The 144179-nt window shown below is 41.6% G+C and overlaps 2 protein-coding genes and 1 long non-coding RNA gene across 3 annotated transcripts; 2 read left to right on the top strand and 1 right to left on the bottom strand.

The window, feature by feature from the left end:
* The first annotated feature begins 19730 nt into the window (after positions 1 to 19730).
* Positions 19731 to 90095, top strand: LOC131231675 (1-aminocyclopropane-1-carboxylate oxidase homolog 1-like). Its single transcript, XM_058227959.1, has 3 exons — positions 19731 to 20400; positions 56475 to 56796; positions 89380 to 90095. Exons 1-3 carry the CDS (start codon positions 19865 to 19867, stop codon positions 89629 to 89631), a joined length of 1110 nt encoding a protein of 369 aa, XP_058083942.1. The 5' UTR covers positions 19731 to 19864; the 3' UTR covers positions 89632 to 90095.
* LOC131231677 (uncharacterized) lies at positions 80107 to 80601 on the top strand. Its single transcript, XR_009164507.1, has 2 exons — positions 80107 to 80149; positions 80425 to 80601. It is a non-coding gene; the product is annotated as an uncharacterized LOC131231677 (long non-coding RNA).
* Positions 90096 to 100756: 10661 nt separating the features above from the next.
* On the bottom strand, positions 100757 to 141256 carry LOC131231359 (1-aminocyclopropane-1-carboxylate oxidase homolog 1-like). Its single transcript, XM_058227526.1, has 3 exons — positions 140662 to 141256; positions 109976 to 110297; positions 100757 to 101443 (listed from the first exon to the last, which is right to left on the bottom strand). The coding sequence occupies exons 1-3, from the start codon at positions 141198 to 141200 to the stop codon at positions 101177 to 101179; spliced, it is 1128 nt and encodes a 375-aa protein (XP_058083509.1). The 5' UTR covers positions 141201 to 141256; the 3' UTR covers positions 100757 to 101176.
* Between the last annotated feature and the right edge of the window lie 2923 nt (positions 141257 to 144179).

Here is a 144179-nt window from a genome sequence, read left to right on the forward strand (position 1 = left end):
TCCTTCCAATCAAGAATACGAATCGGCTGCTCAATGTAGGAAGCATCCTCATGGACCTCAAGCGGCTACCAATCAATCACGGGAATAATGTCCAACCCACATTTTCGCAACATAGACACATGGAATACATCGTGGATCGCAGACAACTCAGGAAGTAAGGCAAGCCTATAGGCCACTGCGCCAACACGCTCGGTAATCTCAAAAGGTCCAATGAATGTCGGGGCGAGCTTTCTCTTCACACCAAACTGAACCACGCCTTTCATAGGCGAGACCTTAAGATACACCATGTCTGCGACTGCCAGCTCAAGGGGTCGACGCTGACGATCACGAAAACTCTTCTGTCGGCTCTGAGCTGTGCCCATCCTCTGCCTAATAATATCAATAACCTTTGATGTCTGCTGAACATGCTCGGGACCTAAGAGATGATACTCTCTAACCTCGGTCCAACAACAAGGAGATCTGCATGGTCTGCCATAAAGTGCCTCAAAAGGAGTCATGTCGATAGTCGCCTGATAGCTGTTGTTGTAGCAAACTCGGCGAGGTGCATATGCTCATCCCAACTCCCTGCAAAGTTGATCACACAAGCCCTCAGCATATCCGTAAGGATCTGATTGACCCTTTCGGTCTACCCATTGGTACTGAGCACAAAGTGACCCCCAGCGCCTGCTAGAAACTCCTCCAAAACTAAGACGTAAATTTGGAATCTCGGTCTAAAACGATCAAAATTGGGACGCCGTGCAGTCTCACTATCTCCTCAATGAATATCCTCGCCAACCGATCCATAGACCAAGAAGCACACACTGGAATGAAATGAGCTGATTTCGTCAGACGATCGACGATAACCCAAATGGTATCGTGACTGCGGTGAGTCCTCGGCAAACCTACAATGAAGTCCATCGATACGTGCTCCCACTTCCACTCCGGAACACTCAATGGCTGCAAGGGACCAAGGGGTCTCTGATGATCGGCCTTGACACATTGGCATGTGTCACACTCGGCCACAAAACTCGTAATCTGGCGCTTCATCCCCTGCTAGAAGTACTGCCTCCTCATATCACGATACATCTTTATGGAGAGCGGGTGGACAGTAAGTCTCAATCGGTGTGCCTTAGTCATCAGATCACGACGCAACTCTAGCACATCAGGGACACACAATTGGCCTCTAAAGCGTAATCCACCATCACAACCGATCTGCCAGTTTGATTACTCCACGGATGTGGCCTCTGCTCGGTACTCCTGAAGCAACTCATCCGTCTGCTGAGCCTTGATCACCCTAGCCACCAGAGAGGGTTGAATCGACAAGCTCGAAAGCTGAACAATGGAGGACTGCAGGCCAAACTCAAAGTCATACTTTGAAACATCCTCGAGCATCTGCCACTCTCGCACCATCATCTGTGCTACCAGGCCTCATGCCTGATGGCTGAGCGCGTCTGCCACCACATTCGCCTTGCCCAGGTGGTACTGAAGATCAAAATTATAGTCTTTCAGCAACTCCATATATTGCCTCTGGCACAGGTTCAACTCAGACTGCGAAAATAGATATTTCAAGCTCTTATGATCCGAGAAGAGCTCGAACCTGACCCCATATAAGTAATGCCTTCACACCTTCAGTGCGAAGACAACTGCTGCAAGCTCCAAATCATGAGTGGGGTAGTTCAGCTCGTGGACCTTGAGCTGACACGAGGCATACGCCACTGGCTTCCCATGCTGCATTAGTACAGCACCTAAGCCAACTCCAGAGGCATCAGTGAAGACAACAAAATCCTCCCATCAGGAAGAGTGAAAACAGGAGTAGACGTGAGGCGGTCCTTCAACTCCGTAAATGCCTTCTCGCAAGCGTCACTCCAGATGAACTCGACACTCTTTCGCGTCAACCGGGTCAGTGGTACTACAATATGGGAGAAACCCTCGATAAACCGTCGATAATATCCTATTAGACCAAGGAAGCTGCGAATCTCAGACGCGTTCATTGGCTGAGCCCACTGACGCACTACATCAACCTTTGAGGGGTCCACAGCGACACCCTCTCTCGTCACCACGTGATCGAGGAACTTCATCTCCTCCTACCAAAATTCACACTTCTCCAGCTTCGCATACAGGTGGTGGGCACGGAGGGTCTCAAGCGTAATCTGCAGGTGCTCAGTATGGACCTCTCCGGTCCTTGAATATACAAGAATATCATTAATGAATACCACCACGAACTGATCGAGAAACGGTCGAAAAACCTCTTTCATCAGCTGCATGAATACGGCGCGTGCATTGGTCAGTCCGAACGACATGACCAGGAACTCGAAGTGACCATAGCGCGTCTAGAAGGCCGTCTTCGGAATGTCCTCCTCTCGGACCTAAATCTGATGGTAACCGGAGCACAAGTCTATCTTGGAAAATACTGTGCACCCTGCAACTGATCGAACAAGTCATCAATACAGGGAAGCGGGTATTGGTTCTTGATGGTGACTCTGTTGAGCTCACAATAATCTACACAGAGTCGCAACAAACCATCCTTCTTCTTCACAAATAATACCCGGGCTCCCTAAGCTGAACTACTGGGAAGAATGAAACCTAACTCCTGGAGCTCATCCAACTGCTCCTGCAGTTCCCTTAACTCCATCGATGCCATCTGGTAAGGGGCCTTTGAGATAGGCACAGTACCGGGCACCAAATCAATCTGGAATTCTACTTACCGACACGACGGTAAATCCGGAATCTCCTAAAATACATCCGAGTACTCACAAACGACTGGCAGCTACTCAATACTCACTGCCACAGAATCCTCAACAACTGAAGCCAAGAAACTAGATAACGGCTCTCCTCTGGGCTCGACGACGAACTGGAATACTGGCAAGCCTGGAATGTGAAACGTAACCGTCCTCGCGGCACAGTCTAAGATGGCACGATACTCCGCAAGCCAGTCCATACCCAGAATCACATCAAATCCTACCATCATCATCACGAATAGATCGGCAGGGAGGAACATCTCGTCCACTAATACTAGGTAAGAAGGACAGCGACGGATCAGCACAATAGACTTCTCCATGGGAGTTGAAATGGTCAAGGCCTCAGACACGGACTACGACAGAATACCGGTCGATCCGCAAAACTGCTCGGCCACAAAAGAATGGGAAGCGCAAGAATCAAACAAAACATGAGCAATGTAAGCAGAAACAAGAAGAATACCCTCAACGACTCCACCGGTCGATGACTGCGGGTCCTGGCTTGGTGCCTACCTGGCAGAATAAAAACGGCCCTAAGCTGGTAGGGGAAGCAAACCGGAATACTAAGGGTCCTAAGTCTGAGCCTGCTAAGCTGCTATAGATATTGGACCCAGGGACTGGACATACGGATATCCCTTCTGCTGGTACTGCAACTACTGCTGTCTCTGCTGAGAAGGTCTGCTTGGCTGCCTCTGCTGCTAAGGAGGAGCCCTAGGAGCGGCTGGTGGAAGCTGTGCTCTCTACTGCTACTGAGGAGGACGAGCTGGGGGCAACTGCGGTGGCCTTTGCTGCTGACTGGGGAGAGGGCACTCACGCCTCCGATGCCCAGCCTGTCCACAACTGAAGCAAACGTCGAAAAAGGGGGCCAGAAGATGAAGCAGCTGGCCGTGCTGATGATGATGAAGAAGCTACTGACTGAACTGCGGGCTACCGAAATCCTGACTTACCCCTCCGTCTCTGCTAACGGAGCTACTTGGAACTGCCGGCGGGTGCTCTCCTTTTCTGGTCTCCACCGAAACTCTGCTCTCTCAACCTCTGGGTCAAAGCCCAGTCCTCCTCATAAACAAGTGCCCGATGAACGACCTGGTCGAATGTCTCCAAACAATGTCCTACCACATGGCTACGAAGGGTAGGACGCAAACCAGTCATAAAATGACGGGCCCTTATTTTCTCATCGCTGGTGAGATGAGGAGCAAATCTAGACAGAGCCAAGAAACGGGCCTCATGCTGAGATACAATCATATCACCCTGCACTAGGGTCTCAAACTCAATCGCCCGCTGGATCTACATGTGCTCAGGGAAGAACTTCTGGTCGAAACGAACCACGAACTCCTTCCATGTCCAAAAAAACTGAGGTCCGACCATCCTAGATATAGATGATCACCAATGATGGGCCTCACCCTGAAGAAGATAGGTCGCAAGGGATACTCTCTGACCCACAGGACACTGTATAGTATCAAAAATCCTCATAACCTCAGTGCGCCAAGCCTCGGCGGTAAAAGGGTCAAGATTACCACTAAACATCGGAGGATCATGCTGTCGAAACTCTCGGGCTATCGCACTAGCACGCGGTAAGTCAAACTGTCAAGAAACCTCAGCGGTAGCAGGCTGACGGGTCTGTAATGCGGTGGCAACAAGCTGCATCAACTGCTAAAAATGCTCGGCTCCTATAGGTACTGTCGGAAAGGCAGGGGTGACACTCACCTCGGGCGGAGGCACGAGTGCGGCCAGCGGAGCAGGAGCCTCCGAAACCAGAACAACAGGCTGAGGAGGGGGGATTGGAGGGGGAACTGGAGCAACTGAAGGTACGGGCGCTACAAGCTCAACTGGGGGATCAGGCCGGATTGGGACCTCAGGAATCGGATCCTCAACAATGGGAGTAGGATATGCTCGAGTAGGATGGGTACCTCGGGCACCTCGTCCACGGGCATCATGACCACGGGCACCATGACCAAGGGTGCCACGACTACGGGCGCTATGTCTACGCTGCATCGTCTATAAAATAATGATGACGCAAAGAATTAGGACAATTATAGGCTCAATACGGAGCGAAAGGAAGGATCTCAGGACACTACTTGTCCCGTGTTCTTGGCAGACATGCGATGTTTTCCTGAGTCATTCCAGAATTACTTGCTATGCTCTGATACCAACTCCTGTCACGCCCCAGACTCGGTAACTGGACTCACAAGGAACCCGAGCTGCAACAGCCTTCGTAGTACCCCATTCTCGGCTCCTGAGGTAGGTTCTGATCCTGAGATCCTACGAGGAGGATTTCCATAATAATTAATCATTTTCCAATATGAGCATACCCAAGATCACAACAAGTACATCTGAGGATAACAAAGGGCACACCTCACAAAATCCACTAAGAATTTAAACTTTTACAAGTTTACATCAGGTTCAAAAGAATATACATAAGGTAATAAAGAAAGAGAGAGAAATCAACAACACTGGAGTCCTCACTGCTCAACTCTACTCCATGATCTGCTGCTACGACACCTGCCTAGAGTCTCCTGCATGCATCAATCGTGCATAAGCTTGTAGAAGCTTAGAGGGTGGTGAAAGTGTGTGTAAATAGTGCACAGAAGAATAGTAGGAGGTACAAGGAAAGAAACATGCTTAATGAGAATATCACCAACTTTACCATGACTTATCATGAATACGATGCAATGAGTACTAGACGCCATACCAAGGCAATGCATGAAGCGGCTTATAGAGCTAATGCTAATGTGATGCGAGTAATGTCAGTGCTCATATCCAAACCAAATGTTAAGTACATTTCCAATCGTAAGGAAATCACCGGGGTCCATTACACTGCTGAATGACTGCCGCTCTATAGACCCCGCATAGTCAAACGAGCATAAGAGACCTCATTACCCGCCTGTGGACAGCCAATCACCAATAAGGCTTGAAGGTAGTGAACTCATTTACGAGCTGGTCAGACTCAGCCTAGCAATGCCTCCTCACACCAGGCAGGTAAGGCCACACCCCTATCCAACCGACTACACGACAATGTGAGTCGCGGCCTAAATGTATATGGCCCTCGTGCGCACATAGTTTCCACTCGGTCATAATGTTGGATCAAATCCTTGGTACCATGGAAGTTTTGTGAATTTCACCCATAGGCATCTTATACACTCGGTATGCTCAAGTAATATTTCTGGTGTCCACTCATACGGTCATCCACGAATATCCCTGTGGAGACGAGGCCATGATGAAGCAAGGGCGGTATCATCATGAAATACTATGCCAATGCATGAGTCACACACGCAGATCATGCACTAGCTGCAGGCACATAATGTGTATAAGGGGAGAAGCTCCATCCCTCAATGACCACCACACAATGCAATCAATTCGTATAGATGATGCATATGGGTCATAAAACTGTAAGTGTGCAACCTGTGGAATATGGAATCCTCCGTCCCAAGGAGAGTTAAGGTCTAGGCACATAGACAGGTATTCTAAGAAGAATAAAAGTCCTCTAATTGGAGCCCAATACTTTGGGATGACCCATAAACTAAGAGAGTCAAAATCTTAAGGGGGAACGGTCCTAGCCAGGACCAATGTGGGCCTTCAACCACCTATAAGGGCTTCTATGGGCCTACGTTAGGGCCATCAAGGAGGACATCCAACCTCAACCGGGCCCCAAAAGGTAGCCTACTACGTATGCAAAGAAAGGTCCAAGGCATAATCAATCCATGGCCTAGTGGGCCATACACCAAGCACAAAACAAAGGCAACCTGGTGGGCCCTTAAGCAAGGTTAGGGCCCAACCATAAGGGTCATGGGTTCACTCATTATGGTGGGCCTAATGGGCAGCTCATTATCCTAACATATGGAAAATCTTTATATTTTTAACACATGTAAGTTGGGCCTCACATCTCGGCTCAAGTATGGATTTATTATAGTGGGCAAACAAGGGCCCAACTACTTGAGTATTTGGCCCCATAAGACCCATCACAATGACATGGTAAATATAGGACCCAAGGGTTCAATGGGCCTATCAAAAGTTCCAACCCAACCAAGGCTATAAGGCCCATACTTAATTAAGAGACTAGCCCAAGAAGAATCCCATTTGGGATGGGCCTTTAATCAAGCACTAATTAAGCCCAAAGAAATATAAACGTAAGATAGTAAGATACTGACTTAAAACCTCTTCAAATCTAGTGGGCCATATTACCCCAAAATAACACTTATAAGAAATAATTATTTGGCTCAATGCCAAATTACAGCCCACCCAAATTTCTGGGTTGGTTGGAGTCCAACAATAGAAGTATTTCTTAGTATAATTAATTCCTGATAGCCCACACACATCATTGTGGGCCCCACCAGATGAGAGAGGATATGCAACACATATATCAAATGGGCCAGGCTGTTGGAATGCAGGCCCAGCAGTAGCCTAAGGCAGGGATGTCCCATGTGTAGGCAACCCTATGGGCCCGGGGTGTCTTTTCCAAAAATTCACCCAATGGGCCCCAATTGAATAAAAAAGGGAGGATGATTAATCCCCTAAGGACTCCACATGGATGGGTGGTGGGATATACAACACATCAAGGTGGGCCCATGAAGCAGGCTGGACGCCACAGCCTGGGCATCCCTGCCTAAGAGGCCACTTCCAGCCGTACCACGGCCAGTTCAAATGTCCGTTGGGTCTAAAATTTTGCAGGGTGATACTTCCATAGGTGGTTCACACCTCCACAAAATTTTAAAATTTTTGGATACTTAAAAATATTTTAATTTATTTAAATGAAACAGACTGTCTAGAAAATCGGACTGACTTAGACGTCCCAACATGGTGGGTCAGTCCGGCCCTTTCCACGGTGTGTACAGGTGTCCATTGGACCTGAAATTTAGTATGTGGGTCCTACCATGGGTGGAACATAGCTCTACAAAATTTTAAAATTTTTAGACATCTAAAAATATTTTAATTTATTTAAAGAAATCAATCTGTCCGGAAAATCGAACTGATCTGGACACCATATTGTAATGGGCCGGTCCAGCCACATGGTGTGTATAGGTGTCCATTCGCCCCAAAATTTTGTAAGTTGGTCCTACCATGACTAGACCACTTCTTTGAAAAATTTTATGATTTTTGGATACTCATAAATATTTTAATTAAATTAAGAATTTCAATCTGTCCAGGAAGAGATGTTGCTGTCCATGCATTGTTTACCCAATAAGGTGGGCCCAAACTTCATCCAGGAGGGGGGAAATGGAGGTTTAGTATTTTCTTCATACAATACAATAAGGTGGGGTCCAAAAAATTGGCCAATCCCTCAAAGAAACTAAGCTGAAGTATATGTTTTCCCTCCATAAATGTGGGCTGGACAGCCCAACTAGGTGGACTGCCCACCCCTATGGGCCTCCTTTTTTGGTACCATTTCATGGGTCATCTGAGGTATGACCCACCACATCTCAAGGTAGGGTCCACACCTTCAAGAAAAGCATATCAAATGGGTAGAAACAATCCCTTAATTTGTCCAAAAGTCTGACCCAAAACCCACCAGAAACTGTCCAGAAATTTTTTGGACAGCAACATGCTTATGAAATAAACTGAGTATATAATTCAAATTAAGGGAAAAACACCCCATGAGACCTAAGTTGTGGTCCACCTTAGTGGGCCCTAAAAACATCCAGACCTATTCCTCTCATAAAAATTCATTGCATATACACCTAAAAGGGGCAACAAGTCATCACCATCCATAGAGTGGACTGCCTTGGGTTTCCACTCTCCTTGGACAGTCTAGATATTTCCAAGCCAAATGGTGGGCCACACATCTTAGAAAAATAAGAGATTATTAAGAGAAGAGAGAAAATCGGTCATAAGGGAAGGGGGTTCAGCCTCATTGAGGCCCTTCCCTTTATCACAACCATACATCTCACTACATTGATGGTATTACAAGATTTACCCATGCATGCATCTTCAAATCAAAATCCATTGGTAGAGATACCATCTCCACCAAAAATCAAGGGTCTAGATGACCCAAAAATCTTTCTAACTAAGAAAAGAAACCATGGTAGGGTCCATGGAGAATGGCCCCACCCATGAGTTATGCATGCACAAGAGGATGGGCCAATGGCCACATCCAAGAAGACATGGGGCCTCCACCATCATTTGGTGGGCCCCACATGCTTCAAACATGAGGTGAAGAAGAGAAATAAGAAGAAGGAATATAAATCCTAAGATTCTAAGTACATGCACACCCAGCTACAAGGTCTTCAAACAAACACCTCCAAGATAGTCTTCAAACTCCAAGGTACGTGGATCTAGAGTTGAGATCTTTCTTCAAGGGTTAGATAGAGGGAATATATGAGTGAAAGTGAGCTGAAAAAATAGAGGAAAGTTACTGGAGAAGAAGAGAAGAGAGAGGGGGAGAGAGAGAGAGAGAGAGAGAGAGAGAGAGAGAGAGAGAGAGAGAGAGAGATGAGAGGGAAAAAGAGAAAAAAGATTTTTAAGGCAAGCAATGATGAGTTTCTCCTAGAGAAGGGAAAAATATGAATTTTGCTAGAAAAGAGGGGCTTAGGATAGAGGAATGCATCATGGTTTTCTAAGAAAGAGAGAGTAATCAATGCCTAGGTTAGGCAAATCCATCATACTAACTACAAAAAGGTGTAAGGTGTAGGCTAGGCTAGGGTGTAGGTTTCTAGGAATGAGAGCCTAGGTGGGGCATACCATGGGAAAACGTGTGGGCCTCATGCACATGGGTCCCATGCAATGATCAATGGCTGATAATTGCCGGGGCAATAGCATGAGATGCACATGTCGGATGGACGCACAAGACGCAACGTTGGAACCGTGGCGATGATGCGGTCACAATGACATAGGTTTCAACTCGATCTGTGTCGGGTCTTCATGACTGGACTTACGGACGACCGCAAATGCCATCCAAGGGTTACAGGTCACCGGGATTCGACCGGTAGGACCGCGTGACCAAGATGAGCGAGATGCATACTCACACACACACACATGCATACATGCGAACTCAGGCCGGGTCTCATAGGTCTTCACCATAGGTTTGCTCCCTATAGTTGAGGATTTGATTCCCTTCCTTGGCATTACTTTTAATGAAGAAATCAAAAGTTGGTAAGTTGATCTATGAGGCAGGTTTTGGTTGTCATGAATTCTCTTATTGCTTACCAATGATATCATGAAAGAGAGAAGTGAACCTTAATGATAAGCCGAGATTACACTATACACTCATGGATCCTAATGTTTAGAATTTTTTCTAATTGATGAATTAATACTTTGACCTTGATTACGAAGTCTATTATGTACTTGAGTATAGGAGAATATAATGCCCAACATTCATGAATCTTACAATTCTAGTACCTAGATTATTTTTCAAAAATCACTCGAGTTCATAGAAATTGTCCTGTAATTCTAACTTATTTTTCGCATATTTTGCTCAGGACTAGCAAAATACTGGTTGGGAGTTGTGTTGAGGGTCAAATATTGCATATTAGACCTCAATTATTACCTGATTTTACGAGCATGATACCGTTTAACTCTGTATTTTAATCATGTTTGTAATGCAGGTTGTATTTAGGAGCTTGGATTGGAAAAGGGTACTAAAAGCATAAAATTAACGCTTCAAAGTCACCAAGGCAAGGGACGGACCCCAGGGGACCAAGATTTAAGAATTTACATGCCAGAGATCTGAGAAAATTAGACCACTCCTGTTAAACGAACCCAAAAATCATCCAGAATGCAAGATCACAAGGTTTCTACTATCCGTTTGGCTCAAAACTTTATATCTGGTTTGAGGACCATAAATGAACCGTACACATCGAATTTCAATCATTAGATCCTTGTGAAAGTGGCCCAACAAGCAGATCAGCCCATAAACCATTGATTTTGGGCCCACATGCTATCTGGATATGCTTCAAAATTGGTCTCGACAGTTTAAATGAGATGAGAAAAAGGATGGACGGATCAGATCTCTCACAAGAAGCACAGTGGACTCCACCTTGTGTGGGATGTGCATAGTGCACATGTGCACTAGCCGTGCACTGTATCGTCAATGAGAGTCAAACTCTCTTGACCGACTCAAATTCAAGAAACGGCAATTGTCGTTCCCTGTTGTTGAACAGAGCCATCGGTTGGGTCTTGTGGGCCACCATCTTGCATCAACGGTTCGATCCGGACCGTCCATAAGACTCACATGGCTCCTCTCACTCGGACCTATGTGGCGGTATTTCGAAAGATAGCAGATAACGGATCTCAACCGTCCCAACGCAAGATGAATGATAGACCAAAAGATCCTGTGGGCCTCATCAACGGAAGGCCAAAAATACACCTTCTAGACTGAAATTTCGAAAGGAATTCAATGGACGGGTCGGATCTCGCTAATGACATCCATCATGGGCCCCACCAACGTCGCAGTGCGATCAGTGTGCAATCCATGTTTTCGCGCCGGACGCTGGGCATTTCTTTTTTGCCATTGCACGATCATGGCATTGATCAGATGGCCGATCTAGACCATCCATCATGTAGGCCACCCCAAAACGTCCCAGGGGACGTTATTTCTTTGGAAAGAAAGGAAGGAAAGTGGAGAAGATCTTCCCGTTCTTTGTTGCGTAAAACAGGGGGCGCAAGCTGTTTGCTACGAAAGGAGTGCAGCTGGCTGTCTTTTACGCACGTAGTTCCTTCACCAACTTCACCTCTCCATGCTCCCAGTCGACCGACCTTGGTGATCTTATAAGAGAAAGACGTGAGAGAGAGAGAGAGGAGATATCAAGTGCTTGAACGGAGAGACGTCTAAGAAGAGAGAGAGTTTTTGTTTTATTTATTTATTTTATTCTTTTTCTTATGAATATTTGGAGACTAGCTTAATCATGTCAGGCTAAACCTCTTAGCTAGGGCTAAGAGGTGAAGCTTGTGGCGTGATGAGAATGATTCTACGGTTTTGATTCATATTAGACTGAATTTATGTTGATTTTAGTTTGATTATTAGGAATGCTTTCAGTTTTTAATGGTTTGTTGTGACTGAAATTACAATATATCTGTGATAGCTTTAAGCATGTTCTTAGTATTATAGGGTTTGTGAATTTGAGAACCCTGTTGTTCACCATCATTTTCTGGGCATGGTTGGATGATGGAACCCTTCCTAATGTTTATAAATTTCTTAGATTAGATGTGGATTGGTTAAAATTTTGTTGTTTGCTTTGTCTCATGGGCATGGTTTTGTGATGGAATCATATCTAATTCATATATCTTTTATCTCTTTGAAAACTGGATCAAAGGAAATTCAAATTGAGCTTTAGTAATGTATCTTCCAACTAGATGAAGATAGGACTCGAAGTCCAGTTGTGTTCGTGAATCAAGCATATATCTCCCAGATCTCTATAAGTGGATCCTTGGAACTCTAGTTTCCACCTTTAATTGCATTAGTTTTACTTACTTTAATCACAATTATTTCCTCAATTATTTCAGATTTAGATTTCATCTTTTTCTAGTTTTAGTTCTAGTTACTTTCAGAATACGTATAAGGTTCAGTCCCTATGGATTCGACCACAGTCTTACCGAGATTATTACTACATCATAACCCTATACTTAGGGTGTGAACAGTAACGACTGCCTATCGTACATCACGTACGTTAGCGATAGACGCTGATCTGTACCATGTATGCATGATTAACCAACTCATTATTAGTCCAGTTACAATCAGCCAATTTAAATAAGCTCAAGGTCACTACGGGAGCTCGTCACCAGCATATGCCGACAGCTCGGGCATAGGTCCCATATCACTATCTCTGGCTCATAAGACTACCACCTTAGGATGTTTAATAAAATCCCGTCGATTAGTGGCTAATTATATTACCATATATGAGGCTTACCATCGCATGGTTGCACAATATAAAATATCGAACCCATATAGGAAAAATACCAGAACAAAGCCACATAGGGCGATATCAAAATAAGTCATATAGGGCGACTATCAAAACCATGCGATAAAAGACCCTCCTTGAAAACTACTTAGACTCAGCAACCCTTAGATGGTAGGCCCACATCAACATTTAATTTTAAACCATCATTGAATAACTACTAAGTCGAAGGTCCATTACAATCACATTTAATCAAGTTACATTCCAAGTATAGGTATACATTTATAAGTGGGAGGTTTTCCACTGATGTACCAGTTTAAGTTCCATAAGCATTCCATAAGTAGTCCACAAGCATGAGAAAGTAAGCATGATAATTATTAAGCATATTATCTAGCATATCAACTTCAACAATTAACACATGTAATCATAAGGCAAGATATCAATTAACAATTCGAAATTAAAATAAAACTATCACTTAAGCTAATGGAAAATGGAAAGCTCAAGGGGAACAATCATCACCTTTTAAGGGTCGTATGACCGCTCTTGATTCACGTCCCTGCGTAAACCGAGTAGCCCAAATTACGCAAATGGTCTCCTAAGGTTATAATTAAATATTTCCAAGGTTAGTGCATTGAAGCTGTGTGGGTTTGAGGGGTCCTATGAATAAGGCCGTTTGGGCCTGCATTAGAGGGCCCAGTCCCATCAAATTTTGTCCAAAGAGGTGGCTCGAATCGGGCCCAGAATCCATTCATGGTCAACGCTTGAACTGGGCTTGACTTGGGCCTAGTTTGGCCCAATGTTGCTGGCCCCTAGTGGCCCTAAAAACTGAGTATATATTGAGCCTGATTTAAGGTGACCAGGGCTACTGAGATGCATTATGGGCACGACCCCTTTGGTTGTGCACTAGTGAGGCCCACTGAGCTGAGTGATAAGGCCCACCAGCTGCCAGCGTGAGGCCCACCTACTGCCAGCGTGAGGCCCACCTTGTTCCCTGTGGTGCAGCCCGCTGATCAGGTGCGGCCCACTAAGCACATGCAGCCCACCGTGATACTTGGTGCAGCCCACTAATCATGTGCGGCCCACCTATTTTTAAGGCGAGGCCCACTGGTTTTTAAAATGGGGCCCACTGAGATGGAGACTCAGGTGCAGCCCATTGGGATTTTATCCCAGGTGCGACCCACCTCCGATGGAGCTAATTTAGGCCCAGTTCTGAGCTGGCCCTCAGCCCAGTTAACCGTTACATTGAAAGGCTGCCTTCAGCCTCAGATCAGGGTCTGTTTTCAGTTTGGATTTGGCTCGATCCTCTGCTCATTGAAGGGCCGATTTCAGCCAAATTTTCGGACCGGTTTCAGACCATTTTCTGGGGCGTTCTGCAGCTTAAACTGAGGCATGTTTGGAGGCTGTTTTCGGGCTGTTTTTCAGCTGTTTTTCTAGTCTGAAACCCCAACTATTTTTAAGCAGAAATATCAGCTGCTAATGGGCTAATTTTCAGCTATCTTCAAGGGTGTATTTCCAGCTATTTCTAAGCTGAAAATCAGCTGATATCAGGCGATATTCCTAGTTGTTTCCGAGCTTGAAAGTTCAGCTGATATCAGGGCATTTTCCTGCTATTTTTCAACCTGTTGCAGGGTCTGATTGAGGGACGGTTCCAGCTGGCTATGGCCCGCTTTTCTGCTGAACCGCGGCTCATTTGAGGGCCGATTTTTTTGTCCTACGTCCGACCCATTTCTCAGCTCAGATCAGGCCAGTTGGGACCTCATTTCATACCAAACCCAGGCTCTGTTTGAGGGCTGATTTCAGCTCTATATAGAGACCATTCACAGGCCATATTCAACCTCACTTTAGAACCAAAACAGAGCCTCTTTATTTGTTATGTCCAAGCTTCTCTATGGCCAGAATTTCGGCCCCAAAATGTGGCTTCTAACAGGCTGATATCGACCTGAAATTGAAGAAAAAATAGAAGAAGGAAGAGGCTAAGTTCGGGCCGTGTTACCTGGCCGGACGGAGTGCTTACGCCCACTCTCTGTCTTTTCTCTCCCTCTCTCTTTTCTTTCCTTCTCTCCTTTCTTTCCTTCTCTTCTTTTAAACAAAAAAACTTAGTATGTAGGGCTAGGATTGCTTTAGAACGGACGGCTGAGATTGGAAAGGGGAGAGGTTTCACGCGGATTGCCCTCGTGGCAAGGAGATCAGTTTCCATTTTTGGAAACATTGTGCTACCAGGCCCTGTTTGCGCTAGCATTTGTGTACACTTGTTACTACATCTACATGTGGGATCCATTGTCAGAAGAACCATCCGCACCAGATGAACGGTTCAGATCATGGGTGTGGACCCTAGTTCGCGGGCCACAATAAAAAAACACGGACGCACGTCCGTCCGCTGTTGAAAGATAAAAAGAGAGAAAAATCTCTCTGTTTAAAGAAATCTCGGGTCAGCGCCGGTCAGGTGGGCTGGCACATCTGGTGCACGGTGGGTGTGCACCTGCTGTGTACACGTGCCCCATTAAGTGGGGTCCACCATGATGTTTGCCATGAATCCACTCTGTCCATCCCACTTGGTGGAACCAATCAGAGTCCTTGATCAAAGATCAACAGATCTAATGCCTAGGTGAGGCCTACAGCTCGATTCGGGTCCTATTCAAAGATTTACGTCGATCTGACGATCAGGTCATGCCAAAATCGATCGTCAACGGTTAAAAGGGACCTGAGAATTCATTTAGATGATTAGGACCCCTGTTCTGTGAATTTAGAACATTAAATGTTATTATTAGAGTAAGTTTTAACATTTATTATTATTATTATTATTATTATCATTATTAGTATTATTATTATTATTATCATCATTATTATTATTATTACTAGTATTATTATTATTATTTCCCCCACACATGCATGCATTTTTAGTCATGTTGTGGGTCCCACTTTGTAGGACATTAGGACTATTATCTCATGATTTTATATCGTTAAATAATTAATTATTACTATTATTATCGTTATCTTCTTTTTAAGGCCAAATTTTATTTTATTTTATTTTTTTATTTCCTGTCAATGACATCTGTTAAGTCTGTAAGTTCTTACTAGGCCTCGATCCCAAATTTAAGGTGGATTACCTGTATTAGTGGACCACATGGAATAAATTCCTATCATAGTTTTAAGTTATAAGCTTTTGAAAAGCAAAGATTAAATTGATTATAATTCGTTCCATGGGCGGATGGCTTCATCTCTGGTTAAAGGTTACTTTTATTCACTGACTTGATTTTTAATGGTAACACTCGAGTATTGGAAAGTACGGGGCGTTACAGAAATGAACATGTAACAACTGCGACCCATATAACATGAGAACCATGACCCATATGGGCCCACATTGAAGTATGTGTATAATCCATGTTGCCCATCCTTTTTCCGTGTCATTTTAGGGCTACGACCCATATAACATGACAACCACGACCCATTTCACATGCGAACCACGACCTATGTTAATAACTACAATCCATGACAACCACGACCTATATATATAGCATAACAACCATGACCCACATAACATGATAACCACGACCCATTTAACATGACAACCACAACCCACATAATATGATAACCACGACCCATTTAACATGACAACCATGACCCATATAACATGACAACCATGACCCTTCCTTTCGGATTCAGCACGACCCTTCCCTTCGGAATCAGCGCCACATGTTAATAACTACGATCCATGACAACCACGACCCATTTAACATGACAACTACGACTATAATTACACTACAATATGAATAACAGTTCTCTTCAATGGGCACCCAGTGAGCTAAAAAACTCTGTTGAAAATGTCTTATTTTAGCTTGATCAAAAACTTTGTTGAGAATTTCAGGCTTAAACAAGACATTCTCAACAGAGTTTTTCAGCTCGTTGGGTGCCCATTGAAGAGAACTGTTATTCATATTGTATTGTAATTATGGTCGTGGTTGTCATGTTATATGGGTCGTGGTTGTTACGTTATATGAGTCGTGGTTGGTATGTAATATGGGTTGTGGTTGTTACTTTATATGGGTCATGGTTGTCATATTATATGGGTCGTGGTTGTCATGTAATATGGGTCAGCGACTCCATGAAAATTCTCAATAGAATTTTTCAGCTCGATGGGTGCCCATTGAAATTGTCGAGTTGCTGGAATTCGAAAGATCATTAACATCTCTGAGGAAAGGGAAGTGATCACTCATAAAGGAAAAATGCGAGAGAGACCCGATGGCTTCTTCGAATATCTCCTCCATTATTTTGATTGAAAGAGTAAAGAAATTCATTAATGCTTAAGGTGTTGCAATAAGGATTCTGGTTCAGATTAGCTTGTGAAAGTAATTTAAAACCCAAGTACTACCTTTATAAGTTGGTCAACCAATGGTTAAGGCACTGATTTCGAAGGGTCGCGCTGATTCCAATGGGATTACGGGGGAACTAGCGACATTAATGCGATTTCTTGAAAAAGAATGTAGCGTTGATTCCGAAGGATTGCACTAAATCCGAAGGGAATGGTCATGGATATGACGAACAATGGGTCGTGGTTGTCATCCACAATGAATCGTGGTTGGGAACCATGACCCAATGTATATGCAACAATGATCCTGTCGTGTAATCGTAGTTCATATGCACATTGGATCGTGATTATTATCCACTATGAATCATGGTTGCCATCCAACATTGGTTGGATCGTGGGAAAACGGAATTGCAGCCATGACCCACATAACATGAGAACCATAACCCATATAACATGAGAACCATGACCCATATAACAAGACAACCACTAGCCATATTATATGGACTTTCTCAACAGAGTTTTTCAGCTTGATGGGTGCCCATTGAATGTTCTTCATATTGTATTGTAATTATGGTCATGATTGTCATGTTATATGGGTTGTGGTTGTCATGTTATATGGGTTATGGTTTCCCATGGTGTCGTGGTTGTTAAGTTATATAGGTCATAGTTTCCCATGGGTCGTGGTTGTTATGTTATATAGGTCGTGGTTGTCATGTTATATGGGTCGTGTTTATCAGCTGATTTTCTACAGCTTTGGAAAATGATAGTAGTTGCGAGGAGAGTTTTACACCATCATTTACAACTAAAAGAAAACACTCTTCAAAAGTAATAACCAGTGATGATGACAGTGAGGAGGATGATAATATCCCCATCCGCAAACTTAAGTGGAAGAAACTTACAGAGTTATGTGATAGTACTGAAAAACCATCAAAATCTCCCATAAATCAATCTTGTGCAGCTCTGAGCTTCTCTTTTGGCAGTGATTGTGTTATATGAGGCGTGGTTATCATGTTATATGAATTGCAGTTGTCGTGGATCATGGTTGCCACGTTGTAAGGGTCGTGGTTTTCATGTTATCTAGGTCGTGGTTTGCATGGGTCGTAATTGACATGTTGCATGGGTCATGGTTGTCATGTTATATGGGTCGTAGTTGTCATGTTATATGGGTTGTAGTTGTCATGGATCATAGTTATCATGTTATGTGAGTCGTGGTTGCCATGTTATATGGGTCGCGGTTGTTACATATTCACCACAACCCATTTAACATGACAACCACGACCCATATAACATGACAACCACGACCCTTACCTCATGACAACCACGACCCTTACCGCATTCCAACCACCTGATACGACCTATACTACTATACAGATATCGTTTGCACGATATATACGTATGTCATGTAATAACTTTGATGGACGGTAAGGATCTTAAACCACGACCCTTACCACATTACAACCATGACCCATACCTCATGACAACCATGATCCTTACCACATTACAACCACCTAATGTGACCTATGCTACTTTACAGATATCGTTTGCATGATATCTATGTATGTCATGAACTAACTTTGATGGACAGTAAGGATCTTACAACCACGACCCTTACCATATTACAACCACGACCCTCGTGGTTATCATGTTATATAGGTCATGGTTCTCATTTCCTGCTCCCAGATTGCATGACAACCACGACCCATATATGCACATAAGATCCTTACCGTTCATCAAAGTTAAAAAAAGTAACGTGCCATTCCATACCAAAGCTAGCCTGGCGTTTTTCGAATATGAGTTGTCATGTTATATAGACAGCATAAATTATGGATGGCATGGATGTCACGTCTCAAACTTTATATAGGTCGTGGTTGTTATATTATATGGGTCGTGGTTGTCATGTTATATGGGTCATGGTTTGCATGGGTCGTAGTTGCCATGTTATATGGGTCATGGTTATCATGTTGCCTGGATCATGGTTGTGGTTTTCAACGTGTTCACTTCCTTTTCTACCAAACCATTGGTACCATAACTTAAGGCCCACAATGGGGTGATCTGATCCATCTACCCTGTCGGCTAGCTCGTTGTGGGCCCAAAAAGTCCTGACTTGGGCAGTATCCACTTCTATCCACCTTGTCGGCTGATATTTGAGCCTTACCCTTAAAATGACATGACAAAAAGGATGGGTGGTATGGATGCATAATTCCTAAAATAACACGGTATGGATTATGGACTACATGGATGCCTTACCCCTAAAATGACACGGCAAAAAGGATGGGTGACATGAATTATGGACGGCATGGATGAAACACATAAGCATGGAGCACTAGCCATTGCCTGGTGGCGGGGGAGTAACCAATCCATTACTTTCTCGAGAAAGTAGCCACTCCATCTGTCCATGACCGTACGACTTCTGAACCAAGGACAGGAGCATTTTCATTTGAAACAATATCCAAAGCTTGTCAGAGGGCCACTCTTAGGAAATATAAAATGTCGTAGCTTTTTAGGTAATTTGCCCAAACTTCGAGGCCAATACGGTCAAAATATCTTTAAAGTACCAAGTTTATGGTACATGGCCGAAAAAGGCAGGCGGCTCAATGAAAAAATCCTTATTTTCTCAACTGTAAACAGAGAGGTTTCTATACATACGTTACAAGGACAGAAAAATCTGACACCTCCACAAATAAGATAAACAAAGAATAACTCCGGAGATGTACCTCCGGCTTGGATCTCCCATGAGTGTGTCATGGCCGGACGTGTGAGCACGAGAGAAGTTCATGGGTCGGTTCGTGAATAGTCAATGGAGACCACCGTATAAATGATCAAGATGCCTTTTGGCTACATGCATGCATGTTATCCTGGAAAATTATATATCACACAAACCTCCGAAAAGGGTCCCACCCCTTGGAAATTTTAAACAACACATCACATCACTGCATTATTTCCAACTACGGCCAAGATAAAACTGGAAGGCACCATGAAACTTCTTCACCTTTCTCATCCATCCTACCCAAGAGAAGCAAATGGCCGTCGCAAGCGACAGAGATCTCCCGATGACAATTGGGTCAGAGCACAACCGTCTAAAAGATCTGAAGGCCTTTGATAACACCAAAACTGGCGTCAAAGGACTAGTGGATGCTGGCATCGTGAAAATCCCAAAAATTTTCATCCGGCCACCAGATGACATCATCAAGGCTTCAGCTGCTGTTCTGACCCATATGCAGATTCCAATCATTGATCTGGACGGCATGGAAAGCGTTCGACGGTTGGAGATTGTTGATGAGATCCGACGTGCATCGAAGACGTGGGGCTTCTTTCAGGTGGTGAATCATGGGGTACCTGTAAGTGTACTGGAAGAGATGATTGAAGGTGTCCGTAGGTTCTTCGAGCAACCAGATGAGGTGAAGATGGAATATTACACCTGTGATTCGAAGAGAAAAGTTTCGTATTCTAGCAATTTCGATCTGTACCAATCAACGGCTGCGAATTGGAGGGACACCTTGATTTGTAAGATGGCCCCTGATCCATTGGACCCTCATGAATTGCCTGCCGCTTGCAGGTATGGTTGGAACAGTTTAGGTAAAGTTACATAACTATGCATGTTCAAACTAGTCTGGGTTCCTAAAAAACCCAGAAACTGGACCTGAGTCAATGTTTAGCTGGGCTGGGTTGACTCAAGAACACGACCCGACGGAGTAGATTTCTAATTATTAGGGATTTTTAGCATAACATTCTTCAGAAATTCTTAGTTTACCAAACAATGCCTGGATAAATAAAAATTTCAGCAAGATGCTTTTGGAGGGATAAAATTACCATAATACCCGAGCTTATCTTTTCTTTAGAAAGTGGGGAAGTCGACCATTATAGCCATCATGTGACTGTCTGGACTGCGTGTAACATCCAATCCATCTAACATATGCAGCCCACGACAGTGACCACACTGGCCCAACGAATCATCGACTAGATGGGCTTTAAATGAATTTGAATGTTTACATAGTATTCTATATTAGCTATGATAGGAAAAGGAAAGTGATTTTTTCTTGTAACTGTATTCAGCATCTTATAATTATTGCAAATTCTCTGACCAATACTGACTCTTTAAAAAAAATAAAATAAAATAATAATAATAATAAAAAAAAACCTGATATCTCCATTCCTAAGGGAAAAACTATGTAGGATTAGACATTTCGGAGTGCCATTAGAACAGAAAAGTAATCTGAGGCTGCCTATCACATCCATTTACACAGGCATACGGTGCAGACCTGCCACCTTCCCCACCCTAAATTCTCTAATGGAACCTAACCCCACCTTACCTAGGACGACCAGACCCCAAATGTATAGTGGTAGATCCGTGGTTTTCCTAAAAACACGGTTTCCCTGACTCCCAGTCCCTTGCATGCCAGCCCATCTGTCGGGCCATTTCCTTCTCTCAGGATGTGGGCAAATCGGGTGTAGGCTCTCTTCTTCAGGCCTCCTATTCTGGGTAACCAATAGCTCCATTTCCACGCCAGTTGTGACCACCCCTTAAGGGCGTTGACCACTAACTTTGAGTCCGTTTCAACCTCTACCTTAGCTAGACCGAGGTTCACACATAGGGCCAAACTGCCATGAACCGCATGGAGGTCAGCACTGTTGTTGGTTCCCTCCCCATAACTTGCAGCAAAAGTGAAGATGAGGTTGCCTTTGGCATCTTTACAAATCCCACCTCCACCAGACAGCCCCAAGTTACCTCTAGCGGAGCCATCCACATTCAATTTTGCCTAGCCATTCTTATGCCTTGCTCCACTTCACTATAGTGCACTCCATACCAGCAGATGGAGGAGGGCCAATCCCCAAATCACATAGAGTTTGTAGACTACTTACCGGTAGATTTCTGTGGGATTGGGACCCTTTGCAGACCCACCTTTCCCACCCTTTGACCCGCTCCACCATTGAATATGCAGGGGGTAAGGTGCCGTTGAATTTTGCAGCGTTCCTGGCTCTCCAGATCTCCCACACTATGAGGCAAGGGGTGAGGCCGCACAACTCCTGATTTCTGGACACAACAGGATGAGATTGCCACCACTGGATCATTCTTTATTGAGCTGAATGATGCTCAAGGAGGACCAACCCAAAAAGAATAATTAAATGTCTCCATACCTTCACGACCATACTTCCCTTAATGAACAGATGTTCCATCGACTCTGGTTCTGGCCTTAGATCTAGATTTTCCTCACAACAGACACATTTAGACGCAAGTAGGACTCATTTCTTCTAAATCTTACCATTAACCGGGATGACCAATAGTTACTCTAGTTAGCATGAGTTCGTTGTTGGCATTAGATATGATGGTAATTTTAGATTTCTTAAGAACTACTTGAGTTGAACTCACCCATTGACTATCGGATATAGGGTAAATGATACTCATATTCAATAAATTTAACACCTCAGCTTTAACCATATCCTTCATATTTGGGTTTAATCGACGTTATGGTTATCTTAAGGGTTTAGCTAATCTTAAAGGAGTATTTGGTGACTGCAAATCAGGGGATCAATTCCCTTAATATTCGTAATGATCCATCCAATGATATTTTTATATTCTCTGAGAGTATTGATCAATTTACTCTCTTATTCTTCATCAAGTTGGGAAGAAATCACCACTGGATATGTATCATCTTGACCCAAATATACATATTTCAGTTCAGCCAGTAAAGGTTTTAGGTCAAGCTTTGGTACTTCAAAACTAAACGGTAGAGGCTTAGAATTGGTAAGGGGAAATTTTTCAAAACAAGACTTTAACCAATTAGTTTTGAGCATTGGTGTGGAATCTACCAAGGTATTAATTCAATTAAATAATCATCATAAAATACAATGTGTGAATCAAGAAGTAAAAACATTGAAATTAAATTAGAAGTTTCATCCCTTAACCTTAGCTAAGAAATTAGTTGGACATAGTCTACTCTTGAAAATAGAAAAGCAAAATAAAAACGAAAGATTGGGGAAGAAGAGTGATGCTGACAAATCTTTGCCCCACTTTCTCTCTCCCAAACCCTAGATTGATGCCTTGGAACGCATGGAATACCTCATTTTATACCTAAAAATCCCACAATTCCGCGCTAACTTAAGAAAATTAAGAACTTTGCAATGTGCATACATCCTCAATTGAGAGCAATTGAAGAAATCTTCGAGCGATCAAACTTTCATTCTCGAACATGATAAAAATGTCTAGCAAGAAAATTAAAAATTTTCATTATATTATCTATCGATCAAACCCTGCACTTTTGATCAATCGAAAGTATCCAAATATGTCCAACGAATTTAACTAGAAATTCAGATTATTCTCAATACTTCACTCAATCAATCAAGATCGCTCGATAGTTGGTCGATCGGTCGGTTGGTTGAAGGCTCTAGTCAAGTGATCGACACTTGTTGATTTTCTTCAATTTGCCTTCATGCACTTAATGTTCAATTTCCTCCTTAGGTACTTAGTTACCTTGAATCTTTATCACTTCAAGTCTTTACTTTAGCACTTTTATCTTCAATTCTTCAACTTCAACTCTTTTGGACTATAAATCATCGTTTTAAGCTTGTATTCAACTTAGACTCTGAAATCTTCATTTACATAAAAAGCAACTCTAATTAAACCACATTAACATGAATTTGCATGGGAAATCACCGTGAAATAGGGGATAAATATGCAATATTTAAACTTCAACAGGTGCCATGATATATATTGCATTTTGTTGAGTTGCTAGTATGTTGAGTAGAAAATTATCACATTGTTAGTGAAGCGCTTGGTAATTCTAATTGGTTTTTGTGCAAGAGCTCATCATGGCTTAATTTACACTCATAGTTGATCTTTGTCTTACTTTCCTTTTGGATGATTCCGATCTCCAACTTTATTAACTGCATATTTATGGCCTTTATTAAGGTGAATGATACACCACAAATTTCATTAGAATGAGTAACTATTAAAATAAGTAAAGCATGAATTTTGATTTTATTCATAAAATAAATAAGATTGCAAAATTGAAAATTTTTTATGACAGTAAATATAATAGATTCCATAATATGATCTATATCTGATTAACATAATCATTTTAGGAAATGTATATAAAAATTACAACTTAGCTTATTTTTGTATTCATGGAGCATATGTGTGTGTATGGAATGCTCACATGCGCACTGGTTCTCGTGAGAACTCGTAAGAACCTTTTTAGAACTCATCTCTTATGATGTGAGCCCAAAATCTAAACCATCCATGTGATGCAGAGCCCTTGATCCAAAACTTTGGTGGGCCATAACAAAAGGAAACAGCTTCCTCCTTTGATTTGTCTCTCTTTTGCCATGGCCCACCAAAGTTTTGGACAAGGGTAAAATTTAGGCCCAGGGGTTTCATGGGGTACTGCATCACGTGGACCGTTCAGATTTTGGACTCATATAACGAGAGATGAGTTCTAGAAAAGTTCTCACGAGTTCTCATAAGAGCTGGTGCGCATTCCTCTGTGTGTGTGTGTGTCTTAACCCCTTCATCTTTAATAATTGTTAATTAACTAACCATTATAGATGAAATATTTACTAAAACAATGAAAACTGTATTGGAAAATTAGTGTTGGTGAATCATTTCCCGTCACACTATTATCAGCAAATTTATAAATGTTAACTATGAATGTAACGCCATTCTTTTCGGAAGTCCAGATTCGAGCACCTCGAAAATTTGGGGTGGGCATTTTGTTGACTGGCACTTACTATACGATATTAAAGGGTGCATTGCATTCTATTGTAAAACAAGGGGAAATAGACCCTCATACCTATTGAGTATGTCTACGTACATGGCTCAAAATGGCTTAGAGCATTGGTGACTACGAACAAGAGTTTAATAAGTAAAGGCTCGACAAGTAGTTGTAAGGCTTAACACAGCTCTAAAGGTCTTGTGAGCTCAAGCTTGTAAATGCTTCTACTAAAGGATTGCCTTTACTTAATCCATGAAAGCCGATCTTTTATTAGTAATGTTGATAAAGGCTTTCTTATAACAAAACAAACTGTACATTACAGTAATACTCATGGTGTCAGAGTACCGAGAGTTACCTATAGTCAACTGAGACTACATTCCATAACACTCTATTAGTCTCCGAGCTAAGGCATCTCCGAGCGACTTCTCAGGCGACTCTGAGCTAGGGCAACTCCGAGCGACTTCTAAGGCGAATCCGAGCTAGGGCAACTCCGAGTGACTTCTCAAGTGAGATTCAGGTCATTTGCAGGTTTTGAAGATGACCAAATCATGTTGATTTTCATGTGGATTGAGAATCCATGAGTGGCGCCCCCATCAATAGAGTCGAAAGAGGCTTCCGGGACAAGGACTGGCAACTTGTTCGGCATAAGCGTTCTAAGGATGTAGGGTGGAGCTTGTTCGTTGGCAACCTTGCATTCACCATTATAGAAGACGACATTCAGAAACGATTTAGCCAGTTTGGGAAAATTTCGGATGTATACATCCTTACTTTTGCAGTTTTTGGAAGGAAAAAAGGATACAGATTCATCCGATATAGGAGGAAGGAGGAGGCATCTTCGGCAAAGGATATGTTACACGACCGTTTTCTAGCCAGACAGAGAATGGTTGTTAGGGACGCCATTCACAGACCTGCACGCCACACCATATCCTCTTCCACTCTGAAACCAAGACCAGAAGCGGCTCCCCGCACTCATGAAGGCAAAACATCCAAACCCCATCAGCAGATCCGCAGAGAAGCAAGGTTTGTTGAGCCACTAGGTCCTAACACAAGGTCATTTGTGAAAACTCTTCTACCCCCTAGACTAAACCTCCATCGTTGACTGATTCCATCATTGTTCTTAAATGGATAATGGATCTGGAGAGGGCTCATTTATCCTATGCTCTGGTTGGAGAAGTTATAGGCCCAGATGATGCCACCAAAAACCTATACGACAGCATTCGATCGTCTCCTTTCAGCAGCACTTAAGTGGAGATATTTAAAATCTTAGCAACAAGCTACCTTTTCAAATTCAAGTCAAGGGAAGGTGTCATTGCTTTTTCTAGGGATAAGATCCTCTATAGCAAGATTTCGCTAAAAAACATAAGGACCTGGGGCCTGACGATGAGGGTGCCGGGAAGGGGATCTTAGATATGTATAGAAGGTATTCACATCCATGCCTGGAGTGATCACACCATAGGCCAAATTGCTGAAAAGATGGGGTCGGTTTTAGAGCTGGACAGATGTTCGCTGGAAGGCCCAAATTGCTGGTACGCAAGGGCTAGGATTATCCCACATCCAGAAGCTCCTCCATTCATGCAGACAAAACTATTGGTAGAAGGTAAACCTCATCACTTCTCAGTTATAGTCGAAATATGTAATCACTCAGCGGCAGGACAAACTTAATACGACTACCTCAGCTAAGGAAACAACAAAATAATGGGTAGTCAGGGCCTTCCCCAATCAGCAGCAAGATAATCCGCATGAAGGTGAGAATCAAGGTATTAATGATAACAGGGAGGACAAAAACCAACAGAGACGTCCACAATCTATGTGTCTCTCAGTTCCACAGACTCAACAACCCACAGTAGACACCACCACCGCATCAACCATCAGCTTCCCAGAACATCCTCCCATGCCCATTCTTTGTTCTGAAGCAGGCCATGCTCCAAATCTACAAGCACAGCAAGCTCATCAATTAACAGGGCAACCTCTCCCGCAACAAGCCTTCTCAGCACGCCAAACAGCAGCTCACCTTCCTCGGTAGCATCCAGTCCAGTTACCTAGCAATCTTCCAATGCAGCAACTCTGTTCAGAAGGTCCCTCTGCACCCCCCCCCCCCCCCCCACCCCCCCAGAGTCCTTGGCTATTAGCCATATCTAATGTAATCATCCAAAGACTGGATCAGCCATCCCTCAGGACCCAGTACCAAATATCGCCGAGCCAATCCAGCCAACCACGCCCACCCTATGGTCTTACGCAACTCCTGAAATAATGGTGGCTTGGGAAAAATGGCTATCAGGGGTCAAAGATCTTTTCAAGGAAAAATCAGTTAGCTGGCTAAGCAATATTTTCCCAGTGAGGAGGGAAAATTAGACAGAACTCAATGAGGGCGTCTAAATCCTCCCCCCATACCTAGGCTAGGTAACAACTACAGAGGACTCTGCAGAAGATCAGCTCAGGAACTCCATCTCAGGGGAAGATACACATGGTAAAGGATCCAAAATAGATGTTGCCAATCAGATGCTATACAACCAGTCAAAGAAGAAGTCCTTAGAAGCGCTAACACTTTGGGTGGATATCTAAGGCGACTCCAACTCTAAAGTCTTCCTAAGCGAGGTCCTGCAGCGATTCTGAGGAGGAAGTTCTAAGTAAGGCAACTGATATAACTAGAAGAAAAAATAACCCGACATTAAGTCTGATCAAAAGGAATAGCCTGAGACTGAAGAGCAAGCAAAAGAGGGCTAAGAGCAAAGGAAGGGTTAATAATGTCTAGCATCCTTTCCTGGAATGTGAGAGGGGTAAGTGACACCCCAACTTCCCATTATCTGAATAAGATAATCAGGAAATACAAAGTAGAAATTCTTTTGTTACAGGAACCAATGATCAGGGAATCTAAGCAAGCGATAGTGGCTGCTAAACTGGGATTCTCTAAACATATTATGGAGGAATCAGCAAGGAACAAAATCTGGATTTTGGCTAAAGATAATACCCAGTTTCAAACTATGCAGGCAACCAGTCAATGCATATCTCTTAAGCTCTCCTCGAACAACTTACCTCAGCCAATCATCATATCCATAGTTTACGCTAGCTGCTCTAGAGATCAGAGAAAGGGTCTATGGGCAGAGCTTAGAGACATCCATGTATTAATTCAGGGCCCCTGGCTCATTTGCGGGGATTTCAACACTACTCTATCCCCGGACGACATATTAGGAGGACCTTCTCAGATGAATGGAGCTATGTTCGACTTCCTCGATATGGTCAATGATACAGGCCTGATAGATGCAGGACATTCAGGCTCCCAATTCACCTTATGCAATAACAGATCAGGTAATAGCCGTCGATGGGCTAGACTAGATAGAATATTTTTCAATCCCAACTGGTTGTGATCATTCCCAGCTTCAAAGGTCGACTATCTCACAAGATTGCACTCTGATCATTCCCCATTGCTTCTCACCTATCAAGAAGACCCACCTAAGTGTCCCCGCCCATTCAAATTCCAGCGTATGTGGATAGTACATGAAGATTTTTACTAGGTAGTTTCAGATTGTTGGCGAACTGAAGTTTTAGCAACTCCAATGTACAGATTCTACATCAAGCTCAAGATTCTTAAGATAAAGCTGAAAACATGGAACAAAGAGATCTTTGGAGATATTAATAAAAAAAAGTCTAAGAGGCTAAGAATGAAGTAGTCGGGGCTGAGAATGATCTCCTTTCCTTGCAGTCAGAACCAAATCAGATTAAGCTAAACATGGCCGAGGCAAATCTGAAAAAAGCCCACTTGCAAGAGGAAATATTTTGGAAACAAAAATCAAGAATCCAATTGTTGAAGGAGGGAGATAAGAACACCAAATTCTTTCATAACTCTGACCTAATCAAGCACAGAAAATTGGCTATCTCCAAATTAAAGACTTCCTCGGGAGATATCATTGAGGAAATGGAAGAGATAGGTGAGGAAGCAGAAAATTATTTCAAGCAACTTTTCTCCTCTGAAGGAAACTCTTCCAATCAGTAGATTTTCAGCTCCGTTCCAAGGTTGGTCAGCAACTAGATGAACACGGTCCTCATGAGACCTCTAACGTTGGAGGAGATCAAGCAAGCGGTGTCGATAATTCCAATTGATAGCGCCCTGGGGCCTGATGGTTTTGATGGAGCCTTCTACTCATCATGTTGGGATGTGATAGGTACAGACCTGTTTGAAGCAACCAAAGATTTCTTTAATGGTGGCCCAGTCCTTAGAGCCTTTTAATGTACCCAGATCTACCTCATACCTAAGAAGAAGAACCTAGAATATATCACAGATTTTAGGCCAATCGGCTTATGCAACTGCATTATGAAAATCTTTTCCAAACTCATGGCATCAAGGCTGTCTCACATCCTTCCAATTCTTATCTCACAAGAGCAAGGGGCTTTTGTTAAAGGTCAGCTAATATCGGAAAACATTTTCATTGCAAGAGAGATGGTCAATGAGATAGATCGCAAAGTGTTGGGGGCAATCTCATCATCAAATTAGATATGGAAAAGGCCTATGACCGGCTCGAATGGGGATTCATATTGCAAGTCCTGCAGAGTTTTGGTTTCAATCAATGATGGATTTCTCAGGTAGAACACTGTTGGAAAGAGGTTTGGTTTTCCATCCTCATTAATGGCAGGAGCTTTGGTTTTTTCCAACCTAGCAGAGGATTAAGGCAAGGAGACCCCCTATCTCCTTCGATATTCATCTTAGCAGCAGAAGTTCTTAGTAGGGGCATCTCGAAGCTCTTCTCTACCAGAGTATGTCAATCGTACAACCTTCCCCACAACTGTCCAACTATTTCCCATCTGTTTTTTGCTGATGAAGCAATCATTTTTCTCAATGACAGGCAGTCTAATGTGTGCAAAATCCTCAGTTTCATTGGAGACTACGAATCAGCTTTAGCTCAAAGGGTCAATGTGTCCAAGACGGCTTTCATAGCCCCGAAAAAAACATTCAGACGCAAAGCCCAAAGATTGGTGAACCTCATGGGTTCAGCCAGGCCTTTTTTCCCATTTCTTACTTGGGTGTTCCTTTATCCAAAGGAAATATCAGAATTCCCCTGCTGTAGCCGATCGTTCAAAAGATCATCAGTAAAATTGAAGGGTGGAAAGTAAAATGTCTCAATCAAGCAGCAAAATTGACTCTCATCAAATATGTTTTATCAAGCATCCCAGTCCACCTTCTATCGGCTATCAACATTCCAAAGTCAGTCAGCAATTCCCTGAATAGAGCTTTTGCCAATTTTTTCTATGGCAGTTCTGAAGAGGAACCCGTCAAAGGTTTGCACTCCTAACCGAAAATGAGGTCTGGGAGTTAGAAACATAGAAGATGTAATGGTGGCCTTCCGAGTCAAAATGTGCCAGAATCTTATAGCAAGTAAATCTCTATGGGCCTCTTTTATGGCAGCAAAGTACTTCTGGAAGCTCATCTTTAACAAAGGAGTAATACAAGCAGCATCCTCACCAGTTTGGAATGAACTTCTCAAAGCCTTACCCAACACTCTGCTCCACACCAAATGGCTCATTGGTGAAGGAAAAATCAGCTTTTGGATTCATAACTGGTTGGGCTGTGGGCTACTTGCAGGTGCCATAACGACTCCCGTCCCTCACTTTCTGCTGTTGTTGAGGGTCAAATATTGCATATTATACCCCAGTTATTACCTGGATTTACGAACATGGTATTGTTTAACAGCCTAATTTAATCGCGTTTGTGATGCAAGGTGTATTTACGAGCTTGGACTAAAACAGGGTTTGAAAAGCATGAATTTAACACTCTGATGTCACCAAGGCAAGGGACTGACCCCGGGGGACCGAGATCGATGGATTTACATGCCAGAGATCCGAGAAAATCGAGAAACTAAAGCTCAAGTGACCTAAAAAGGTCCAAAATGCGAGATCATAGGGTTCTCACCATCCGTTTGGCTCAAAAATTCATATATAGCCTAAGGACCATAAGTTAACCGTACATGACAAATTTCAGCCATTGAATCTCTCTATAAGTGGCCCAACAGACAGATCAATGCATAGATCTGTGAATTGGGGCTGCCTGATATCTGGATATGTTTCAATTTTTTTTCTCAAGTGTTAAATGAAGTGACAGAGAGGATGGATGGAGCAGATTTCTCAAGAACATCACGAGGAACACCACATGGGGTTGTGTGTGTACATAGCACACCTTCGCGTGTGCCGCACCGGACAGGGAGTCCGATCAAAGAACCATTGACTCTTCTCCTTGCACAAGAACGAACAACTTCTTTACACTGTCTGTCCGTTTTTCACAGTGGGCCCCACTCATCATCATTTTGCATGATCTTGACTGTCCATTACGTTTAGAGGGGGGGCTGGACCCTCGCCTAGGTGTCCTTCTGTTCCTATGCTTGCAAATGCATGTAAATCGTGATCAAATGCAGGATGGACGGCGGAAGAAAAAACATCAGTGGACCACACCGAAACTCGACCAAAACCACCCCTTCTCGATTGGATTTTCTCCAGGAATTCAATGTACAGTGTGGATTTCCTAACTGACGTTGATCATGGGCCCCACCAACATCACAGCGTAAGTCTTATTACGCACTGTTTCAACGTCCGAAACCGATAATTTTTGGCCGATTGCACGATCATGGTCGTTGATCAGATGGAAGATCTGATCCGTTCATCGAGTAGGCCGTCGAAAACCATCCTAGGAGACGTTATTTCTTTGGAAAGAAAGAAAAGAAAGTGGAGCAGATCTGTTCCGTTCTTTGCTGCGTAAAATAGGGGGCGCAGCTTGTTTTCTGCGTAAAGAAGGCTTCCGCACCGCCTTTTGTGCGTAAGTTCCAGCCGACTCTCTCTCAGTCTCTCCACTGACATTCCTTCTTTTTCCACTGCTATAAAAAAGTGACAAGAAAGAAGAGAGAAAAAAAATCATTGGAGGTTGGACGTGGAGGAGAGAGAGAGCTGGACGTGGAGGAGTTGTTAACAGAGTTTTTTTCTTCTTCTTCTCTACTTTGTTTCAATTTTATGTTTTTTTTTATAAAGATTAGTTAAATCATAATCATGATTTGCTAAACCTCTTAGCTAGGGCTAAGAGGTGAAGCTTGTAGCGTAATGGGGAGACTTTTTGTTTGACCTTTTGTTTAGACTGAACTGATCTTGAATATAGTTTAATTACAGGGAATATTTTCAGTTTTTAATGGTCTATTGTGACTGAATACAATGGGTCTATGATAGCTTTGAGCATGTTCCTTTCCTTTTTATGATCATGACGTTAGGAAGCCCTGTTGTTCATCATCATCTCCTAGGCATGGTTGGATGACGAAACCCTTCCTAACCTTCATATATCCTCTGATTGGTTGTTAATTAGTTTAATTCTATTGTTTACTTTGTCTCTTAGGCATGATTTGGTGATAGAATCCATTTTAATTCCTATACATTTCAGCTCTTAAAAATTAGATCAAAGGAAGTTCAGTTTTGATTTTCATGGTTACACCCTTCAACCGGATGAAGATGGGACTCTAAGTCCAGTTGAGCTCTTGAATCAAGCATGAGATCTCATTGATCTCTACAAGTGGATCCTCTGAATCCTTAGTTTCCTACATCTGAATTCTTTAAGTTTTAGATTAATATTTCACCATTATTCCCTCAAATTCATTCGATTTAGATTTCATCTTAGTCAAGTTCTGGTTCTACTTAGTTTCAGATTACGTACAGGTTTTAGTCCCTTGGTTTTTGACCTCGGTCTCACCGAGTTTATTACTACATCACAACCCTATACTTGGGGTGTGAACAGCTGTCTGCTTCAATCAGAGACTTCAGCCCCATTTCAGGTCGATGGAATTTCTTGAAAATCCAAGGATTCATCACCCCTTCGACAGTGCAATCTATCTCAGCTTCTTCAGTGGCATTGTCCAACCGTGCAGGCCAGTTAATTTGGAACTTATCCTCGTCAGGTAGATTCTCCTTCAAATCAGCATGGAACGCTATCAGGGATTATCAGCTAGAAATTCCATGGATTAAATGGCTCTGGCATAAACTCCTCCCACCAAAAAATTCTATCTTTGCTTGGAAAACAGTCCACCACTCAATCCCTGTTGATTCAGCAGTGCAAAGATTCAGCGTCCATATTGTTTCGAAATGCAAATACTGTTTATAAGCTCATCCAATCCTCCCGCTACCACCCTCTTCCTTTACAGGTATGCCTCATCCAAGCAGCCCAATTCCTTCTCCTCTGCTCCCAGCTCTCAGCCCTTCCCACCTCCATCTGAGCAGCGTCAGTCAGCAGCAATGTCCACCAAGGGCAACGCAACATCCATCATCAGCAATGTTCCATCAGAATAGCGTCAGCTAGTCATAATGTCCATCAGGGGCAGAGCAACATACACCATCAGCAATGGTCCAATAGAGTAGTGTCCACCATCAGCAGCATAACACTCTTCAACCGGCTGCCCATCAAGGTAATGCAGTGGAATCCATAGATCATCTTCTTAGTCAGGGAGCTATTGTAAGAAAAGTTTGGTTGCATTTCCACCAACTTTTTGGCATTCCTCTCGCTCCCGACCAGACCATTCTTTAACGCATCTGCCATTGGACATCAGTGGCCAGCCCTCAATCTTGCTCCTCCATCCTAATCGGTCTCCTCCCAAGTTTCGTCATATGAGAGATATGGCTAAATAGAAATTCCACTCAGTTCAAGGGCCACAAAATGTCTGAGAAATCCATCATCTCTAAGGTGTCCACTTGGTTGAGAGAGATTGGATCTTCTATTTAGGAGGAGCATACTCGTTCCATAGCTGCTAGCGTTATCCTTCAGTACTTAAATATCAAATGCCCAGCCCCAATTTCATCAGGTGGTACCAGATTGTCAGATGGTCCAAGCCTCCGATTGGCTAGCTAAAATTGAACACCGATGGCTCGTTTAGAAACAACTCAAGTGATAGCGGAGGTGGAGGAGTATGTAGAGACCACTCTTGGAGACTGATCTTTGCCTTCCGCAGACAATATGGGGTTGAAACTAACACGGTGGCGGAAGCTCAGGCCATGCTTGATGGCTTGTCCATCTATTCCACTCTGGGCCTGACAAAAGTGATTGTCGAATCAGACTCCAATATTATTATTAATGCTGCAAGGGATCCTCGAGTTGCTTGTCCTTAGAGTATTTGGTATAGATCAGTTTGATTCGTAATAAGCATAACCAAAGGCATAACCCACAATAACAACCAACAATTCCATCACATTTCCACTATGATCAAAAACTTTACAAGTACAATGAGCATAAAGGGAAATACAATGAAGATGAATAAAAATTCCAAAATGATCTACCACGCGCCCAAGCCTCAGCGCTGCTGCGATCCAACGTCACCTGCACGCAACAGTCGTGCATAAGCTTATAGAAAGCTTAGAGGGTGGTGAAAGTGTATGCTCAAGGTGGTAATGCAGTTATGCAGTATCAGAGTAATGCGGAACATGCTGATGAATGCCAAGAATACCATTAGTCGTACCAAGGTCATGCGGTGCAAAGAATGATGTCGGCCATACCAAGGCCATGCAATGCGAAATGCAACTCAAGCATACAAATCCTCATCTAAGTCCACATATCAATATAGCTCAAAATCTGGAATATCACCGGGGTCTAGTACACTCCAAGCCAGATTGCTGCCCCATCGCGCGCAATAAGGTGAGTGGAAAAGACCTCACTATCCGCCTGCCAATATCGGGCTCGGCTCGTCAATAGCGGACCCATTCCTCGAGCTGGTCAGACTCAGCCTAGCATTGCCCCCTACTCTCGGGCGGGTAAGGCCGCACCCCCTTCCAACCGACCACGACACAGTGGAAAGCGCAACCGTCTAGTAATCGGCACTCGGCGCTCATGCACCCACTCGGTCTAGACGTTGGAGCAACCTCTTGGTACCATAAGGGTTTAGGAACTTTCACCCAGGGATATCTATAGCACCCCATGTAGAACAAGATTTTCGATATCCAATCCTGCCAACCACGATACGCCTGTGGAGGCTACGGCCCTGATGTCGCTAAGGCGTACAGTACTATATCACACAATGCGAATGCATGAATCACACTACCCAGTCATGCAGCAGTCCTGCGTGTATCATGCGCTCATGTAGGGCAACACCCCCTATCCGGAAGCCCCTAAACAATCTGCCCGAAGGCATATACTATGATCAATCATTTCTCATATCAAACATACATATGATGCATATGATCATGAATCATGGAACTAAACATGTTATATGGGATGGATGATGTTCATAATGAAGATGGGCACATAACACGTACGAGCCTAACAATGGGCCCTAAGGAAAGTCATAATGCGGACATTTAACCAACACTATACTTGCAATGGGGACGTCAAACCGCCATTGCTCCCAAGGCATAGCCCGTCGTAAACATCATTACATAAACCATGTTGGGATCATACTTTGTAATGGACCTTATGTACATCCCATTGGGCCTTAAATACATCAAATGAGCCATATCACATAAGCCTTATATTCATCAAGTGGGCCACATCATTGGGCCGCACCAATGGGCCTTATGTGCATTGCAATGGGCCATAACCCGTGGGCCTTAGAATGCATCAAATGGGCCTAATCTTATGGGCCTTATGTGTATCAAATGGGCCACACCAATTGGGCCCCATATGTACATCAAATGGGCCTCAACCCATAGGCCCCAATACATCTTAATGGGCCTTAACCCATGGGCCCCTAATACATCAAATGGGCCTTAACCCATGGGCCCCTAATACATCAAATGGGCCTTAACCCATGGGCCTTAAATACATATCAAAGTGGGCCTCGACCACGGGCCACAAGTAAACTGAGATGGGCCTTCCATCACCAATAGATTATATATAATATAATATAATATAATATATATATATATATAATACATACAATATTATATATATATATACACACACACACACACACACGTACACACCCACACACGCACGCAAACATCACAGTGGGCTCCACCGTCCGCCTGGACGGTGGCAACAAAACACAAATATCATGTGGGCTCCAAGTGGGGCCCACCATAATGTTATACTTCATCCAACCCGTTGGTAAGGTCAAGTAGACCTAGATGAAGGGTGAGAACAAATTTCACCCTGATCCAAAACTTCTATGGACCCCAAAAGGGTTTCAAGGGTAGAGTCCAATTCACACTGTTTCCTATGATGTGGGCCACCTGAGTCTTGGATAGACCTCAAATTTGGAGGGTTGTCCACTGATCTTAGGTTCCACCATATGAACGGATTGGATGACAAATAAACATCAAGGTGGGGCCCACTGCTAGAGCCGTGGCCGCTGCCCACTCTGCCTACAACGCGCGCAGGTAGCGCAGCAGCAGCGGCTGCTGCTTGTTTTAATTTTTTTTTAAAAGAAAACCAATTTTTTTACAGTTTTTCACATGTAGGGCCTGCATCAGATGAATCCAACCTCGCCATTGTTTCCCATATCTCAATACAAGCCAAACAAGCCCAATATTCAATATCTTTTGGTGCATTAAAACCTCAGGTGAATTTTTAACAGTTTGCTATGGTATGGCCCGCCCGAAGGTCTGATTAGTCCCATCTTTCGGCTCAACGCCTAAAAGGAGCTTGGGAAAGGAATGGATGGTATGGATTGAAAACATACATCAAGATGGGGTCTACACAAGTGGGCCACCCCATTGGCTTGGAACCAAGCTAGTATTTGTGTTTTCCAACAAACGTCCAGCGTCACGTTACATGTAGCAATTACAATAGAGGTGGGCCCTGCTTAGGTGGGCCACCTCATGGAGGGTGGTGTGGATACTACACACACAAAGTGGGCCCCACTAGTAGATGGTTTGGATAGAATGCATGCCTCATGGTGGGGTTCATTTAAGTGGGCCACACAACCTCATTATCATGATCTAATAAAAAGGAAATGAAAAAGAGAGGGAGAGAGAGAGATAGAGAGTGGGACCCGCGTGATGGAGGGACCCCGACACTATGGGCCCTCCCTTGCACTAAATCATACATCAAGTGGGTCCCATTACACATAGGCCCATTAAATCAAAATCCAACGGTGGAGATCCCTTCTCCACTAAATTAGACGGTCTAGATGACCCTAAGCATGCAAGGAAATAAACATCATGATGGGGTCCATGGAGAATGGCCCCATCATGGAATGATCATGATGATCCAAGTGGGCCATCGGCCACATCTTAGGGTCCAAAGTGAGATCCAAACCATTGATCGGTTGGCCTCACTTGGCCCATCTTAAAAACATCAAAAACTACCCTATCAAAGCACCCACCACTTGATCTTCTTGCTCCCTTGGCTTCCTTAGCTCCTTGTGCTTCTCTTTGATGGAGGAAGATGAGAAATGGATGGCTAGGATGGGAGATCTAGGGATGGAAAGGTGGGCCACACTTGTAGCTTGGAAGAGTTGGAGAGCTCATACGTATGGATTTTTTTCTTTTTTTTTTTGGGAGAGTTTGAAAATGAGAGAGAGACTTGTAAAGGGAGAGAGAGAGAGAGGGAGTGATGGGTGATGGAGTGATGGATGTAGTGGTGATGGGTGTAAGAGGCTTTTTTTACTTTTGTGGCTAATGTTGTAAGAGAAGTATGGCTTGTGTAAGAACTTTTTGACTTTGGGGCTTGCTTGGGAAAGGGTGAAAGGTGATGTGTACTTGACATGATGGGATTGATGGGTTGATTGATTGATGTGACACCTTGTAGAGATTCTCTCGAAATTCGCACGCGCGGCGTTTTCCTCGCACCGAACGCTAGCCCACATCTCCCGACCAGGGTATCGCTTCGTCGGGCGAGTCACGGCATCGGAACCGCGGCGACGGTGCGGTTGCTAATGTACAAGTCTTGAGTTAAGTCGACTCGGGTTGACAGCATGAGAATCAGGTTGCGCGCAAATACCGGTTAAGGGTCGAAGGTTGCTGGAATTCGACCGGGAAGACTACAGAAGTCTATGAAATGGTATAGTCTAGGATACGGGGCTTACAACTCTCCCCTCCTAATAGAAATTTCATCCTCGAAATTTACATAATCATCGCAACTAAGCAGAACTCATAAGGAAGAAGAAACATACTCATCATCATATAACATCAGAGATAACATACAAAATACAACACATGATCAATCATAAAAAAGATGGGGATAACGCTCTCGAATCTCAGCCTCGCGCTCCCAAGAAGCCTTCTCAATGAATGGTGACCCCATCGAACCTTTACCAACGGAATGACCTTGGTCCGGAGGACCTGCTCCTTCCGATTAAGGATACTGAGCTACTCGATGTAAGAAGCGTCCTCACGAACCTCTAACTACTGCCAATTATAACAGGAATGATGTCTCACCCACACTTCCTCAACATGGAGACATGAAAAACATTGTGGACGCTAGAAACTGAGATGACAAGGCAAGTTGATAGGCACGGCGCCAATGCGCCTGGTGATCTCAAAGGGTCTTATGAATCTTGGGACAAGCTTGCCCTTTGTTCCAAATCGAACTACGCCCTTCATGGGCGAGACTTTGAAATACACATGGTCCCCTACATCAAACTCTAAGGGACGACGACGACGATCAGCAAAATTCTTCTGCCGGCTCTGAGCTGTGCGCATCCTCTGCCAGATGATATCAATAGCCTCTGACGTCTCCTACATAAGCTCAGGACCTATGAGATGGTGCTCTTCAACCTCGTTCCAATAACTCGGTGATCTGCATGGTCTGTCATATAGTGCCTCAAAAGGAGCCATGCTGATGGTCGCCTGATAGCTGTTGTTGTACGCGAACTCAGCCAATCGCAGATGCACATTTTAGCTACCCCCGAAATCAATCACGCAGGCCCGAAGCATATCCTTAAGGATTTGGTTGACCCTCTCGGTCTGGCCATCGGTCTGCGGATGGTATGCGGTGCTGAGCCGCAAATCAGTCCCCATCGCTTTCTGGAAGCTTCCCCAAAATTGAGACGTGAATCTTGGGTCTCGGTAAAAAATGATCGAGAAGAAACACCATTCAATCTCACAATATCCTCGATGAATAATCTCGCAAGCCGGTCCAAAGGCCAAGTCGCACGTATCGCAATAAAATGTGCCGACTTCGTCGACGATCCACAACAACCCAAATGACGTTATGACCGCCGAGTCCTCGGCAAGCCCATAATGAAATTGCCGACACGTGCTCCCACTTCCACATCGGGACACTCAGCAATAGACCAGGGGTCTCTCGATGATCGGCCTTGACACGCCGGCATGTATCACACTCGGCCACAAAATTGGCGATCTTGGTGTTTCATCCCCGCCTAAAAATACTGCGCCTCATGTCGCGGTACATCTTCGTCGATCCAGGGTGGATAAAAAACCGTGATCGATGTGCTCGGTCATAAGATCTTTACGTAACTCAGAATATCCGGGACACATAATCGGCCTCAAAGCGAAGTCCACCATCAGAACCAATTTGTCAATCTGCCTGACTCTCCAGATGCCGCCTCTGCTCGGTAATCCTGTAACGACTCGCTGCCGAGCCTCGATCACCCTTGCGACAAGAGAGGGTTGAATCGATGGGCTCGATAACTACACAATAGAAGACCGCAAGCCAAACTCAAAATCGTACTCTACTATATCCTCGAGCATCCGCCACTCCTGAATCATCAAATGTGCCACCAGCCTCGTGGCTGACGGCCGAGGGCATCCGCCACCACGTTCGCCTTACCCGGGTGGTAAGATCGAAATCATAGTCCTTCAGAGCTCCATCCAACGCCTTTCTCATGTTCAACTCAGACCGCGAGAAGAGGTACTTCAAGCTCTTATGGTCGGAGAAGAGCTCGAACGACCCCATAAAGATAATGTCTCCACACCTTTAGTGCGAAGATAATTGTAGCCAACTCTAAATCATGCGTGGGGTAGTTTAGCTCATGGACCTTGAGTGGCGAGACGGAAGACCTCAAAATGACCCGTGCTGCATCAGGACAGACCCAAACCAATATGCGAGGCATCTGTAAATATAATAAATCCGTCACTCCCGGAGGGAAGAGTGAGGACAGGAGCGAACGTTAGACGGTCCTTTAGCTCACAAATGCTCGCTCACAGCGTCACTCCAAATAAACTCGGCGCCCTTCCGGGAACTTGGTCAACGGGGCCGCAATACGAGAGAAGCCCTCAATAAAACGCCGGTAGTAGCCCGCTAAACCAAGGAAATTGCGGATCTCGATGCGTTCGTTGGCTGGCCCCACTGACGCACCGCCTCAACCTTCGAGGGGTCCACCGCGACACCCTCCTCGTCACCACGTGACCGAGGAACTTCACCTCCTTCGCCAAAACTCGCACTTCTCCAGCCTTGTATACCACTGGTGTGCGCGGAGGGTCTGCAACGTAACCTCCAAATGATGCTCGTGCTCCTCACGAGTCCTCGAATAGATCCAGAATGTCGTCGATAAAGACTACAACAAACCGATCGAGATACGGACGAAACACTTCGCTTCATCAATCGCATGAATATCGGGCGCATTGGTCGGTCAGAAGGACATGACCAAACTCGAAATGACCATAACTCGTCCTGAATGCTTTGGAATGTCTTCCTCTCGGACCCGAATCTGATGATAACTGTAACGCAAGTCAATCTTTGAAAAGAACTGCACCCCCATGATCAAACTAATCATCAATCCTTAGGAGCGGGTACTTGTTCTTGATCGTGACCTTGTTAAGCTCGCGATAATCAACGCAAAGCCTCAACAAGCCATCCTTCTTCTTCACGAAGAGTACCGCCGCTCCCCACGGTGAACTGCTCGAACGGATAAGGCTTAGATTACACAACTCGTCGAACTACTTTTGCAGTTCCAGCAACTCCAACAGTGTCATACGATACAGGGCCTTTTAAATAGGCGCGGTACTGGGCACGAGATCAATCTAAAACTCGGTGAGTCAACGAGGGAAAAATCCCAGAATCTCCTGAAACACATCGGGAAAATCGCAAACCACGGGCAACTGGTCGATGCTCACCGCTATGGGCTCCTCTATGGCACAAGACATCAAACAAGACAGCGGCTCTCCTCTGGGCTCAGTAATGAACTGGAACTGCGGTATGCCAAGTATACAAAACGTGACTGTCCTCGCAGAACAATCCAATATGGCGTGGTACTCGGCAAGCCAATCCATGCCTATGATGACGTCGAACTCGGACATCGGCAAAGCAAACAGATCGGCAGCAAAAAGATATCCCCAATCGAACGAGGCAAGACGAGCAAAATCGGCCCAACACTGCGGTCTTTCCCAAGGGAGTTGATATAGTCAACCCCTCACAAGCAGACTCCAATGGCAAACCGGTCGATCGGCAAAAACTCTCGCCACAAAAGAATGAGATACACCTAATCAAACAACACACGTGCAATGCATGCGAATACTCGAAGTATACCCTCAACGACTCCTCCGGATGATTGAGTCCTGGTGGGCCGCATAGAATCGAGCCTCGAGCCTGGGAGGTGCTGTCCCCTCGAGCGTTCTGCTGCTGAGGTCGCCGAGGCGGTCGAAACCGCCTCTGCTGTGGCCTCGGAGGCCGGTGCCGATCCGCCGAGGTGGCCTCGGTGGTGGGGGTTGCGCCGCTGTAGGGGTCTCTGCCGCCGTGGGGGTCTCTCGCTGCGGTGGTGGGGGCCGCTGTGGACCCCTCTCTGCTGCTGGGGTGAGGACACTCCCACATACGGTGTCTGCCGCACCACACCTAAAATAAGTGCGGTGAACTGTCTCGGAGGTGGTGCCGGCGCTCGAAGGCCGGGCGACTTGTGCGTCTCTGTGTGGTCGACCTGTTGGGTATCACCGGAAGGAGCTCGCCTCTTCCGGTCTATCCTCGACCACGATCGACTAAGAACCGTCCCCACTCGGCCTCAAAAATCTGGGCCTTCCGCACTACTTCCTCGAAAGTCGGGAGCTCATGCCCAATAACACGACCTCGAAGACCGTAACGCAAGCCGCCATCAAATCGGCGGGCTCTCCGCTCCTCATCATCTACTAAGTATGGTGTAAATCCAGACAGTGCTACAAAACGAGCGGCATCCTGAGCCACCATATCGCCCCGCACCAAGGCCTCAAACTCCAACGCTCGCTGCCGTCGGATGTGATCGGGAAAATACCGTCGGTCAAACCGATCTATAAAATCCTCCCAAGTCCATACAAAATCGGCGCCTGCTGCTGGAACTGATGTCCACCGGTGCTCAACCTCACCATGGAGGAGAAATACGGCTAATCGGACTCGCCGCTTAGTCGTGCATCCCATCGTCTCAAATATCTACTCTACGTCGCGCGCCATCTCTCGGACACGGTTGGGTCTCGACTCACCCCGAAAATGCGGGGATCGAGTCGTCGAAACTCACGAAGGAGGGCACTCGCGCGCTCTTGCTCTGCCTGGGCCGGTGAAACAACCGGTGTCTGCTCTGCCCCTGGAGGGCCATAGCCTGCAACATCTGCTGCAATCGGGAGGCACTCACGGATACGGTTGGATCCGCACTGGTCTCTGGTGGAGGTGCATCCATATGCTGGGTAGCATAAATCTCTGGTAGAGGAGCGACATCCTCAGGCTGGGTAGTAGGAATCTCTAGTGGTGGAGCAGGGATCGTAGGTAGTAGTGCGGGAGTCCCAGGTGGTGGAGCAGGAGTATATCGAGTCACTCTCCTACGCGGCGGCATGTCCTACAGGAAAGAGCTAAGGCGCCAATTAACTTTGAAAACTCTCGAAGGCACGCTCGTTAAGGGTCAGTAATAAAAGATCGCTAGGCTATCCGAACTTAGGACTTAAATCATTCATAGCAGATATGTAATGTTGTTCTTGGTTATTCCCGAGTTATGCTCTGATACCAACTTCTGTCACGCCCCAAACTTGGAAACCGGGCTCACAAAATTTTCGATCGTCGAATCCGGCACCAACACCTCCGTAGAACACCATTCTCGACTCCCAGCGCTCATTCACCAGGTTCCAATCTTGGGATATTACGAGGAGGATTTTTTTACATCGGTTTGATTCGTAATAAGCATAACCAAAGGCAAAGACCCACAACAACAACCAAAAACTCCACATTTCCACTATAATTAAAAACTTTACAAGTACAATGAGCATAAAGGAAAATACAATGAAGATGAACAAAAACTCCAAAATGATCTACGCGCCCAAGCCTCAGCGCCGCTGCGATCCAACGTCACCGCACGCAACGGACGTGCATAAGCTTATAAAAGCTTAGAGGGTGGTGAAAGTGTATGCTCAAGGTGGTAATGCTTCTATGCAACAGAGTAATGCGGAACATGCCGATGAATGCCAAGAATACAATTAGCTGTACCAAGGCCATGCAGTGCAAAGAATGATGTTGGCCATATCAAGGCCATGCAATGCGAAATGCAACTCAAGCATACAAATCCTTATCTAAGTCCACATATCAATACAACTAAAAATCTAGAATATCACCGGGGTCTAGTACACTCCAAACCAGATTGTCGCCCCATCGCGCGCAATAAGGTGAGTGGAAAAGACCTCACTATCCACCTGCCAATATCGGGCTCGGCTCGTCAATAGTGGACCCATTTCTCGAGCTGGTCAAACTCAGCCTAGCTTTGCCCCCTCCTCTTGGGCGGGTAAGGCCGCACCCCCTTCCAACCGACCACGATATAGTGGAAAGCGCAACCGTCTGGTAATCGGCACTCGGCGCTCATGCACCCACTCGGTCTAGACGTTGGAGCAACCTCTTGGTACCATAAGGGTTTAAGGACTTTCACCCAGGGATATCTATAGCACCCCATGTAGAACAAGATTTTTGGTATCCAATCCTGCCAACCACGATACGCCTGTGGAGGCTACAACCCTGATGTTGCTAGGGCGTACAGTACCATATCACACAATGCGAATGCATGAATCACACTATCCAATCATACCGCAGTCCTGCGCGTATCATGCGCTCATGTAGGGCAACACCCCCTATTCGGAAGCCTCTAAACAATCTGCCCGAAGGCATATGCGATGATCAGTCATTTCTCATACCAAGCATACGTATGATGCATATGATCATAAATCATGGAACTAAACATGTTATATGGGATGGGTGATGTTCATAATGAAGATGGGCCTAGACGGCCTACACATTACACGTATGGGCCCTAGGGAAAGTCATAATGCGGACATTTAACCAACACTATACTTACAATGGGGACGTCAAACCGCCATTGTTCCCAAGGCATAGCCCGACGTAAACATCATTACATAAACCATGTTGGGATCGTGCATTGCAATGGACCTTAGGTACATCCCATTGGGCCTTAAATACATCAAATGGGTCATATCATATGGGCCTTGTATTCATCAAGTGGGCCACATCATTGGGCCGCACCAATGGGCCTTATGTGCATTGCAATGGGCCATAACCCGTGGGCCTTAGAATGCATCAAATGGGCCTAATCTTATGGGCCTTATATGTATCAAATGGGCCTCGCCAATTGGGCCCCATATGTACATCAAATGGGCCTCAACCCATAGGTCCCAATACATCTTAATGGGTCTTAACCCATGGGCCCCTAATACATCAAATGGGCCTCGATCCATGGGCCTTACATATATATCAAAGTGGGCCTCAATCATGGGCCACAAGTAAACTGAGATGGGCCTTACATATATGTTAAAGTGGGCCTCAACCATGGGCCACAAGTAAACTGAGATGGGCCTCCCATCAGCAGTAAATTATGTATAATATAATATAATATATATATATATATATATATAGTACATACAATATTATATATAATATAATATTATATATATATATACACACACGCGCGTACACCGTCCACCGGACGGTGGCAACAAAACACAAATATCAGTGGGCTCCAAGTGGGGCCCACCATAATGTTTAGACTCCATCCAACCCGTTGATAAGGCCACGCATACCGGATGAAGGGTGAAAACAAATTTCACCCCGATCTAAAATCCGTGGACCCAAAAAGGGTTTCAATGGTAGAGGTTCAATCCCACTGTTTCATACGGTGTGGGCCACCTGAGTCTTGGATGGACCTGAAATTTGGAGGGTGGTCCACTGACCTTAGGGCCCACCATATGAACGGATTAGAACGCCATCCCATCCGCCCAGCGTACGTGCGCAGGCGCTGTCAGAAGGCAGTAGCAGCAGCTGCTGCTTCTTAATTTTTTTTTTCAAAAATGCATTTCCTTGCGGTTTTTCGGTTGTGCGGCCCGTATTATGTAAATCCACCCCAGCCATTGATCTTTACTGCTCAAGACAGACCCAACGAGTCCAATGTTCAATATATTTTTGGCACATCAAAACCTCATGGTAGATTTTAATGGTAAAAACTACCATTTGCTATGGTATGGCCCGCCTGAAGGTCTGATTGGTCCCATCTTTCGGCTCAACGCCTAAACTGAGCTTGGGAAAGGAATGGACAGCGTGGATCGAATACATACATCAAGGTGGGGCCTATATAAGTGGGCCCCCCAATTGGCTTGGAACCAAGTTAATATTTGTGTTTTCCAACCAAAACGTCCAGCGTCCAGGACGCTGGACTTTTCTAAATACATTAGAGGTGGGCCCTGCTTAGGTGGGCCACCTTATGGAGGGTGATGCGGATACAACACACACAAAGTGGGCCCCACTTGTAAATGGTTTGGATAGGATGCATGCCTCATGGTGGGGTTCATTTAAGTGGGCCACACAACCTCATTATCATGATCTTATAAAAGGAAATGAAAAAGAGAGGGAGAGAGAGAGATAGAGAGTGGGACACGCGTGATGGAGGGACCCCGGCACTATGGGCCCTCCCTTGCACTAAATCATACATCAAGTGGGTCCCATTACACATAGGCCCATTAAATCAAAATCCAACGGTGGAGATCCCTTCTCCACTAAATTAGACGGTCTAGATGACCCTGAATATGCAAGAAAAATAAACATCATGATGGGGTCCATGGAGAATGGCCCCATCATGGAATGATCATGATGATCCAAGTGGGCCATCGGCCACATCTTAGGGTCCAAAGTGAGATCCAAACCATTGATCGGTTGGCCTCACTTGGCCCATCTTAAAAACATCAAAACTACCCTATCAAAGCACCCACCGCTTGATCTTCTTGCTCCCTTGGCTTCCTTAGCTCCTTGTGCTTCTCTTTGATGGAGGAAGATGAGAAATGGATGGCTAGGATGGGAGATCTAGGGATGGAAAGGTGGGCCACACTTGAAGCTTGGAAGAGTTGGAGAGCTCATACGTATGGTGTTTTTTTTTTTGCTTAGGGAGAGTTTGAAAATGAGAGAGAGACTTGTAAAGGGAGAGAGAGAGAGGGAGTGATGGGTGATGGAGTGATGGATGTGGTGGTGATGGGTGTAAGAGGCTTTTTTTTTTTACTTTTGTGGCAAAAGTTGTAAGAAAAATATGGGTTGTAAGAAACTTTTTGACTTTTAGGGCTTGCTTGGGAAATGGTGAAAGGTGATGTGTACTTGACATGATGGGATTGATAGGTTGATTGATTGATGTGACATCTAGTAGAGATTCTCTCGGAATTCGCACGCGCGGCGTTTTCCTCGCACCGAACGCTAGCCCACATCTCCTAACCACGGTATCGCCTCGGAGAAACAACTCAAGTGATAGCGGAGGTGGAGGAGTATGTAGAGACCACTCTTGGAGACTGATCTTTGCCTTCCGCAGACAATATGGGGTTGAAACTAACACGGTGGCGGAAGCTCAGGCCATGCTTGATGGCTTGTCCATCTATTCCACTCTGGGCCTGACAAAAGTGATTGTCGAATCAGACTCCAATATTATTATTAATGCTGCAAGGGATCCTCGAGTTGCTTGTCCTTAGAGTATTTGGTATAGGATGGGGGACATTCAAGCAAAGACAAGTAATCTTAACATCATCTACGATCACATTTTTCGAGAAGGCAACGTAGTTGCAGATGAGCTAGCTCGGATGGCCAGTAAAGGTTGCCCAGACAGAATATTCTGAACTATTGACCTTCCTAGAAGTGTCACCTAGAAGTGTCAAAGGAGCACTAGTTTGGACAACTCAGGCCTATGTTCTATAGGGAGGCCAAAATCAAGAGATCTCGGTTTCTAATCATCTGCATAGAGGACGTTTTCGATCCTACTTTTTTCTTGTTTCCTTTGGTCTTTTGAGGGGCAACACGATAGGAGAGGTCAGAAGTCTTTTTGTTGGGACCCTCCCGAAATCCTGTAAATTTCTCTGATCAATGACACTGATGTGGCATGAGTCCAATTAAAAATAATTTTTTTTTAAAAAAAATAGCACTCTATTAGTCAAGGTAGCCATGAGGATCCCATAGTCCCATAGCTATAAGGATTCTTATTATTATTTTTTTTAATTCAAAAAGCTAAAATTTCATTAAAAAAAGAGGGGTATACAAATGTACTTTGAGAGGGCCTCACAACAAAAAAGGGGGGAGGCCCACCTATCATGAGAAAGATGAAACCACCAAAACACAACAAGGAACTACCCCTGCACCACTCCCCACTAAGACGACATTTCTCGCAAATTACCCAGACGCACCCAATCCAGGAAGACCAAGCCTCTCATAATACGAGGGAGGTTTGGAACTGTGAGGAAAAAGGAGTTGGCCTAGCTCCCGCTACCTATGTGGGCTAGGCTATTGGTGACCCCATTTACTTCTCTTGGGTAGTGGGAGATGGACAAACACATCCGAGATTTAAGGTGCTAGATCCTGGTCCACCAATAGTAGAGGTTCCAGGGAGGGGAGGAGACCCCATTGAGGCTGTCCACCACTACCTTGGAATCACTCTCGACTTCCACCTTGAAGAAACCTCTAGACTTACAGAGGGATATGCTCTCCCAAATGGCACAGATATCTACCCTGGAATTGGACCTAAAGCCAAAGCCCAAGGCAAATGCAAAAAGAAAAGAACCGGTACTATCCCTAGCCACGCCCCACCACCTGACGAGCCTAGATTTCCCCTGGCTAAGCCGTCCACATTCAACTTGACCCAATCAGGCTGAGGCTTCTTCCACTTGACAACTTAGGTAGATTTGGTGCGCTGAGGTTGGCTGCTATACGAAAACCAAAGAGGGCCGCCATTAAGGACCTGTTTGGAGCTCTTAGAGGGGGAAGGGAGGGAGTGATGTGGCATATCCAAAGGAGGATACGGGAGATTGTCTTGGTTTGAGAAGTGACAATGCCGTCAAATCTAACCTCGTTTCTGGAACGCCAGATCTCCCAGAAAATGAACATTAGCGGCAGGCCCATTAACATAAAGTGTCGTCCGATTGTTTAGCCAAGAGCCACCACCTTAAAGCCCTGCCTAGTGCCGTGTCAGCAGCAAAAATTGGGACGTGGAAAATGGATTGGAAGTGGTTTCATACCCCCGAAGCGAGGATCCCGCCAGAGAAGAGGTGGTCCAAGGACTCAGAATTGGGTTGGTGACAGCAACATTCACATTTAGAGCTCATGTGAATGCCCTTGGCTTGGACTCTACCGTCGATCGGGACAGCCTTTTGGATGATCTTCCATGTAAGAAGGCTAATTTTGTGTGGGATTTTAGGATGTCAGACCTAGCAGGCCCAAGGGGAAAGAACTCCCTGCGGATGGAAAAGCTGTCAAGCTGATCGGGAGCAGAATTCTCCAGACGACGACCTAGACCAGATCTTCTTGTCGTCAGCTTTGGACGTGCAGATGCCCTCCTCAATGATATGGTCCATAACAGCTTGAGGGAGAAGGAGACTCACCGCGACAGGGTCGTGCCAACCAAGAGGTCCATTAAAGGCAGAAATCTGTTGCGTCGGCTACGGGGCAATGTGCTCGGACCATTGGCGTAGGGGGGCCCAGGCCACTCCAATCAATGTCCCAAAATGCAGTATTTCCAGTGACAATCAACCAGCTGGAATTTTCCTCTGCCAGCTAAAAGTGCTTGCTGATTTGCTTCCAAACAGGGGAAGCTCAAGCGACAACATTCCCATCTAGTAGGTGGCGGGCTATTTGACTGATAACCTGGGAGATATTTACCTTTCATGAAGTTAGCCCAGTAGCTATATTGGCTTCTATACAGAATGGTCCAGGCCATTTTCATCCTGAAAACCTGCATAACCGCCCTCAGTCCTCGGACGCCTAGCCCACCTTCCATTTTCAGACAAGAGATCTGTTTCCAGCTAACCCAATGTAGATGTTTCCTATCCCCTTCCCAACCCCAGAAGAAGTTGGCAAAAACGGCTTCAAGTTCTCCTAACAAAGAGCGAGGAATGTCCGAAGCTGCCAACATGTGGACCGAAATACTCGAGAGAACATGATTGATAAGGGTGATTTTTCCTGCTTGGGAGAAAATTTCAGATTTCCAACCAGTAATCCTTTTCTGAATCTTTTTAAGAATGGGTTAGAAGAAAGCTTTTTTGCTTCTACTGTTAAAAATTGGAACACCCAAGTAGGTGAAGGGCGAATTGCATCTCCTAAAGCCAAGGATACTCTGGACAACCCTAGCTCTGGTTTCGAACTAGTGGGAAGACAAAATGAAGAAGCTTTTGTTGGGGTTGATGCATTGGCTTGAAGCAAGGTGGTAGCGTTAAAGGAAAGCCTTTATCCGCTGCAGTGTGTTTCGGCCCCCGTTGGCCAGCAATAATGTGTCATCTACGAAGAGAAGGTGGGAGACCATGGGGCAGTTTCTACGGGTTGTGAAAGACTGATAACTTCCATTAAGGATCAGATTTTTGTAGCCTCTGCTCAAGACTTTAGCTGCCAAGATGAAGAGGGTTGGAGAGAGACGATCTCCCTGACGGAGACCCCTCGTAGAGCGGAAGAAGCCGCATAAGTCACCGTTAATCAGGACTGAGACCATGTGTTTGACCAGCACTTCTCGACCAGCTGAATCCATCCTTCATCAAAGCCAAAACGACAAATGTCATACCCCAAACTCGGAAACCGAGCTCTCACAAAATTTTCGATCGCCGAATCTGGCCCCGACAGCCTCCGTAGTACCCCATTCTCGGTTCCCGGCGCACATACACCAAGTTCCGATCCTGGGATTTTACAAGGAGGATTTTTAACATGATTTTAATTCATAATGAGCATAACTATAAGCATAACCCATGAACAATAATCACAAGAATACCATCACAAAATCCACTATGATAAAAAACTTTAAGTACGATGCGTATGAGGAAAAATACAAGATAATAATAACGGAGACTCTTGAAGCTCGACTGCACGCTCCTGCTGTGACTAAGCTATGGCTGCGTCTTGGTATCACCTGCACGCATCAATCATGCATAAGCTTATAGAAAGCTTAGAGGGGTAGTGTAAGTGTGTGCGTAATATGAGCGTGCTCAGAATGTAATGTCAAAGTAATGTGGAATCATGCTGATGAGTACATAAATGCAATCAGCTGTACCAAGGTTATGCGGTGCAAAGCATGAATGTTATCGGCCATATCATGGTCATGCAATGTGAAATGCAAGTCAAGCATGCTAATCCTCATCCACATATCAATGCAGCTGCTCACTAGAGCATCAAATATTAGTATGGTTCTTAGTCTAGATAATCACTGGGGTTTAGTACCCTCCAAATGGCACCGCCCATTTCCCAGGCGCGTAGTCCAAGTGAGGGTAAGAAACCCCACTATCTGGCTAGCCAATAGTCTGCCAATATTTATTTGGCACGTTGATAGCGGATCCATTCATGAGCTGGTCAAACTCAACCTAGTAATGCCCCCTACCCTCGGGCGAGTATGGCCACACCCCTTTCCAACCGACCATGATACAGTTGGAGACGCGACCTCCTGGTATTCGACCCTTATGCGCTCATGTATTCACTCGGTCTCAATATTGGAGTCATCCTCTAGTACCATTGAGTTTAGGGATTTTCACCTAAGGACATTTATAGCGCCTTGATGCTTAGTAACAATATTTTCGATGTCTAATCCTACCATCCACAATGTGCCTGTGGAGGTCATAGCCCTGATGTCAATAGGGCGTATCATATCACACAAATGCGAAGTGCATGAATCACACTACTAGTCATGCAACAATCCTTCATGTACCGCGCGCTCATGAAAGGCAAGTCTATCTATCAGGGAGCCCATAAACAATCTGCCCGAAGGCATATGTTATGATCGGTCACTTCTCATCTCAAGCATACATATGATGCGTATGAGCATGAATCATGGAACTATACTAACCATGTTATGTGGTGATGAGTTTTGTTCATAACGAAGAAGGGCATAGACAGCCTACACACTACAAGTATGGGCCTATCAATGGGCCCTAGGGAGAGTTACAATGCGGACATTTAACCATCATTGCACTTATAATGTGGACATCAAACTATCATTGCTCCCAAGGCACGACCGCCAAAAACATCATGGTGGAATCTCACATCGCAATGGGCTTTATATACATCACATTCGGCCCATACAAAGGCCTCACATACGTTTCATTGGGCCTCATATAAATCAAATGGGCCGAATCGAATGGGTCGATCAAATGGGCCAAATCAAATGGGCCGAGTCGAATAAGCCGAGTCAAATAACTGAATCAAATGGACCGAGTTGAATGGGCCGATTACAACACAATTCATCTATTTTTAGGGATCAGTATAGAGTATATATAAAAAAATGAATCATATCAAGAGATCAATTGGACCATACTACATCTAACAGTGGTGATAATGACTTTCATAGTTAAAAATTTAGAAGGCCCACCATAGCATTTATTTTTCATCCACACTATTTATAAGGTCACTAGGACCTGAATAGGAAAAACAAATATCATATAGAATCAAAACTTCTGTAAACCAAAGAGGTTTCAAGGGTGGGTGTTCACACCCCAAGTATAGGGTTGTGATGTAGTAATAAACTCGGTAAGGGTCTCAGGCCTTGAGATGAGATCGCCAAATAGAGGGACAGTTTAGACGTTACACTTACATCAGGGGTGGGGTCCACGTACATGGCCCTCCAGAGGATTGAATCTGCTTCATTTTTTTATCCTAGAGTGCTGCTGTTACACATGGTGCAGCAGCTGGCATCAGCTACTGGCCCACCATCAAATCCAATGGACGGTGGGGATTCAAGATGGATGGATGGCTTGATATAACACATACTAACGAGACCCACAAAGCTGAAGATGTCAGCTACAGCAGTTGAGCAGCTGCATGGGATCTGCCCATCCCTGGAGTGGTTGGTGTGGATCACCACCATGCATCACGACTGGGGGAGGGGGGGTCCACTAAATGGACGACAATGGTCCAACACATACATCATGGTGGGCTCCACCCGTCCAGATTGTTGGATGGTGTGGATGAGACCCACACACCTGATGCAGCCCATCTAGCACCATCAAAAAATGGACGGCTGGATTTAAACATCATTTGGTGGGTCCCACGTAGGCGGGCCACCCCACATCACTTCCCTCTCTCTTATATATATAATATAATATATTAAGATATATTATAATATCATATATATACACATTTAAAATGCCCACCGTCCAGACCCTCTGGACGCTCTCTGGACGGACGGTGGATATTATTATTATATATATTTTTTTAATCTGGTGGATTTTCATAAGTGGGGCCCGTATAAGGAAGATCTAGTCTGCTAATTAGGTCCCTGTGTTTGAGATGGGTCTAACAAGCCCAATATTGGATATTTTTTGATGCACAGAAACACCACAGCGGGCCCTAATAATTTTTAACTACTAAAATAATGCTCTAGACTGTGTGGCCTACCAAAGTTTTAAATCAGCTTCATTTTTTTGGCTCAATATCTAAAATGTACTGGGAAGTAGGGTGGACGATGTGGATTAAATGCATGCATCATGAGTGGGGCCCGTTATGGGTCCCACACTTTCCCTTTTGAAAGAGCTGGGATGCTGCAGCCTCTAGACGTTGGCAGCAGCGTCCCTTGCACACCACCACACTCACGCACGTAGTGGAATTTCACCACTTAAATGGGCCTGTTCAGTGGATGGCTTGGGTAAAATACATACTTCATGGTGGGGTCCATCTGGGTGGGCCATAAGGCCCCATTATCACAATAAAATGAAAGGGGGAAGAGAGAGAGAGAGAGAGAGAGAGAGAGAGAGGGACACGTGGGATGGAGGATCCGCTACTATGAGTCCTCCCTTACATTCAATCATACATTAAGTGGATCCCTTTACACGTGGGCCCACCAAATCAAAAATCAATGGTGGAGATTCCTTCTCCACCAAAATGGAAAGTCTAGATGACCCTATTCATTCAAGGAAAATAAACATCATGATGGGGTCCATGGAGAATGGCCCCATCATGGAATGATCATGAGAATCAAGTTGGGCCATCGGCAACATCTAGGGTCTAAAGTGAGATCCATACCATCAATCGGTATGCCACACTTGGCCCATCATCAAAAAAATAAAATCTAGGCCTATAGAAACACCCACCGTTCAATCTTCTTGGTCCAATAGAACGCTGATCTCCTTGCCTTCAATTTTAATGGAGATAGATGATGAATGGATGGTTGAGATGGGAGATGAGAGAGAGAGAAAGTGGGCCACACTTGGCTTTGGGAAAGAGAGAGCTTCGACGTGAGAATTTTTTTGCTTGGGAGAAGAGAGGGAATGAGAGAGAGGGAGAGAAGTGATGAGATGAAAAGGTGATGGAGTGATGGGTGATGGGTTTGTAAGAAAGGGATGGGTGGAGAGAGAGAGAGAGAGTTGACTTTGGGAATGGGAAGGTATGGGTTGTTGTACTTGGGGTATGGAGTAACTTGACTTGTACTTGACATGAGTGATTGATTGATTGATTGGATATATTGTAGAGATTCTCTCGAAATTCACAACACGCGGCGTTTCTTCGAAAAAAATGCAGGCCCACATCTCCTGGCTTGAGTATCGGTTCGATGCACTAGTCGCGGCGACGGCGCGGTCGCTAAGGTGCAAATTTTGGGTCAAGTCGCATGAGTCACTGTTAATCAGGACTGAGAACCATGCGTTCGACCAGCACTTCTCAACCAGCTAAATCCAACCTTCGTCAAAGCCAAAGCGACAAAGGACCGCAATGAGGAAATTCCAATCCAACTTGCCATAGGCTTTTTCTATGTTAACTTTAATGAAAATATTACCCCCTCTAACTCGCTTATTGATGTCACGAAACAGTTCTTGGGCTAGGGCACAGGACTCCGCAATGCTTCTGCCTTAAACAAAGGCTCCCTGTTCCACTGAGATGATATTAGGCAAAATTCTACCAAGCCTGTTGGCAATGATCTTCGAGCAGATTTTGTAGATATAATTGCATAAACTAATGGGACGAAAATCCGCAAAAGAGTTGGGTGACGTGGATTTCAGGATGAGGCAAATCATAGTAGCAATAAAGGCCTGCGGGAATTGCTCACCTGCAAAGAAAGATCTCACCACTGCAAGGATATCTTGGCCCACAATCAACCAACAGCCCTGAAAGAAAGTGCAAGTAAAACCGTCAGGTCCGAGGGCCCTGTCTTTTGGTATGCTCATCACCGCGACGAGGGTTTCGTCTAGGGAGGGTTCCTCATTTAGCATGGCATTATCAGCCAAAGAGATGGCAGGATGGATGACGTCAAGGAGGTCATCAGGCGGGGCGCAGGGTTGGGCTTTCAAGAGCGCTGAGAAGAAATCTATGGCTCCTTTCTTGATCGAATTATGGTCAGCCACTAAGGAACCATCCACTAACTTAAACGCATTGATACGTGATCACCTGGTGCGGTCAGTAGCTGATCTGTGAAAAAAATCCGTGTTCCTGTCCCCGTCTTGGAGCCAACGATTTCGACTATTGTTTCCAAAAAATCTCCTCACAGGCTTCCTGCTTCAACAGATAAGGATTCTTATCTTATTTGACCTTAGAGCAATCAAAGAAATCTTTGCTTTGTCTCTTGTTCAGATCTAGCTGCCACATGTCACCATCTGAGTCATTGGATATGACGTAATCAGATCTTCCGTAAATACATACCATGAGCAGTGTAACATTTCTCCTTAGTGTAGCTAGCCCAACCATAATGATCACAAGTGAGTTGAGGGCGACCCCGGCTGCAGTTGAAAAGTTCCTTCTAGCTAGGATCGCGAGGAGCACTAGATTAGGTTAATTATTAGTGGTGAGTGAAGCATTGATAGCACTTGAAGGCATTGGGCAGTGAAAACTTCTTGTTGCTTTCCCTCTTGAAGGAGTAATGAATGGAATCTATTAATTGTATGAAGACGACTTAAAAGAATAAACGTTCTGTGAATGGTGGAGTAACTTTCATTAATCTCTGTAAGGAAATGCATGAGATGTTCCTATTGATCATAGGAGGTAAGTTCCTTGGGGTGAAAGCAGGCCTGACCGATTTGGGGTTGTGCTACTGATGATGGAAGTTCCGTTGAAGGTCGATGACACATGAAAGAAGGCCTAACAGAAGGATGGTCGACAATGAAATTACCATTAACAGAGATGGCGATGGAGGAAAAAATAACAAGTCGACAAGGGCTGATGTTGATGGATTTAGTGCCAACAATGGCCGACGCTGGTCATTGATCTTCGGTGGAGATTGCGGTCAGAACAACACGTCAACAGTAGGAGAAAGGGTTGAAGGGGGAATGACCAAATTTTGGCAACAAAATCAAAGCACCGAACAATGGTGCTCTGCTACCATGTATTTGGGAAATCTTCCTGTAATTTTCTTTGAAAGAAAAGAATTTCTCTTATAGAAGAAATACATACGCCTATCTAGCAAAATCCTAGTCTTAGTTATTTACGAGTACTAAAATCTAATCAAAATATTTTACATATGTACAATCTAATTTGGCATCCTAATTATTAGACCAACCGGATCTTCTGGAAGAAAAAGAGATTACAAACAACAACAACAAAAAAAAAAATCCTCCTCAAAATTTCATTGATATGGAAAAATTCTTACAAGCTGGGCGGGCAGGCTCAGCAGAAAATAAAGCTCGAGCCCCCTGTTTCTGCAAAGCATTCACATTCGGGCTGGCCCAGACCAAAGGGAGGGCCCGCCTATTATATCAAAGGACAAACAAAAATAAAACAAAGTAGCAGGACCAGCTTCCCGTGAGAGAGATATGGGAGGTCGGAGACAGCCAGGACGAAAAAGATATTGTGTGGCCCACCTAATGAATGGCCCGAATCTCAAATACATATTCCACGTCATAAAATATGCCTTCAGCTTGATTAGGCAAAGTAGAGACAATAAAGCAGCACTCAAGTAGGCTAACTAAACCACACCATGTGAAATCCACTCCGTTCATTATTCGTCCTGGCTCATGTTAGAATGTGAGTCTCGAAAGTCAGGTAGATACAGAACTCAAGTAGGTTAACTAAACCACACTATAGAAAACAAATGGAGGTTTAGTTAGCTTACTTGAGTTCACCATTGAAACCATCCTGGTATGCACCAGGTGTTTCTATACCATCCAACCCATTAATAGGTGAGTCCCACAAGTACAAAGGGAAAACAAATATCAACGTGATCCAAATCTTTGTTGACCCTAATAAGGTTTTTATAATGAACATCCACATCTCATCTATTTTGGTGCGGTTTACTTGAGTTTTGGATTAACCTTACTTTTGGGCTCATAATCTAAAATGAACCGGTACAATAGATGTAGGAAATGGATATCACATTCGTATCATGGTACATATCACGGTGGGCCCCATAGAGCATGTTGTAGGGGCCCCTTACAACCTCTACCATCCATGAGAGAGAGATCCTAAGGCCAACGTCTTCAGTAATAGTAGCAGGGCTGCCACTATTACCATTATGACATGGGCTTGAACAGCTGTTTTTTATGGTCTTTATTTTTTATTTTTTGAAAAACCATAAATTAGTCCATAATGAATTCTCGCTAGTTGTTATTATTATTATTATTTAGGTAATGGCTATTACAGCCTAGTCACTCATAATAGTGTAATGATTCTTGCATACATACCGTGTCTAAGATGATGATTTACTCTAATTTTTAGGGACATAAAGATGGAGTATTCAAAGTATCTCACAGGGTTAGAGACCAGGCTATTTGAGCTACTATCAGAGGCACTTGGGCTCAATCCTAACTATCTCAAAGACATAGGTTGTGTCAGAGGGCATGCTATTGTATCTCACTATTACCCTCCATGCCCAGAGCCAGACCTCACCCTCGGCACCACCCATCATTCGGACAATGACTTCCTCACTATCCTACTCCAAGACCATGTTGGTGGCCTCCAAGTTCTTCATCAAAATCAATGGGTTGATGTTAGCCCAATGCATGGAGCTCTTATTATTAACATTGGTGATCTTCTACAGGTACGTTTGCATGATCCATGCACCTCTTTGCTTTCACATCTACATGTACATTGAGTTCATTTTGTCCAACCAGCTTGTTTTGATTGTGCCGGGACTCAGGATCAACAGCATGTCGGCCCTTTTAGTGATCCATTGTCCCAAGTTTCAAAATTACCTATCTTCTCTTTGCTACAGTAAATAAACTATGACCCATAATGGCTTCCGATGATCTATATTCCATTGGGGCTATTCAAAATTTCCCTTTCAAAGTTCTACATTCTTCTTACACATAACTAGGGCTATGGCATGTGGAATGCACGTGGAAACCACAGGGACCTGGAAAGAAAACAAAAAAAAAAAAATTTAAAGAAGAAGAAGAGCGAAGGAGGTAATTGGAGTAGTTATATTCATGTAGTGGTTTCAACAGTAAGAAGAAAAATGCCGTCGACTTTGTAGACGGGCTGCGTCCCTTTTCCTATTGAAATCCCCATCCACAGGAACAATTATGGGGAAAAAATGTCCCAAACAGTGCTAGCATTGTATACATAATAGATAATGGTTAGGTTCATTGTAAGAACTCTATTTAGTGGGCCTTACTGATCAACGGTCTGGATTGTCATTCAGTTGGACTGGATGATTGAGTAGACCAATGGGCCCCACTTCATGTGATTCACTGCACAATTCTGATTGCGCAGCAGTGCGTATTAGGGCTGGAATGCTATGGTTGTTTACGCAGACAACAGTTTGAGTCGAACAAGGACACCGCAATGTGGAGCGTCGGAGAGGGAGTTTTGATGGTTTCAAACTCCCCCTCTACAGTCTCTATAAAAGAGAGCTGGGTCCTCGATCCTACACCATGGCAGAAATTCGAGTCTCAACTTGTGAATTGCAGAAAGGGTGTGAAGGAGAGGAAGATCCTAAGCTCCACAGATATTCTGGTATTATTATCCGGCTTCCATGGTGGCGTCTCATCTAGGTACACTATCTAAACCCCTGATCACCATGTCCCATGCACAGACAGATCCGTGGGCCTATTCCGCATATAGATTAAGTCCCACAGTTGGTATCAGAGACAATGTGCATAGGAATGGATGATCAAATTCATCTATTTCAGATACAGATTCATTCAGTTAATTAGGGATATTCGAATCCCTGAATACAGAAATATTAAATTAGGATTTTTCGAATCCCATATCTCAATATTGGGGATTTTAGTCTCATAACCCCAAAATCCAACTTATATTAGGGATTTCGGATTTCAAACCCAAATTCAGAGATTAGGGAATTTTGGATTTTGATCCCTAAATCAGGATAATTAGGGATTTCAGAATCTAGATCTCCAAAATTAAGAGAATTAGGGTTTTCAAATTTGAATCCCTAAATCCAGATTTCAAATTTTAGGGATTTCAGTTTTCGAAATTAGGGATTTTGGATTTCAATCCCCAAATCAGATTATTAGGGATTGTCGAAACCCTGAATCCAGTAAACCGATTAGGGATTTAAACCCAAATCCCAAATCTGCTATCATTAGGGACTTTGGTTTTGATTATCCCCAAATCCAGACAGGGAGTTAGGGTTCTTTGATTCCCAATCCAATTGACAAGGCTTTCTTCTCCAAAACTAGGATTGGAAAGAAATTCCTCAAACTTACTTGTGTCTTTGATAGCAGCGGTCATGGATCTCCCATCGACTGGCAACACTGCTCCCTTCCAGCCATGTCGTTAGACTAGTAACCCATCGTCAGGGATGGTGTTGCCGACATTGGATCGGCGTCGTCCTTAAAGGAGGCGACTGGTCTTTTCGTCTGGCTGCAGATTCACCTGCAGCGGAGAAGATCTCTCCCTGCGGCAGTCGTCATCGTCGCCTGCAGAGATTCTTCTAGCGGATGTTGGCGGTGGAACTTTACAACCATGCGACTGGATCAGTGTCGTTGCTCGGATAATCCATCTCCCTTCAGCGGCTGCTCTCAGACGGTCGAAGGTGACTGTGATTTTGGAAATTAGGTCGTGAACGACCTCATGTGATAACGGGCACTCGGACCCGATTTCAATTAACGGGTCCTGTTTATGGACCCGTATTCTGGACATACGAACTGGGCCTGACACCAGTTTCTAGGCCCACTTCAAATTAGAGATCTGCTTAATCATATTCTGGATCTACTCACTGGGCTTGACGCACATTCTTTTGGGCCCACTTCTAATTAAGGGTCCATTTATTTTCTATGATGGGCCTAACACCTGTTCTAAGCCCATTGCGTGTACTCTGAGATAGTTGATCAAGTTTCCTTTTGTCACTAGTCGGCCTCATCAATAGATTTTAGCATGAATGTTAGTTGGGTCCATTTCTTTGGACCATGTGGTTCACATTAAATTCAGATCATATCCATGAACCGTGAAGTTTAATGGGCCCTATATCCATGGCCCAGTTTGGGTCTATGCCCACTTAAAATTTATTTTGGGTCCATTTTGGCCTATTGTGTTGATCCTTAATTTAGGCTTGGGGTTAAATTGGGTCTGTCTAACAATTCATGATAAGGAACCATCTCATAGGCCCACTCCGATTAATTTTGGGCCCAATTAAGGCCTAGTGGTTGACTATATGAAGCCCCTATTCTGGGCTCATATCAATTTTATTCAACCCAACTCAGGAAATGTTAAATGCACATTTATGCTTAAGCCTTCCATTTGGACCAATTTTGGAATCTGTTTCCTAGATCTGAACCGTCTGTTTAGTTTAAAATAGGCATATAATCTGGCTTATTCACTAGATAGGACAATAAAGAATATGAAACTTTCACGTTTGGATCTTAAGTATTGGATCTGATCTATCCATCTTATGGACACTAATGTAAGGATTTAACCATCCATCTGTATCGTTTCATATCAACCGTCTATCGTGTGAGTATCAAAGACTAGACTTGTAATGCTCATGAATGATGACCAGATCATACAGGGTCCTGATTCATCCCTATTATTAGCCCATCACCCATCCTTAGGAATTGATATGGACCATTGGAATATATGGTGTGAAACCTATCTATACGGTTCACTTCAAGGTTCCTTTATTTTCCAAAAGGTCAGTACCAATTAACTTATGGGCAGCATCGGACTAATTAAGATATAATCCATTGAGAGGCAGGATTATAATCGCGATCCTAAGTTTATATTTGTAGTGTTGGATTTAGTTGTGTTAGCCACCATAGTGACCTCAATCGATGAAAAATATTACAAGTACAGACTCGTAACATTGAGATAAGCGGATTACATACAGTTGCGTTCACGTTTTCATGCATACGGTAACGAAAACACAGACGATTACCGTTTAACAGACATGTGAACGGGTGAAGTAAATGGTGCTGGTAATATAAAGCTGAAAGACTTATCTCACCCACCGGTATTGAGTGTTTCAGATTTACATGACTGACATCACTTAGCTTTATGTTTGGGAGGATCACTAACATGTTATTATTACCACCCACAGGAGGAATGATAATGATGTAACAGATTCTCACCAGGATGTGATGGTTGGGCCCATCTTCATCTTGGATGATTCAGTTGTCGCCTCCCTTAACAACTGAATTGGTTTACTTTGCCTGATATTTAGGTTTATTCATGAATTGTTCTATGTAAAACAATCTGCCAATGTGAGTATATTTTGCATTTACTTCCCATCCTAACCGGATCCGATTTTGTTCAATAAAAGGAGTCAATAGAGATAGTTTTGGGATGGTTACATTTAGAGATCACTTCAAAAAATTCTGAACCGTCAAAACCTTATGAAAACAGTTAGAACATTGATCTTGTAACCTCAGGATATGTACCTGGACATAATGGAAATAGAAGAGGAAACATGGATCTAATGATGGATCCTCAGGACCTCACAGTCCTCTAGGTTCTTCAGTTGAAAACCAACCTGGGAATGGATCGAGTCGTAAGCGGACTAAAGGGGATACTTGCTTCTTTTACAAGAAGCCGAGCCATTAAAAGAAAGACTGCGTAAAGTATAAGGAATGACTCATAAAGAAGGGTAATAATTCTATTCCAGTTTGTTTTAAATCTAATCTAACTGATGTGTCAGTGGATTCTTGGTGGATAGATTCGGAAACCACTATTCACATATATACTTCTATACAGGACTTACTACAGACTAGGCCACCAATTGATGTAGAACACTCAGTATATATAGGCAATGGTGTCAAAGTCAACGTTGAGGCAATTAGAGTCTATAAAATTAGGTTAGAGTTTGTTCGTTTATTGGATTTGGTAGATACACTTTGTGTGCCTTTTATAAAGCGCAATCCAGTCTCTATTTCTCGTTTGGATAAATTGGGATATTCATTCTAATTTGAGAATAAAAGATTTAGTATTTACCTTAATTCGATTAAAGTCACACAGACTCTATGGTAAAACAACCTATGAAATGGCCTAGCTATACGTCCTAGGGGGGGGGGTGAAAAGGACGATGCAAAAATAAAACTTTAATAGCGGAATAAAGAAAGATAGATAGCCAAATAAACTAAATCAAATCACAATGCTGAAATAAAAGCAACCTCACTAAACAAGAATTGAGAGGTTAATATGAATTCAGTTCTAAGGACAACCTTACACCATAAAAATCAAGGGTTTATGACAGGACAACGTTATTTTTAGAACGTCCTTTGTATCAAAAACTCAAACCGGATAGGAATAAATAAATAACAAGGAATTGAAATAAATTACAGGAATTTAAAACTAAATTATTACAACATTCCCACTGTGCTTGAAATGTAAATTTTACAACATTCACATCCACACATACATTCCACAAATCTAAATGAAAAGATATATAAAACTTAAGCAAGCATTCAAACCACAAGACAAAGAATTATAGTGGTTCGCCTGTGTGTACACCAACTGTTCAACAACAGCCACACAATGCTACTCCACTCCTAATATCCTCACACAGGGGATATCAGCATTCACTATCAAAGATAGGTTTTTCAGGTTCACCTAAAATCTTCACAATTGTGTTTTTCTCTGTAGGCTTACACAATTAAAAAACCCCCTTTCTGAGTTTTCCTGGCTCTCCTCAGATAACCAATATAATGAGATTTTTCTAGAAAATCCCAAAAGAAAACCAAATGAAAGTAAATTACATAAACGTAAAATACCTGAATTTCTCCTTTATTGTAGCAGCCTAGAAGAACCAAGTCGGAGTAGAGATTTGAATGTCAAAGTTTAATGTCCAATACTCACTTTATAATGGTTCTAGCTTCTAACAGATTTTAAATTAAACCAAATTGGGCGTAGCTCTATTTGATTTTGATTCCAAAAAGACGGAATACAACAATTTCACTTGTCAAATAAGATTGAAATATAGGAACAAAATCAAATAAGAAAAGCTAAAGAAAGAGAATATTAAATATGCACACTTAGCTTAAAATGGAGCACAGACTTATCTCTCAGAAGGCCGAATTAAATTAACTTGAATTTCATGTTTTATTCTGAGATTCGTGCTCTATTTATAGGTGAGCAAATCACGTCTTCGACTGGTCTAAAGAACTCTACGACTGGTCATAGAACCAACAGATATTTGAAAATTTGGGGGCGATAAGATCTGACAGTTTCACGACTGGTGGTAGGCAGTCTACGACTGGTCGTAGGTCTCCTTCGATTGGTCGTAGGTTGCTCACGACTAGTCGAAGCTGGCCAAATTTCAATGCTATACTTTGAGTCGTATGTCTACGATTGGTCGAAGAAGTAGTCGACACTGTTCATACGACTAGTCGAACAGACCCAAAGACTAGTTGAAGCCTAACAGAAAATATTCGAATTTTGCAACAAACTTACGACTGATCCAGGAAATTCTTAGACAGGTTGAAGCAGTGCTAGGACTAGTCGAACAAGGTTCAGGACTAGTCTTAGAACAACCTAAACTCACTTATATAAAACATATAAATTATGTATCCAGAATGGCCTACTTTAAAGGTCAACTTAAGGTCAGTCATACCTCAATAGTGAAGTAAGGACATTGAAACTTAGAGGACGAGAGACCTTTGAAAGTAATAAAGCTTGAAGTCTTGATGGAGCTCAAACTTGAAAGCTTCTTGAGATCTTGAGGTTGAACTTGAAAGCTTCTTGAGATCTTAACTTGTGAACAGTGCTTGTCAATCAAAGCTGATCTTGAGTAGAGCATTGTTCTTCACAAATGTAAGCTTCACAACAGTGTCTTTGGCACCACGAATTTGACAACAAAAAGGGGCTATAAACTATAGCACTTACAATCTCCCCCTTTATCAAATTAGTGACAAAACACACTTCCAAGTTACATAACATAGAATATCTTATTAAAGAATTATGCACCAGTTATTATATCATGCACCAATTGTTATCAACCGGCATATACTAACATGATCCTGCAAACCTGTAAATCAATATTCAACATAACATACAGTCCACTTCTGCACATACTCCCCCCGAGTAACATACATAAAAAAATGCAATGCTACTCCCTTCTCATAACATAATCATTAGACACATCACATACATATCCATTCTCCCCCTTTTGTCACAATAGGACAAAGGAAGCATAGAACAGATGGCTAAGGAGAAATAAGTAAAGAGATATATGAGTGGAAACAAGACAAGATATGATTAACCAGCATAAACAACCCACATAATTCATAAACAGAGCTAAGTCAAAGATAGCTACAATCACAAAACCAGTTAAGCTAACATAAGAGTAACAAAGTTATAACAGACCAGCTAACTTAAAAGAACTAATCTGAACCAGATGAAGGAGCATGGATGGAAGGATCAAGTTGATGCATGCCCTTGTTCAAGTGCCTAAGATATTTGCGCATATACTTGAATTGTAAATCATGGGCAACAGACATGTTTTCCATCTTAACATTCATATTCTCAACTTTATCTTCCAATGCATGCAGACGAGCATCAAACTCAGAAGGCACATAATCTGGATCATTTGCAGAATCAGATTCAAATTCTTCAAAAATATCATCTATGTTGATATCATCAGGAGGAGGATCACTAGCTTCTTCTTCATGTTTAGTTTCAGCATTGCCACCACCAACACCTTGAACAGGAAGGAAATCAAGCTTCATCTTATTGATATTAGAATTGTTAAATATCAGATGATGGATTGGGGCCTCTCCAACCAGCATATCGACTAACATATGCGTAGCCAACACAGTCATCAAATAACCAAAAAGAATATCACTGTGACCAGGATGGAGTCGAAACTGAATAATGGAGTGACAAATCAAGGATGGTAGACAAACATGAGCACTGCTAGCAACAACATGAAGAACACGGACCATGAAGAAAGTCAATTGAGATTTATTACCCGATCGAGGATACAAGTTAGACATAAAGATTTTGTGAAGAACTCTATATTTGGGCAACAGATATTTTGAGGGAAGCGCATTCCCTTTATGTGTCCATTAAACATCCAAATTACATAATTCTTTTTTGAGCATACGTTTTTCAGATACTGAGGGTTTTTCAGATAAGTTGTGGATAGGAATGCCCTCATCATTCACAAGAATTTCCATAAGAGCTGAAATCAAATGACGATCAACGTCAAATGGTCTTTCTCTTGTGGCTATCTTAAAAGATAAATTTTCAATGAAAAATCACATATGCATGCGAAAATGGACTGGGCAATGGACCGGTATGCTGGCCCACCCCAATGTAATAATTTATCCCAACCTATAGCTTGAAGCATAGGAAGGATATCAAAAGAAGCAACATGATTAATATCAACAGGATGTTCAACAATAACATTATGTAATCTGATGTCCCGAACATAAGATGGATCGTCCTCGGGAGCTCGAAGATGACGTTTAGTGATAAGGACTGATCTGGAGGAAGAAGAAGGACCACGGGATGTTGTCTTTCTCCCTCTAGATGCCATTTGCAACAAGGATTTCAAGGAAATAGAGAGTTGCAAAGGATTGAGAAGTGGGTTCTCTTAAATCAGATTTTACCCAAAAAAATCCCAAATCTCAACGAAATTTGAAATAAATAACTTCAAGAGAAAACTAGAAGAAATCTAGACATAAATCTACAAGAAAAATACAAATGTAGCACTAACCTTAAAGATTTTGAAGGAAGGGTTCGACTAGTCGTGCATCGGCCCATTGGAGAGTGAAGAAGAAATGAAGAAGATGAAGGATTTTCTCCAAATTTTAAGTGATTCACGCGATTCACGACTGGTTGTGGATGTACACGACCGGTCATAACACGACTGGTCGTGTATACTCATGACTGGTCAAGTACCGGCCAAAAAATCTAATTTCAAGCAATATATACAAAAAAATTTAAAACTAATCAAGCAATTATATACACTATGATACAAATAGGCATAAATAATCACTTTAAAATACACATGCCAAGATCAAACTTCATTTTGTTAAACTTGCTTTTGTCGAGCGTTTAGTGAAAATATTAGCACGTTGATTCTCGGTAGGGATATATTCCAAAGATATAACCTTTTCTTCTACTAATTCTCAAATATAATGAAATCTAATGTCAATGTGCTTAGTACGAGAATGTTGAATTGGATTTTTTGAAATATTTATGGCACTGGAATTATCACAATATAATAACATAGAATCTTGTTTAATTTCATAATCACTTAGCATACGTTTCATCCAAACAAGCTGTGTACACGCATTACCAGCTGCGATATATTCAGCTTCAGCTGTTGAAAGTGATATAGAACTTTGTTTCTTACTAAACTAAGAAACTAAACAGTTTCCAATATAAAAGCAACCACCACTGGTTGATTTTCTATCATCAAGATTACCAGCCCAGTCAGCATCTGAGTACCCAGCTAATTGAACACTAGTCTCATGAGGATACCAGAGACCGAGATTAACAGTACTTGCAACATATCGCATAATCCGCTTGACAGCAATCAAATGCAATTCTTTAGGATCAGATTGATATCTAGCGTAAATACCAACACTTAAAGCGATATCAGGTCTACTAGTAGTTAAATATAGTAAACTACCAATCATACTCCGATATAATTTCGGATCCATATTTTTACCTGTAGAATCTTTTGAGAGTTTCAAAGTTATACTCATAGGAGTATCAAAGTTCTTACCATTCTCAAATCCAAATCTCTTAATCAAATTCATAGCATATTTAGATTGAGAAATGAATATTCCATCAGGTTTTTATTTTACTTACAACCTAAGGAAATAATTCAATTCTCCAACCATGCTCATTTCAAACTGAGATTTCATCAAATCTGCAAACTCGATAGTCATATCAGTATAGATAGATCCATAAATGATATCATCAACATAAATCTGTACTATTAAGATGTGATCATCATGTTTTGTGATAAATAGAGTTTTATCAACACATCCCATTTGAAAATTATGGCTTAATAAAAACTTTGTTAGTTTCTCGTACCATGCCCTAGGAGCTTGTTTTAAACTGTAAAGTGCCTTTTTAAGGTGATACACATGATCAACATTTTTGGGGTCTTCAAAACCCATCGGTTGTTCAACATAGACTTCTTCATGCAGATCGCCATTTAAAAATGCATTTTTCACATCCATTTGGTAAATCTTAAACTTTCTAAAACATGCAATAAATATAAAGAGTCTAATTGATTCAAGATGTGCTACTGGTGTGAAGGTTTCATCAAAATCAATGCCCTCAATTTGAGTGTAACCTTATACCACTAGCCTAGCCTTGTTTCTAATTATATTGCCAAGCTCATCAGACTTATTTTTGAAAATTCATTTAGTTCCAATGATGTGTTTATCTTTAGGTCTAGGTATGAGATACCAAACATCATTTCTCACAAATTGGTAAGTTCTTCTTGCATCGCAACAATCCAGTTTTCATTAGCAAGAGCTTCTTTTACGTTAGATGGTTCTATCTGGGATGTAAAACATACGTAATTACATATATCATCAAGTTGTCTACAGGTACGAACACCAGTGAGAGGGTTTTCAAGAATCTGTGGTTGGATGATCTTTAATAGTCCTCAGTTCAGAATCAGTCTGATTAGATGAAGTATCAGATTTATCAATTACTAGAACTTCATCATTATTTGAACTTGAGACTGGTGTGTTTAAGTGATCATCAATGACTACATTAATAGACTCTTGAATCACACCGGTCCTTTTGTTCAGAACCCTATAAGCTCGACTGTTTAAAGAGTATCCTAAAAAGATCCCTTCATCACTCTTCGTATCAAACCTTCCCAGATATTCACGATCTCATAAAATATAACACTTGCTGCCAAAAACTCGAAAGTATTTGACAGTAGGCTTTTTATCAAACCACATTTCATAAGTTGTTTTAGTATTACCTTTACTAGTGTAAACCCAGTTAATGATATGTCAAGTTGTATTGACTGCTTCAGCCCAAAGATTCTTAGAGAGCTTCATACTATTCAACATGACATTAGCCATTTCTTGAAGCACTATTTTTCCTTTCAACTATACCATTTTGTTGTGGAGTTTTGGGCGTTGAGAATTCATGTAATATTCCCTGGTCGCTACAGAACTTCTCAAAACCGTTATTCTCAAATTCAGATCCATGATCACTACGAATCTTACTGACTTGAGAACCTTTTTCAGTTTGAATCCTTTTAACAACCTTTTTCACTTCTTTAAAGGTTTCTAATTTGTCCCTTAAGAAGACAACCCATGTATATCTGATAAAGTCATCTACTATTACCAAGATATATCTTTTGCCACCTCGACTTTTCGTCCTGGTAGGTCCTACAAGATTCATATGGAGAAGCTCGAGTGGTCTTGATGTGGTATTGAAATTCACCTTTTTATATGAGTTCCTCGTTTATTTGCCAATCTGGCATTCACCATATATTTTATCTAATTTTTGTAGTTTGGGTAGACCTCTTATAAGTTCTTGTTTGCTCAATCTATGTAGATTTCGGTAGTGTACATGTCCAAGACGTTTGTCCCATAAATCAGTCTCGTCTGTATGGACCATGTAACACGAATGATTAGATGAACTGGATTCGCTAACAACATAGCAGTTTTCAGACGTTCTACGTCTAGTTAGTATTACTGAACCCTTGTTGTTTAGAATCTCACAGCTTTGATTAGAAAACCGAGCACTATAGTTATTATCACAAATTTGAGATATGCTCAGAAGATTATGTTTCAGTCCTTCAACATACAAAACATTTTTAAACAAAGGAAGGTTATAGAGTTGAACCGTACCTTGGTCAATAATCTTGCAATTGCTTCCATCACCAAAAGTAACTGACCCATCAGTCATATCTTTAAGATCATTGAATAAAGCCTTGTCGCCTGTCATATGCCTAGAGCATCCACTATCTAGGTATAACTTTGAATGGCTTGTTGCTTTGAAAGCGGTGTGGGCAACTAAGCAGGCAACCTTAGGAACCCATTTCAGAACTGTCTTGGGTTTAGGAGTATAGTTGGTCTTCTTCTGACTATTGTTATAAGAATAACCTACTGAGTTAGATTTTAAGAGCTCCTTGAGTAAATCCACTATCTTTTTAGCTAGTGGGTTTCTGTTCTGATTTTTGAAGTTGACATAGCTGCTTTTAGGTTTTTGAAAAGCTTTTGTATTTTTAGAAAAACCTTGACTAGTATTTTTCCCTTTTGAGTTAAAGGACTCTCCTTTCACAAACTTAGGAGGAGTATTCTTTTGTTTAGCAAGAACATTTTTATCGTAGCCCATCCCGGATCTGTCGCCACATTTTCTAGATCCAGATAAAAGTTTTTCTAACTTTGGATCTCCTTGGGCATACCTCCATGTATCCTTTAAACTCAGAAGAGAAGATACTTCATTTTTAAGTCTCTCATTTTCATATTTCAGATTTTCAATCAGGGGGGTTTTGAATTCTAAATCACATTTTGATTTTTCAAAATAATCTGAAATTTGAGATTTTTCTAAAACAAGATATTCAAAACATTCTTTGAGTTTAAAAAGCTTTTCTTTTTGAAGTTTAAGTTTGACAACAATTTTACAACTTTCCTTGTATAAGGCATTGTAAGCATCTTGAAGATCATCTTCATTTTCATAATCAGTATTCAGATTTTCTTCGCTAGTTGAATCATCATGATCTGAAAAAGTGAATTTGGCTAGAGTCACAAGGGCTTTAACTTCACTGCCCGACTCGGTTTAAGAATCTTCTGATTTAGAAGAAGCTTCAGAATCAGATGATTCATCCCAAGTAGCCAACATACCCTTCTTTTTGGATTTGTCCTTTTTAGGACACTTATTTCCTAAATGCCCATATTCTTGGCAGTTTTAACATTGACTATCTTTCAAAGACTTCCAAGTTTTAGATTTAGGTTTTGATCTAATCTTGTCATTTGATTTTTGAAAATTAACCCTCTTTTTACTCTTGAAAATCTTGTAAAACATTTTCGCTAAAAGAGTCATATCATCTTCAGAATCAGAGTTATCTTTAGAAGATTTAAGAGTGATAGATTTACTTTTAGGAGCTTTAAAGTTTAACTCATAGGTTTGTAAAGAACCAACTAGTTCTTCTACCCTCATATTGTCCGTATCACGAAGTTCCTGGATCGCGGTTACCTTAGAGTTGAACCGTTTAGGAAGTGAGCGTGGTATCTTTGCACACACTTTACTTTCTGGGATTTTATCGCCAAGACCCCACATTGAGTTTACAATGTCATTAATCTTGTGTAAAAGTCCATAAACATTTCATTTTCCTCCATATGAATTTCTTCAAATTTGGTTGTGAGGAGTTGGACTTTAGATTTTTTGACAATGGTAGTCCCTTCGTGTGTCATTTCTAATATATCCCAGGCTTGCTTTTCAGTATCACAGGATATGATTCTTTTGAACTCATCCGGTGATAGTGCGTAAGTAATTGCATTTAGTGCTTTTGTATTGGCACTACTCTCATTTTTTTGAAGGGTGGTCCATGAGAAATATGGTGTTACTCTCATTGATTTTGAACCATCGATACCAGTCACTTCAGTGGTAGGTAGGTTCCATTCAGTCACTGTGGCTTGCCACACACTCTCATCCATTGATTTGAGGAAGATCTTCATCCTGGCTTTCCAATAGGCATAATTGGAGCCATCAAAGGGTGGAGGCCTAGTGACTGATAGGCTATTAAAATTTGATATCTTTTTAAATAGCTTAGATCATTAGCTCAGGAAATAAATCCAAATAAAAAGTAATAAGAGCGAGCTATTAAGCTCTGATACCACTTGAAATGGCCTAGCTATACGTCCTAGAGGGGGGGGGGGGGTGAATAGGACGATGCCAAAATAAAACTTTAACAGCGGAATAAAGAAAGATAGATAGCCAAATAAACTAAATCAAATCACAATGATGAAATAAAAGTAACCTCACTAAACAAGAATTGAGAGGTTGATACGAATTCAGTTCTAAGGACAACCTTACACCATAAAAACCAAGGGTTTATGGTAGGACAACTTTATTTCTAGAACTTCCTTTGCATCAAAAACTCAAACCGGAGAGGAATAAATAAATAGCAAAGAATTGAAATAAATTGCAAGAATTTAAAACTAAATTATTACAACATTCCCACTGTGCTTGAAATGTAAATTTTACAACATTCACATCCACACATACATTCCACAAATCTGAATGAAAAGATATATAAAACTTAAGCAAGCATTCAAACCACAAGACAAAGAATTATAGTGGTTCGCCTATGTGTACACCAACTGTTCAACAACAGCCACACAGCGCTACTCCACTCCTAATATACTCACACAGGGGATATGAGTGTTCACTATCAAAGATACGTTTTCCAGGTTCACCCAAAACCTTCACAATTGTGTTTTTCTCTGTGGGCTTACACAATTAAAAAAACCCTCTTTCTAAGTTTTCCTGGCTCTCCTCAGATAACCAATACAATAAGATTTTTCTAGCAAATCCCAAAAGAAAATCAAATGAAAGTAAATTATATAAACGTAAAATACCTGAATTTCTCCTTCGTTGTAGCAGCCCAGAAGAACCAAGTCGGAGTGGAGATTTGAATGTCAAAGTTCAATGTCTAATACTCACTTTATAATAGTTTTAGGTTCTAACAGATTTTAAATTATACCAAATTGGGCGTAGCTCTATTTGATTTTGATTCCAAGAAGATGGAATACAGCAATTCCACTTTTCAAATATGATTGGAATATAGGAACAAAATCAAATTAGAAAAGCTAAAGAAAGAGAATATTAAATATGCATACTTAGCTTAAAATGGAGCACAGACTTATCTCTCAGAAGGCCGAATTAAATTAGCTTGAATTTCATGTTTTATTCTGAGATTCGTGTTCTATTTATAGGTAAGCAAATCACGACTTTGACTAGTCTAAAGAACTCTACGACTGGTTGTAGAACCAACAGATATTTGAAAATTTAGGCGCGATAAGATCTGGCAGTTTCACGACTAGTCGTAGGTAGTCTACGACTGGTCGTAGGTTACTCATGACTAGTCGAAGCTAGCCGAATTTCAACGTTGTACTTTGAGTCGTAGGTCTACGACTGATCGAAGAAGTTGTCGACACTGTTCATAAGACTAGTCGAAGCCTAACAGAAAATATCCGAATTTTACAACAAACTTACGACTGATTCAGGAAATTCTTAGACAGGTCGAAGTAATGCTAGGACTAGTCGAACAAGGTCCAGGACTAGTCTTAGAACAGCCTAAACTCACTTATATAAAACATATGAATTATGTATCCAGAATGGCCTACTTTAAAGGTCAACCTAAGGTCAGTCATACCTCAATAGTGAAGTAAGGACATTGAAAACTAGAGACGAGAGACCTTTGAAAGTAATAAAGCTTGAAGTCTTGATGGAGCTCAAACTTGAAAGCTTCTTGAGATCTTGAGGTTGAACTTGAAAGCTTCTTGAGATCTTGACATGTGAGCAGTGCTTGTCAATCAAAGCTGATCTTGAGTAGAGCATTGTTCTTCACAAATGCAAGCTTCATAACAGTGTCTTTAGCACCACAAATTTATCAACAAAAAGGGGCTATAAACTATAGCACTTACAACCTATGCTAGCAAGACTTGATTGCCTCACACGTCTATAATAGTAATGACTTGTATGGAAATAAAGTAGGATCCAAGCGAAGACTAGACTATAAGAATTTCTCCATGTTGTGGCACAGGTGGCAATGCCACATATCTTGTGAGAGATTAGACAGGCTTGTGCGAGAATGAATTTTGCATTCTCTAGACTTCTCTGACTATAAAGTATGCATTGATTACATAAAAGGGAAACAGACTAGAACTAGAAAGAAATGTGCAACAAGGAGTGTAGGTATATTAGATGTAATAATTACAGACATTTGTGGACCATTCCCTACAACATCATAGAGTGGAGACAAATATTTTATTACCTTTATAGATGACTACTCTCGCTTCGGGTACCTATACCTTATTAATGAGAAATCAGATGCCCTGGATGCTTTTAAAATCTATAAGGCCAAAGTTGAAAATCAACTTGATAAGAGAATTAAAGTTGTCAGATTTGACCGTGGTGGTGAATATTATGACAAATATAACGAATCAGGACACAATCCAGATCCATTCGCTAAATACCTGTAGGATTGTGACATTGTTACTTAGTACACTATGCCTAGTACTCCAGAGTAGAATGGAGTGGCTGAGAGACACAATCGCACCCTTATGGATATGGTGCGAAGCATGGTCAGTAATTCGACATTGCTACAATCTCTGTGGGGTGATGCAATTAAAACCACAATTCATATACTAAACAGATTTTCCAGCAAAGTAGTAAGCTAAACTCCTTTTGAGTTGTGGAATGAGAGAAAACCAAGTCTCCGATACTACATGTTTGGGGTTGTCTTGCTGAGGCCAAAGTTTATAACCTACATAAAAAGAAGCTTAATCCTAGAATCGTAAGTTGCTTCTTCATTGGATACCCAGAAAGATCAAAAGGCTATCGATTCTACTGTCCTTCTCACTCTATCAGGATTGTTGAGACTGAGAATGTTCGATTTATTGTGGACACTGAAAACAGTGGGACTACGAACATAAGAAATTTTGTATTTGAGGAACAAAGGACTGTAACTCCACTCATAGTCAATCTAGATCACGTGGATATTACTGCTGCAGTCAATTCTGTAATCATTACAGACCACCATGTAGAATCTCATATACAAACCACTGATGAGGAAAATCAAGATCAAACCCAACCAGTTGAACCATTGAGAAGATCTGAAAGAGAGAGAGCCTGTAAATTAAGACAATTACATCGTATACTTATAGGAGCACGACTTTGACGTAGGAGTGGAAAAGGATCCTAAATCTTTTACACAAGTCAAACAAAGTGCTGATCCTTCTCGTTGGTTTGATAACATGAAAGATGAGTTGAAATCCATGCAGGATAATAAAGTATAAGATCTTGTAGAGTTACCTATTAGAATAAGGCCGATTGGTTCTAAATGGATATTTAAAACCAAAAGGGACTCCAAAGGTAATGTCGAAAAGTATAAAGGCCGACTTATTGTTAAGGGTTTTAACTAACATGAGGGCATTGACTTTAAGGAGACTACGCCAAATTGGCCAATTTGCGACGTACTTTTGCGATGGACTTCTTCCGTCGTTAAAATCTCTTGGTTTAACGACGGATTTCATCCGTTGCTAACAGAAAAAGTCCGTCGCTAACCCCGTGTTTGTCGAAAATCCGTAGTTTGAACGTCGCTAAATTTAGCGACGGACCAAAACCCGTCGCTAAAATCTGATTTACGACGTATTTACGACGGATTTTGGTCCGTCGTTAATAGGCGACGGTCGAAATCCGTCGCAAAATTCGCCTTTGTGACCGCCCTAAACTCCCGCCCAAAACACCAAATGGCGCGCTTTTCAGTTGCTTTTGCGACGGATCATGGTCCGTCGTAAAAGGGCTTTTGCCTTGACATTAATATTTTTCATTTTTTTAAGAATATGGAAAATTAAGTTTTTTTATAGTCTAATAATTGTTTTTTAATAGAATTTCGGTGGTTTAATTGTACATATTTGTATCTAAGATTACTTTTTAACAATTGATTGAATGCAAAAAGAAAATTTATTCTATTTTTATATCAATTGAGTGGAATTTTTATTTTTATTTTTTAATTTAAAATTAATATTTAAATGGTTTGTAATATAACATGAAAAAGAATATTGAGAAGTCAAAAAAATTTAATAATGTTTGAGAAAAAGAATAGATTTTGAAAAAATAAAAATCGTAATTTAATAAAAATCTATTTTGTGGGAAGAAAAAAGAATTTTGAATAAAATTGATAAATTTGAAAGAAAAAAAAAAAGCATTTGATTTTGAGAAAAAAATAATATCCTAAAAAAGAAAATTAAAAATATTTTTAAAAATGTGAAAATTTTCACAATGTTGAAAAATGAAAATATTTTAAAAAAGAAAATGAGAGTTTGAAATTGAAAATTAAATTTAAATATGAAATTTTATTTTATTTTCACTCAAAATAAAATTTGAGTGAAAAATAAAATAAAATGATATTAAAAAATTGATACTTTATCAAAAAACAAACATTTTGAAACAAAAAATAAATAAGTTGAATAATTTTGTGATTTTGAAAATTAATTAAAAATGTTCAACATTCGAAATTAAAAGAAAAAGTTATTTATAAAAGCACTAAGATTTTGAAAAAATATATATATTTTTTAAAAAATTGAAAAGTTGAAAACAACATGATGCTTTTGAGGAAAAATAAATAAAATTTGTGAAATTTTTAGAGATTTTGAAAATAAAAATTAAGAATTTGTATATTATTATTTTTGAAATATTTTATAATAAAAATGATATTTTGTTATAAGTTTTCAAAGAAAAATTAAGAGTAAAAATATATATATACATTTTGAAAAAAATGTTATTTTTAAATGGAAATTAAAATTTATCTGTGAAAAAAATTAATAAATTATTAGGCACATCCACTAATTGAACATTTAACCATTTTCAGATAATCGAATTAGTCCAGCTTGAAGAGTGAATAACTTCATATGTTTAAATCAAATTTCACTTAAATTGTTGATTAATCTTGTATGCCCATTGTCTTTCTCACATGTAGTTAGCCTGATTGGGGTGAGTAACTAGTTAAATTGAGGGTATTAATCAGTAAAATAGAGTGAATGGGCTAGACGTAAAATGGGCTAAATATTGTTGTCAAAATTGTGACCCAACTTATTAACCCTGCGAGAACCTAAGAATTGATGTTAATAAGTTTTGTGGGCCCCATCATGATGTGTGTCGAACATCAACACCATGCATTTAATGTGTCTCCTTTAGGTTATGAGATATCTCAAAAATCATCCGTAAACGAAACTCAGGTGGGCCATACCATCTAAAACCATGTCAAGACACCTTAAAAAATATAAAAGCACTTAGTGGGGCGCACATGAGTTTTGGATGAGGCTAAAACTTGGTCTGACCCCTTATCCAAGTGGGACACACATAATGAGTGGGTTGGATATGTGAATCACATTTAGGCAGGCCCAATATATGATATATGATTATGAATGTTTTAAGGAAACCCCTCTCCACTATATTATGTGGTGTAGCCCACCTAAGTCATGGATTGACTTTATTTTTAAGCTCTTGGCCCACCCAAGTCATGGATTGACTTTCTCCATATCGTTCAACGCCTTTATCGGATCATTTTAAGATATTAACTAAAAAATAGGGCGGGTCCAAGGCTTAATTGGACTACAAAGTGGGGATTGAACGTCCGCCATTAAAAATAACATTCATAGAAGTTTTGGATCAAGCTGATGTTTGTGTTTTCTTTTCATTTATATCTTTTTGATATTCTGAATATATATATAGTTTTTATATTATATGAGTGATTTTTATTTTTATTTTATAATTAAAAAGTAATATATTTAAATGATTTGTAATATCACATGAAAAAGAATATTGAGAAGTTGAAAATTTTTAACAACGTTTGAGAAAAATTTTGAAAACAAAATGATGCTTTTGATGAAAAAAATCAGCATTTTGAAATTATTGAGAAAATTTTATTGAAAATTCGGGATCAACCCACCTCGTTCATCCATTTTTCGAGATCATTTTAGAAATTTTTCAAAAAATAATCATATCGAAAGATTAAATGGACCACATTACAAATAAGGGCAATAGATTGGCTACTCCCCATGACACCATCCAATGATTGGTGGTTAGTGCTCTGCGGGCCCCACCATGATGTATGTGTTTAATCTATGCCATCCATCGATTTTTAAAGATCATTTTATGGCATGAGACAAAAAATGAGGCATATCCTAATATGAAATAGACCACATTATAGGAAACAGTGTTGAATGAGCGTCAATCGTTTAAAACATTTTGGAGGCCATAAAAGTTTTGGATCGAGATGATTTTTGTTTTTCCCTTTCATCTAGGCCCGTATGACCTAATAAATAGACTGGATGTCAAATAAACAATACAATTGACCTTACGACGATTTTAAAAATGGATAACCAATCACTATTGCTTTCATGTGGTGTAGTCCACCAGATCTTTGAATATGTTTCATTTTTGGGCTCATATCCAACAATGAGTTGGCAAAATAAATGGATCATATGGATATACAATATATAAATCAAAGTGGGCCCACATCTACCCCATCAATCAGATGCACCATTCCTTGGTGGGCCTAAGGCTTAAAAATCAAGTCAATCTGTGACTTTTTTGGGCCACACCACATACAAAAGTTGAGAGGGGTTACCCTCCATTAAAATATTCATACTCATTTTTTAGGCCCACCGAGATGTGGTTCACAAATCTAGCCCATCCATCATGTGTGCCCCACTTGGATGAGGAGTCAGACCAAGTTTCATATGCATAAAAATTTCAGGTGGCCCCACCGAGTGCTTTTATATGTTTTAGGCATTTCTTCACATGATTTTAGATGGTATGGCCCACCCAAGTTCCGTATATGGCTGATTTTTTGGATATCCCATAATTTAAAGGGGGCCCATCAAATGCACGATGTTGATGTTTGACATATGTCATGGTGAGGCCCACACAGCTTGACCTTTGTGTTTAATCCATGCCATCCCCATGAGGTCAAGTTGTGTGGGCCCCACTATGACATGTGTCAAACATCAACACCATCCATTTGATGGGTCCCTTTTAAGTTATGGGATATCCCAAAAATCAATCGTATATGGAACTCAGGTGGGCCATACCATCTAAAATCATTGAAGACATGCTTAAAACATATAAAAGCACTTGGTGGGACCCACCTGAAATTTGGATGCATCTGAAACTTGGTCTGACCCCTTATCCAAGTGGGACACACATAATGGATGGGCTGGATTTGTGAACCACATCTCGATGGGCCCAACAAATGATTATGACTGTTTTAATGGAGGGTAACCCCTCTCAACTTTTGTATGTGGTGTGGCTCATACGAGTCATTGATTGATTTTATTTTAAATCCCTGGGCCCACCATGGGATGGTGCATCTGACTGATGGGGTAGATTTTTGACACGCACCATGTTGGGGCCCACGGAGCCATACCAGACGCCGGCCTAAATTTGGGCGCGCGCTCAAAAACAGAGCCGCACCCAAAAAAAACCCCAAATCCCAAATCTGCTCTCTCTCTCTCTCTCATTACATCTACCTACAACAAGAACGATGATTCTCGAGCCTTTCATCCAATCAATCTTTCAACGATCAGAGTTTGCAAGCTTGGAGCGGTTGGCGCTATGATCTGGTCCTTATTTTGAGGGATTTTTCAGTTTTTGTGGTTTTTCTTAGGGTCAGAACTGGTTTTTGGAGCTGGATTTAAGGTTTTTGTTGTGAACAGTATAGAGAGGGTTTTAGGGACCTGGAGATCTAATTCTCGTCTGGTTGATTTGATTTTGGTAGGAATCGTCGTGGAGATTCTGGCGTCAGTGAGCGGTTAGGATTATGCAGCAATAGGAGGATCGGTTTAGGTATTTTTGTAATTTATTGGGAATTTTTTTGTTGTAGCTAGTGCACCCTTTCATTTACTTCTCTACGTATTTCATATTTCTCCATAGGGGGGTTGATTGTTGGAGTTAGAACCCCTTCAGTTTGGGAACACTCATCATTTGTTTCTTTGAGTTTTTAGGACATTGCCAGCAAGCACCCGGAAAGATTTTTTGGTGGTTGTACTTTCAAATGCACCGTAACTTTCCTGGTCCATGTAATTTTCAAGAAGAAAATTGGGTGCATGCACCTGGTAGGGTCTTTTCTTCAGTAACTTCTTTAACCATACTACTAATGATGGGAAGATTCATACACTTGGTTTTGTTGTTTCTTGTTGAGCAGCATTGAAAAAATCAGAGGAAATACATGCATAAATATATCAGAGTTTTTTTCTCTATTTTTTTTGGCAATATGAAACGTTGGTTTTGGTTGTTTTTCAAAGCAATGGTACACACCAGTTGTTTGATCGAGTGCTTCATAGAGTTTTGGAAGTTGGTTTTTGTCCTGATGTCGGGATTTGATAGTTTGTTCATTGAAATTGAAAGATACATACAGGTTCTGGATGTAAATCTATATGAAGCACCATTCAGTCAGCTGTTGCTGCACTGATCTTAGATAGAAATCTTGATTCTTGGAAATTAGGTTGGAACATTTAGCCTCTCCATTGTATATTGTCTACATTCCCTCATTGCTTCCTTTCCTCTGTTTTCTCAATAAAATTTCATTAAATTTTCATTGAAAGATAACCATTTTTAGGTTGTGTATGGTGCAACTCATTGTATCTATAGAAGAATCGTATATATTAACAATATTTAAAAAATATATAGTTCATTTGGATTGTGCCCAAGAGAATCAAGTTGGAAGTGTGTTGTTCAGTCAAATGGGAAATGTCAAAAACTAATAATTTTTAGTAGTGTTTGTAATGAGGAAGAAGCCCTTCAACTCTAATTGAAGTGGAAGTATGGAGTGACCCTTCTGGACAGATTGGATACCTTTTATACATAATGGTGGTATCCACATGTGAGCAAAAACTGAACGCCTCAAGATGAGGGTATTGTTGTGTTATTTTTCTGTGAAAGAAATATCACATCCTGTGACGTAAGGGACCAATGCAATGGATAGTTCTTCGTTATTTCACGTTACTGGGAAACATTAATAACTTTCATCTTCTCCACTTGAAACAATGGTTGTAATTCAATTCACATGTGCTTCTAAAAACCGCCTAATTAATGGTTTTGGAATTTGTTTTTGGGCATCTGAGTTTCTTCCATGAAAGTGTTGCTTCTACAAATCTAATCACTCAAAGAATGTTGCACACTCCAGTTTTACTCATGATACGAGTTTTACACAATTATCTCCAAGAAAACGAGGTTGTTTTGTTCCCTGATGTACTGATTTCACCTTCCTTGGATGATGATAGGTTTTCTATATGCATCAGCATCAGCATAACAATAATATATGTTTCAACACTATCACATAGTCATATATAGCACCATGTCGGATTTTCCAACAGTGACAGGTTTAATTGTCTGGTACAGTTAACATGTTTTTGTGCCTATGTTACTTTGAAGATGACTCCTTTCTAGTATTATCTTAAATGAACCCATTCTTTTTCATCACGAGTATATATAAATACTTCTAACGTTGATGACTATCTTGTGGAATCAATAATTAGACTAGCAACAGACTCCAATGCAGGAGAAGTTTATTACAGGTACTCAATTAGAACCAAGCATCATTTCATCCAATCCCCAATAAGAATTTCTGATTTTTCTTGGAAAATGTATTTTAACTTTAACAGTTGCCAGCTTATGTTGGAAAATGTTCTGTTTGAATTTTGAAATTTGATTTGGATACTACAATGGATGGCTCCATCTTACATGTGATTATATGGTAGGATGTTATTTTTCCACCTTATACACCGTTTCTAAGTCATTCTCTATATATCGGTATTTTGATTAAATAAATGAAGTTTGAAATTGTGTTGATTGGTGGCTCTCTCTATAATAATCTTATATTTTAGAATGGTATTTGGTGCTCTGCTGATATCTGTCGAAGAAGACAGATTTTGCAATTTCTCATTCGGTAGAACTGATTGTTTGAATATCTTGTTTCCATACCAAGATTTCTCATTTTTCTATTTCCCATTGTTTTTTGTGATTTTCACTTTGTACCTTCTTTGAATTCTTTTATAATAGTTAGCATGTTGGCAAATGGTTCTTTGTGGCATTGGCAATGGAATTCAGCTTAGTTCTAGATATAAGGCATTATATTGAATGGACAGTCAAATCTTGGTGTAAATATTTTTATAAGTTGATTTGTTCTTTCCTTTTTTTTTTTCTTAGTGGCATTGGCAATGGAATTCTGCAGCAAGGGATTTTGAACAACAGAAGGCATGAGGCAGGTCTTGACTAAGGTGAGTACTGCGGTTTTATCCTTGACAAGTTTTTTCTCAACACCACTTGACAGTTTCGTCCTCTTGAGTACTTGTCATTGCCTCTAGTGACTATTGTAGAAGTAAAGAAAAGGTGTTCACCTAAAAAAAAAATGGTTCTTATTAACCAATTTTATAAGACAAATATTGACTTGGCTAAGTTTTCATGGCCCGGTGGATTGGCCAAGTCAATGCAAAACTTGGCCGATTTTTTGTATAGGACTGATGCATAGTATGAATCAGCGGAGTGGTTGCAGGTTTACATATTTGGGGCTAGTGCTTTTTCAGGATGAGGAGTGGCTCGAGCTGTTAGTGAGGTTGTAGTTGACAATCCGGTCAAGTGAGATCTTACACATTTCATTCCATGTTAGCATTATGTTGTTGGTTGTATTTTATATTTGAATGTTGTTTATTTATTTATCTCTCTCTCTCTCTCATATATATATATATATATATATATATAAGCTGATAAAATAGACAAGACAGATTGTTATATGGGTGTCCCTTAACATATGGTGGAAGTGTCTTCTTACAGAGAAATTAGTGTTGAGGACCACCATCTATGTGATCTAAGATTCCCAACCAAAGGGAATTACATGAACATCTCTCTGATTGATTGTTGGGGTCACAACATGACAACCTCTCATGCATTTGGAGGCAAGATCATGTCCATAACATCTCGCTCTGATTTCAACTGTGGCCTATTTGCTGAGAACAGGAATGCTTTTTTTTGGGGGTGATGAAACTATGAGTGGGGTTTTGAGCTCGATTCCTAGACATGCAAGGTTTCAGATGATTTCAGCTAGTGAGTTTCTGTTCCTGCCCCTTTTTGTTTTTAATTTACAGGATGTTTCATCATTTCTTGAATTGCATTCTTTTCTTCTTCTTTTTTTTCTTGGAATGTTTTGAATTTCTTGAAAGTTGAAAATATTTGTTTCATCATTTCTTGTTTTTATTGTCTAAAACTAGGAGTGTCTTCCATAACAGCATGTCTAAAAGTTCAATGATGTATGTTCCAGATGGAGATGCTGGACTTGCTTCATATTCGAATTAGCTAGTATCCAGTTTCAAATTTTCTCTTATTTACATAATCTCTCTTTTTTCAAATAATAAAATTTCAGAATAACACCCCAAGGTATTAGATAATGCCTCGTTGAATAGAGTGCCATGAGGTTTCAGTGGGTCATAGGGTTCAGGAATGTAGACTGTTGATATGATCGGACAGCACTCTAGATGGCCTTGTGCCAAAATCTCATGTATCCAAAACTCTAAATAATTGTGTCTTCAGCCTTTTTTTTTTTTTTTTTTTTTTTTTTTTTTAAGATGTGGTTGTATATTCCTTAAAGTTGCTGCAATTTTCCAGTTGTATTGAAGCTATGATAGGTGGATCCTTGTAGAAACAGGAGTGCAAGATACTTGAACAAGGAAAATGATAAGGGATCCACCTTTCCTTTTCCCAACATTTGAAATCCATACTTGCTTGGGGTATTTTTGCACCTTTTAATACGAGTTGGTTTTACAAACTCACGCATCTGATGGACAGGTTGGATTTCCTGCATACATCATGTGGGCCTCATATCTCCCTGGTACTACCATAACTTTACCGTTGTACCGGTGTCACTGGAGCGCACTTCTGTTTTTAACAATGCATGGTTCCGATCGTGTGGCTCACCATGCCGATCTAGCATGGTGGGGCCTATCTATAATGTGGAGCTGTTTGTGGGCTTAGCAGAAGTATGTGTCCAATCTAGCATGGTGGGTCTAAAATAGTAACCTGTTGATTTACAGGAATCGTCAGGATCCATTGGAAACATGTTCTCCTATCTACAGCAAAAGTAATATTAATGATGGGAAGGCAGCCAATGCAAGGTTGTTGAGGAGGCAATCAATGACCGGTGGATTGGACAGCTCTCGAAGATCTTCCCTAGGGGGGAAGTCAACTGATTCCTGTGAGTTATATAAATTCCTATAACAAATTAAAACTGCTGATAGCCATGTTTTTCTTAGTTTCCAGTCATGCTTTCATCTTATTTTGCTAATTCCCACACGTACCAATGATTCCCACACATCAAGAACATCCAGGCTACCATCAGATGGACAAATGAGCGGCTACAATCTTATCATCTGCTGCACATCCACACGTGCCTGCATTGGCCATGTATGGAATTAGCAAAACAAGTCTGTCATATACGACGTTTGCTGTTATCCCAGGCTGGTAACTCAGCCCACAAACTCGACATAGGATGATTTTTGGGGCACCTCCTGTCCATTGTTGGATCCCCATTTGAACGAGTTGGATCCTCCTCCCAACCCATTTGAACGAGTTAGATCCTACACCCCTCCACAGGATAGGCATTGTGTGTGTGTGTGATGATCAATCACACTAACATTCTATGCATGCACAAGGAAAATGATAAGGGATCCACCTTTCCTTTTCCCAACATTTGAAATCCATGCTTGGGGTATTTTTGCACCTTTTAATACAAGTTGGTTTTACAAACTCAAGTACTTCCATTTACACTTGTCCTTTTGGTGATGCTGTTAATAAAGATAAACTATTGCAAATGGTGAGATTTGGTGCTGAGATGGTTTTCAGTTTAAGGATAGCACTATGAGAAAATACATGTTGATTTCCCTAATTTTGATATTTGAAGATGGGCACTATGAGTTGCTGCTAATGTATTTAATTCTTTCACAAGTTTTGTTTACTGTTTTGTGTGTCTATCATCTGTTTGCTTTATTTTCTTTTACAGGGTTTAGAAATCATATCACGACCTTATAATTGGTGGTAAAGAGTCTTCAATATATAAGGACTCTTCACATGGTAAGATGGCCAAGATTCTTCAATTGATAATCTCTCCATCTCACGTAATCTAGCACAATTGTAATCTAAAATTTAAAATGGCAAAAGATATTGTATATAGTTGTAAGGATTGTAATCATTCTCTTTATATAGATTAAGAAAATCTCTCTAAAAAGTACCTCTTAGAGAGTTATGAAAGTTGTTTGGTTGGGTCCTATTTTCTCTATATATCCATGTTAGTATAACCTTATGAACAAATTATATGACAAATAAACATCATGTGGGCCTCAGAAAGGTTTTGGCTTTCAACTGTTGAAGTCTGTTAGAACCATTATTTCATTTGGTGTGATCCACTTGAGCTTTAGATCTCTCTCTCTCTCTCTCTCTCTCTCTCTCTCTCTCTCTCTCTCTCTCTCTATATATATATATATATATATATATATATATATATATATATATATATTCTTATGCACTGAAATGAGCTGGCAGTACAAAATGGATGCCATGGATATGACATATTCATCACTGTGGGCTCTACAATTTTTATCAGTATAGAAATCCATGAATTCTCTATTTTAGAGGGAAGGATTCACATAGTTTTGGAGGCCAAAATTCTTACATCAAGCAAACAATGGTAAGAAACAAAGATGGTCCATTTATAAGTATATGCAGTGTAATTGAAAAAAATAAACAGCTCTTTAAGTACCTTATTTCAAATTCATTCAAATATGTTACTAACAAAATTTGCCATTGAAAAAAAAAAAATAATAAAATCAGATATTCAAATGCATTCCAACACAAATTAGAGGTTCACTAGATTTCAAACTGATTTCCACTCGAATTAATTCAAACCTCTAAATGAATGATGAACATTTGCCTGTGTCCATTAAATTAAGAGGTTTGAAGGTTCAATAGCATTGTAGTTTGTTATTTCCTTTTTCTTTTTCGGGGCAGTGCTAAGATTTACAAAGCACATCAACCAAGGATTCAAAACCTATGTCATGTCTACATATTCAAATAGGTTTTTGTTTTTCTTCTTTTCCTTTTCCTTGCACATACCTCACATGTACCCATACACTCAAACCACAGTAGTGTGTACCCTGCACTCACACGAGTGTGAGATTTCACCACAATGGGTACTCGTGTTGAAACTCCGGTGAGTGAGTCTACCACTAAGGCATGAGTAAGAACATTATGTTAAAGAGGTTTAGAAATAAATTGATATTTTTGTTTTATTTCATCTAGGTCCACATGACCTTATAAGTTGGATGGCAAATAAACGTTACGATGGGCCTTACAAAAGTTTCAATGGTGATATTTTTGTTTTTCTTTCATTTACAAAAACCTTGTAAAGAGGTTGGATGGCAAATAAACATCGATGGGCCTTAGGAAAGTTTCAACAATGTACCTGCTTGGGCCTTGAACTTGCCCCTTTTGAGCTTATATCTTAACATGATATGGAAAAATGGATGGACGGTGTGGATAAGCCTATACACGATGATGGTCCCTTCAAAGCTCTAGCTTGTGCCGTGCTTAGGACAAGCAAGGGCAATACCCAAGCACCCAAATTCTAATATTTTATTTTGTTAATTGGTTTCAGTTGATTAAACTATTCACTTTTCATGGATTTGAACTGGTTATTTGTAATACATGAAGGGTTGACTAAACTAAGCTTTTCTTGGATTGAATCTGGTTGTTTGTAATATATGTAGGAAGGGCTCAAAAGAAGGTTGAACAAGAGAAGTTAAGTAGCCAATTCAAGGCAAGGCATAGCCATCAGTTGAAGTTCCGGGTAATTTCTTTTGTATGGGTCCTAGTTTAGGGGGAAAAGTGTTTAGTTAGGAGGGAAAGTCAATTTTTAGAGTGGGCCACTTGGGTCGTTTCCTCTTTTATTGAATTGAGTTATTACCAATTTTGTGAATAGGATTCTTATCAAACAATAGTGTGAATTATTTTTTGAATGACTATCAGGTGCAAGATTAAAAAAATAAAAATAATAATTTATTGATAATTTTTTTAATTTACAGATATTTTAGCGACGGACCAAATCCGTCGCTAATTTCTGAACATTTCAAATCAACGACGGATTCGAGGTCCGTCGCTTACTCATATTAGCGACGGATATTATCCGTCGCTAATTTCTGACCGTTGAAAATCAACGACCGATTTAAGGTCCGTCGCTTACTGATATTAGCGACGGACCTTATCCGTCGCTAATGCTTTTAGTGACGGCTAATTTTTTGAATATCATCGACGGACTTTTTATTTTTTACGACGGATTTTATCCGTCGCTATGGTACGACGGACCTTGTCCGTTGCAGATTAGACGACGAATTTTATCCGTCGAGGGAAAAAAATGACCCAGTAAACAGCGACGGACCACGCGACGGACGAAGTCCGTCGTTTATTTGGTTTTACGACGGATTTCGTCCGTCGCAAATCAGCGATTTTGGCGTAGAGACTCATTCAGGATCATAATAGCTCTTGCAGCTCATATGAATTTAGAGTTACATCAGATGGATGTAAAGACTGCATTTCTCAATGGGGATCTAAATGAGAATGTGTATATGTTGCAGCCCCATGGTTTTGTAACTACTAACTTAGAACATTTGGTTTGCGAACTTAAGAAGTCCATCTATGGGTTGAAACAGGCTTTGCGACAGTGGCACCTTAAGTTTCATGAAGTAATTTCCTCATATGACTTTATAGAAAACACTGTAGTTGAATGCATCTACATTAAAACCAGTGGAAGTAAATTCGTTATGATGATTCTGTATGTTGATGACATTCTGTTGGCTAGCAGTGATACCAAAATGTTGAGCGACACTAAGAAATTCTTATCTCAAAGGTTTGAAATGAAAGACCTTGGTGAAGCTTCTTATGTCATAGGCATTAAGATTTGTCGTGAGAGAACACTTGAACTGCTCAGCTTGTCACGGAGGGCCTATATTACTAGGGTACTCGAAAGGTATGGCATGCAAAATTGTGCTTCAGAAAAGTCGCCCATTGTGAAGGGTGACAAAGTTGGTCTATTTCAGTGTCCAAAGAATGATTTAGAAAATAATCAAATGAAAGAATTTTCGTACGCATCAGTAGTTGGGATCATCATGTATGCTCAAGTCTGTGCGCGACCGGACATTGCCTTTATCACTGAAATGTTGGGAAGATATTTATCTAATCTAGGAATGCAACATTGGATAGCTGCGGAGAAAGTATTACGGTATCTTTAGAGAACAAAGATTTCAGACTCACATATAAAAGGTTTGATTAGTTGGAGTTGATCGGATATTCAGATGCAGACTTTGTAGGCTGCGTTGATACTAAGAAGTCTACTTCAGGATACATCTTCATGATGGTGTGAGGAGATGTGTTATGGAAAAGTGTGAAATAATCTACCACAGCCTCATCCACTATGGAAGCTGAATTTATTGCCTGCCATGAGGCATCTAATCCAGCACTATGGTTACAGAGTTTCTTCTCAGGTTTGTAGGTACTGGAGCATATCCCGAAACCTTTGAGAATATTTTACGATAATTCGGCTGCTATTTCCTTCTCTAGTAACAACAAGCATTCGTCAAGGTCGAGGCATATCGACATCAAGTATCTTGTTATAAAGGAAAGGGTTTAGAATCATCAAGTGTCTGTGGAATTCATCGGCACTAAGCAAATGATTGCAGATACGCTCACTAAAGGGCTCCCTATCATGCCATCTTAGGAGCATGTAACATCCATGGGAGTCATTGATCCCACAGATGCTTTCAGTTAGTGGGAGTTGAGCGTATTTTGATTTTCACAGACACTTAGAGATCTCGTTTTATACAGTTTGTTTGGATGATTTTGATATAAAGATTTATTTCTGCTTCTCTATATATATGCGCAAATTTTGAGTAAGTAGAACTACAGTCGTGTCTCGTTGGAGACATGTAAAAGCTTCAGGACCTCTTAAGGATAGGCACATATCATCACACTAAAATGTATAATCCTTATACCATATATTTCCTAGTTCCTGATCTATGTCGTTAAGATTGAAAGTACTCGTGATTGCGCTTAGACTCACTTTGCCTAAATTAAATGTTGTGATGATTACCGCGTTTCAATACTAACTGTCTTGATGGACCAGATTGAATAGCTTTACTCATACTGTCCAACTATTTCATTGGTTAACCATTTAGATATTTTCTTAAAAGATCAAAACTTGTTTTCAAAATTATTCTATATGACTATCATTGACGCTGCTTAATGAGGCCCAAGTGGGAGAATGTAAGAACTCTATTTAGTGGGCCTTACTGATCAATGGTCTAGATTATCATTCAGTTGGACTGGATGATTGAGTAGACCAGTGGACCCCACTTCATGTGATTCACTGCACAATTCTGATTGCGCAGCAGTGCGTATTAGGGCTGGAATGCTATGGCTGTTTACGCAAACAGCAGTTTGAGTCGAACTAGGACACAACAATGTGGAGCATGGGAGAGGGTGTTTTGATGGGTTTCAAACTCCCCCTCCATAATCTCTATAAAAGAGAGCTGGGTCCCCGATCCTACACCATGGTAGAAATTTGAGTCCCATCTTGTGAATTGCAGAAAGGGTGTGAAGGAGAGGAAGATCCTAAGCTCTACAGATATTCTGGTATTCTTATCCGGCTTCCATGGTGGCGTCTCATCTAGGTACACTATCTAAACCCCTGATCGCCATGTCCCATGCACAGACAGATCCGTGGGCCTATTCTGCATATAGATTAAGTCCCACATGAGTTTCTTAGAATGGCCTACTATGGCAATACATCCAAAGGATAGCCAGCTCCCCTCACTCCACAATGTCAGCACATGGGACCAATGGGTAAATACATGCTGCTGATCTTGAGCCATAACACGTGAAGTAATCTCACCTAAAATGGTAGACTCTGCTTGGTGGGATTTGACTGGATGGCAGGGCACACATTGTTAGATGGGTCAGGACTTACCAAACAACTTCCACACATTTTTCTTATACTCATCTGTCACGTCGGTCTACCATTCAATCAAATCCGGCTACTTTGGATAGTACTACCTAATATATATACACTTATAGTTGACTGGGCTATAGTCATATATACTTTCATTGGGATCACTTAAAAATTGGTCTCTTGTTGTTGACCTTAATGGAGTATAACAGAAATTTTACATGGAGAAGATAATGTTAACCATATGGGTTTCTCTTCATATTTGAACAACTCACTTTGTTACTTTTAACCTTCCATTTGATTGACACAAAATTAATGGTTAGGATTGCTTTATCAGTATATTCTTACAGACATTCTCCCTCTATAATGAGACAACCAACTTAGATGGTCAAGATCGAAGTACTCTCACGCCGTATGTTAAGAGGATCAGCTGCTACCATTTTCAAAATCGACAATTGGTGTTGTGGAGTGATCATCTATGATGGACGATAGTTGCCTGCACCCCCTGCTCACGTAGGGCCCGCTGAGATGTCCCTTGTAAATCCACCTTATCCATCACTTTCTCCAGCTCATGCTACGACCTGATAAAAATTGGAAACGGATTGGCTACTCCTGCCACCAACCAATGGCTAGCGGTCGGTGCTCTGTGGGCCCCACCATGATGTATGTGTTTCATCCATGCCGTTCATCCATTTTACAGATCATTTTAGGGAGTCCAAAAATCAGAGGGATATAAATCTAAGTTGGACCACACCACATAAAAACAATAGTAATTGCATATCCACCATTAAAATCCCCTAAAGGCTCACTGTTTATTTGACATCCAATATATTAATTAGGTCATACAGACCTAGATGAAGGGAAAGAACAATGATCAGCTTGATCCAAAACCTTTATGGGCTCCAAAAAGTTTTTAATGGTCAACGTTTATTCAACACTGTTTCCTGATGTGTTCCACTTAAGTTTGGGATATAACTTATTTTTTTGTCTCATGCACTAAAATTATCTAGAAAAATAGATGGACGGCATGGATGAAAAACATACATCATAGTGGGGCCCACAGAGCACCGACCACCAGCCATTAGTTGGTTGCAGGGGGAGTAGCCAATCCGCGTCCATATATCAATGGGAACGATCCATCTACTTGGCCCTCTTGTAAGCATTGTATTTTTGAAAAATCCAACTTGTCACACTATCCTCTCGGCCACCTTTTATTCAAATCACTCCACTGAATATTTTGGCCGTTAACAATTTCTTATTTTCTACCGTCTCTTTGCCTGCCGTCCAACCAATGTATAGGATTGTCTTTTTTCTTTTCTTTTTTCAACAACATAAGTCATCCGTGCTATGCCCCAGTAGATGGATGGACTCGATCAATTTATCACGTACTATATTTTATCAGAAGAGATGGATACCATCCTTACGGCTTCCCCATATTTCATTGGTTCTTTTCTTGTGTCGATGCAGCTTATTTCCAACGACAAGCTGAAAAGCGTCGAGCACAGGGTGCTGGCTAACCGTGTGGGCCCATGGATATCCGTGGCATGTTTCTTCACCACACATCTCCATCCATCCACCAAAGTGTATGGCCCAATCAAGGAGTTGGTGTCAGAAGAGAATCCACCGAAATACAGGGAAACTACGGTCCTAGACTACAAAACTTACTATCTAGCAAAAGGACTTGACGGGAAGTCTGCTCTCGACCATTTCAAGCTGTGAAAGATGCCTACGTCCATGTTTTACAGTCCTATGATAGTTCTGCACCCTATTGAAAATGGTGGTGCGTCATTCTCACGTGTGACACTGATGCACACCAATCAAGACAAATTCAAAATGTAGGTCCCACTATAGGTGGAGAATATCTATAAATTCAGGTGATCAACCAATTCTAACCATCCAATTAATGGCAACCCGTTGGACTCGAATCAATGGTTAATAGTAAAATAACGAGTCCAACAGGCGGTCTAAATTCAAAGGGTAAACTCAGATTGTCATTATTATCTTCTCCGAATAAGTATTTGGTTGTGCTTCATCTGCAGTTGGTCGGCTATTTGGATGGTCTGGATTGCCATATGACAATGCCATATTTAGGATTGAAAAATCACCACCATTAATTTCTGAATGGTGAAAAATATTATAGACTCTTTCTGAATGGTGCAAAATATCATAGACTCTAATTTTCATATTTGCTGGTTCTACATTTGCTAGTATGGTGTAACCTATGCGTGAACAGCCATCTCATCTACACGCCACCACATGTCCCTGGATAGCACACGTGCCTGAGATCCAAGCCATCCATCAAGTCGGTGACACAGCACAAAAATAAGGCAGGCCAGCTCCTGGTATGCCATAAATTTAAAAAGAAAGAAAGAAAAGAAAAGAAAGATGGACCAAAACGCTTTGAACAAGTTTATCTAAGCTGTCCACCGATTTCAAACATTGTGGGCCATGTGATGAATGAACCAGCCTGATCTCTAGGCCATGTTGACCAACATTATGGAGTGCTCGGATCTGATGCCCATGCGGGACACTGTACATTTGGTGGTGTACACATAAACTACATGAGATCATGAGCTTCGGTAGACTTGTAGTTTGCTGATATTATTAGAGATTTAAGCGTAAAATATAAAGCCGATGTTACCAGCCCTGCTGATAGGGTTTACGCTGCTCCTCTTTTCTCTTTTTGGGAAGAGTTTGGTCCGTAGCTTTCCCTCCGTTGAGAGAAAACCTGGGATAGTTGGTGGATGGTGGGAATGTCTCCTTTTTAGTATGATATGCGCTCTTGGCTGGTCCTCTATTGTTGAAATGTAGTGAGATCATTCCGGATAACCTTTGTTCCTTAAAGTTAAGAAGGTGACCATTTTTTTTTTTTAAAGAATTAAGGTACACCGGATCTTGGTGGACATTGACAGCTCGGTCGATATCCTCTACGCCCTGGCCTTTGACAAAATGGAGATTGAAAGATCTCGGTTGTGCTCAGTCTGAACTCCCGTGCTTGAATTCGCTGGAGAGAAAGAAATCTCAGAAGGGAGCATATTACTACCCGTGACTATGAGAGAAGGTTTCGACCAGACGACGGTGATGGTTGACTTTTTTTATAGTCGACTGTTCCTTAGTTTACGACGTCATCCTGGGATGACCATCCCTCAATATCATGAGAACGGTGATATCTACATATCATCTAGCAATGAAATTTCTAACCGAGCATGAGGTCAGTCAAGTTAGAGGAGTTCAGCACGAAGCTTGACAGTGCCACTTAACAGCATTAAGGGTTCAAGATCGACAACATGCAATGACTATCACCTCCCTCGACCCTCACGAAGAATCCCCTGAGAGAGGATTTCCCGTGTAAGACCTGGTGACCATCCCCCTTAACGAAGCGGACCCATCCTGTATGGTTCAGGTCAGTTTGTTATTAACCCTAGGCCAGCAAAAGCAGATCATCGGTTTACTAAAACGACATGCCAATGTCTTCGCGTGGTCCCACCATGATATGCTCAGCATCAAACCAGGAGTCTAGTTTCACATGCTGGATGTTAATCTCGACCACCGACCAGTGAGGCAGAAGCGATGGGCCTTCGAATCGGAGCGATATGCCATCATTGGAGAAGAGGTTGGTAAGCTCCTTGAAGATGGATTCATTGAAGAAATTCACTATCCTATAACTATATCACAAATGCCGTGCTAGTAAAAAAGTCGAATGGAGAATAACGGGTATGCATCGACTACACAGACCTAAATAATGCATGTCCCAAGAATAGTTTTCCTCTCCCAAGAATCGACCAACTAGTCGACAATACAACAGGGCATAAACTCCTCGCTTCCATGGACACCTATTCTGGCTATAATCAAATTGACATGCGTCCATATGACAAGCAAAAGACAACCTTCTCTTGATCACACGATCACGATGTAGAGATGAAATGGGCCATTACAGTTGGGCCTTTCTTTCTTAGAATTCTTGATAGGGGTATGCTTCTTGCATCAGCATGTTACGGAGCCGTCTGCACAGTGAATGTGTTCTATCACAAAAAACGGAATAGTTCACTCATCAAGTTGGCCGCATGTGTGAAAAATGGATGGTTAAGATGATAAGTGCTGGTCCACATTGGATATACGATTGGCCCTGACGACACACTTGTTGCCGTGGCTTCGTTTTAGACTCCCCCACTACAAGAAAGAGTAGCTTAGCCGACTGCTGGGGCTACCGTTTGCTAGCGGCCGATTTTAACAACTGCGGGTAAAGGGTTCTATAAGAAGAATTAAAAAAAAACCTAACTTCATTTCCACCCCCTCATCTCCAGCTGCGCGCCGATTCTCCCTCTCGAGTCCCTCAAGCTCTCCCTCTCCCTCCCTCTCTCTGCCTCTCCATCTCGCTCTCCCTCTCCGCTCCCTCTCCCTCTCCGTCTCCCTCTCACTCTCTCTCTCTCTCTCTCTCTCTCTCTCTCTCTCTCTCTCTCCTCGGCCCTCTGCTGCAGTTCGGCCTTCCGCTGCTCGTGAATCTCCGATTCTTAGGTATGATGTAAACCTATTCCCTTCTTGCTGTTGCTTTCTGCAATTTAGAATACCTGATTAGGGATTTGCATTGTCGAATCCCGAATTAGGGATTTGCATTGTCATGGTATTTTCGTGCTGTGGCCCATCCATTTAGTGGCATCCCAGATGAAATATCCTCATCACTCTTCACACAACGGATGTAGTTGAGGCCAGGTGCTTCTGTATGCATAACGACATCAATGTTTTAGCATTACAAGCTAGATATAAAAGAAAAATGTTCACAAGCTTAGTAATATAGAACATAACTTAAAACCAACAACAACACTGCATGTAGCACTGTGTACATAGTTCAAAGAGTCTACGGAAAGGTAGTGCCTACCTTTTCACCCAACAAAAGGTAAACTGCAACACATGTAACACACTGTAACTTCCTATTCACATTGTTCTCTTTGCTATAGCTGAAAATTTTTAAGTTTATTTTTTCATTGATTAGCTGCAATCTTTTATAGCTTTTTTTTTATATAATTTTTATAATTTTTAATTTCTAATCAATATGCAATCTTTTATTGTTTGCTAGTGTCATGGATATGCTTAGATACTTAGCTTACTCCTGACTTGTAACAGATCATTCTCCTGGAACTTGTAACAGATCATTCTTTAGTAAGAGTGTTGTCTCAACCCATCTAATGATTTTATTAACTTGACAGAATCCCAAATTGGCCTGAAATTCATGCAAACTATGGCACTTATCCCACTAATGCACATTCCTAAGCATTTGATATCATCCCACCAAGTTTGAGAAGCCCCTGCACCATGAATCAGATGGGACTGTTTATTAGTTTTTTTTTTTTTTAAAATAAAAATTAAATGCTGAGAATCTGAATTGACTGAAACAAAATCAAGGACCTGGTCACTAAGCACTCTGCACATGTTTGAGAATTCCAACATGCTAGCCTGGGGAACTAGTGCAGTCTTACAGATGTCAGAATAGGATTTATTCAGCTGCACCCAGATAACATATCAGAAGATCAGCTTTTATATTTTGAATTTGAAGATGGGTGCTGGATACTTCAATCAAGATGGGAAAATACCTCTCCGATGGTTGTATCCTTCTTTGCCCTGCGAAAGAGCTTCACAACAGAGCAAAGTATTATCTGCAATGGAAACACATTCAGAATGATGAAGCTGCTTGCTTATGTTTCAATTTGATGCTTTTCATCATAGAAGACTTATGCGATTTGACAACACAGCTTCTAACTAGGTGTTGCTCCCGCTTCTAATCACACATCAGATTGTCACTCCCGCTCCTGCTTCCTACCTATTTATACTTATTTACATTAATAGACGCTACCCCACGCCTGCATCCAAATCTGTTGCTGCTTCACTTTACTATGCAATCAGTTTCTTCTTCAATTTTGGGATGATTTAGTTTTGAAATCAGTAGTCTTATTGATCATTTTTTAGGTGTCTACCAAACAGGGCCTTAGGTGAGTTGATATTGTTTGTTTGTAGTAACCATTATGCAAATATCATTTTCTATTTTTAAATTAATCAATTTGAAGCTTTCTTTGTGTAGATATCTTTATGGCCATGTTACACTTTCCTTTTGTCCAGCATTTTCATGGGTATTTACATATTTCCAACACTATCATTTTTGACTTGCCATCTGCTAGTATCTAACCTGTTTTGATAAAATTAGATCCAAAACTTTTGTGACCCACAAAAAAAAAAAATGTTTATAATGGTCTTCCACCACTGTTTTGTATGTTGTGGTCCACCTAAAATTTGTATATAGTTCATCTTTTGGCCCATGCCATAAAATTTGTATATTGTTTACACCATTAAAAACCATAAATTGAAATGGATCTGTTGCAGATGTTACTGTTAATGAAGGTGGTATCCATGATGCTCTATTTTGGAATTATTTCCTCCTTGATTATCTCTTAATAAAAATCTCTTGTTATTTCTCATCATATTGTCAGGATTCTTGATAAAAAGAAGGAAAAAAAAGAAGAAGAAAAGATTGTTGTGTGTATCTTTTCTCTATGTTCCTTAGAAGGCTAATTGGTTGACCTGCCTGGAAAATGGGTGTGTCTCATTAGCATCTGTTTTGTAGTCTGGATTTTTTTCTTAAAAAAAAATTAATTATGATCAATTCTGAATTTTCTTTTCTTTTCTTTGGATGCTTGGGACAGTTCTTGGAACAATTCGAGTGGCTGAAAGACTACGACCTCAGAATGCAGAGGAGTTGGTTGCAGATGTTGATTTTGCTGATTGTGTAGAATTGCAGCCAGAGGTTTTTCTAATTGCACTTCTCTTTTGTTTGTAATTGCATATGCCTAAATTTACACTAGATGTGCAGCGTGTAATGCTTTCCAAAAATAAATGAGAAATGTAAGTCAATCCATGGGCACCAATCACATGGCCATTCTCATGTTTTGCAAAATGATTGTACTGATGCTCAAGCGGAGGATTATAGGCCCTTGTATAATGTTAATGTGCAAGCTTGGGCCTGAAATCAAAGGCCCTATGTGCTTTTAGACCCAATGACTTAAATGGGCCAAATTGGGGCCAATTGAAATAATTCTAGTTTTCCTGGTGTGGCTTTGAGTCATTTTATTGAAATTTCTTTGTTGTTACCTAATACCTGAAATGGATATTGCCTAATTGCTGCGCAGATCTTGGACACATTATAAAATCAGTATCATTCTATTTTGGCCAAGAGGTTTTCTGGCAATACTTTTGCCTTATGTTACATGTCCATTGCTGGCTCCACATCACCTTTCTAGAGGGCATTTTAGTCACCCAAAGTGCCTTCATAAGAGGGATATGGAAACAAGCAGCGGGTGCATCCACAACACCATGTGTGAACCTTGTACTATTTTCCTTTGGTTAAAGGTGCTAAATCATTAGTTGATCTTTGCTCAAAAGCTGCCTGTCTTCCCTCTTATATGTTATAGGATTTTATTTGCAATGTGTCACTTGCTGAACTGTGGATATTCTTTTCTCAGTTCAGAATATTTATCTGTCAATGTTTTTCTTTTCCTTTGTTATTGTATATTATTCTGGTTTTTCAGGCTTTTTGGGACTATTCTGAGAAAAAGTTGCTTGGAACAACAAAGGCAGAATGTTCTGTTACAAGTGAATGGTCTCCCGATGGATGCTACTTCATGACTGCAACAACAGTATACAGTGATTAACTTTAGTTATGCATTGATGCATTGACTTTAAAACCCTCCCACAACGTATTGTAGCAGTAAGGGCCTCCAAAAGCCCTCCTACATTTTTTTTACACACTCACACCAATTCATGGAAGCCTTCAAAACTTAAACAAATCAGTTCAATCAACTCAAATTAACAGATATTAAGGGGTAAAAACATACTTCTATCAAGCTTAAGGAGAAATTCAATCAATAAAAAAACTGAAAATTTGAGCTTAGTAGCTGTATGGATGTGAAAAGGTTTGTTCCTTTGTGGGGTCTGACTCAGTCCTCCTCTTTGGATGATCTCTTATCATCCACCTTTATCTAGCATTTAGAGCCATTTCAGCTTTGTTCTTTTCCTCAATAAAAGTTATGTTGCCATTATATTGACATTAAAAAAACTAAAAAAATGTTGGGTAAAAGTGCAGTTGCTTGTACCCATATATATGTTTTGTGTGCATTCTCACATGAGGTTGATGGTTATGCAAATTATTTTAAACTTTAATTCCAATCTTCTTTAATTTATTATTGCTATTTTTCTTCAATTTCCTAATCAAATTAGAAAGAAAAGGTTATCATGAGGCTTATGGCTTGCCTTTGCCTCATGCCTTTTTAAACCATAGGCTTCTATAACTCTCTTTTTCATGATTCATATACACTCCAAAAGATCATCAGAAAATGGTTTTGTTTGTGTTTGAATTTAGAAATTTGTTGGCCAGAAGTAACTGCTGAACTTGTTTTCATCACTGTTGATGTAAATAAATTCAGAGTCCAATACTGTATTCTGACAATATTATTCTCATGTTTTGCTTCTTCTTTTTTTTTTTTTTTTGAGTATTTGTTCCCTTTCTTCAGGGACTTGCATTACCAGGTGAGATACTGTTCCAAGTGTACATTTCATTAAGAAATTATGTAATGTCTTTTTCCTTTTTGAAATCTAGCACAACATAGTTTTGAGCATATGGTTGTGGGTATAGATGTATAATGTTTTCTTTTTTTTTTTTTTTTTAATCATTAATCTTTCTGGAATTTCTTCAAAATGGCATGTGCATCCTTCATATTTGAAGAACTTGAATTGATATTGTACTCTATGATCATCCTACTTTTCCTGAAATTATGGAACGTTTGTACTGTATTGATTGCCCTCTTGATTATATTGGTGCAGTCGTCTCTTGCTTTAAACTGGGTTCTTGCATGCTCATAAGCTTCCATGGATTTGATACTACTAGTTGTCAGTATAGCAGTTCACTCAATGTTCTCTATTTGGGTGATAGTAGAATTTTTCATGGAGTGGAAGAGATGTTTGGATAATGAAGAAATAAAACATGAAACAGTTGATAGAAAATCTATGGTTCTAAGTGAGGTTGTTGTTCTTTGTAATGTTTTAATCTCTATTTCCTATTTAGGTTTTCTTGTTTTTGAGACATTGCGAGCAGATTCAAGTTTTGTCGAGTTCCATCGAGTTTTCTTTTCTCAAGTTTTATTAGTTTTGACTAGTCAAGTGGACTGAATCTTAAACAAGTCTCGACTGAATTGTGACTAAATTGATTTTTTTTTTTTTTTTTTCCTTCCTTTTTTCAACTCTTGGTTAAATCTAAAATTTTCTTAATGAAATCATGTGGAAGTTTTCAGAATGCTGGAAGTAGGAACATGTGGTTCCATTGTGTTTCATGATAACTAAAAGTTGTCTTTCTTTCATTCTTTCGGATATAAATTCATGTGGAACTTTTTTTTACAAGTTTGTAGTCATCTTTTACCATAAGATTGATATTTGGAGCATATGTAACTATGGAATAACCTGGAAGAACTCAAAAGCTTCCATTCCCTTGCAGCAGCTGAGTGCTTCACTCGTATAATTGCCTTTTAGAACCTAACTGTTAATACATTGATGAGTATTTTCTCTGTCATGCTCAGCTGGGAGCTGACCAAATTCTTTTGCAGCATTAGGCTGACTGCCTTTGACACTGTTAAAGGCTGACCACCTATGATTGGTTGTAGACAATCAGCATTAGGCTAAAATAACTGTTCCAACTGCCATGCCATCTTGGTTCTTTAGTTGTTCTAAAAGAGGATGGGCATATTTTTATTCCAATGTCCAATCTCTATTGTTTTCTCATTGGTCTTGCACTGATGATATGGTGATTGCCCTTTCAAACTTCAGTTGGATAGATTCAGTATGTCCTATGTACATTGTAATGAGCTGCATTATGTGGCCCTGGCTCATTGTTTTATCCATCTTCAAGCCATCTGTTGAAAATTCAGTGCTTACTGAATCTAGTTCCTTGTTATGTTCATTTCAGTTTACTCCATCTAATCATGTTTAGCTTTGGTTCCTTTTATTCTTTTTTCTTTTTATGAACACAACCTGCAAAGCTAAGCTTATGCAATGGTAAGTTAAGTTGAGACAAGTGAAAGACTCAAGATACAAAACCAAGAGAAGCAATCCAACCCATGTTTTTTCCTTCACATTATTCTTTTCTGGAGACAAAATAAGGAAGTTGTATATATTTTTCTACTCCCTCTTACACTGTCAAGAACATCTTTGCCATAGAACTCTAGTAGTTTTCTATTTGTTTCCTCAAATCATACCCATTTTTTTCAGATCCTCTTTGTCAAAAGGTAGGAGAACCATTTTCCAAGAAAACATTATCACAATTCACCGCAATTTCACTGACATGTGCTACAGAAGATGTTCTCACTTTATGGGACCTAGACACAAATGGTCTTGTAGCTGTAATTGAAGATACTCTTACAGTGATTGTCTGAATATCATTATCTAATTGTGTTGTGTGTGTAAAGTAGACATTTGACGTGGATCATTGCCGAAAAATGATTGATGGTTATCATACACATTAATTTGACGTGGAAGCTTACCAAAAGAGATGAGGCCTTGGTGCAAAGCAAGAGTGCCATAGAAAAAGGATTATTTTTTAGTGGTTTTTTTTTTTTTTTTTTTCCATGCAGAATTCTCTGTTTTCATTGACGATTTAATTGAATTGAAGTTGGGTTTCTTTGGAAATTGGTATGGGATCTGTTTGATAGTATTTTTATGTTTGTTGAGTTGAATTGTTGAAGAAACGATGACCAAGAAAAGGAGGCAGTTGATTGATAAACAGCCCGATGGCAGTCGTGGAGGTTATTCGGGTGGGATCCGTGATCTTGAAACACAACTCAAGCTTTATGGTGTACGGATTCCAAAGAACTCAAGTGGATTTTTCTTTCTTTTCCTTTTTTCCTTTCTTTCTGGAAGATGACTTTGAAATGGCATTTGGTTGTTTTGTTTCTTTGAATTTGGCTCTCCAATGCTAGAAAACGGTAACTTTCATTTTGGGGTTTTAAATTCCTAGGGCCTCAACTGCAGAAATTCAAAACCCAAATCCAATTTTTGATTTTTGGATTCAAAATTGTTTGGCATTTAGAGAGCCAAAGTTTCTATGGCCTAAACATAGATGACTTGACCTTTTGTTGTGCAGATGTAGAAAGAAATAAAAGAGCTAATTCAACATTGAGATCTTGCTCAATCTCTTCTCAAGGGCTCGATCGTCTCTTTTCTCAACACTTTTCAGGTATATTGGAACAAACGGTGAGATTGATGAATGAATGGTGGCCCACTTCATGTTATCTTTATATCGAAATTCTCACTAGTTACTTGTGGCGGAGGATGATGATCTAGCCAAGTTTTCAATGGTGACTTTAAGATGGTCTATCAAGGCCAGATTGTCAAAAGTTCTACTTTGATAACAATCTCATTGCCTTCATTATCTTGATTGTTGATTGCTAGATTGAGCTTGCAAAAATGTTGTTGGCGGAGGGACAAAGTCATCTTTTTGTACATTGGCCTAAACAAGGTGTTGATGATGAAGAAAACAAAAGTTTCTTTGATCAGGTTCATTTTCATGGCACTTATTTTTATTTATTTTTTGTTATTATTATTTTGGTTCTTACGAGTACAAGAACCTTGTATTCCATGCATTCTCAGTTTATTTTTACAAATCAGCTGCTGTATCCTGGAAATATTAAATGGTCTTTGTTGATTTCCAAGTCCAACAGCAAAAGTGTAACATCGGTTTCAACTTTTAACCTTCCATTTTCCTCACTTAACATTTATTTTTCTTATTATTATGATTATTTTGAAATTTATCTTTGGAAGCCTCGCTGACCACATATTTCTGGTAAAAGACCAAACTGATTTTGATGGGTTTCTGGAAACCTACATTGCTTTGTACCTGTCAGTAAGATTGTTAATACTCTTCACATATCTGCTTATTGATGTCAAGTAGCTCTTTTCTATAGGTAACTCGGCTTAATTCAAGCTATCTAGGTGGTTTGGGATCATATATTCGAAGATTTTGATGGGTTTCTGGAAACCTACATTGCTTTGTACCTCTCAGCAAGATTGTTTATACTCTTCACCTATTTGCTTATTGATGTCAAGTGGCTCTTTTCTATTCTTCACCTATTTGCTTATTGATGTCAAGTGGCTCTTTTCTATAGGTAACTTGGCTTAATTCAAGCTATCTAGGTGGTTTGGCATCATATATTCGAAATGCGAGGAATCTGTTAGCAGATTCAAAAGCAGGGAAAAATCCATTTAATGGCTCTACTCCTTCGGTAAGTGAATCCATTAAATTTGTTTCGCAATTTGTGTTTCTTGTACATTTCTGCCAGAAATTTGTCTTCAATTTCACTTCTTTTTTTTAATGAGAAAGATTTGCACAATGGGTACGGTCGCATGGTGGTGTAGTCATCTTTAGCTACGGATTTTATCCGTAGTTTTGACCATTTTTCTGGTCATGTAGCAAAAGCTGGCGATTTAGCGATGTCCAGCACAACTGTCAGTAAAGGTCCTGGCCGTTGGTAAAGCCTTTACTGATTGAGGCTTTACCGGCAGTTATATAACCGCAGGCAAAGTATTTGCCGGCGGTTTTGACCGCCAGTAAATACCAGTTTTCAAGTAGTGCCCAGACTTTCAACGCGACGTCATGGGTTCAAGCATCCCTTACGACGCGAATGTGCGACTGTCTACGGGTGTGATTGCGTGTGTGCAGTGGGGTGTGGGGGTGGTGTTTGTGTTTTAAAAAAACAAAAAAAAAAAAAAAAAAGGACTGAGGCCAACCCAGCTTGAAAATTAATACTGCCAAACATCCAGGCACAAGACCAGCGCACAGGCCAAGCCAATCCATTATGTTATTTTAGCTTTTATAAACTTTCTTAATATCTTAAATTACATAGCATTTATTTATTTTTTAGAACAACGTTACATATTATTCTAACCTTGAAAGAGTGGCAACCCACACATACACCAACAGTCAGTTACACATACCTAATTCCGAACCGTCAGATTCATTAGCCCCACAGTAGAAGGGCAACAAGCCAAACTAGCACTGCATACGTTATCCAATCTGGCCAATTTGAGGAGGTTGGACGTCTAATTTATTCGATTTTTGGTCGTTACCTTATCTAATTTATGCCCCATGATGTGAATGGATTGGATTTTAATTTTACTTATCCTTGTGTACAATGGCCGAGTGCAAGTCTACGGATGCGCATACTCTGCCAGCATATCAAATGACTCCACTATTCTTCCTAAAGTGGTCCAAGGGCCGGTCCCCATCAAGTCCTTGTGAATAGAAGTATGAGACGTAATCTGCAGCGAAGGTTTCCATATATAGAGGTGGATTTTCATCAGAGGTCAGCTCCTTTATTGGGCCATAGGTCCTATTTGATGGAGAGAGATGATTATTGAAGAAGCACGCAACCGAAATCCTGGGCCCCACAATGTTGGCCCGCACTCTATGCTCAATGCTCTTAAACCTGTCATTAGAGATAAGCTGCAGAGAAATAATAATTTAGAATAGTAAAGATCATCTAGTTATTTGCATCATGATTCAACAATTCAAATAGGTGGGACTCAAGATTCAGTGATCCTGACCACTGATCTGGTGTGGCCATGGTGGATGGGCAATGCCTCCAAAATCATCAAAATTTAGCTCCCTAGCCTTTAATCCGGGGCCTATAAATATAATAATGTAGCGGGTGTGTGGATAAAAGACAAGTAATCACCTTCTTATCAAAAATAGTCGCTAGATTCTTAGGTGTAGAAATTTTTATAAAACCAAGGTATAAATTTCATATTAAGGATGAAAAGAGCTCTTGCGACATATCTAATGGCTTTATGTAAGCAAAACAAACCCTAGACCCTAATTGATTCGAAAGAAGACATTATTTTTCTTTGAAATATTAAAAATTATTAAAAATAGTAATAAGAATATTAATCACATCTTATAGATAATTGAAACAAAGACCTGACTAAAACCATACTTTTACTATCCTTAAATAAATAAATAAATAAATAAACAAATACAGTGTCACTAAATTGATAAATTTTAACTTAAAACCCTGATTTCACCCTAATGGTAAATTATATGGGCGAAACAGATGATAAGTTGCAAGGTTATGGTTGTCGGGAGTTATAATGAGATTTTAAACCTATTTGCCATATCGGCCCTACATTGAGTCGTCTTCTAGACATCCTATGTCATATAAGGCTAAGAGAAGACAACTAATCAAAAAGGTCTAAAGACTAGATGGCCAAGATGGTCTGATCTTAAAGGGTTTTTGTCACATGTCGAATCCATGGTGGGCCTAGTTATATTAACGGTCTAGATTGATGAACATTGGCACCAATCACATTTTGGTCCCTCCGCTATCCAGTCCCTCCCTGCAGGTGGATCCAGATTTACATCAGATTCCAACAGTTAACGTAGGGGGATCGGATGTTTCTGAGAGAATCCAACTACTGAAGCTCGCAGTGGTGGCCTAGGCCGATTCCTCGGACATTCCTCTCATTCGATTCACTCAAGGCTTGAGCAGCTCCAGGAACGCCTCTTCGGCCATCTATGTGTCTCGCCTTAACAGGGATCACTTTTTCCTTGTCTTCAAGACAATGATGGAACTGATCTCTTTCTACTCAGATAGCTCTTTACATGGTAGGATGGGCCTGACAAATGTGGAACCGTGGTCTCCGAACTTTGGGGTAGATAAAGAAGGGACCCGGATTCGCCTTTATGGAATCGTGGCTGGAATCGGTTTTCCTAGCTTTGGGTAATACATTTGGCAAGGTCATAGAAATTGATAGATGCTCACGCCTTGGACTGGTTCATATCGCAGCGAGAATAAAGATTGCGGTATCCCTGGGCTTAGACCCCAATTGCATCAGGCAGCTAAAAGTGGAGAAGAAGACTTTTCTTGTGTGGCCAGTCCCAGAATTGCTAGAAGAGATGTATTCAGCAGAAGAGATGAAATGCCCCGGTACGAAATTTCCAGAGTCCACAAGGCAGTGGGTGGAACAGGCCTTCTACCACCCCAATCTCCCCCCACACATAGACCATACTCCCCAGGAACCAGCTCCCCCACTGAACCCTCCCCTCCCTGCAACTGAAGTTGTTCCCCAGCACCCCCTCCATGAATCTGGATTAGATTGGATCCCTGCCAGGACCCCTACAACAATAACAAGGAATGACGATCCCACAGCTGCCCACTCAATCCCTATAATCCTTCCAATCCAACCTCACCTATCCCCATCTTCCCAAGTGGCCCCAACCCATCGCTCTACTGAAGATCCTCCTCAGAACTTTAGATTGAAGCAGAGTTACCAAAGATCCCTATCTCAGCTACAAGGGATGAGGACATTGCCAACATCCCTATCTCAGCAACCCAGAATGAGGTTTATCCTTCTACTCCTAATGTCCTTCATCTACTTCCAGCACCCTCAATCCATATTCAGGCCCAATGCTAGGCTCCTGTTCCCAATATCTGCCCTCTGATCAGTCGACTCTGACTCAAGATCCTAGAAACCCTTCTCCTTAGAGACCTTTCAAGAAGGCTCTTTCAAAAGGGCACAGTCCCCGTAAGCTTGGAGACATATTCGAGAAAGACGAGGAAGACTCCTAAGTAGCCACATGGAATTCGTACTCTCCCCCTGCTGTCATCAGAAGTGAGCCCAGTGAAGGAGGCAATCTAGCAATAGATCTCTCGCCTTATTTCATCCCAGCTTCCTACTCCCCATCAAACGGAGATGCCAGAATTAGTGTTTCGCCTCCTCGATCCCAGAATCCTCTCAGGCTCCCAGATAGCATGCCCCCTTTCCAACAGCATCTAGAAGACAAGAACCTTAAATCCTATAGTCCTCGTGGCCCCAGCTTAGCTCAAGCTCCTGCTGAGCTCCAGTACAGCTTGCCAGGCGAAGACACAGCCCTTCAAGATTATCAACTGCAGGTAGACTGTGCTCAGGATCCAACCAACACCCAAACTTGTCCACTATTGGCCAAACCTTTGGTTCTCCAGCGTAAGAAGAATTCAGTGGCCAAAGCTGATTTTAATAACGCAGATTGGTACAACAGGCTCAGAAGCTTGAAGCGACGAGGAGAGAAACTAATCAAGTATTCTCATGGATGGTATTCTCATCTGGAATGCCCGTGGGGTGGGTAACGCTCCCACCATTCGTACGTTAAAAAGTATTTCCAGACAATTCCACCCAGCCATCATTGCTATCCTTGAACAGATTCTTCAGGAGGATAAACGGGTCAAGATCGGCCTAAAGCTGGGCCTCCACTCCTCAATCTCCAAAGGGGTCCAAGGTGGAAAAATCTGGATCTTCTTTGCTCCTTCAATTGCAGTTGATGTCGCGGCCTCCTCAGATCAGATGATTTCTCTTTCGGTTGGCCTCCTTGGCAGTGACGTCAAGGTAAGATTATCATTTGTTACGCCAAGTGTTCCAGAGTCATGAGAAGAGACCTTTAAGAGGAACTAGCTACCCATGGCCAGGGTATCTCCTCCCTGTGGACTGTCTATGGCGATTAAAATGTTGTCTTATCCCCATCTGAAAGGCTTGGGGCAACCACTTTTGATTCAAATAACGCAATTGAATCTGCAGATGGTTTGGACAGAGAGGGGCTCCAAGGCACACTTTTCTCAGGCAACAGATTCACATGGAGCAATAGCCAAAGGGGTTAGCCTCGCATCTAGGCAAGACTCGATGGAATCTGTTGTAATGATCAATGGTTCCAAGCTTTTCTAGATTTTTTGGTTAAACACCTCCTGCGTCACAACTCGGACCATGCTCCTTTGCTCATTTCCTTCCCTAGTCCCCATCCTTCAGCCCCCAAACCTTTTAGCTTCCAGCACATGTGGACCACGCATGAGGGCTACAAGGATCTAATAGATAGCACCTGGGCCACATACTCTCTTAGGAATCCGTTTGAGGCTCTGATTGGCAAGCTGAAAAGAACTAAAGTGGCTCTCAAAATCTGGAACAATGAGGTCTTTGGAAACCTATTCCAGAACCTGAAATTGGCCGATGAGGAGCTACTCTCAGTTGAAATTGCTGCTTAAGGGACTAGTGACCCTCTCTGCCTTCTAACGCTCGTAGCTGTTAGAGTTAAGCTATTGCACCTCGAACTTTGTGAAGAAATCTACTGGAAGCAAAAGTCTAGAAACCAGTGGCTTAAGGAAGGGGACAGGAACACCAAATTCTTTCATGCCAGCGTCTCAGTAAAGTTCGGGAGGGCTAGGATTCATGAAATTGTGAAGGAAGACGGAGGGGTTATTCTGGACGGTGTAGAAATCATGAATGCGGCCATCTGTTTCTTTCAGAACCTATTGCAGGAGGAGCAGGTATCTCAAGCGGGAGACCTTCTTCGGGCCATTCCCCATTCGGTGTCTCAAGAGCATAACATGGATTTGCTCATGGAGCCGACGATGGATGAGATCTGCAAGGCAACGATGGTCATTCTGTTGGATGGAGCCCCAGGTCCAGATGGCTTCTCTGGAGCCTTCTTCCAGGCGAGCTAGGATACGATTTGTAACGACATCCTTGAAGCAACGAAATTTTTCTTTAAGGGGGACAACCTCCCAAGGATTCTCACGTCCTCCCTCATATGCCTCATTCCCAAGATAAGCTCCCCCAAATCTTTTTTTGATTTTAGACCGATCAGTTTGTGTAACTGCCTTTATAAAATCTTCTCTAAAGTTATTGCTGCAAGATTAGGGAAGATTCTTCCTAATATCATCTCACCCGAGCAAGGAGCCTTTGTGCAGGGTAGATCTATTGCTGAAAATTGTACGCTCGTCCAGGAAATCTTTCATGACATCAATAGGAAAACTAGAGGAGGGAATATTCTACTGAAATTGGACATGGAGAAGGCATATGACAGACTTGACTAGTATTTTCTTAAGCAGGTGCTCTCCAAATTCGAGTTTGGGAGGGAGTGGATCGCATTGGTAGAAAGATGTTGGTCCAACTCCCAGTTCTTGATCATCATCAATGGCGAATTCGCGGGCTTCTTTAAATCGTCAAGAGGCCTCCTCCAGGGAGATCCGATCTCACCAAGCCTATGCATTCTCGCTGCAGAAGGCCTAGGGTGGGGCTTCAATTAAATGATGGTTAGAGATTTCATGCAGCCATTCAAGACTTTCAAAAGCTGCCCTCTAGTTTCCCATCTCCTATTCGCGGATGATACCATTTTCTTTGCCAATGGTAGCAAGAAGTCCCTTACAATTATCTCTTCTTTCCTCAAGAAGCATGAAAGTGCCTCAAGGCAGAAAATCAACAGTCAGAAGAGCTTCTTCATCCCTCCTGCATCCCAATCTGACGCTAGAAATAGAGCGGCAGCCTCCATCCTGGGATTTTGTAAAGCTAAGGCCCCTTTTACATACCTTGGGGTCCGTATTTTCAGAGGCAGACTAAAGAAAGCTTACTTCCATAGTTTGATCGATAGAATTCGCCAGAGAATACAGGGATGGAAGAGTCGGATTCTCTCCCAAGTGGGTAGGCTTACGTTGGTGAACCATGTCCTCGCCAGCATGCCTATCCATATGCTGGCTGCTCTGGACATTCTTGCGTGTGTGCTCAATAGCCTTCAAGGACACTTTTTGGACTTCTTTTGGGGGTATGACGGAAACAAGAAGAAACTCCATTGGGTATCTTGGAAGAATTTGGCACTGTCGTTAACTGAAGGCAGCCTAAATCTGAGGCCCCTGAAATCAGTCAAGGAAGCTTTTAAAATGAAACTTGCCTGGGTCGTCAGTGACAGAGACACGATGAACTGCTGGAGCACTTTCATGAAGGCCAAATATGTCGTAGACTTCCTAACTGCCAACAGCCAAACCTGTTATATCTCTACCTCCCCTCTCTGGAAACATGTATGTAAAGTCATACTGAAAGTGGAAGATCTCTTGCGCTGGATTGTGGGGCAAGGATATATTAACTTTTGGGACAGAAACTGGTTGGGCCTTAGCCATTTACGTGATCTCAAGCCATTGCCGCCACCTGTTGCCCTGCAGAACCTTCAAGTTAGAGACATGATCGGCCCAAGGGACTGGAAATCTCCGACTGACATGGCGTCCCTCCTTCCGCATCACATTATAACTCACATCTCTGATGTAGGCGTATGCACTTCCTCTTATGAGGACACACGGATCTGGTAGAGCTCCAACAGTGGGAAGTTCTTGGTTGGCCAAGCTTGGAACTCTATCAAGCCAAAGTCTTACAAGAAACAATGGGTATTTGGGTTTGACACTCCAAACTTCCTCACAAAATGTCCCTGCTTTCTTGGAAAATTTTGCATCAAGCAATCCCAGTGGATGGTGGCGTCTAAAGGAAAGGTATCCACCTCTGCTCCAGATGTCATTGCCACCCTGCTCCCCTTGTTGTAAACATACAAACCGCTAAACACCTATTCTCCCTCGGTGGCACGGTTTCAAAGGTGTGGGAGCACTTAGGGTCCATTTTCAGCATTCGCCACTCCCCCCAACCCCTCCCTTACTGCCAAAGCCTTCCAATGGTGGGCAAATGCTCCTTCCTCCAAGTCGATACTGATGCTCAAAGGTCTAATTCCAGTGTTCATCCTTTGGGAGATCTGGATGGCAAGAAATAGAGCAAGATTCAATGACCAGGAAATGAAGTTTTCTGAAGTCATTGCAAAGGTACGTGGCTAGATCTACCTAGTGGGTAACCCCCTTCAAAGGCCCAAATCCTTCAGCCTTCCTGCGCAACTCTATTTCAGAATTCTTGGTATCAACCCTCCTCTCAAGCATCACATTCCCGTGATTGTGAAGTGGAAGAGGCCGAGTCCAAGTTGGATTAAGGTGGATGTTGACGGCTTTGCGAGGGGCAATCCGGGCCAGTCGAATGGTGGAGGCGTGGGTAGAGATCACTAGGGAATTTCCTTTTCACCTTTTTAAGCAGGTACGACGTTGGCTCCAACTTCAGGGCAAAAATGAGGGCGGTGTTGGGCGAGATTGCGTAGGCAGCCCAGCGAGGTTTTTCTAAATTGGAGGTGACCAGTGATTCTAGTTCGGTCGTGTCGGCCTTAATGGGTCTCTGTTCGGACCCGTGGCCCACGTGGTATTGGAGAAGGAGGATCGAGGATTTGAGAAGCAAGCTGGAGGTGACGATAGCCCTTGTCCCGAGGGAGGCCAACGTGGTGGCAGATGGGCTAGCTATACTGGCTAGCCTCAACCAGTCTAGTTGCATCTTTTCCAATGTTGGGTCCCTTCCTGCCACCACTAGAGGCCATATCTTCCTCGATAAGGTGGCCCTGGGCTACATTCAAGAAACCTAGATATTTTTTCCTTTTCCTTTTGGTACATGATGGGGGGTCAACACCTTTTTGTCTGTTAGCCCTCCCGAAATCTCCTTTTGTATAGCTTTGGGCTTTGATGCATATCAATACAATCGATCTTTTTGAAAAAAAAAAAAACATTTTGGTCCCTCCGTGAACTATAATTCCTTTATATATAATGCAAATTTTACCAAAAGATGGAGGAGGAAATTAGAGGCATAGCTGCCATGGGGGTATAAATGTTCTATAGCCTATTTAGTAGCTTAAAATAGTTTGGATACGACATTCGAGTAAGGATTGTGTTTACCCTATATCAGACTATGCCAAATCCAATGGCTAAAAAGTCGATACGTGACGGCACCACCATAGGTATGTTAGATCAAAACAAGATCCTCATAGTCGATGCAACTAGTAGAAGAATATCACTAAGAACAAGCAACATTGCTGCCACGAAACACATGTCATTGCGCCCGAGCAAAAGCTATTGCCTGACGTGTGGTGATACCTTGATATATATATATATATATATATATATTGTTTTAGTTGGCAGTAATACTTCTCATGACATTAAAATAGAAGTTGAGTGATTGTACACACGTGAAACTATAAGCGAATAGCTCTAATATACAATTAGTTAAGGTGGTAATCAACCGTGACACATGGTATGATATGATTGACCAAGCGTATCTGAAAGCAAGTTGATTGTCGAAAATCACGATGGATTCTCTCAAGATAGAAATATAATTTAACTACGCTTGCCTTAATAACTGACTGATTATAAAAAAAAAAAATAATAAATAAATAAAATAAAATAAAATAAAATAAAATAAAAAAAGCTCACAAACTCCTCTTGAATTAGAAGTATAATCGTTCATGTCTGTTAATTAGGCAATTAATCAAGAATGCCAATCTGAATGTCTCTCCAATAAACCACCTTACACATAAATTCAACAGAAAATGAAGAATTCGCAGCCAATGCCACTCCAATACAATATAATGTTACTCATGGTGTGCTTTCTGAGGATGTACAATGCCACATGTGCGATGTATATTAATATATACACAGGACATATAACACATACATCGCATGTATAACTTTGCACACATGACAAATGCAACGCATGAAAAAAAAAAAAAAAAAAAAGAAAAAAAAAAAAGAAAAAGAAGAAAAAAAAGGTAACTTAAAAGTTGAATATAACACATTTGTTTTCCTTTAAGATGAATGGTGGCACCCAATTGGCACATGTTTACTATTAGAAAGTAATCCGAAGGATGCCATGACATCAACAAGGAAGTTTCAAGGCTTTTTTATTTTTATTTTTATTTTATTTTAAGAACAAGAAAGGTCCATTAATTAAAAATAGTAAAAAAAAAATAGATAATTTATCCTTAATTTTCTTAATTTCTATGAAAAGAGTAACAAACAAAACATGAACAAGAAACTTGTTTGTCTTGAATTGATCCTTTCCTGCTACTAAATAACGCCTAGATCAGAGCCATTTATCAGCGGGGTAACCCATGAAAATTCCCTAACACGAAAAATTAAGATGGTCCAACCATCAAGCGAGCCACTCCCACCGGTCAAACATATACGTCATTGGTCCATTTTATTTCCCTGAAGATGTGGGGACCAATGCTTATCGATGGGTCGGACCTGATAAATCATCAATCTATCCTAATCCGAAGCATTTCTCAAGAAAGAAACTAAGAAACTGTAAAAAGACGTGGAACCATACATACCTGTAAAAGATCTCCAACGTTAACTACAAGGGCCCCAGGCATAGGGGCTACATCAACCCAGCATTGTTGATGAAGGACTTGGAGACCGCCAATATGGTCTTGTAGAAGAATGGTGAGAAATACAGGATCCGTGTGCTTTTTAGTGCCCATGGTCAGGTCTGACTGAGGGCATGATGGATAGTAATGGCAATTCATGAATTGGGTTTTCATGCATTCAATGTCTCTGAGATAGGTGGGGCTAAGTCCCAAAGCCTCTGAAACAAGCCCAAATAGTGTCTCCCCAAGCATCTCGGTGTGCTTTTTGTACTCAAGCAACGCATCCCTGGCAATGTAAGATATGAGATTTTGCTTAATTAGAAAGATGACTTTTTATATACTCTGGCCGAATCTGAAAGTTGATACACAGGCACTCAGAAATTGTAATATTGTCGCATAAGTTAACTCAATCTTCAGCATCCAATTGGATATTTTTCATGTTGACCATCAATACATGTCCACAAATCAACCAGTGTGAATATCTAACTGTTGTAACTTTTGGTGGGCGAGCAATGTAGAGGTGGACCGAAGATTTGGACAGTTGGATCTGAGTTATGGGTTTGCTTCATATGCAGTTTCTAACTGCCTGAGCATCAACTATCGCACACTATTACAGTGCTGATTTTTATGTATTATTAGTATTTTTTAAAATATAATTAAAGAATCAAGAGAAGAACGTGAGTAGGACTGTCTACAGGTATCCTACGTACCAACCTGCAGATTTTAACAGGTCCTGGTCCAATTTCTAAACCTACTAATTATTGTTGATGTCTTAAATTTGTGAGTAACAGAGTTTGTCAATGCCATTTATAGACTGCTCGATGCCATCAAATAGGTGCTTGATACCATCAGAAAAATCTGAAAAAAATCATCTTTTCTTTCAGGAACGTTTTGGTGATTTCTCGATGCCATAAAATGAGTACGATGCTATCGACAAACTAGCGATGCCATCGAAGGTGCTATCGAGCGCATGCGCAAAATTACATAAGTGTGGGATTTGTTTCCGATTTCGATTGTGAATCTCGTAGAGGCTATATGTATATAAGTGTAATCAGGATTTGAGGGGAGAGAGAGGTGTTCTAGGTTTTCTAAATTCGTTCCTAAGGGTTTCATAGGGTATTGCTTGGGAAGATTTGAGGCTTGTACGAATTGGGTAATCTTTATCTCTTATAATTTTCTGCTTTTTATAGTGCATCACTATCGCTTTTTGCTGCGGTTTTTTCCCGCAAAAGTTTTTCAATATAAAATTCGGATTGTTTGTGTTTGAACTTGATTGTACGATTGGAGTACTTTGTTTGATTCATCTCTATGTGCTTATGTGGTTCCCCAACATTAACAGCTTGGTTTCAGTCTAACATCTAGGATCATGTTAAAAATCAGGTCTAATGGGGTTTAGGTTGGGTCCAGCACCATGGACTTGATTAAAATAGGATCAAGTCAAATATAATTAATAATAATAATAATAATAATAATATAATACAATCTTAATTAAATATTAATTATTCTAACAACTAAATAGGGTTTAACAGATTAGTTTCAGCCCACCATCTAGGACCAGGTAAAAAATCAGGCTTAATAGGGTTTAGGTTGGGTCCATCACCATGGACCTGATTAAAATAGGATCAGTTTAGATCTAATTAATATTAATAATTATATAATACAATCTTAATTAAACATTAATTATTCTAACAACTAAATTGGGTTTCCTAAATAACAGGCATGAGAGAGAGCCCCTTTACATACCATGCATGTGTTAATGTGTTAAAATGGCACCAGTCTTTGCCATCTAGTTCATCTGATCGGGTGGGCCTGACCATGTAGATGCCCTTATCTGATTCACGCCAGATGCCAATATGACTGGAACCAAGATCTAAAGATGATATGGGTACTCGAACCCAGTTGGTCATGAAAAGGAAGTTAGTGGTTCTTCCGTGCAGTGACTCGCATGCATACTCATGCGCATGCAAGTGCACACATAAAAAATAAAAATAAATAAATAAATAAATAAGGGTGCACGCATACGGCTATTATGACCTTTGGTATTTTAAAAACTTCAGCTTTAAGTTTTAAGCTCAATCGTAAAAATTAAAAAAAAAAAAAAAAAAAAAAACCTTCACATCAAAACAAGCTAACGTTCATAAAGAAGAAGAACCCGTGTGATCATTTAGCTTTTATTATGGAAAAAGAGAAATCAATTTATAATTAAGAGAGGGTGTTGGCCTTTTCCAGCCAAGTTCAAAATATGCCGAGCTACTCATCTATTCATCGATTGTACATATTGAGAGAGAGAATTGAAGAAGATGAGCCAGGGATGTCGGCACGTGCAGGGAGAAGCAAGCGATGAATGGAAGTCCTCGTCTCCAAAGGGCTCATCACATATCAATATTTCGACATTGCTGAAGGTATATAGCCAATCACTTTTTCTAATCTGTGGTGTTTTAGTTGATATCATTACGCTAGTTATGGAATCATAACCGTTGATTTGATCCCATAAAAAGTTGACATTGCATGATCAAATGGAAGTCAGAATTACTTCTTTGACAATTGCAGCCTTGCATTCTATTGGGGATAAGTCAAATAGGTCGACTTATGGAATGGACTAACTCTATAAAATAGCACAAGCCCTCAAAATCCGAGCCAATGAAGGCTTCTACCTTCGGAAACAGGCCAACCTTCAAGGATGTCAGCATAGCTGTAAGGACCCTCAAAGAGAGTGCAATTACAAAGTCACACATATGGCCAGAAGCCGACCAAACCCATAGGTCAGAAATTGATCGGCCAAAACATGACCCTAGATAGGTAACATAGCTCGGTTATATATCGGTAATAGCTCGGCTATATCTCGATAAAAGCTCAATGATAGCTCGGTAATAACCCGGCTACAGCTCAGCGACAGTTGCCCATTACAGTTTATCCACAGATCAAGCATCCTAGTAATATCTCCAACGACCTGAAGATCTCAACTAAGATCTTCGGGAGATAAGATCAGATCCCGAGATCTTCGGGATTAAGATAAAATCTCTGTGTACATCTCGGATCTAAATGGATTCCCCTCCGAATTATCGGGAAAACATCCTCACGATGCCTACATTCTATTCTTATAAATAGAGGTATCCCTAACCTCTGAAAGTTATGTTTTCTTGTCATAACATTCGACTGGTGACTTCTTTTCTCAGAGATTAACTCTCTACAAAAGACCCAGAGTCCTGACTTAAGCATCGGAAGGTCCCCTGCACTATCCAAGGTCTCCTTTGTTTGCTCTTTTCACCTGTACAGGTTCGGAAGGGTCAACCAGCGAAGGTCTACCGGAAAACTGCATCAACAGTTTGGTGCCGTCTATGGGACATGGCGTTCTAAGCCATTCCCGCTCTACTAAAAATACCCCAGATATTCTACAAATGGCGAGGGGAAAGAAGAAGGTTCGGTCTCCTCCAGTGGTGATTCTTATCACGACTTTACCTGCGCTTGAACGTGTCCCACAACCCTTAGAGCAATCGGAACGACCTAAACAGCAGGAGAGCCATCAAGGTTCCTCCTCGCACCTCTAGGCTAATTCTGGTTTCGGCAGACGAGGTCAGCGAACTCGCGTAAAGAATGGCCGACTGAACAACCTTGAAAAGGAAGTCGGAGATATGAGGGTGGATATAGGCTATGTGAGATAGATGTTGGAGCATATGCAACCTCAACACGTACATGGTGCCAACGGAGGGAATGGGCAACCGAGCAATAATCCTTCTCGACCCTCTTGCATACATGCCGCCCCCCAACCGAGCCAGCAACGAACTCTAACTGCACTTATCCCAACCCATGTCTTTGGGACCGCGTCTTTACCTGCTTTCGACTTGCGTCATGAGTTAAATCGGAAGAGGCATGGTAAAGCCCCGGTCGAAGCTACTGCTGAGAGTGGTGAACTGTGGAAAGTCGAACTGAAAAATCTGCAAAATCAGATTGGCAACATACAACAAACCGTTCGAGTCAACGCATCGACACAGATCTCCATAGAAGAGACTGAATCTCCATTTACCACCGACATCATGTAAGCGTGGTTGCCCGACAAGTTCCGGCTACCTCGGATCAACCCCTTCTCAGGGAAAACTAACCCATCAGAGCATATGGAGTCCTTTAAGATCTATATAGAACCCCATAATACTTCCAACGCGGTCACGTGCCAAGCTTTTTCCTTGACTCTAGCCGATGCCGCCCGTCTATGGTTCAAACAACTGAAGTCGAACTCCATTAGTTCATTTTCGCAGCTCTGTCAAGCTTTCGTCACGAACTTCATCGGAGGAAAGAAAAGGCTCAAGGCCTCAGCCCACCTCTTTCATGTCATTCAGAAGGATGGAGAGCTCTTGAAGGACTATATCAAAAGCTTTAACATGTAGGCCCTATAGGTCCGTAAGCACTCGGAAGAAGTCACCCTCAACATTATTATGAGCAGGCTGAGGGATAAACCATTCCTCTTCTCGTTGGATAAAAATCTCCCTACAACGATGGCTGAACTTCTGAATAGATCTCAGAAGTACACTAACGCCGAGGAGTCTCGGATCCTATGGGAGGCCATCCAAAACAAGGTCATCCCAACAAAAGAACAAACGAAGGTAGAGCAAAATTTCGCCAGTTCGAGCAGAAAAAGGAGAGACGACCGATCTCACAACGACTGCAGGTCGAACAAGTGGCCCGACAGTAAGTTCAAAACTTACACTCCTCTCAATAAGACACCGGAACAGGTTCTGATGGAAATCAAAGACAAATGCCTTGTCCACTAGCCGAACAAGCTAAAGTCTTAACCCCGATAAGAGGAGCAAGAACAAATACTGCTTCTTTCATCAGGATCACGGGCATAATACAAGCGACTGCTTCGACCTAAAGCAGAAGATTGAAGCACTCATTCGCAACGACCATATTGGAGAGTACATCAACAATAAAGGAGATCAGATCGCAACCGCAAAAGAACAACCGATCAATAACCCGCCAACCGGAGAAATCCGCACCATCTTTAGAGGCTGTGGAGGTGGAGGCGACTCAAATAATGCTTGGAAATTATATGCAAGGAGCATCAATTATCCTAAGGAAGAAGTCTTACTCCTAGGAAGACCTTCAAAAGAGAAAAAGGAAGAAAAATACAATGTAACTTTCAGCGAAGAAGATGGCCAAGGGATCCACCACCCCCACGACGATGCGCTGGTAATCACTCTAACCATAGCCAATCAAAAGGTATTTCGGATCCTCGTCAACACTAGATCATCAGCAGACGTGCTTTTCACCCAAGCCTTCGATAAAATGAGAGTTGGTTAGTCCCTACTTCGATTGTTAAAACTCCGCTGCTCTTTTTTTCAGGCGGACATTCGTGCCTGAGGGAGCCATCCAGCTCCCCCTCTCGGCTAGAGATGGGCGGAACCAAACCATTATGATGGTTGACTTCCTTGTGGTCGACCAACCGTCTGTTTACAACACTATTCTCGGATGACCATCTCTGAACCTCTTGCGAGCAGTGCTGTCAACCTACCACCTAGCCATGAAATTCCCAACCGAACATGGCATTGGAATCATCAAAGGTGACGAGCACGATGCTCGATGGTGCTATGCAATGGCACTAAAAACACCGCATGAGGCAATGACCATTGCTTCCCTAAATCCGCACGAGGAGTCCGAGGAAAGAGGTCGACCTATGGAAGACCGCATTCTGATCCCATTGGACGAATCTGACCCATCCAAGACTATTCAAATTGGATCATCCTTAACTGAACTTTTGCGAGATAACATAATGAAGCTCCTTCGATGATATGCGAACGTCTTCACATGGTCTTATGAAGACATGCCAGGCATCAACTCCAAAGTCATAGTGCACCGACTGAATGCCGACCCTGCTCATCGACCAATTTGACAGAAACGATGTGCTCTCGGCCTTGAGAGGTATGCAGTTATATGAGAAGAAATTGATAAGCTCCTCAAAGTTGGATTCATTAAGGAAGTATACTACTCGGACTGAATAGCCAACATAGTCCTGGTGAAGAAGGCCAATGGAAAATGGTGGGTCTATGTAAACTACACGAACCTGAACAAGGCCTGCCCCAAGGATAGTTTTCCTCTCTCCCGAATCAACCAACTGGTCGATAACACGACAGGACATGAATTGCTTAGTTTCATGGATACGTATTCTGGTTATAACCAAATTGTAATGCATCCTCATGATAAAATGAAAACTACCTTCGTCACTGACAAAGGTCTTTACTGCTACCGAGTTATGTTGTTTGGTTTGAAAAATGCTAGCGCTACTTATCAGCGATTGATCAACAAAATGTTCACCCATCAAATAGGGCGAACAATGGAGGTTTATCTCGATGATATGCTCGTCAAGAGCATCAAAGCTATAGACCATGTGACAGACTTAGAGTAGATGTTCCTCGTCCTTCGCTAATACCAAATGAAATTAAACCCGAGAAAATGTGCCTTTGTCGTAAGTTCAGGGAAATTCCTTGATTTTTTGGTCAACCAGCGAGGGATCGAGACAAATCCCGAAAAGATTAAAGCCCTCATTGACATGCAATCGCCAAGCGAGAAGACTAACCAAGTGGGCAATTGAGCTAAGCGAATTTGATATCAAGTATCAACCTCGGACAACCATTAAAGGCCAAGCAGTGGTAGACTTCCTCGTTGAGCTACCTTCAATGAGCGAGCACACGTCGAACTCACCCAGGGTCGGGCTCGTACCGAACGACGCACCTGACATGAAAGATGCTGAAACGTCCAACTTCCAAGTCCATCCTGACCCACTAAGTGGACATTTTATGTTGATGGCTCCTCTAATTCTAAGGTAAGTGGGTTAGGATGGTCCTAAAGACCCCAGACTTTATATGTATGCAATATGCCTTAAGATTTGGATTCCAGGCCTCCAACAATACAGTGGAGTACGAGGCCTTGCTCGTTGGACTTCGACTAGCAACGAACATGGGGGATCAACATCTCGAAGTCTTCAGTGATTCAAAGTTGGTCATCAATCAGATAGCCGACGCCCCAGACCAAGAAAGAGCGTATGAAAGCATATCTTCGGAAGGCCAAAGAATTGATTGGACATTTTCAAAAATGCAGCATTACCTTGATTCCACGAGCCAAGAATTCAAAAGCTAACATGTTAGCAAAGCTCGCTACCACAAATGAAGATGAAATTCTGAGATCCATTACGATCGAGTTCCTGGCTAAACCAAGCATCAATGAAGCCGACCTCATGGATGTTCTTCCGGTTAGCTCAGAACCAACCTGGATGGATCCAATTATCAAGTATCTCAAGAGTGGCAAACTACCCGAAGATTAAATGGAAGCACGGTGACTGAAGATTAAAAATGGCAGATATACCATACTCAATGGTGCACTCTACAAGAAAGGATTCTACCTTCCTTACTTGAGATGTGTCCGACCAGAAGAGGCAGAATATGTCCTAAGGGAAATCTACGAAGGAATCTGCAGGAACCACTCTAGAGGACGAGCATTAGTACACAAAGTAATTTGACAAGGTTATTACTGACCGACCATCCAGCACGATGCACGGAAGCTCGTCCAGAAATGCAACAAGTGCCAGTGATTCGTGAATGTACCTCAGCAATCTCCTGAAGAGCTCACCCCTATGGCGGGACCATGACCATTTTCTCAGTGGAGGATCGACATTATCGGCCCACTCCCTATTGTTAAAGGTCAGACCAAATTCATCGTAGTAGCTGTCGACTACTGCACTAAGTGGGCAGAGGCAGAACCGCTAACAAAGATAACTGAGCAAAAGATCACCGACTTTGTTTGTAAGAATATCATATATAGGTTTGGGATTCCTCGGACCATCGTCTCTGATAACGGTAAACAATTCGATAACAAACAGTATCAAAAGATATATAAGAACCTCAGAATTTGCAATGTCTACTCATCACCACGACATCCACAAGCGAATGGACAGGTTAAGGCGGTTAACAAGATCATCAAGCATCATCTCTAGACCAATCTCGAGGGTGCTAAAGGAGGATAGGCCTAAGAACTCCCTAAAGTCCTCTGGGCATACCGAACTATCACCCGAATAGCTACTCGAAAAACTCCTTTCTGTTTAACATGCAAAGCAGAAGTAGTCATTCCCATAGAGATCAGACTACATACATCTCGAACAGACTCATTCGACAAACAAGCCAATACCGAGCTTATGGCCCTCAGTCTTGACCTTCTCGAAGAGCGAAGATAACAAGCTCAGGCTCAAACTATTGCTCGCCAACAGTAGGTATCTCGCTTCTACAATACCCGGGGCAAGGTCAGAAGGTTTTAAGTCAGGGACTTAATTCTCCGGAAGACGTTCCAGAATACTAATGAGATAGGGTCGGGGACCTTAGGTCCGAACTGGGAAGGACCCTATGTGATATCAACCACGAGCCGACCTACTTCGTGTCGACTAGAAGACCTAATTGGCCAACTGCTCCCGCACTCATGGAATGTCGAACACCTGAAGATCTATTATCCATAAATTGGTTGGTAAAACACTTGTTATGTATCATTCAACTTTGAAATGATATTAATAAAAGCTCTGGTGCATTATCTGACCAAAGTCTAATCAATATCTGATAAATGAATGACCCTAATCTGATCAATTTTTGAGTTATGCCCGAGCTATCTACCTCAGACGGATCTCTATAAGACATGCATCGATGCTCGATTGGTACCCGACGTATGACCTGGGTTCAGTTCGACGTATTCATACAAAATGTAGAACCATTTACTCAAAGACTCACAATTCGAGATTTTTTTTTTCAAAAATAGAAGTGTTTCATTGATAAAGCCCAAAAGGCATGATTACACTGGTGATACATCGATTATGAACTAAGAAATACATATACATTGATCTACAAGTACTCAGAGCTAAAGAAGGCATAAGCGGGTAGTGCTTGAAGCTGAAAAAGGGAAATGTTTTGCAGGATGAAGGAAATACTGCTCTCCAAAACCAACCCTCAAGCCTCGACCTCAGGGGTTGCTTGGGAGCCGCTTCATCGCCCGACCCATCGGAACCCGACTCGGACTCATCGAAGTCGGATAGATCAAGCTCGGGGAAGGACTCCTTCATAGCCTGGACGCATTCGGCATAACCCTGACGAAAGAGGTAATCCTTTTCATTTGAGTATGACCGGGCCACTTTGAATTCCTCCACCGCATCCTTCCGAGCCAGGGTGAGAGCAGCCTTCATCCCGGCCTTAAGTTCCTCGAGCTTGCTCGAGGTCTCCACAAGCTTAGCTCGGCAATTAGCATACCAGGTGTTGGCATCCCCCTGCTTCGCCACCACCTTGGTTTTCTCCACAATAACCGTTTTAAGAGCTGTCTTTGCAGCCCTTAACTCTGCCTCCGCAGCTACCGCCCGAGCCTCTGTAGCCGCAGCTTGAGCCTCCGACTATGCCACCTTTAAGTTGGCCCCTTCCGCCAGCTCGCGCATACAAGCAAACTTAGCGCGCACTTTCAGCACGCATGAGGCAAACTACAACCAAAAAATGGAAAGCGAGTTAGGCGCGAGCATTTACAAGGACAACAAACAATCACACGGTTCTGAAGGACATCTTAACCCAAAGAGGCCCGTCGTCACGTGGGCCAAGGCCGAATCCATAGGGGAGTCGAACAAAGTGCCAAATGTCACCCCTGACATATGACAGTCTGCCCAGGGGAGGATGTCCTCGACGGTTTGGCAGAGACTACATGGACAGGCTGTCCCCTCAGCGCCAGAAGATCGAGCCTCAGCGGGAGGCTCGGCAGTCCCCTGTACCTCGACAGGAGCAGCCTCGTCCGAGATAACCGTCCCCACCACTCCAGCAGCATTAGAAGAGGTTTCCACTTCCCTACCCTCTCCCTCTGCCTCTATCACAATAGGACAGGAAGGGACGACCTTCCCTCTGATCTTAGAAGAGGCCTTGGCCATCTTCTTCTTCGGCGCCACCGCCTCATGCCTAGGAGGAGGAGTGCGGAGTTTGGAAGGAGGCCAAATCAAAGGTCGAGCTTCAGGCATTTTTACATTCAACACAGAAAATTTGTCAGCGAAGTCCACAAGAAATACCTAAGTATTATGGTTCGGACATAGGTCTTACCCAGTGGCTTCCTAGTAAGAGCAAAGTCCAAGCCCAATTGGAGAACTAGCTCAGGTTGAAGGAGAATCCTCCAAGATCTCCTCCTAAGGGAGTGCTCTCACCGCCTTAATCCAAGCAAGAGCTCTGCCACTGACCAGAGGAATATGCTTGGGAACAACTGCACGAAGAAGTAAACATGTCAGCCACAGTACGACCAGAAACCGACCAACTCAGAATGGCTACGCCCGAGAAATGTTTACCTCGGTCGAAAAATGTTGTAGGGACCCAGTGTTGATTAGAAGGTCGAGATAGACCAACTACCTCCCAACACCCAGATGCCCAGAACCATTTGTCTCTCCAGTTCTTGTTGGACGATGGTGGTTTGGTAATGAGGCTCCTCCCAGTTCCTCACCAGGCAGACAAATAATGCCAGCCGAGTTGAGTACGGTTCGAATGTTGAGGCATAAAAATCGATCAAGAGATGGGAAGAGAATTATTGAAAACTCATACAAACATTACATTATGGGGTTGTACGGCGCATAATGGTAGCCAATATGGAAGTTGGGTTGTTAGGCTCACAACAGAAGCCACTGAGGAAATTGGGTTGTGCAGTGCACAACTGAAGTACCTAAAGAAATGATGACTGTGTTGCGTACAACGAACGTTGTTCAAGAAGAGAGGTTGTGTGGTGCACAACAGAAGCAGATCTAGGGGTGTCGTTGTGCGGCGCACAACTGATGTGAGTACACAACTGATTTGACTACACAATAGGCATGTGCGCACAAAGGGTTTGTTGAGAGGAGCTCACACATGCGGAAGGCTATAAATACCCCACTACCCCCTGAGATGATTATTAGAACAATATCAGAGCAGAGAGAGAGATCTAGACTTCAGCTAGATTCAGGTATCAGAGATATCAGTTGTGCGGTGCACAACTGGTGGGGCGCACAACTGATGTGGGCGCACAATTGATGTGGCTGCACAACTAACCTGGCTGTATGAGAAGTTCACTACATGGATGATCACAGAAGCTTGGGGTCAATTAGAATGAACGATATTCTAGCACATCAATGTACCCATAACTGAAGATCATGATGCTATCTGAAATGCTGCATAAATTAATATCGAACACTTAATATTTGTATCAAATCATGTAAAACGCTTTACTTTGGAATCAAAAGAGATAAAGGATGTAAACGAATTCAGATTAAATGAATATTATGATTATTCTCTTCATTCATCTTTTGTTAATTATTGAGTAGAATAAATTCCCCCTAAATCAAATGCATTTGTTTCTTATCGAAACAAAATGACGACTCTACTGGGGACTTCTCTTCTTACTTGATATTAACTTAGGAACAATACAGAGAATTTTCACCACTGTTTGGCGTCATATAGACACCAAAATGGCGACTCTGAGCGGGAACATCCTCCCTTTCATCTCCAAAGTAAAGTATGATTTTATCTAAGTGCTGATATAGGTTGTTTTTTACAACTCATTCAAATTCAGAAAAAACTACAATCAATCAATGGCAATCACACCGAACAAGACAGTCTTCTATTTCACGTCAACAGGATTTGTCATAGAATATGCTAGCAAAGAGACTCTGCCTCGCAAGGAAGAGTCCATCCCAGTCAAATGTAAGGAATCGCGAGCAACTGCCGCGGTCGTAACTACCTTGCCCATAACATAAGAGGACATGAATGAATGGATCGTCATTTCCCATTGGAAATCAGGAACCCGAAGTGTCTCGGCTGCCTGGAGGAGTCCATCATTGCAAAGGATTAGGGGGCTAATAACATGAAACGTAGCCAAGAAGAACCCTGATCTTGCTCCTCCGACGATATATCCGAGGAAAACCATTCCCACACTAACATCGCACGACTTCCCGACTTTATCTACTGTAAGAATCCGATGGACAAGGGGGCAGAAAGGTAAGTCACCGCTGGCAAGCTCGCCAACTCCTGCATCACCTTTATCAACTGACTACTGTGGAAGTACAGGAAAATCGGATGAAACTCCTTTTGTAAGGCCCATCGCATCGATGTATTCCCATTCCACCCCGACCACAACTTCGTCAAGGAATGGAGAGGCCACCATATGTATGGCTGGAACGAGTCAGGGACCACCGCCGACTACTGAAGATCATATGACTGAAATGGCACAAGCACAGAGAACGTTGATGGAGGAATGCAGAAATCTCTGGGAAGCCTTAGCAACTCTTGCACACAATGTAGCTCAAATGACAACTCCTCCAATGATGGGTACCATGAACGGATGAGAACAACAACCTGAAGGCTCCCAGCCGCCGAGAGAAGGATCACTCGGGTTTGCTCCTACATTAAGGGCGATAACTCAAGAGGAAGTGTGACAAGTCATCAAAGAAGCCGTCAGGATAGAAAGAGAATGCGAGAACATCGGCAGATTTAGATACCGAACACCATATTCGAGAGAGGTGGAAGATATTCCTTTTACGGCCAATTTCAAGCATCCCGATTTTCAAAACTTTAATGGAGATGGATCGCCGGAGGAGCACCTGATGCATTACATCACCAGTATAGGAAATTTCTCTATAGTGCAGCAATATTGCCTTCGGCTATTTAGGTCTTCTTTGACAGGTAAGATGTTTCGATGGTACTCTAGTTTAGCCCCAGGATCGATGCGGACTTGGGAGCAGATGCAAGATGCCTTCATGTCAAACTTCTTTTCATTAGAGAGTGACATCAATATCGCAGAATTAGCCTTGATACGATAAAGAGAAGGGGAACTTGTAGAGAAATTCATAGACAGGTGGAAGATGTTAGGAGCTTCTTACAGACAATTGCCAGAGGAGAATGAGTAGGTGAAGATGTGCTTGAACTCTATGGAGATAGGAATCGCATTCGGTCTCACCAGTGCTGATATCAGAACTTTCCGTGACCTAGCTACAAAAGCTCATGCTTTGGAACTGATGACCAGGAAAATGCCAGCATTTCACTATGAAATAGCTAGAAGGGGACCCAATAGGTTGATTACAAATGTAGTCGATCATGAAAAGAAAAGTCATGACATGAGGGAAATAAGGGGAAAAAAGACTGAAAGGAAAGAAGAATCAAATCATCCCAGAGGTAGATTTGGTGATAAAAGGCCCAAGTTGCTTGACTCTTATAAGGGGTTTGCATTCAAAAAGGAAGATGTAGTCCCTATGATGAATCAATTGCTGAAGGCTAGTACGATAGAATTACCTCCATCCAAACGCCCTGAAGAAGCAGCAAAAACAAGAGAGAGATTTCAGTTGCTATCATCGTTTGATAGGGCACCTAACAGAAAATTGTTGCACGCTGAAATGCATAATACAAAGAATGATAAACAGAGACGAGATAATAATCAGAAAAGAAAAAGAAACAGATGTAAAAGTGATAGTGAATGTATTAACTGCTCGAGAAGATACTCATGAAAGAGCAGGGAGAGAGCACCATAAGATGACAGGCAAATCCGCAGTAATCACCCTACGATCGGGAAAAAGTGTGACGAGTCCCCCAAGATAGAAAGTTGAAATGGCAAAAGCAAAGGTTACCCAGAATTATCTTGGCAATAATAAAAAGGAAGAGAAGAATGAAACATGGAAAGTGACTTATGACGTGATAAGTCATCTGAAAGGCATACCGGCTCGATTAAGCGTTTATGATGCGTTGAGATTATCATAGGACTCCCGACAAGGATTGATTCAAGCCCTGTCCGACAGTGATGTTAGAGAAGCGCTACTCATGGAAATGGAAAATGGGGAGCGCAAAGAGCGGGAGGATTGCATGCCAGTAATTTCCTTTTCCGATGATGATTTGACCTGCGATAAGGGGAACAATAGGCCATTAATGATCGTAGGTCATATTTGTGGCAAACAAGTCAAGCGCATAATGCTGGATAATGGGTCTGCAATGAATCTGTTACCATTAACAATGTTGAATGAGTTAGGATACCGTCACTCTAATTTATGCCCTAGTGGAATGATGATACAGGGCTTCAACTAAGACGGACAACGTGCGCTTGGTAAGATCACAATAACACTGGAAATAGGATAGTTAACTACAAATCTTGTCTGTCATGTTATTAATGCAGTGACGTCATATAACCTCCTTTTGGGAAGACCATGGATGCATTAGTATATAACACTATACCTTCCACCCTACATCAGTGTTTTAAGTACTGTAAAGATGGGGTACAACATAAAGTAATGGCCAACTTAAGGCCGTATACAAAAGAAAAGGAGAATGATGAAAACAAAGCCCCAAGAAATGCCCATATAAAGGTGATAAGCAAAGAAGCTGCGAAGGTAGAATCGTCCGGGACAGCGAATATGAGAAAGAAATTTTATTTCATACCCAAGCGTCCGAGACAACCGGGACAGCCTCTGTTGACATTATTATCGCCCGAACAGCTAGAGATCTTACAGTCGAACCACACGGTGCCGCTACCATATGCCAAAAGGTGTAAGCCATTTCTGATTATTCTAAAAAGATTTCATGCCAAACCCATCACAAAATACCCAGAACCGATCGAATTTTACGCCCCTTCAGAAGTGAAAGCAGAAGAAAGGACCGATAACGACACAAGCTATGGAAGGTTGACATCCGAAGATCTCAAGAGGTACAGTCCAGCTAGAAAGAAAATCATGAGAAGTATGGGTTTTGATAGCGAAGAACCGACCAGCCTAAATTATGGGAAAGGAATTCAAATTCCCATAGGGGTCAACCATAGAAAGCAAGAGAAATTTCGAGGATTGGGGGCAGAATCTTCGATGAATATGATTATAGTTGAGTCGGCGAGAGAAACAGATTTCGAAATAATGAAGCACCTTAAAACAGCTCCGAAGCAGATAGAAGACGGGGCAACCCGCGATTGACAGTTTGCGAGAAATAAATCTAGGAACAGAAGAAGAGCCATGGAATACATTCATAAGCGCCAGTCTCCTCGAGTAGGAAGCTGATCAATATATCCAACTCTTGAAAGAGAACAAGGATGTATTCGCTTGGACATATGTGAAAATGTCAGGCCTAGAACCATTGATAGTAAAGCATCGGCTAAATATCTCCAAAGATAAGAGGCCGATCAAGCAAGCGTAAAGGCGATTCCATCAAGTCCTAATTCCTCTGATAGAAGAAGAAATAAATAAGCTGATAAAGGTCGGGTAAGTGCGCCTTTGGAGTGTTATCAGGAAAATTTCTTGGCTTTGTCACGGAGAATCGAAATTTCTTGGCACGAAGGAATCGAAATTGATCCGGAAAAAGTCAAGGCCATCTAAGAAATGCCACTACCGAAATCATTGAAAGAATTTAAAAGTTTGCAAAGAAAATTAGCATATATTCACCATTTTATTTCAAACTTGGCAGGAAGATGTCAGCTGTTTTCTCATCTAATGAAGAAAGGAACGGAATTTGTGCAGGACAAGTCCTGTCAGAATGCGTTCGATTCAATAAAAGAATTGCTGAAACAATATCCAGTATTGGCAGCTCCTATGAAGGGTAAACCACTCATTTTATACATATCTGCAGCTAAAAACTCGTTGCGAGCTCTATTGGCACAGGTGAATGAACACAGGAAAGAAATTGTGATTTATTACTTATGTCGAACTCTAATAGGCGTAGAATGCAATTATTCTCCGATTAAGAAAATATGTTTGGCACTAATATTTGCAGTGCAGAAACTGAGACATTACTACCTCTCCCATGATATAATTTTGATCTCGCAAGCAGACCTCATAAATTCTTAATGACAAGGCTGATGTTATCAGGAAGATTGGTCAAATAGATATTGTTGCTTTCAAAATATACGATCACTAACGAGCTGACAAAAGCAATTAAGGGGCAGGCAATGGCAGACTTCTCGGTGGCTCATCCCGTAGTGGACAGTGAAACCATCAGTGATGACTTCCCCAATGAACAAGTTATGATGATCGAATCGCAAAACCCGTGGCAAATGTACTTCGATGGCGCTTCTCGAACATCAGGAGTGGGTGGCGGAGTAATATTTATTACTCCTCAGGGTGACTTGTTGCCTTATTCTTTCACATTGGATACTGCATGCACGAATAATGAAGCAAAATATAAGGCTCTCATTATCGGAAAGGAGATAGCTCAAGAAATGAAGATAAAAACGCTGCAAATCTTTGGGGACTCCAAGTTGATCATAAATCGATTGACAACTGAGTTCGAAATAAGAAAGCAAGAGCTCTTACTATATGTCGAAGAGCGCAGCAATTGCTAGAGCAGTTCTATCATGTTGAAATCAAGCACGTTTCGAGATACGAGAATACAAGGGCAGATGCTTTAGCTAGCCTAGCAGTAGCTTTATCCTGGCCGAACCAGAGTCCTCTTCAGGTAACAATTGAAGAAAGAATATTTTTTCCATCATCAAATATTATCAATGAAGCCACCGAAGCACTCCCCATATCATGTTTAGAGGTGACAAAAGACGATTGGCGCCACCCTTTTGTGGATTACCTCAAATATGATATTTTGCCAGCAGATTTTGCATAGAGACAACAAATCAAGAAGAGATCGAAAAGATTCATTATGTATAGCAAAATATTATATAAAAGGTCTTACAATGAAATGTTGTTGCGATGTCTAGATAGACAAGAAGCAAGTCAAATATTACAAGAAGCTCATTCCAGAGAATGCAGAGCACATTAAGCCGACTGAAATCTATTCCATCGGGTGCATCGAATGAGATATTATTGACCCACAATGTTCAAGGATGCCATAGAGTATGCGAAACAATATCATGAATGTCAGATCCATGGAGATGTCATACCTATGCCTCCTGAAGAGCTTCATCAGTCAGTCACTTCCTGGCCTTTCGCTGCCTGGGGGCTCGATGTTATTGGTCCCATAAATCTGCCTTCATCTAAGGGAAACTAGTATATATTGGCAGCAATAGATTATTTCTCCAAATGGACGAAAGCAGAGGCACTCCAAATGTCAAAGAAAAAGACGTCATGAATTTCATCCGACATGCGATAATATATAGCCATGGCATCCCAAAAAGAATCGTCACTGATAATGGTACTCCTTTCAAGAACAGGGGTATGAAAAAGCTGTGTTAAAATTCTAAATTCACCACGTTTTCAACACCCTACTATCCACCGACCAATGGATTGGCAAAGACATTCAACAAGACAATTGTAAAAATACTAAAGAAAACTGTGACTAGGAATAAACGTGACTGGGATGAAAAGTTACAAGAAGCTATATGGGCCTACAGAACTACTCACAGAACTACGACGAAGGCTACGCCGTATTCATTGGTTTATGGCATTGAAGCAGTCATCTCGATTGAAACGTAGGTCGCATCACTAAGAGTATCAGTACACCAGTCGATAACAGATGATGAAAATGCAAGAATAAGGCTAGCAGAACTGGATTTGCTAGATGAAAAATGATTGGCAGCCCAATAGCGATTGCAATTATATCAAGCAAGAATCTCTACTACCTTCAACAAGAAAGTCAACTATCGCTCCTTCAAGAAAGGTGACATGGTGTTGATGTTAAAAAGGCTAATAGTAGTCACCTGCAGAACAGGGGGCAAGTTCGACCCTAAATGGGACGAGCCGTATATAATAACCGAAATATACTCCAACAGGGCGTACAAAGTTGTGGATCAAGATTGAAGAGGTATTACCATACCAGTCAATGCTTGCTTCATCAAAATATATCGTCCTTGAAGATGGATACAGTTTTGATCCAGAAGGTTATTAATATAATCCTTCTATATCAAAAGGGGGCAAGAATAAGTAAAATAATGAAACAGCCTTAAAAGGCAATGCCATGTATTCTTCTATACACGAATGAATAAAAGGCAAATTCTCAAGCATATTCAAGCATATCAGTCTTATCGCTAATCATTGACAAGTTCTCAAGCATTTATTATTGATTATCGCCAAATGATATTATTGCCATCGACACTGTTGCGAATATATTATTATCAATCCATCAGAATAAGCCTATAGCCAACTAGACAAGTATCATGACAGCGATGGCGATCTTTCATTTACAACAGCAATCGAATAAACCTAAAAAGGCCAATCATGCATCTACTACTCTCGATAAGGTATTTGAAATTATATGGGTAGTAGTGAGAAGCCGGTGGCCCTAAAAAGCCTGTATAGGCCATCACATGCTTAGACCCATGCGGACAACGAATAAAGCCAATCACTACCAAAAGTCATAAACGACCAAGGGTAGAAGGGGTTAATCATGCGTGAGACCAATGCTATCTGTATATCTTCCGACAACATCACGGGGAAAGGTGAGAGAAAATGCCCTCCCATGAATGGGTCCTACCTTGCAGACGAAGAAAAATTGGGCTGTAGTGTGCGCTCTTTGGCAATTGTTTATAGATAGGCCAACCATACGTAAGAACCCCCAGATTCCTGGCTTGATTTCAGTAGTAAATCATGGGGACAAGGTCTCTAAAAAATTACCCCCCTCATTGATGGACTGACGGCCTTGAGTTTGGTACCCTAAGGTAGCCTTACGCGCCTCGTGAACTCTAGAGAGTTACTGCAGCCAACCCTGCACGTAAATCCCACCAAGTTCACAGCCCCGGTAGCTTCACTGGGCCCCTCTGATGGATCACGGTTTGTGAAATCCCTGGCTGTGATAAGTCCAGTGAACTCTAAAGAGTTACAGAGGCCATTCATGTGAGACTTGACTCCAACTACTCACAAGTCTAAAAAACTATGGTTGCTCCACTACTCAAGAGCTTAAACTATGTGTCAGACTAACCTCAAACCAAAATTAGCTCCGCCCATTAAAATAAGTATCACATAGGGGATATGTTGCACTAACAATAATGATAGATTGTCAATATATTACATGATAGATTAAAGCATAATTATGTGGATTAACAGATAAAATATTATATCAATATGTGCTTAAAGTAATTATTATGGCAATACTTCTGAAGGCAAGTTTGTTTCAAACAAAACATTGGAATTTATTCGTAAATGTTACAAGGCAAAAGATATTACATGCAAAAGAAAAAATTTTACAACTCCTCTAACATGCCTAATGCTGTCATATGCCTCTATAAATCTTCTCTCAAATGAACATTTGTTGTAGCTTGGGTTTGTTCAGCTTCAAGAATGATCTTAGCCTGATCAGGAACATCGGTCACTTCTCACTCCATAGAGGCAACCACTTCTTTATTTCTCATATGCTCAGTTCTTTCGCTCTCGACATACGGGCATTGAGTTCAAGTTCTTCTTTAATCTTGCAAATATTTAATTCCTCTTCTTGCTTCTTCAATTCAAGCACATATATCTCCTTTTACAGAAAAGTGATATGATTTTCAATAATCACCTTATTCTTGTCAAAGGCTTTCAGTCTATCATGAAGAGACTGATGCTCAGTATCATAACCAAATATTAAGTAATCAGTTCAAACAATCTTCTCCTTGAGAGACGTTAGTTCTCTTTAATGGTCCAAAATAGCTAGATCGATGACTATGCTCCATGCTGATTCCAACTTATTTATGGAGTTATAGAACTGTGTAAGGAATCAAGCAGAGGAAGAATGTTGATATGAGCCAGCCTCCCTGAATGTTTAAGAACCACTAAGGCACTGTCCAAGAAGGTCCATTGTGTGAGATCTTTAAAGGCACTTATGATAACAGAGATAGCGTTCTTAAAGAATACAAGCATAAGAGGTGATACTTTCTCCAAAGAAATTCTGTCAGAAACCGTGGCTATAGAATTGGAGCCTGCAGACCTACTCGAAGACGGCATAATCGTAACCGGAAAGGTAAAGAACTATATAGTTAGAAATATTGAAATTGAATGTGTAGGAACCTCAAGAATAAAAAAGGAGAGGGAAGAAAAGGAAGCACACCTCCCCTGGGGGCAATCTAAGATCTGGCTGGAATAGAAGATGTTCCTACCTCAGAAGATATGGGTATGTCTACAGCTGCAACCGCAACATTAAGAGATAGTTCGCGAACCCTGGTACTTGAACCCAGGGTTGTTGGAGTCAGAATATCGACGGGATTAGAAAAGAATTCTAAACTCCAAACTACCAGTTGGATGGGAGCAGGATGCGCAATGAGGGATTTCCCAACGTGGACAGGGATATTGGCGATTGCAGCAATGACTGGTGAAACATGTATAGTATCTTAGTCCACTTTTATGCTTTGAGGGGAGAATAAATTCTCCGCTTTTGCTCGACCATCTAAGAAAGGAATTTTCGCTTCTCTGGACGCCGAAACATCGACTATGGTGGGGAGGGCGGCATGGCCCTGAGCGACTATCTCGGCGGCTTCAGCGATACAAGGGGAATACGAAGCATCGAAAGAGATGAAAATATTTGTACCCAGAGAACAACTTGACTCCCTGTAATTGAGTTGTTCTTCTTCCAGAGAAGCCGCTCTAACCGGAGAAGAAGCACCTGGATGATCCGACTGGATTTTAATGGTTGGAATATCATATTTGACTTCACCTTCCTCGCCAACATCTACTTCAACGTCCTCTTCTTGATTATCATCTACCAAAATGTTCCCTTCATTAGTCAAGCTAGTAGAAGAAGATGTTTCGCTAATTGAAGTATCTGCAGAATAATCAGACGAGCTATCTTCTTCAGAAATTGCTTATTTCCCCTTATAAGCAGTCTGTATGGGAAGAAGATGAACGCCTCGAGAAGGAGAAGGATGTTGTTGTGCTAGGACTTCCAGAGATAAAGACTTCACTCGTGAGCGAGTCATGGGAGAAGCTGTAGCAGTAGCCTAACCTACAGCAGGAGAAATCGCAGTTGTAGTCCAATCTACAGTAGAGAGAGCCATAGCTGTAGTTTGATCCTCCGCTTCTCGAGTAGGAGAAGGAAGAATGGCGTCGGGGGTCTCGAAATCATCAATGAGTGTGGTTTGTCTCTCTGTCTGCTTAATAAGATCCAGAGGGGATCCAAAAGCAATCCACCCTTCCAATGTGTTGGGTGGATTTGTCTCTCTAATAGGTTCTTCAATAGAAATCTTTTAGCAAAGTTGCCCTACAGTTGCGGCATGATCTCTTTCAATGAAGTATCCTTTCCCTTGTTCGGGTCAGTAGTTCCCCTGTCTGGGAGGAGGAATCCAGATGGGACAGTCGATGGGGTGACAATTATGCACCAAGTAGTTGTGGTGTGACCACCAGTGCATCCAGGCATACGAAGCTTGTACCTGATGATTGAACCCCGGAAGGACGAAGCGGGAACCGAAGTTTCTGGCCAAAAGTTGTTTCCATATTAGAGCCTAGTTATATGGTCCGACCCCGTAGCTCCGCATTATGCGGGTAACCTCTTCTCCTGCTTGGGGCACTGTTTGGCCATAACTGAACTGCCTCGTAAACCTACTTGGGTAGTAGGGTTCCCTCCAAAATTCCACTCTTTCTTGAAGGGGTAGGCTACAGGATTGAATGTAGATCAAGAAGGTTCTCTTAATGGGTTCCAGATCGTTATTATCTTCAACTTCCCTGTCTTTGGCTTGATGGGTCGAATGGAAGGGGAAGAAGTCAATGGATTCCATGTTTTCAATTTTATCGATGACCCATTCATACATCTTCTCCACCATGTTTCGCCTCAGATAATAGAACAAGGGTGGGCGTTCGGGGTTGAAGTAAGCTTTCTTGGAATCATTATATGTCCATGGAAAGTAGATCCTTAACCAACCAAAAAAATAGCGCCACGGGGTGAATGAAGAGGTAGCTCCAACTGCCAGGCTTGAGCAATGCGTCGCGACGTTTCTGAAAGCTCTGTACAGAGAACATAAGACGGGAGGAGCTAGAGAATATTTCTTTTTTCCTTCCGTCACGGCTCCTACAGCCACAAATAGAGTTAGACAAATTGAATCTGACCACTTTGAGCTGGACAAGACGACTAGCTCAGCTAATATACGAGGAAAGCAGCTAGCTCAGTTTTGGGGGTGAAACTGGCCGGACCCCTTATTCTCCAGCGAGCAGCCTCCAGCTCCGGATAGTGACTACCAGAAAACCTGAGGAGAAAAGAAAAAGTATGGGAAACACGTGTATCTATGTAAAAGAAGAAAAGAAAGAAAGAAGAAGTATTAGAATTATATACCACAGGAATCTTAAGAAATGTGCTAGCCACTGGAGTGGGGATATTTTCTGTACATCTAGAAAGTGGGACATCCCCCTGAAAAGCTCGATGGTAGAAGCGAAAATTTAAGACACTCTTCCCGGGGCAACATAGGCAAATTCAAAATTGGTAGGAATGTATTCATCGAGGAAGGAGCCTATGATGGGAAGGCCGGCCATTTGATGCAGATCCCATAGAGTGATGCTCACTTCACCGATCGGCAAATGAAAAGAGTTTGCGGCGGAAGACCAATGCTTCAAGAATCATTTGTAGATCAGAGTGTCTTTATGGAAGAAATCAAAGGTGGCTTCTATAACTACATATATGTTCATCGCAATAAGAACCTCTTTGTATTTTTGGAGGATAGCCTTGACCCGCGAGCTGTAGAATTGACGTTGGGACAAGAGACCGCGTGTCCTAAATTCATCCTTTCCCCACAAAGCGTCACGATCGCGAAAGCGCTGTTGGACAGTTTCGAAGTAATGAGTGGGATACAGAGAGTAGGGATTATAGCATAGGGTGAGGAAGAGCATGTTCGGTCTTTTGCACCAGACACTTCTCTGTGAAGAAGCCTTCTAGAATCTTTGGTTCATTGATAGCCCAATTCGCTATGTATAACAGCCGATTCTGCGTCATGTGATCAAAGGGATCACTCTGGATCATGGAAAGATAACGTTGTAGATTTAAGGGAATGATAACGGTCTCATCCTTGTAAGGATTCTTAAATTTGATCACATCGGCCTGTGATCTGATCATGTCCCAAATGTTTTAGTAACGCTTCTTGTTATGGTCCTTGATTTTCTCCTGGAGAATTTCCTCTTTACTCCTCTGCTTTTTACCCTTTGAAATGGAGGGAGGAAGGGAAGATTCGACAGGAGCAGGGCGAGAATCATCAGTGAGGAAGTTGGCAGCAGATTTCAACCAGTTTTCCCAATTGGACTCATGACCCTCGGTCGGTGGTCCTTCAAATCTCTCATTAATACAGCGCTGTAAATAGAATCTGGAAGACGTTGGATTTGATCGGCAAAATTAACGATCGGCAGGTCCGGTACCTTAAACAGAGAGGAATAGTCTTCAGTAGGTTAGACCTCTTCTGAGGGCGGTCTTCCGACGATTGAGGGTTCGAAGATCCAACAGCGTATTCATCAGGCGAAGAATGTGGTCTCTTGGAATGAGCCATGGTAGAAGCAACTAAAGTTCAAAAGTTATTGTACGTAGGGCAGTTGTGCACAGAAGGCAGTTGTGCACAGAGGAGTTGTGCACAGATGGGTTGTGCACTGAATGCTGTCGTGCATTGAATGATTGTTGTGCGCGGGTTTGGGTTGTGCGCAGGTTTTGGTTGCGCGCAGTTTTGGTTGTGCGTTGAATGCTGTTGTGCGTTAAAAGGAGTTACGCACAGAGGAAATTTTGCGCAGGAGATGGCTGGGTGAATTCCGAATGAGAGAAATGAAGCTAAGTCCGGTATTTATAGTATTAATAAGCGCTGGTTGTGCGCAAATGGCCAATTGTGCGAAAAGGGTTAGTTGTACGCAGAAAGTTTGGTCGTGCACACAAAGCGAGAATAAACCGATATTTTGATCCCACATTTTTACTTTGGGGAGAAAAGAAAAAATGCAAGATCAATGGGGCATATGTTCAAGCATAAAAATTGATCAAGAGATGGGAAGAGAATTCTTGACAATTCATACGAACGTTACATTATGGGGTTGTGTGGCGCACAATGGTAGCCAGTATGGAAGTTGGGTGTGCAGCCCACAACAGAAGCCACTGAGGAAATTGGGTTGTGCGGTGCACAACTGAAGTAACTGAAGAAATGATGATTGTGCTACGCCCAACGAAGGTTGTTTAGGAAGAGAGGTTATGCGGTGCACAACAAAAGCAGATCTAGGGGTGTTGTTGTGCGGTGCACAACTGATGTGAGCGCACAACAGATCTAACCGCACAATAGGCATGTGCGCACAAAGGGTTTATTGAGAGGAGCTCACACGTGTGGAACGCTATAAATACCCCACTACCCCCCTGAGATGATTATTAGAACAATATCGGACCAGAGAGAGAGAGAGAGAGAGATCCATACTTCAGCTAGATTCAGGTATCAGAGATATCAGTTGTGCAGCACACAACTGTTGGGGCACACAACTGATGCGGGCGCACAACTGGTGGGATGCACAGCTGATGTGGGCGCACAATTGATGTGGACGCATAACTGATGTGGCTGCACAACTGACCTGGCTGTATGAGAAGTTCACTACATGGATGATCAGTTCAAGCTCCTATATGAGTTGAAAGATCAATGTATCTTCTTAAAAGCTTGGGGTTAATCAGAATGAACGATATTCCAGCACAGTAATGTGCTCATAACTGAAGATCATGATGCTATCTGAAATGTTGTAGAAATTAATATTAAACACTTAATATTTGTATTGAATCATGTAAAACACTTTACTTTGGAATCAAAGGAGATAAAGGATATAAACGAATTCAGATTAAATGAATATAGTGATGATTCTCTTCATTCTTCTTTTGTTAATTATTGAGTTGAATAAATTCCCCCCAAATCAAATGCATTTGTTTCTTGTCAAAACATCGGCTTGACTTGGTATAGGTGGAGGAATTCTTCCACCGTGAGCTCGGGTTGTTTTAGCTCGGCCCATAGGACAGCGCAGTCGATTAACGCCCTCCAGCCATTAGGGATCATCTACCCCAGGGCCAGGTTCAGCTGAGCAAGCAGTCTCCTCACCACTCGCTGCGGGGGAAGCCGCAGGCCGCACTGAAGGGCGACCTGAAAGATGACAACCGATCCCTCTGGAGGTTGGTTCGAGAGCTCTTCCGGAAGGGGAAGCTGTATAATTACTAACTCAGGGATGTGGTCACCGAGCCTTATCCGATCTAAATCCTCGATAATGAGAGTGGAAGGCACCGAATCCCCAATCCCATCCTCATTGAACCCCTCTAGTTCATCCCCGACATCAAAATTAGGCTACGCGTCTAGTGGCCTTTTTGTTGGAGATGATTCTGCAGTCCGGGATGCCGAGGAATCGACATTCTCCACCATCTTCAACGGTGACGGTGGATTTGACATAACCCGAAGGCTACTAGACCCATTATCACTGTCGGAAACCCCCTCCTATGAACCAACGGAACTCGACATTATAGTCGTTGAAAGAAAAAAGAAAAGAGGAGGGGGAGACAGGCGATCGAAAGCTCACCAGAGAAGGAAGTCCGTACGAGACGCCGGTAGCCACAAACGTTGGAACCCTCTACTGCGTTTGGAGGAAGATGACTGGGAAGAAGGCATAAATCGCAATGGAATGGTCGTGCGCAAGGGCTTCTCATATATAGAGGGACCACGCAGCGTCGTTTGAGTGCGACCATCAATGATGGTCGTACAATGTTCGCTCGACTTCCCCCTTTCGAATACGTGGCGCTACCCCATGCGCTACTCGACCCGTTATTGAGTGCGGAGTCACGTGTCGCGTTCTCATTCAATAGTCAACGAAACGGTGGCCTGACGCCCCACATGACTTTGAACCTTGAAACGACACGTCATGTCCTTTACTAACACGCCTCGTGCACCATGCTGGCTGCCAAACCTAGCATTTATGACTATATAGCCTGACCTAACTCCGACCTAAACTTGGTCAGACTTACTCGTCAACCCTCTCCATGAATGGCTTGAAGAGGAAGGGGGGCTTACTGTTAGGGATAAAATTAGTTAAGTCGGATAGGTCGATTTATGGAATGGACTAACTCTACAAAATAGCAAAGGCCCTCAAAATCCGAGCCAATGAAGGCTTCTACGTCCAGAAACAAGCCGACCTTGAAGGCGGTTAGCATAGCTATAGGGACCCTCAAAGAGAGTGCAATTGCAAAGTCACTCATATGGCCAGAAGCTGACCAAACCCATAAGTCAATAATTGATCGGCTAAAACATGACCCTAGATCGACAACATAACTCGGTTATATATTGGTAATAGCTCGGTTGTAGCTCGATAAAAGCTTAGTGATAGCTCGGTAATAACCCGGCTACAGCTCAGCGAAAGTAGTTGCCCATTACAGTTTATCCACAGATCAAGTATCCTAGTAACATTTCCAACGGCCCGAAGTTCTCTCCCAAGATCTTCGGGAGATAAGATCAGATCCCGAGATCTTCAGGATTAAGATAAAATCTCTGTATACATCTCGAATCTAAATGTATTCCCCTCTGAATTATCAGGAAAACATCCTCACGACGCCTACATTTTATTCCTATAAATAAAGGTATCCCTAACCTCTAAAGGTACATTTTCTCATCATAACATTCGACTAGTGACCTCTTTTCTCAGAGATTAACTCCCTACAAAAGACCCAGTGTCCTAACTTAAGCATCGGAGGGTCCCCTGCGCTAGCCAGGGTCTCCTTTGTTTGCTCTTTTCACCTATGCAGGTTCGGAAGGGTCAACCAGGGAAGGTCTACCAGAAAACTGCATCAACACATTCTAAAGAAACTTATTTGCAAGAAATGTTCACATGCAAAAGTGGCTCGAGAACTATTGTACCATATTCTTGACCGTTCTTGGAAAACCCAATTAGAAAGACATGTGTTATAATACGAGAAAGATATTGCGGGTTACATATCTTCAAGGATACTTAGAGTACTTCTTACAAAATCACAATCAACAAAATGATAAGATATGGAGTAGATGAGAAGAATTAAAAAACAAACTAAGCAACTGAAGAAGTGGTTGATATTCATCCAATAAGTCAATCAAGCGGTCGATAGTTATTCAGAAGGTAATCCAAGCAGTTGATAGTCATCCAGGAGGTCGATTAAGTGACTAGTAGTCATCCAAGAGCTCGACTGAGCAGCCAAGCAGATTACAGTCAAGTCAGTAAGAAGGCATGCAGCAATTACTAGGACGGGTGGCAAGTTTAGAATAAAGTCTCTATAGGCACATGTGGTGCTCAAATGGTTACAACAACTGTCAGAACATGGGAAGCATTCAGAAGGAAAGCAAGTAGTGATGAAACAGTTGTAGGAGCCATCAAAATGTGAGAAACATCCAAATAGCCAGATTGAGGCTATAAATAGTAAATGAATTCAGCATGAAGAATTTGTCTCATACCAACCTAATCAAACCCAATATATCTTTCAATTATTTGTCATTTACATTCATTTGTGTAATTACTTTACTTTTTTTCCAATCAATTACATTTCCCAGTGTAATTCTTTATTTTTCGCTTATTGTTCGCATTACATATTGTAATCTGTAATGTTAATCAATTAGCTAATAACTTTTAACTATAATTTGGGTCTACCCTTATACGCTTAATTCGGTTCTCTATCTAGGAAGATGTTTTGTAACTGTTTATCATGACCAATTGTATAGATTCCTTTTCTTTTTTTTTCCCTTTATCTATATTGAAAAGTCCTTTCGTATAGAAGGCAAAGGTGTAACCCATCATCAGAGGACAAACCTTACCATCTGAATATCGTCTGGTCCAATTTACATACTATGTGAGTGGTTGAATAGGTGACTGATCTCACTCGATCTCGGTCATATACTACGTATTTTCCTATCTCGGCACTTAGGGTCCTAATTGTTCAGTTTGAATTGAGCCGCAAATTCAATTTTATCACCCTCGCACTTCTGATCACGTGATTAGAATGGGAAATTTAACATCCAACAAGGTTTTTCACAAGCCCGATGGGACACTAAAATACTTGGTTATCATTAATATTCATTTTGCACCACCTATATAGAACATCCAACCAGTTTTTAATAAAACCCAGTGGGAGCCTATCTCTAATTTATTGGCGGTACATTGCTAATCGAAAATATTAATAGACGAAGTAATCGAATCGTCGGGATCGAACCCTCCACAATAACCGCACAACTTCGGCCGAGGATGTGCTAGTTCAGGCAGCCCCTGAATATTTAACTTTGAATAGTATTCCTACACTCAGTACTTAGAATCAAGAAGGGGCTTTGATCTCTCGGACCGTTTCTCCTGAAGAGATAATGGTTGCACTCTGAGATGTACAATTGAGTATTCAACATATTTAAGAATATGGCAGAGCCCGGGCTGAGTAATTCCGTATTCAAACTGAGAATACTAATAATTACATGGCTAGCTAGACTAAGGCCATGCATTGATTGATGACTATCATGACCAAGAGAATGCCTACGACAATGTAGTATAATGCCAAGGAAAGTTCTATCGGTAACACATTTCAGCCACCACCTATGCCTCCTCCATAGTGGAACTCATCATCAATTCTAGTTCAGGAGGTATGGAATGCTCCACTGCCCGTCGAATTCAGATGACCAGAGCAGGAACCTAAGAATTTTGTTCTTGAAGTTCAGAACCACAATTTAGTGGGAGGATAAATTTTCCAACAATTCCATCAGAAACCGTTGTTCTATGAGGGACCAAATCGAGTAAATATTGATCCACCACCAATGGCTGAACTTCAGTGAGTGGATCGTGACCAAACCATGCAGATGGTTCAAGAGGTAGCAAGCCAAGTACTCAGTCGCAATATTATCTTAGTCTACCATAAGCCATATCCCAAATGGATTAACCGACAACACCCATTAGATCGGAACAACATTCCCATTGCGATCCAGGATTGGAGGAATGCTCCATTGCCTGAGGAGTTCAGGTGATCAGAATGGGAGGTTGGGAATTTTATCCTTAAAGAAGGAAACTAAGATATACCTATAGGGAAGTCCTTTCATTTGAATCCACCATATCATGGAAGACAAAACCAGATAGGCCTACCTTCAATGTCTAAATCACACTATTTGAATCGTGATCAAATTATTCAAATGGTTAGGAAGTAGCAAGTCAAGTTCGCGACCATATTACTACCTCGGTTAACCATAAGTCCTATTTAGAATAGATTGATCAACAATTTCCATTTTCACGACTAATTTTGCCATTTTTCGATCAGGACGACCGAGTTCAACTAGGACTGCCGAATTTTCCATTTTTAAATCATAATAGCCAAGTTCGACCAGGACGACTACATTTACCGCTTTTCGATGACAATGGTCGAGTTCAACCAAAACGGCGGAATTTATTGTCTCTCGATCAAGATGGCCGAGTTCGACCAGGATGATCGATTTCGCCATTTTCGATCAAGATGTCCGAGTTCGACCAAGTCAATTGACTTTGATGTTTTCTGATTAAGATAGTCAAGTTCGACCAAGATGACCAAAATTAATATTTTTACATGGCCGAGCAATCACATTTATTATGCCAAATAATGAATTAAAATTGCATTCACCTTTTACCAAACACAAAGCGATGTGAGGGGCAATATTGTACTGTATTCCTAACCATTCTTGGAAAACCCAATTGGAAATGACACATGTTATAGCAAGGAAAAGATATTGTAAACTAAAAATTTTTAAGGATGCTTGGAGTGCTTTTTATCGAATCATAGGTGACGAGATGACAAGATAGAGAGCAGTTGAGAAGAATTCAAAAGCAAACCAAGCAACCTATATTCATCAAGGAGCTTGATCAAGCGGTCGATAGCCATCCAGAAGGCAAACCAGGTAGTCGATAGTCATCTGGGAGGTCGATCAAGTGATCGATAGTCATTCAAGAGCTCGACCGAGCAGCCAAGTGGAATACGATCAAGTTAGGAATGAGGCCTAAAGCAGTTACTAGGACAGGTAACAAGTTTAAAAGGAAGCCTCTAGAAGGCTATGCAATATTCAAACAGTTACAACAATTGTCAGAACGTGCGAAGCATCAAGAAGAAAAGCGAGTAGTGCCGAAATGGTTATAGCAACCATCAAGATGTGGGAAGCATCCAAATGGCTGGATTGATGCTATAAATGGTAAAGTAATTCATTAGGAAGAATCCATCTCATACAATCCCAATCAGACCCAGTATATACTCATCATTTACATTCCTTAGTATAATCACTTTATCTTTTTGCCAATTAATTATATTTCTTAGTGTAATTCTTTACTTTTTGTCTACTGTTTACATTATATAGTATAATCTGTAGCGTTAATCAAGTAACTATAACTTTAAAACGCTAGATTCAGTTTTCTATTCAATAAGGTATTTTACAATTGCTCATCATGATCGACGGTAGAGAAGATCAACAGTAGAGAAGACACCTATCATTAGAGGACGAACCCTACTATCTGAATATCACCTGATTCTAATTAAATAGTGTGTCATGACTGATTAGGAGACTGATCTCACTAGATCTTGGTCATAGACTATATATCTGCCTATATATGGGCTTCAGGTCACAGTTATTCACTTTAAATTGAGCCACAAATTCAATTGTGTCGCGCCCGCACTTATCACTTGTTCAGAGCAGGAAATCGAACATCCAAAGGCAACCTCAACAAACAGCGTTTTTATTCCACTAATATGTTACTTTGGATTGTGATAAGGTCAAAAGAGGGGTCTGAGTAAAGAACCATGCAACTAATGCTAATTGCATTATTAATAGTGATCAAAACATACCTGCAAACTAGCGGCAGTGATTCGGACCCCAGTGAATCAACGGCATCGAAGACACACACGAAGCTGTCCCTCCAATCTGCTGCGCGCGATTGGTAGAGATCGAAATTGCTTACAAACCTAACCTTCCTGGTGCGATCCCGACTGTAGAATTCCATCTTGGCCTCCATCGGTTGCTCGTTGAACCTACGAATGGCTTCGATCATCTCATCTAGTACACTAATTGGGATGCTATGATTGACCATTTGGAAGAACCCCCACGTCTCCGATGCCCGCCGGATCTCGTTGACGATCTGGATCCGTTGATCGCCACGGACCCCTTCGAGATCTATGATCGGGATCTGGAGGTGGGTTGTGTTGGGATCTGATGCCTTGGGTAGATTCTCTGATGGATGGATGAAGATTTTAGGGATCTTATCCATGCCAGAATCTATAAGTCCTTTGACTCCGGCTTTCGTGTCATCGAACTCCTTGACTTCTTTTGAACGGTCGTAAATTGATCTGATTTCAGTGGTGGATTCTGGGGATCCGGTGATGGCCATCTGAACGGAGGTGGAGATGACTGATGGAAGGGATTGGATTTCTATTCTTGTATTTTCCTGCAACCTTTATAAGTACAACGACATTTATCTTACTCTCGTTCGTCGTACTCGAAGCCCATGGTTTGGCCCATCTGGATGGGGGCGGCTATATCAAGGGATGATATATACCGTTGGTTTGCTGGGCCAGTTCATGTTAGGACGCGAGCCCAAAAGTAAGGCCGATCCAAAAATCAAATGGACCACACCACGGGGAGAGGTGCCGATGTAGACGCCCACCATCGAGGCCTTCTTGGGGCCACCGAAGGTTTGGATTAGGCTGATATTGGTTTTACTTTTCATCCTGGTGGGACCCACCTTATGAACGGTTTGGATGGAATATAAACATCAGGATGGGCGGCCCCATGGAGTCTTCAACGGTTGGCATCCTCATCCCCACTGTTCCCGATAGCGGATTGGCTAGTGACCCTGCGACTAGGCAATGGCCACTGGTTGGTGATCTGTGGGACCCACTATGATGTATGTGTTTCATCCATGCCGTCCATCTATTTTTTAGATCATTTTACGTCTGAGACCAAAAAATAAGATATATCCCAATCTCAATTGTACCACATTACAGGAAACAGCGTTAATTAGACGTCCACCATTAAAAACTTCCTGGGGGATATAAAGTTTTTGGATTAAGCTGATCTTTGGTTTTTTCCCTTCATATACGTCTGTATGACCTAATCACCAGATTGGATGTCAAATAAACAGTACAGTGGGCCTTTGGAGGATTTCAAGGGTGGACATCCAATCACTACCGTTTTCCTGTGGTGTGGTCTTAATGGAATGATCCACTATTATCACAACTTAGTTAAGATCTGATAACATTTTCTAATGATCCAAACCATTCGTATGATTGACCACAATGTGAATTTTACTACATGGGCTCCATGCCTGTTGATTTGTGGGCCATTTGATTGAAAGTCAAGGATTTGTAAGGCGATCGTTGCTGTCTGGTTTGATCAGATCAAAGGTCCAACCATTAAACAGGTATCGGAAACCAGATGCCATCCACGGGCCCTTAATTAAAATCAGATACCATTTTCAATTCAAAGACCACCTGCATCCGATCGCATGCGCTAAACAAATGAAGAGTATGAGAAACGCCAAACACTAAAACATGAAACGCCACGTAGGAAATATGTGTGATTGTAAATACCTCTCCCGTAGTTTGGGTTATTTCAAATACCTTCCCCAACATTTTCGGATTTATTGCAAATTAGCCCACTCACTGCTATGTTCTAGAATTTCATTATTTTACCTCTCTAGTGGAAACCTGCCAAAATTAGGCTAATCCAACCATCAGCTGGCACGCCAGCTAATTCTAGATGTTTTGGCTGAGAGTGGCCCACCTTATGGTTGGATTAGCTTGAGTTTTTAATGTCTAATGTGTTGTACCATATCTGACCGTTATTGGAATCGCCGGTAAGAAAATTGAGGTCACGTGTTGCATGAAAAGAAATAGAATGCTAAAGATCTTCAAAGATGTTTGGAGCGCTTTTCACATAAGTACAGTTCGTACTGAGGTGAATGGTAAACATCATTTAATGACAGGGTATGATTGAGAAACTGAAAAGAGGGAAAGCGGTCACATGGAAAAGAACAGTTAGAAGGACACGAGGAGATTGAAGGATCTTGAAGACTAGCCTAACAATGATTCAGCTGTCATAACCATTAAAATAGAGAAGAGAAACACATGAAAAGAAAATGTAATTGAGATTTATAAATACAAAGAAGTTCAACAAAGCAAATCATCTCCTATCAATCCAAAACACTAATCTAATTATCTTTATCTTTCCTTATTATAGCCTAGCTTTATCTTAGGAGTAGTGATAATCTTATAGTGGTAATCGTTAGCTATAATCTAAGTCTACGCTCATACATTTGACTATATCCATTCTATAAAAAAGTTCATCTTTTGGAAATGCTTCTTATAGTTGCTCCCTGCGACCGACTGTAAGTACATTAAAGTACTTTTGTACGAAGGGTAAGAAGCAACCTATCATCAGAAGAAGAACCCCACTATTTGAATATCATATGATTATTTTACAATTTCATCATGCGTGGCTGAATAGGTGACCGATCTTCGCATATCTCGGTCATATACGCTCATGTTTGACCTATCCTCTTACCATGGTGCTTGAGATCAAGTTGTTCGGTTTGAATTGAGCCACACAATTGATTTGAGCATGCTTGCATGCACACATATGACCAAAAGCAAACCGAATGCCAATAAAATGTTTATGGAGGGACCCCCTAGGCAGGTTAGATCTTATAAGGACTTAGAGGATTCACTCCACACATTAGAGGAAATTTCTCTTTTACCGACGACATAATTCGTTAGTATTTCATCTTCTTTTTTTTTTGTCGGTAATGATTATTACTGATGAAATATGTCGTCACTAAGATCGTCACAATAAGACTGTGGCTAATGGCTTTTCCCGACAAAATATGACTTCGTCGGCAATAATAAAACAAATACCGACAACTAAAATCGTCGGCCAAACATGTTACTTTGGGTAGGAAAAAATAATATATTTTGTTGGTAAATACAGCTTATACCGACGAATATCTTTGTTGGTAAAACAATAATACCGATGAAATAATTCGTCGGTATAAGACCACTATTACCAACGAGTATGTTCGTCGACATAAGCCCGCTAATACCGATATTATCGACGAGTATGTTCGTCAGCATAAGTCCGCTATTACCAACGAATTATTTCATCGGTATATCTCATATATAGATCGTTGGTATAAATTTTTATATTAATTTCTACATACGAAATATTTAGTCGGTATAAGTTTTCAACCTACTATCACCAACAAAATATTTTGTCGGTAATAGTTTGTTTCTTCTTGGTTTCATTTATTTTAAAAATTCAGGAAAAAATTCTTGATATACACCTGTAAATACACCTGTTATAATACATTTTC

Source organism: Magnolia sinica, chromosome 17, assembly GCF_029962835.1.
Source record: "Magnolia sinica isolate HGM2019 chromosome 17, MsV1, whole genome shotgun sequence".
Classification (NCBI taxonomy): domain Eukaryota; kingdom Viridiplantae; phylum Streptophyta; class Magnoliopsida; order Magnoliales; family Magnoliaceae; genus Magnolia; species Magnolia sinica.

What these genes read in the sequence shown, in the direction of transcription:
- LOC131231359 (XM_058227526.1), bottom strand. Translation starts at nt 141,200, where the DNA reads ATGGCCATCACCGGATCCCCAGAATCCACCACTGAAATCAGATCAATT. An exon ending in TCACTGCCGCTAGTTTGCAG is followed by an intron (nt 110,298 to 140,661) that starts GTATGTTTTGAT and finishes TTACATTGCCAG; the next exon opens with GGATGCGTTGCTTGAGTACA. An exon ending in ACGTTGGAGATCTTTTACAG is followed by an intron (nt 101,444 to 109,975) that starts GTATGTATGGTT and finishes ATTTCTCTGCAG; the next exon opens with CTTATCTCTAATGACAGGTT.
- LOC131231675 (XM_058227959.1), top strand. Translation starts at nt 19,865, where the DNA reads ATGGCCGTCGCAAGCGACAGAGATCTCCCGATGACAATTGGGTCAGAG. An exon ending in GAATTGCCTGCCGCTTGCAG is followed by an intron (nt 20,401 to 56,474) that starts GTATGGTTGGAA and finishes TCTAATTTTTAG; the next exon opens with GGACATAAAGATGGAGTATT. An exon ending in ACATTGGTGATCTTCTACAG is followed by an intron (nt 56,797 to 89,379) that starts GTACGTTTGCAT and finishes GTGTCGATGCAG; the next exon opens with CTTATTTCCAACGACAAGCT.